Genomic DNA, 121,896 nt, shown 5'->3' with positions numbered 1-121,896 from the left:
CTGAGACTTCAGGAAATTATGGTTGTAAATTTTGGGAGCTAAATTAGTAAAATTTGATTAGGAACAATTTAAAAATCCAACAAACTAGCACCGAGACATTAAAATTAAGAACCTTAACAATTCTTCATTTCACAAGTGCCGGTAGAGGCTTGTTGTAGAAAGCCCTCCTTGTTTGGGATGTCTCAGTGTACACGCATTTGGAGGCGCTAGGACCCAGCCAGATGGTGCTGCGTTCCCTGCAGAGAGCAGAGGAGGGACAGATCGGAGTCTGCACCACACACACAGGAACAACTGGCAGCAAAATACCTTTTGCGGTCTCCTGGCAACGGTCCTCACGCAGAAATCGCAGTCTTTTCCCAGGCGAGGGGCTTGCATTTTGAAAAAAAAACACACTGATGCGTGCAGGTAGATGGTGGACACAGGCCACTGTTCCCGGTACAGAAACCTGCAGCGTGGACAGCTGGAGCATGACTGATCGGTCCGTATCTCCGTAAATACAGGTGAGCAGAGCTTCTGTCCCAGTGTACATTTAGATCTCACTCCAGTTACTGGGTCAGAAAAACAGACGCCCAAGTGTAAGAAAAACAAGTGGGTAGATTTTGTTTGCGTTTGTACCTGCCTGAACAAATCGTATCCAATTTTACAGCATTTAAAGCGAAAGAGATTGGTGGGGATCTACTTCACTCGTTAAACTGTTGTTACTCCCCTCCGGAATCTGCGTGGTATTTCTTATCTACGCCATTTGGGGGCTAACCACAAAAGATTTCCCCCTTTTTGTAGAGTCAGTTATTGCAATGATAGGATATGGACACCATCAACCATTCGAATGTGGAGCAAACAGATTTTCGCATAACTTTGAATTGTCTAATGTTCAAAGTATTCCTCCTTTTATATATGTGTATAAAAATACTTCTATACAGCAGATAACCAGTCTCTTTCCTCTGTATCCCAGGATCAGAACACTCTGTATCCCAGGATTGGAACAATCTGTATCCCAGGATTGGAACACTCTGTATCTCAGGATTAGAACACTCTGGGCTAGATTTTCAGTCGCTTGCGCCAGCAGTTAGCGCCTTAAGAGAAGTGATTTCCGGGCGCTATGCGTGTAGCGCCCGGGCGCAGCGCAGTTTGCGCCCCGCCCCAAATTAAGTTGCCCGTTAGCGCCGGCGCAAAGTTTAGCGCCCGCCCGGATGCGCGCGCAGAAAATGACGTCACATCCTCGTGCAACGCCCTTTGGCCGCCCCGATTGCAAACTTCAGTCGGACCGCCCCATTGTGCGGCGGGCGGCCGGAGCGTTTGGAAAAAGGAACGCAACACAACCAGCGCGGGCCCCGGGGGGCGCTAATTAAAGGGAACGTCCTCTCCAGTATAAAGGCCAGCCTTTTTTCAGAAAACAGTCTTGTGCAACGCATTTCTGGAGACACAACAAGGAGGATAGCTAACTGGTTTCAAGCAGCAAGAGCCAGGTATTTTTGGACTCAGGCCATAGCGCTGCAAGTGGCCATTTGGAAATTAGACTGTTTGCCAGGATTTGATGGGGGCTGCATGGGGTGCCAGCGCGCAGCTGCAGCGCCATGTCCGTAGGGCTCGCAGACGCATTGTGAGAGGGGCAGCCCTGGCTAGAGGCAGAGGGGGCTACAGGCGTCGGCCACGTAGGCCTTACCCAGTCAGGCTATACCGCCAGCAGCGCTCCTACCTAAACATGAGTGCCGCGCGATGTGTTAGAAGGCTCCGATTCCGAAAGGAGGTGATTGCAGAGATCTGCCACCTGCTTCGCCGAGATCTGCGGCCAAAGCTCAGGTGCAGGACGTCTCTGTCGGTGGAAGTGAAGGTGACGGTGGCATTGAACTTCTATGCCACCGGCTCCTTCCAATACGCTGCTGGGGACATAGCAAACATCTCCCAGTATGGCGCGCATCGCTGCATCCGCCACGTGACCGAAGCACTGTTCAGAAGGAGAAGCCAATTCATCTCCTTCCCCATGGCCCTCGAGAGCCAGCATCAGCGCGCATTGGGATTTGCCAGACTCGGGGAATTCCCCTTGGTGCAGGGCGCCATTGACTGTACGCATGTGGCTTTGCGGGCCCCTCTGGAGCATGGCGAGCAGTATCGCAACAGGAAGGGCTACCATTCTCTGAATGTGCAGCTGGTATGTGACCACAAGCAGCGCATCATGGCAGTCAATGCCAGCTTCCCAGGCAGCAGCCACGATGCCTTTATCCTGCGGCAGAGTACTGTGCATGACATGTTCCAGGCACAGCCTCCCCCAAGAGGATGGCTCATCGGGGACAAAGGCTATCCTTTGTGCACCTGGCTCATGACCCCGCTCCGCGCGCCCAGGACCGCTGCTGAAGAGGCCTACAACGAGAGCCATCAAACCACCCGCAACATCATCGAGCTAACTATTGGGGTCCTCAAGCAGCGGTTCCGCTGCCTTGATCGCTCCGGAGGAGCTCTCCAGTATTCGCCGGACCGGGTCTCCCAATTTGTGGTGGTTTGCTGCATGCTACACAACCTGGCTATCCGCAGGACTCAGGCACTGCCACCTGATGTTGGACCAGCACCTCAGGAGGAGGAGCAGGAGGAGCATGAGGAGGAGGAGGAGGAGCAGGAGTACGTTCCCAGGAGGGAGCGACCAGGGCCAAGGGCCGCACAACGCCACCTTATTACACGGTACTTCTAAGCCCCCTGTCAGGGAATGGCCAGGGGCCATGAGGGAAGATGAATGCAGCCGCTCCGCAAGCCCTCAGCCGGCGAAGCCAACAAACACTAAGAAGAACAACCATGGAGACGGCATGAATAAAGATAATTTTTTATTGCACAAAAATGAAAAGCCCTTCCCACATGAATCCCCAAAAACAATAAACGGGCCCCACAAAAAGCCCAACAAACGACTCACTCCCACAAACTGGGGAGGAGTCACTCCACCTTTCTTCAAACCGGGCCTCAACGTCGGCCTAACGCAAAAAATAAGCCCTCCAAAAGCACAACCATGGGCAAAATAAAGATGGCCACCGCCATATTAAAGGAAAGCTGCCCACACCCTCTACTGAGTGGCCCGCGAGGGCGAGACCTTGGCCAGCCTTTTGCCTCCCCTGCCCGGCCTGCTGCTCCTTCGCAAGCTCTGCCCAGTGGCTGCTGCGAGGCTGGGGGAAGGTGCCTGAGGCTCAGATGCCCTTCCGCCAGATGCCGCTGGGGGGCGGCCTACACGGCGTTTGGGCCTCGAGGGGCCGTCTGCTGAGTGGCGCACCTGAGCCTGGCCACCATCAGCTGCAGCCGCTTGCCCTTGACGCCCCAGAGGGGGAATGGCGGCGACGGATGGTGCAATGTGGGCCAGCTGGCGTCTGGGATGCGCTGGCTGGTGCTGTGGCGCGGTGGCACTCGGCCGGGCCCGCACTGCAGGATCCGCAGCAATCAGCTGACGGGCGGCTTGCTGGGATGGTCCAGCGCGGCGGCTGCCCTGGCGATGCCTGCCTGAGACAGCGCGTGTGGCAGCAGTGAGTGCCCCTGTGGTCCTGGTGTGCGCGCGCATCACATCCGCCAGGGTCTTGACGGCATCAGTCAGCATGCGGCCACTCGCGGCAGTTGCTGCCCCGAACTCGCGCACACTGGTCGCCAGCGACTCGATGGCCTCAGGCATGCGCCCCACCACGCTCATGAGCTCCGTGTGGCGCCGGTCCGAGTCGTCGGCCATCTTATCCAGCTTCCGCACCTCCTCCGAAGTGAAGGTGTCCGGACTGGAGTCGCGACTCTCCCGCTGGGGAGGAGGGGGCCGAACTAGGGGACCCTTGCTGCGTTGGTGACGGCGAGTGTGCCGAGCAGCAGCACTCCCCTCTGATCCTTCCCCCCTTTGGGGGGAAGGCCGCGGGCCACGCGCACGGCTGCTGGGTGGCTGGACGCCACTGGTCCCAGAAGCTGCATTGCCCTGCGACAGTTCCTCCAGGCACTCGTCCAGTGAGGAGGTGTCAAGCATTTCCTCCTCTCCTGCGGGACGTGACTGTTCCCCCGAAGGTCCGGCTTGCTCCTGCTCCTCCTCCTGGTCGGAGGTGCTGTCACTGGCAGCTTCAGGGTCCTGGTCGTCACCAGCTGAAAGCAGGAATGCACAAGAGTAGCTTCAGAGTGAGGAGACGGCGTCAGCGAGGGAGTTAGGACTGGTGGGATTCAGCGCATTGGTGGGACAGTGGCAAAGGAGGTAGCTCGGATGGGCCAGTGCGACGCGAGAGGGCCAAAAGGCGAGGTCCTTACCATTGCCGGGCAGTGGAGGGTCGGATACACCGCACGCTGTGGGGACAATCACACGGGCTCCCATGAGCACACACACGCGCTCCTCCAGCCGAGTGAGCTTCTGCAGCTTGGCGCGGCCACCCCTGGCACGGGCCTGGCAATTAAACGCTACTTTAGCCTGCAAGAGAAAGGACGGGCTGTAAGTGCACAGTGAAGCCCTGATGTAGTGTGCACTGCCTCCCATGGTGGAATAGCTTGGACAGAGTGAAGCCCTGATGTACTGTGCACTGCCTCCCATGGTGGAATAGCTTGGCCAAAGTGTCGAGTGCCGAATGGCCATTTGATGCTCATGACTGTCCCAATGCTGCTGGCTGAGGGCTGGCCAATAGGACTTTCAGCTCCCTTTGCCCATCATGTCAGGTGTACATGCAAGAATGAGGAGGAGACTGGAAAGGCTACTCACCTTCACAATCCTGGTCAGATCGTTGTATTTTTTACGACATTGTTTGTGGGTCCTGGGGGCCTCGCCGGTGAACGTCACCCTCTGGGCGATCTGCTTCCAGGCTTTGGTGTAGTCATGGTGGGTTGGATTCCTCCCACTCTCTGGAAACAAGATCTTGCGCCTCACCTCCAGAGCTGTGACCATTATGTCCAGATCACCCTCTGAGAAGCGCAGGGCACGCTGACGGGCCTTCTCTGGCGTTGCCATGACTCCCTGGGGCTGAGCAGCAGTGTTGAGGCCTCTTTGCAAGGCTGCAGTGTGCAGGGCGTGGCAGCAGACCAATTCGTCCCTTCCCCCTTTAACAGCTGGTCGGCACCACGGGGTCTGCTGTCCGTGCAAAAATGACCGCACCCGTGCTGCGCCCCGCCTGGGCGCTATCCCTCTGGACCGCCGGCTTAGCGCCTAAAGGTAGGAGTGGAACGCCTCTTTTAGCGCTCCACCACTCTCTTAGGGCGAAGCCACTGAATTTCCGGCAACGGGGCGCTACTTTGGGGCGGGCGCTAACTTCGGGCGGGCGCTAAGGTTAGCGCCCCAAAACTGTCTATACTGAAAATCTAGCCCTCTGTATCAGGATTAGAACACTGGGGGGAAAATTCAGTTGGTTAGCGCCTCCAGTTAGCGCCTGGCGGGGGCACTAACGGGGCACTGATGCAGTAGCACCGGGGCTAGGCAAAGCCATCGATGCATGCCAAACCTGGCTCCCCGTAGCGCCGCCACTACGAGTTACCAACAGGGACCTCAGCGCCAGACAGATTGTGGCGTCAATGAGCTTGCAACGCTCACTGGGCGCCCGATCTGCAAAATTCATTGTTGCCCCCTGCCTTAGTGCCTCGCCCTGACAGCAACAGGGAGAGGAGGCGCCAAGCAGGCAGATGCCGGCTCCAGGGGCGCTACTTAAAGGGATCATGAGTAATGAGTCGCAGCTGTCATGTTAGTGCTATCTCACTGCTTCCTTGTCAGTTTGACATTGTGCAGCAGTTTAATTCAGTCATTTAAAGGTTGTTTAGTATCAGGGGTGTTGTGGCTACTAACAGTTAGTTACATTTATTCTCACAACATATCAAAGTGCTACACTTGGTTACATTAATGGGGGCTGTACTGGCAGTGGACCTTGCCCTCCAGGATCTATGGAATAGGGAGCGGAGGCAGCGAGAAACATTGGAACATGTGGCCAGAGGGAGGAGAAGGGCCATGAGGGCTCTCAACAGGAGGCCTTACCCTCCGAGGGTATTCCAAGAGCACTTCTCCTACCTCCAATAAAGCGAGGAGCAGTGTTGTAGACGGCTCTGCTTCAGCAAGGAGGTGGTCACAGAACTCTGCCACCTCCTGCAGCCAGACCTCGAGCCTCAGATCAGGGTGACCACGGCTCTCTCAGTGGCAGTCGAGGTCACCGTTGCCCTCAATTTCTTCGCCAATGGATCCTTCCAGTCTGCAACAGGAGACATAGCTAACATCTCACAGTTCGCTGTCCATCGCTGCATCCAGGAGGTCACAGAGGCTCTCTACAGTAAGAGAAGGGACTACACTTCCTTTCCCATCACCAGAGAGAAGCAGGATGAACGTGCATGTGGCTTTGCCAGGATAGCGGGCTTCCCCATGGTGCAGGGCGCCATTGACTGCACCCACGTGGCATTGTGGGCACCACATTACAATCCTGAGATCTTCTGTAACCGCAAAGGCTACCACTCACTTAATGTGCAGTTGGTGTGCGACCACAGACAGCGAATCCTCAATGTGAATGCCCGCTATCCTGGCAGTAGGCACAATGCCTTCATCCTGCGCCAGACTGGTGTGCCAGCACTCTTCCAGCCACCATGTCAAGCTCGCAGCTGGCCGGTTGGAGAAAAGGGCTATCCACGCTCTACCTGGCTCATAACTCCCCTCTGCAACCCCAACACTCCTACCCAGCACTCATATAATGAGAGTCATGCTGCCACCAGGAACATCATCGAGCAGACCATTGGGGCGCTCAAGCAATGGTTCCGCTGCCTTGACCACTCCAGTACTCAGCTGAGCGGGTCTCCCATTTCGTTGTCACCTGCTGCATGCTCCACAACTTGGCCATCATGAGGGCTCAGCCCTTGCCACCAGGGATTGCGGGACCACCTCAGGAGGAGGAAGAGCAGGAGGAGGAGAATGAGGAGGAAGTGGAAGACGAGGAGGAGGAGGAGGAACAGGAGCGAGGGAGGAGGCAGTCACTCAATTGGCCTTCTGGAAGGGTGGTCCATGACCACCTCATCAGACTGCGGTTCCAATAAATTAAACCCCAGATGCCCGTGCTCACCACACCCCCATCATTCCATCCCTGTCGCAAGCCATATAACAGCGCAAAGCTGAAATGAGAGACACCACAAAATCATCTAAACTGAATTAATAAATTTATTAATAATCAGTGAACACGTATTTACAGCAACATTATTACCTATTCACCCTTGTCCAACGGCTTAGTGCCTCTTGTTACTGTGTCTTTGCTTACTCTAGTGCTCCTACGAAGTGTTGGCCCAATGGCTGCAGCACAGCTGGTGGAAGGCTGCTGAGTGTCTGTGCGGGAGACTTCAGATGGACTTGCAGGACACCCTCGACCAGCTCTGGGCCTGGAAGGCACGGCTGTAGACTGCACCACCTCAGCATGGGTGGCAGCAGTCTGGGCTGGCTGGATGACAGGCAGCGACAAGGGCAATGGCGGAGTGCCAGTGGTGGGAGCAGGAATACTGTCATCCTGAGAGAGGACAGCAGGTTCCTGCTCCACTGACCCACTGCCACTCCGCCGGGGCAGCACCTCAGCATCTCTAGCAATCTATTGCAGCACAGATTGCTGGCCTGCTGCGACACCGTGAAAGCCCCGGCCGATGATGGTAGACCCAGCCACGATGGCAGCAGTCAGAGCTTGCATTGCATCAAGCTGAGACTGCTGACAGCAGTCTGAGATTGGGTGCCACCAAGCATAGACTGCATTACTGCACTAAGACGATGCGTCGCTTCTGCCTGTGCTGCATTGGAAGCTGCCAGATCGCCCATCACACGCGGCATCAGGTCTGGGTCGCCACGATCTCTCTGGGAGTCCACCATCCTTTGCAGACTGGAAATGATGGGCTCCATGGTGTGTGCAGAGTTCTGTGCAGTTGCACCTGTCATCTCCGTGTGCATGCCCATCACCCTTCTTCTGAAGGCCTCCTCATCGAGGTCTTCATCTGAGTCCTGTGCAGCAGAACTCACACGTGAACTCACTCTCTGGGGAGCTGGCTCCCGAGCTACCCTTTCCCCCTGGCCTTGCTGAAGCCCGCTCGTCCCCGGTGCATCACCCTGTGCAGATCCCACTACATACTAGCCTCTAAAGAATGTGTAGTGCCAGTATCTGAGCTGGTGCCTGTGGGTGAGACAAGCAGTGACGCGGTGCGTTCTTATTCGTCCTCTTCGCCTGCCTCACTCTCTACGGTGCCCTCAGAGACAGGCTGCTCAGGTGCTTGATCATTATCTGGAAGCATAAAGGCACGAGTCGGGTTAAGGTGAGGGGAGGGGGGCAGGAAGGGAGAAATGCATGCATACAGCATGATTAACTGGAAAGTGCGAAAGGCTTGTGGGGTGAGGCGGAAGTGGGATGTGAGAATAAGGAGTAGGGATGAACATACCGTTGTCCCTGGTGTTGGCTTGTCCCCCACCCGTGCACTCCTGCTCTCTCCTGTTGTGAGCCACCTTGGCCTGCAAGAGAAAGGAAAGTGTGTGAGTGAGTGTGGAGCAATGTGATAGGGTGATGTGCCTACTGTAGTTGAATAGCTGTCATTGTGTGCAAGGTGTGAGATGTGGGTGTGAGTGTTGAATTTTGTGTGCAGTCTGAAGCATTAGTGCCTGGCGCTTATTCTCCAACTTTTCCAATTATACCGCTCATTCCTGGACTATAATGAATTTCTAGCCCTTTGTATCCCAGGATTAGAACACTCTGTATTCCAGGATTAGAACACTATTGATTTTATTTTGATAGGGTGGGCTTGTTACAATGAGAGATACAAACACATAAATGTTGTGTGGTGGGGGGGCGGTGCGGGGTGGCATCAGGGGCTATTTTGGGTATTGGAGCATGGGAAGAGCGAAACATAGTCCATTACAATAAATATTTGTGGGTGATACACTCTTATCCCCCCTTCCCATGATTGCACCCACGATTGTAATAAGAAAGATGAAAGGCCAGTTACCCTCTAAAGTTGAGATGTTTATTTATTATCCATGTTTGAAGAGTTCCAGAGGTTGAGGTGGTAAATGTCCAATAAAGTCATTAATATCCACAACAGCCCATTGGATAAATACACTGTCTAATGCGCTGCTGAATTATGCAGATCAGGAAGGTAGAAGATTTGAACCCAAATCTCTGATGGGATGGTGAGGGTGCTATATTGGTCCTGATGTAAGGATGGGAACAGTCATCCAGGGTTCCTGCTGCTGATCACTATTAAGTGAATCCTGCTGGAAAATTTGTGTGCATTGATGTCACATGCGGATAGGATTAGACAAGGCTGTGATGCCCTGCATGGTCAAATAACCTGTAGTTATGCACTGCATTTACAATTCAGGAGTCACCAGTTAAGTGGGGTACAAGAGGGAATCTGGTGCCTGTGAAATTGTTTCCCACGATTGAGTTCAGGAAAGAATGAGGCAGAGGGGAAGCTGTACCGTTACACATTCTGTAGTTTTCAGAAAGGTACAAGCTAAAGAAATTTACATGCAGAGACATTGTCCCAAACTCAATTTGTTTTTGATATTTAGCTTTCCCTGGTACGCTTATCAATTACTTCATAAAAGGTGATGAGTCGAAGAAGAGATGATGAGTCGAAAGAAGAGATGAATAAGGCTTTTATTAGCTAAGAAGAGACCATGCTTCTTCGTGAGTGACTGAACAAGTCTGAACGAAACCCACACAGTGGTGGGTGGAGTCAGCTGAGGCATGCCTCCATACACAGCGCCACCCAGAGGTGGCAATATACAATACAGTGGTTTACCACATTCACCCCTTGTTTAATGTGAAGTCCGGCGGGGTGAAGGGTACTACAAGTTAAGTCTATCAGGAGGCCTTGTCTGACGTCCTGATCGTCGTGGTGGCGGCGGTGGTGTTGCAGCATCCGACGTCGGGTCTGGTGTCTGGGTGGTTGGCGAAGATTCCTGGGGCTTTGGCATGCCGTCTGCAGGGGTTGGGTTGGGAGGGGTGGTGGGGGATAACAGTGGTAAGGGGGATAACGGTGGTAAGGGGGATAACGGTGGTAATTCAGGGGTACCCGAGGGTGCGAGATCTCGTATGGAGACCGTGTCCTCCCGCCCGTCTGGGTATGTCACCCAGGCATACTGGGGGTTGGCGTGTAGGAGGTGCACCCGCTCGACCAGGGGGTCCGTTTTATGCGTCCTCACGTGCCTCCGCAGTAGGACGGGCCCAGGAGAAGTCAACCATGCCGGTAGCGAGGTTCCCGATGTAGACTTCCGGGGGAAAACGAACATTTTCTCATGAGGGGTCGCATTAGTGGCAGTACAAAGCAGTGACCGAATGGAGTGAAGCGCTGCAGGGAGGACCTCCTGCCAGCGGGAGGTCGGAAGGCCCTTAGATTTTAGTGCTAAGAGGACTGCCTTCCAAACCGTCGCGTTCTCCCTTTCCACCTGGCCGTTCCCCCGGGGGTTGTAACTGGTGGTCCTGCTCGTGGCGATACCTCTTGTTAGCAGGTACTGCCGAAGTTCGTCGCTCATGAACGATGAGCCCCTGTCGCTATGTATATAGCTGGGGAACCCGAACAGAGCGAAGATGTCATTCAGACACTTGATGACCGTGGTACTGGTCATGTCTGGGCAAGGGATGGCAAAGGGGAAACGGGAGTACTCATCAACTATGTTGAGGAAGTACACATTGCGGTCAGCGGAAGGGAGGGGCCCTTTAAAATCGACGCTCAGGCGTTCGAAGGGGCGGGTGGCCTTGATCAGGCTTGCTCTGTCCGGCCTATAGAAGTGCGGTTTGCACTCGGCGCAGATTTGGCAGCTCTTGGTCATGGTCCTGACCTCCTCGATGGAGTAGGGCAGGTTACGGGATTTGATAAAATGGAAAAACCTGGTGACCCCCGGGTGGCAGAGGTCATTGTGGAGGGACTGCAGCCTATCACTCTGCGCGTTGGCGCATGTACCACGTGATAGGGCATCTGGGGGCTCATTGAGTTTCCCTGGCCGATACAAGATATCATAATTGTAGGTGGAGAGTTCGATTCTCCACCTCAAGATCTTGTCGTTCTTGATTTTACCCCTCTGCTTATTATTAAACATAAAAGCTACTGAACGCTGGTCAGTGAGCAGGGTAAATCGTTTCCCGGCCAGGTAATGCCTCCAGTGACGCACCGCTTCTACAATAGCCTGGGCCTCCTTTTCGACGGAGGAGTGTCTCGTCTCGGGGCCCTGGAGGGTCCTTGAGAAAAAGGCCACGGGTCTGCCCGCCTGGTTAAGGGTCGCGGCTAGGGCGAAGTCGGAGGCATCGCTCTCCACTTGGAAGGGGATGGACTCATCCACCGCGTGCATTGCGGCCTTCGCGATATCGTTCTTGATAAGAGTGAAGGCTGCACACGCCTCTGGTGTCAGGGGGAAGGAGGTGGCTTTGATGAGGGGCCTGGCTTTGTCTGCATAGAGGGGCACCCACTGGGCGTAGTAGGAGAAAAACCCCAGGCATCTCTTCAGTGCTTTTTGGCAGTGGGGAAGGGGTAGCTCCATTAGGGGGCGCATTCTGTCGGGGTCGGGCCCGATGACTCCGTTCTCCACCACGCAGCCGAGGATGGCCAGGCGCTTGGTGTGAAACATACATTTTTCCTTATTGTACGTTAGGTTCAGCCGTTGGGCCGTACGGAGGAAATTTGCTAGATTAACGTCGTGGTCCTGCTGGTCGTGGCCGCAGATGGTGACGTTATCCAAATAGGGGAAGGTTGCCCGCAGCGCGTTCTGGTCAACCATTCGGTCCATCTCCCTTTGGAAGACCGAAACCCCGTTGGTGACGCCGAAGGGGACCCTAAGGAAGTGGTAGAGGCGGCCGTTTGCCTCGAAGGCAGTATACTGGCGGTCCTCATGGCGGATGGGCAGCTGGTGGTACGCTGACTTAAGGTCGATGGTGGAGAATACTTTGTATTGCGCAATCTGATTGACCATATCAGATATGCGAGGGAGGGGGTACGCGTCCAGCTGGGTGTACCGGTTTATGGTTTGGCTGTAGTCGATTACCATGCGGCGTTTTGCAGTGGTTTTAACGACTACAACCTGGGCTCGCCAGGGGCTAGTGCTACCTTCGATAATGCCCTCCTTCAAGAGCCGCTCCACCTCAGAGCTGATAAAAGCTCTGTCCCCGGCACTGTACCGCCTGCTTTTGGTAGCGATGGGTTTACAGTCGCGGGTGAGGTTAGCGAACAGGGGAGGGGGGGGGACTTTTAATGTGGAAAGGCTGCAGGTGGTTTGCAGCGGGCGATTTAAAAGTTGTTGGTTGCAGACTGTGAGTGGGGGGAGGGGTCCACCGTATGCTAGTGTGACACTCTTAAGGTGGCACTGAAAATCCAACCCTAGCAGGACGGCAGCGCAAAGACGGGGCAGGACTAGCAGTTTAAATTTTTGATATTCAGTGCCCCCTACTGACAGGGTCACCACACAGTAGCCGCTGATGTCCATTGACTGGGACTTGGACGCCATAGAAATGCGATGGTGCGTTGGCAGAATCGTGAGGGAGTGGCTACGTACCGTGTCGGGGTGGACGAAACTCTCTGTGCTCCCGCTGTCGATCAGGCAACTGGTGGCGCGGCCGTTTACCACGATATCCATCATGGAGCTGGATAGATGGTGAGGGTGGCCTTGATCCAGCATCACGGAGGCCAGTATGTGGCTTAGTGAGTCACTATAGTCATCCGCCGAGACGGTGGTCGGTTCCGGTGACGAAATGGCGGTTGAGTGCGTTGGATACGATGGCGGCGGATGCCATGCGGCCGGGGGTACACAAAATGGCGGATAAGATGGCTGCTCCCACGGCCCGCACGCTGCGCTGCTGGCTGGCTTCCCCTTGCAGGCGTTAGCGTAATGGCCTTTCTTCCTGCAGCCCGAGCAGGTAGCTGTCTTAGCTGGGCAGTGCGCTCTGGGATGTTTTAACTGGCCACAGAAATAGCATTTTTGGGCCTGGTTACTGGGCATCGAAGCAGTTCTTACCGGAGGCTGCTGTCTCGGTTGGGTCGCTGCAGCGGTTGGTGCCGGGGGCGGCGGTCCCGTGTCCCACGGTTTCGATTGCCATGTCTCGGCGCCGTTACGGGGGTATGCCTCGAGGTTTCGGTGGGCCTCCTCTAACGAGAGCGCAAGGGCAATGGCCGTCTTCAGGTCGGGTTCCTTGCTTTCTAGCAGTCTCTGCCGGGTGTGGTCTGACTGGAGGCCCCTGACGAAGGCATCACAGGCGAGTCCCTGCGCGTGCTCCACAGCCGTTACCGCTTTACAATCGCAGTCTCTGCAGAGTGCCAGTAGCGCCCGTGCAAATGCCCCTACCGATTCTCCCGGTTGCTGCCTGCGGGATCCCAAGAGGTGTCGGGCGTAAATTGTGTTCACTGGGCGCGTATATTGCCCTTTTAGTAGCTCGAGGGCCGCCACGTACGTATTAGAGTCCCGGATTAGCATATATACTTGATGGCTCACCTGGGCGGTCAAAATTTTCAGTTTGTGATCCTCCTCTGTAACCTGTGAGATTGCGAGGAAGGATTCAAAGCAGCTCAGCCAGTGTTCAAACTTGGCTGATGCACCCACATCTTGAGGGTCGAGGTCCAGGCGTGGTGGTCTGAGGGCTCTCAGCAATGTCTGCTGTATCCGTTGCTGTTGTTGCTCCTCAGGTGTCGCCATTTAACTTTTAGCTAATAAAATTGATACGCTTATCAATTACTTCATAAAAGGTGATGAGTCGAAGAAGAGATGATGAGTCGAAAGAAGAGATGAATAAGGCTTTTATTAGCTAAGAAGAGACCATGCTTCTTCGTGAGTGACTGAACAAGTCTGAACGAAACCCACACAGTGGTGGGTGGAGTCAGCTGAGGCATGCCTCCATACACAGCGCCACCCAGAGGTGGCAATATACAATACAGTGGTTTACCACAGATTGACACTGAGAAGTTGTGGTTTATGTGCGAGTTGCATTAATTTATTGTATTTTCCTCTTCATTTGAAATCTGGGATTGACAGAAAAGAGGTTGAAAAGCTGTAAACTCTGTAAATATAGTGACTGCATGAATTCTGTTACTGATCTTACAAACCACTGCCAGTAAACAAAAATGCACGTATAAAACGACATCAAGTATCTGTGTTCAATTCTGTGATGTTGCAACAGGCTAGTGACTCTAGCTATTGACTGCTCTTCTGGTGTGTGCTGGTTCTGTTTCACGCTCATGAGCTTCTGGAGTCTACACCCTAAGCTTTTCGTAATTTAGACATCACATTTACAATTGCACATGATTTGGTTTAGTAAAAAAGATTTACATTATGATATGAAAAAATGTATAATTTTGAGCCAGTGGAATACAAATAGGTTTGCAAGCAGAAAATTGTTCTAATATATACTTTGGAATACTATAGACAGATGAACTAGGAATCTAAAAGTCCCAGTTCCTTTTTTTAATCCCAGTCTTATCAAGTTTGCCAGCCCTCTTCCAAGACTCAGATTGATGAAGGTTAATTTAAAGGCATTCAACTTACAGTGTTGATGGGAATTGAATCTGCCAATACATATTTACAATAATTATATTCCTGAAGTGTTTTAAATATGTCATTCATAAAAGCCAGTATCACAGATATTAAAGCGCAGAAGCCATTCAGCCCCTTACATCTGTACTATCTCCTCAGCTAGAACAATTTATTTCAATTCTGTTTCCCTGCCTTTTCACAGCCTTCCATAATCTTCCTGTTCAAATACTTGTCTAATTCCCTTTTAAATGATTTACACTCTGCCATTTGTGTCAGTAGAGTTAAAACATTCTGGGGGTAATTTCTTGTTGCTACTGTCCCATTTGCGCTTAAAACGGGGTGGAAGTAAGATCAACATGATAGTACTGTTGGCAGCTAACACCGCTTGGTTGTGGTCTGTCCCGATTCTCAGGCAGACTTCCATCCAAGCAGCTGTGGTCAGAAACAGGCAGAAGCCGTAGCCATAAATGCTAATGATGCAGTTAGGACCTCCGACACCATTTTGATCTCTGCCAGCCTGAATACTCCTGCCCACCAAACATAGGCAGTACAAGTCTAGTACTGACCATTTTCAGCAAAAATTAAAGGGATCCTCAACTTCAGTCAGGTAAAGCTGCATAGATGTTTAGTTTTTTTTATGGCATTCACTTATGGGTTTTGAGCCTTAAAGACTTCCAAATTCAGTAAGTTTGTTGCTGTAGGTTCTGCACACAAGATACTTGCAGCTCTAAAGTGCTGCTTCTTTTTATTGCTGGCACTTATACCCCTCCCTTTTAATGTATTGCTGCAGGCTGCCCACCACACTGCCCCTACACACCAAATTTCCTACCTCCAGATCAGCGAGCTGCCTACTGGCGAGTGCATTTTGCACTGGCAGCTCACCAACCGCATTATAATAAAGACCAAGGGCTAAAATGAATTGGGTCCCACATTTGGCTGCTCTCGGCAGCTGCCATGCCTGCCCTGACCACCGCCTGCCTGAACAGTGCTCCAAAATTAAATTGCCTCTTCTGTGATCTAATAACAATCTCGCTCTGTGAAAATTACTCTTCTAACTTCCCCTTCATTCTTCTAGTGATAATTCTGACCCTGGAAATCCACGAGCTATCGATCCTAATATAAACCCTGGGATCCGCTCACAAGGAACCTCCACTGCTGACTGAGGAGGTTCCCTGCTTTAAATATGCCTGGCAAGTGGATCTCAGCTGCCCACCATAATGGGAGCACAAGCTATTGCAGGGGAGGCCTACTGCTTGAAAAAAAAAACAGTATCACTAGGCCCAGCAGCCTATTGGTTGAACCCTATCAGTCTCCTCAGGGGTTAGTTTCCTGAAATTTCTGTCTTCAAGGGTGCAAGCCAAGATCCAGACCCCTAGGTAGGCCCTACATCTGCTGGCAGAGATGGCAATACACCCCCTTTTACCTGGTCAATCACAGGGAAACTCCCAGCCAGAGAAGCCCTCCTCCCCTGGCCATGCCACTACTAACACAGGGGACCATGTTTCGGAAAGATGGAGGTTCTGCCAAAAACAGGGCCCCAGAGAAAGTAGCACGCAGGCTGGGATCTGGTGTATCTGGGCTCGGGCCTCATTTCTGGGCCTTCTGCCACACTCCTGCCTGATCTACAGCTGGAAAGTGTCAGAGGCCTGCAGATCTTTGGGTACCCTGCCACTTTGTTACTGAATCACCAGTGAAAACAACTTTACATGTACCTTCTCAAAATGTTTTCATAACTATAACCTCTCATTTCTGGTATCATTTTGATGAGTTTTTGCTGTACATTTACCATGGCTCTGATATCCTTCCTATAAGAGGGTGCCTAGAACTTATAAAATACTCCAAGTGTGGCCCAGTCAATGTTTTGTACAAATTCAGTATCACTTCTTTGCTATTATATTCAATGTCACTATATATCAAAACTCATAATCCAATTTGTCTCCTAATGATCTTTTTACTTGCACTCCCACCTTTAAAAATCAATGAATCTGCATCCCTAGATCTATCTGTTCCTCCACTCTGTTAAGAATCTTACCATTTAAGATATCCTTCCTTACACTGTTCTTTTTTCCAAGTGTGCTACTTCATAGATCTTTGTATTGAACTGCATCTGCCACCTATCTGCCCAACCCACTAACCTGTTTATGTCCTCCTGCATTTTTCCTCATAGTTGTCATGCCCCCTGATTTGATATCACTAGCAAACATTAATATCATTGCTCTTGTGCCTACATTTGAAACATTTATATAAAAGGAAAGCAGATGAGGTCCCAGCTCTTGCATATTGCAGCAACCAAAACATTATCCATTTACCTTTCCTCTCTGCTTTCAACCCCCACTCGTCTCTATGTGGTTACATTCTTTTTAATATTATGTGCCTCCGTCTTCAAAACAAGCTTCTTATGTAGCACAAAGGCTTTCTGAAAATGCATATATGCATCACCACACTCCCTTTATCCATACATTTTGTGATTGCACCCAAAAATTAAATTAGTGAAACACTACTGGAAACAGAATCGAAGGAGTTAGCCCAGAAATGATACAATGATATAAAATAAGTGAGTAGGCAGAACAACAGCAGATGAAATTTAATACTGACAAGTGTAAAGTACTTCTCATAGGAAGAAAAAAAATAATTGACACACATACTCCGTGAATGGTGTTGAAATAGAAAAGCGTGAAGCCGAAGGAGACCTAGGGGATTTAGTAGGCTCACTTCTCAACATTTTATGGAGAGCAGCAATCAACAAAGTCTAAAGAATATTGGACAATGTAGCGAGGAAGTTATGAGCAAACTGCTTGGTGCACTGGTCAGACCATATCCTTTAGCACTGTGTTCATTTTTGGTCGCTGAGACACAAGCACTGGAAACTGCTGAGAAGATGCACAAGGCTGATCTCTGGTGTCAAAGGCTTGAGCTATGAGGGCTTTTCAGCTGAGAAAAAAACCGTCTTATAGAGGCATATTTGACAGGGGTAGTGAAAAGGTAAATTAAGAAAACTACTTTAAATTATATTGCCAGAGGAGGACAAGGGGTCAGAGGTTCAAATAGTAGCAGGTCAATTTAGGATAGATATCAAGAAATTCTTCTTCACACAAAGAGTGACCAACATAAGGAATGGACTTCCAGATAGAGTAGTGGAGCTGAAAACCCTGAAAAGATGGCAGTTGGATGCTGAACTGGGGTTCCAAGACCAAATCCCGGGAACAGGGTCATTTGCTTAGTCTGGTTGGGCTACTGGTGCTTGCAAGGGCACGTCAGTGGCGGCTGCCCTGGCCCGAACCGTTCAGCCCTCCTGCAATGGAGTAGAGCCCTTCTGAGGCCCAAATAGGCTGAAGAATTTTATATTTTTTCTAATTGATCACCCCGGGAATGATTATCTTACTTAAGTAAAAGTTTGAGGCCGTTAGAAGGCCTCAAAGGGACTCACGCCAGATCTCAACTGAAGCAAGTTCCGTGGTGGCCTTTTATACGAGTTTAGGGAGGAATTATCCACTGGAACTTGGAAGCTCCCGAAGACACCCCCTTGATTTTGGGGGCGGGGGTGGGCGGAAGATCTGCCAACGACACCCAACCAGAATTTAAAAGTCTGGTCTGAATTGGTGTGGGATCTCCGGAGAGCTGGGATCTGGCTCATATTATTGCCCCACCCCGCACAAAATTTGGGATTTATGCCCTCTGCAGCTGAGGAATTCCAGGGCCCTCATCAACAGGAAAAGGATGAACATCAGAGCACTAAAATGCTGGCCGTTCAGCCAGTCTCATTTATTATTTCAGATATATAGATTGTATCCCTTTGAGGAATGCAGATTCATATGGCAGGCTGCCCAAAGACTCAGAAAGTGGACATCTGTTGGAAAGGTAAACAAATATGTCAGACATTTGTACTCTTCAGAAAGTTCAGGCACAGCAGCTGGATCCATGACTTTATCACCCCAGTTCAGCAGCACTGACCAGTCACCGTACCAGATCAGGGTTATGGGTGTTATTATCAATAGAACCAGCATAACCAGGCTGCAGCAGAAAAGATTTGAAAGATAATCAGATTGCTCTAGAAGATTTGGGATCCCACTTCAACGAGAGGAGAACAATCAATCAACGTAAGGGTTTTCGTTGAGCTGAACTGGTGTATAAGTGGGGTGGGGTGGGGCGGGGGGGATGCGGGGGGCTGTGTGCAGATGTGCAACACTCTGACATCAGAAATAAAAACACTGGGGGTGGGGGGATTATCAACTTCGGCCCAAAACAGGCGTGAAGTAGGCAGTGCCCACAGCGCTTGCCCAAGGCCTCAGTCACAAGGCTTGAACCATTTTCAGGTTTGGGATTCACTTGAATTTTACCGGCAAGCTGCAGGCACTAAAGGGATACTCTGCTGCCGCACGGCGGTATTGGAGGGTGGAAAATCGGCTCCTGGCCCCACAACAATCTTGAAAAATCCCAGAATCTTACCCTTTCCAGAACGGCATCCCTTTAACTGGAACTAGCATTCATGGTGCATGCTCTGCCCATTTACACATTAAAATTGCAATCAGGGTCCTACAACCAGCGTAGAACCGCAACTTACATATTCAAGCAGCTACCTGCCTGCTTTGAGCGGGAGTGATGGGAGCCCCTTTAAAGGCCTGTCTGAAAATTGAACCAGGCAGGAGAATGGGTGTACAAGGTGCCCACTGGGCTGTCCTCTGCCGGTCGTCCATTTTTCAGATGAGAAATGGCAGTGGCTGTTGAAAATCCCCCTCCCCCCCACCACCCCACCTCCACTGAAACATGGTGCTGACAGATAAGGAGGCAGTAAACAAAAGGATTTAACTGCCTGTCAGAAGCAGAGCATCACATGTCATTCTGTACGACATGCTGCATTATCATATTTGTTGAAGCTTTGTTCAAGAGATTCAGCAGCAAGTTAACAATCTATGCAGTTATTACAGCATTTTCTCTACAGCCAGTTTATATCCTTTCTGTATTTCTCCCCCTTGTCTCAATCACCTAGGTGAGAGCATTGCTCACAAAGCACTAGGCAGCATGTGCCTAACTGTTCTGCAGAAGATAGATTGTAATGGTAATTTTTAGTTGAAGTGGATTAAATCTGCTTCACCTTTCCTTGGGGGCGTTCTTTCCAATCGATGAAAGATCGGTGGAAAACCCAGTTAGATGCGGAAACAGGGTTTCCACCAATCCTGCGCCGAAGTTACGCCGATCGATTAAGTGAACCCCCTGAGTAAATTCCTGGCGCATGTTGATTTATTCTTCCCTTCCCCTAATGCTGTTAAAAAAAAAATCTTTACTCCTCTATGGATTCAGTCCAAATCATTTTCTCTAGAATATGCCCATATTTCTCGCTGGGAATTTCCTCGGGGATTCTCCCAATCGGCCACCGTAGCTTCGGTGAAAACCCTGGTTAGGCCCCTAAACAGGGTTTCCACTTATCTTCCGCCAAGTTACGGTGGTCGATTGGGAGAGCCCTCAAGGAAATTCCCAGCATCTGTCACTGTCCCCAGTGTTTTTATTTCTGATGTAACTGCATTGCTACTTCCTAGCAGGAATACTCCCACAACAAATTTGTCACTAACCAGATTTGTATTGTTATTACATCAGCAGCCAAAGTAAACAAGTACATTGAGTTGAACAACTGTAACTTGCATGCATGCTAAGTGTGTTTAGCAGTGCCGCAGTGATAGCGGAATTCTGCCCATCAGTTTGGATTTCATGATTATGTTGGACAATCACCCAGGAATTGCAGCACTTGCAGAAAAGTCTGTGGTCTGGTGGACAAGTGCTGTGTAGAGAGGCATGTAGCCTTCCACTGGGCACTAAAGGGAGCTGACAGAAACAAGAATTTGTCTTTTGTATAAGTTCAAACATTTTTGTGTGTTTCTTATACTGATAACTATCAGGATTTTCATCAGAATTTCAGAAATCTGCATCAAAAGAAACTGGCAAAAATGTAGAGGTGTCACTGTATAAAAACAAGTCATTTTAGTTCATGTTGTACTGCTATGAAAATGTACCACTATTATAAAAGACCAATAAAATACAAAGCATTAATAATATCAGTGAAAACAATTCATAATGAAATCTTGTTTGCTCCAATAATAGTTCCTTGAATCAAGAGCCATTTCAACATTGGGAGTTCTGAAACCTTTCAAAACGGAGTTCATTAGGAACAGCATTTCAGAGGATCTGTTCCCTCTTACAGAAAACTTACAGATAACCGCTACAGTTTAAAGAAGACACGATGGCGACTCAGTCTGTGCCAAAACTTGAAGTAAAGCTTTTCGAAGATGGACAGGACAACCCAGAGAGCCAGAGTGATGATCATCTGAGGAGTCTGAAAGCACTCACCCAGAAACTGAGGCTTGAAACCAGAAGACCTTCCTATCTAGAGTGGAAAGCCAAACTTGAAGGGAAAGACTGGAAATGTTCAAAGCCATCGGACGACCAAGGGCTCGCAGAAACAAAGGAACCCAGTGAGGAGCTCAGCAACTTCACGAGAACACAAGAGCACCTCAGTGGGAGTTCTGTCAGGGATGGCAGCGTGACTTCAGGAAAATTTAATGGCTTCGAAAATATCGACGAGGCACTGAACTGGCTCAGGAAGGAATTGGTAAGTTTGAACATTTTCTCTTTTGTCTTTTACCCTTAAGGCTAACAAGACACTCCTCCCCTTTCTGGTCTCCTAAAGGTCATTGCTGAAAACTGGATAACACTAAGATGACTGCTGTAATTACTTCCCCCTTTTTAAATTTCAATTCATGGCAGTTTTAAATGTTACCTCAGTAATCTGTTCAGCTGTAAAACAGGCCTGTGTGCTGTGAGTATTATGCTAGTGTCTTAAAACGGCTAGAGATTCAATCCCTTCTTTGGCACAAAGCTCATTGACATGCAGACGTAAGCGCAACAAAATTCACATTAAAGGTGCTTATCCCACTGCACCGTAAAAAAGATGATTTATCCAGCAGAGCACCACTCACACACACTCAATCACCAGCACATCCGGGTAACACAGTAGCAGAATTGCATTGCAGGAACAAGCTCATTTTACACAGCAACAGCTTGCTACTGGCAGTGGCTATTAGTTTAAAAGCAAATTCTGTTGTTTAACAAAATGTTGATGCAGATTTTGACAATAGATTCAAACCGATCAGTGGATACTGAAATATAAAGTTAATGACTAATCACTCAGACTGTGTTCTCTTCCTCCAGCTCCCCATAAGAGAAAGAAGGAACCCTCCTCCATGACAGAGAGCAGCACTGTTTGTACCGTTGCTTTACTTTTATTTTGTTTCTCTTAGCTGTCTCCTTGTTTTCATTGTGGTTGGGATGCTGCTTTTTTCGGTCTTCAGCTTCTGGTTCCTATTAGTTGGGTTTTTTTTCCTCTTAGTTTCATTGCATGTTGCTTTTGTTTTTATCTGGCGATGGTGTTGGTGAAGGGTGGGTGAGGAGCCATATTGTGATACTCGGAAAGGACTGAGACGTGGCAGGATTAGAAGCAAAAATAAAATAACAGACGTTGGACTGGAGGTTGGAGCCCTCGGCCTAAGGTTGAGGCTGAGGAAGGATGGTGGCGGAGGGCAGAGTGGGAACAGATCGTTTTAAAATAAGTGGGGATAAAAATAATGAGAAGTATGAGGAAAATCAGGTAGGAACAAAGTAACTAAAAAGCACACATTAGGCGCGACATCTAACATGGCTGCTTTGTGTCTTTTTGTGGTATTGACTATCCAGATCTGATTGGTCCATCACAACCAGCTAACATCACATGGTCGACATGGACAATTGTGCAATATTGTTGGTTTTATACACTCACACATCTCTACAACCTTATTGACATAAACTTTTAGTCATATAGATTTCTACACAAAAAGAATTTGTTCCGTTTCATGACTATGCTAGTTAGAAACTGCTGCAAATTTGTTGCTTGATTGCATTTATGATAAATATTAGTAAAATATAAAATAATTTCAGTCACATTTCAATCAAGTCCCGAAGGTTCACGATATAAATGTATCATCAGTTGTTGATCAGTGACATTGGGGATGTCTTAACAGATTCAACCGTAGGCACGGAGGTAGATACAGACAGCAAAGTATTTGGGAAACAAAGAGGGGCATGGACCAAGAGTTGAATCCTTCTAGAAGTCAGCTTAGTGTCAGCTGTGGCTCAGTGGGTAGCACACTCGCCTCCGAGTCAGAAGGTTGTGGGTTCAAGTCCCACGCCAGGATCTTGAGCACGTAAATCTAGGCTGATACTCGAGTGGAGTGCTGCACTGTTGGAGGTACCATCTTTCGGATGAGGCATTAAACCGAGGCCCTGTCTGCTCTCTCAGGCGGACATAAAAGATCCCATGGCACTATTTCAAAGAAGAGCAGGTGAGTTACCCTGTTACTCTGGTGCCCTGGCCAATATTTATCACTAAAATAAAACAGATCATCTGGTCATTATCACATTGCTGTTTGTGGGAGCTTGCTGTGTGCAAATTGGCTGCCGCGTATCCCACATTATAACAGTGACTACACTCCAGAAGTACTTTGTTGGCTGTAAAGCGCTTTGGGACGTCCGGTGGTTGTGAAAGGCGCTATATAAATGCAAGTCTTTCTTTTCTTTTAAAAAGGAGAGAACTGAGAGGTAAATTTATTCAAGCATGAGTGAATGCTGATAATGGGCTTCACATGCACGGCTTTGGATCGACATAAGGATTGGCAGTCAGCCTTTGGCCTCACCCTTCAATTACACGGTCTATCTTCAGTTTGTCAAGAGAGAATACACACAAAGCCCATCATTGTTTGAGAATTTAGACTACCAAAGGTAAAAAAAATCTTTAAACCGCTTCTGAACATATTTTCCTAAATTTACTTAGTTGCTGCATGGAAACTGGATTTCATAAAGTATGGAAGGCCTATTCAGCCCCTCTGATCCATGCACAACTCACACATTGTGATATCCAACATTTTTGTGCCTCTTCCGCCTAGACCAGCAAACCAGAAAATTTGCCTATTCGCTGAACCGTTGTTGATGTGTTTTTGCTGCTTGTGACTGTACTAATCCACAGATTGTTTTTTAAAAATTAGACAGAAATGCGTCTGCAGGACCAGCAGCTGGCAAGACAACTGATGCGCCTTCGCAGCGACATCAACAAGCTGAAGATTGAGCAGACCTGCCACTTGCACCAACGAATGCTTAACGACGCCACCTATGAACTGGAGGAGCGGGATGAACTGTCGGATTTGTTCTGCGACTTCCCAGTGACCAATGCCTTCACTCTGTCGGCACCCCTCAAACTTATCGGGGTGACTAAAATGAACATTAATTCCAGGAGGTTCTCTTTGTGTTAAAAGCACCACGCACACTGTAGTTAAAACTGTAATAACTTCTTTTTGGAGACGACCAGAGCAAGCTTCAGATCTGCAGAGAAACAAGTCTGAGTGGTTTCCTTTTTTTGTGGTTAACTTTTTTCCCCTTATTCCAGTTTGTTTATCCCTTTGCTCCTGGCTTGTCCTGAAGACAGCAATTCATGCTGCAGTATTTCTCCAGGAGTAATGGAACCCTCCAAATAGGGTGAGTATCAGCAGGCTATTTGACCACATGGTCCAATCCTCTTCTTCATCAGGATCAGGATAGAGATTGGGAGCATAAAACTTTGGGAAGATTTTTCCATTTCCCTTACCCAGAAATGCTGAGGTCAGCTGTGTCGCCCCTGCTGGGATCTGGTGATCAAACATGGGACTTTCATGGCCAACAGGAGGGAAGAACCTTCAGTTTGAATGTAATATTAAAAGTTTCATAGATGAAATTTAAAACCACTTGGTAATTGTAGCTGGTTTCAGTGACTTGAGGGGGTCATTTTCAACTTCAACAAGGTAGAAGACTGGCAGTTGTGGATTAGCCGCCGTTATACACTCTGTCCGATTTGCCTTTCCATTGAAGTCAATAGAAAGGATAATCCGGCGCAACCACCAGTTTTCCGCCCCCCGCCCGATGTTGAAAATAACCCTTGTACAAAGAATCAGCTCGTAGGACCTATAACACGCTAAAAAAATATGGCCGGTGTGTCTATAAATATAATAATCATGGGGTTATTACTGTGCGCCATCTTTAGGCAATCTTGAAAACTAAACTACTGGTTCCTAGCTTTAACTAACATTGGGGTAGCGCCCCCAAAAATGGGGTGGGGAATGACTTACGGCCCCGTTCTCGCCGTCGCTGTGGAAATCTCCCCCCCACCCCTGGAGTGCCCGCCTGAGTCAGCCCTTTTAATGTGAATTTGGATCCGACGATGTACACATGAACCAATTTGCCATTTTAGGACAGAATGTGCAGTGCGGAGCCCAAAGGTAAATTTGACTGCACTTTTGTGCGGTCGGCAGGAGCAGGTGCCTGATATTACAGCAGCCAGGAAAAGCTGGGCTACCCTGGGGCACCTCGTGTTCCGGCCACAGCCTGCCAGCCAAATGCTAATGAAGCCCAGCTTCCTGCTGGGATTATTGGGCAGCCAGCGGGTGCACTCTGTGGGCTGGCCGCCCAATGTCCGCACAGGAGTGGGGGCAAGGTAATTACTCATTGAGTTAAAACAAAGCAATGCCGTTAGGAGAATTAAAAATTTGTCGCAGCTGCACTTGCCTCAGTAAAGATGCACTCCAACAAAGGCATGTTTAAAGGCACATAAAAATATACCTGAATAGAAAAGGCTGTTTGTTTACTGAATATGCAGCCCAGTAGTGCAATTCTAGATGCATCACTGCATTGTGAAGACATCATTTTGCTGCTTGCATGTAACACTGCTTTGAAATTCATTCAGGGCTGTTTCAGATCTTTCCCCCACTGACAAGTAACTTATGCAGCTAACAGGATAAGTCACATGACTTAGCCAACTGGCAAACCAGGTGACTTTAAAAGGCCTAACAGGAAACAGTAGCACAACATGCAAACATATTGGAGCAACAGTGTGATACAGCACTGAGTGCTGGTACAGTGGATCACACCTGCGCCAGCCCCAAACACACACTGAGTTCCTGCTCTCAAACATGCCAACTATGGGAAGACAGTGAGTTGAGATTCTAGTCTCTCCCACAGAGAGCAAGGGAAACCCCAGAGTGTTCTCGCATGACTGCTGGTATGTAATTTCAGAGCATTGTTAAAGATGCCTAGAAGCAGGTAATTTGCCTGCTCTTCAGCTGTCCCTAATTACAAATAGTGCCTGCCACAGGGAGACTAGAATGGGGAAAATACTTTGATACGGGTTTCAGCCCCTAAAAGAGGCCTATTAGCTCGAGCCCCTTAAAGACATTGAAGCCAAAATTCTAAATAACCATTTAAAAAAAAAATCAAATATTTAGCAAACTCAACGCACTGTAGTCATTTAAAAAGAAGGAAAGCAGGTAGATTCATGAGCTTTGTGAGTATGATCCTGCTGGTAGGGTAACATAGGGAGCTAAAACTCTTAACACATTACGCTGTGGAGTACTGAATACAGGTTCACCCTTCCAATTCCCCACATGAAGAGTCCCTCATCTTGGTCACGCCTTCAATAGGAGCTGCCAGGCATTTCCCCACATGAAAGGAGTGAAAATCAGAGAAGGAATCACTGAGGGGTCATTAGCATAATCTCCCGAGTGGCCAGAGACAGGGCAGCATTGGCCGAGGCCCAGAAGAGGGTTCACCCACCTGCTTTCACCACCTGCGGAATAGGGTGTGGTGCAACAAGACCTGAAGAGGGGAAGGAAATAAAGTACAAAATAGTTTACGGGAAAACAGGAAAGATAATCAAATTAATCGTCTGATTTGACTCAGCCGAGACTCTCTGGACTTGTTAAGGGGCCTCAATGGGAAGAAGATCAGATTGCTCCACACAATTTTTTGTTAGATCTGCCGTGGATGGGGGCATAAATTTGTCGGGAGACAGGTCTTCACTTCTTGTAATGTCCGCTCCCAGCTTCCTGGACCCGTATAGGCAGACATATTGTAACAGGATGCAAATTAAAGAAATACATCCGCTGACATGGTAGAGCGAAAAGTCTGGGCAGTCATTCACAGAGAGATGGATTGCACAGGCCGAAAAGGAACAGTAATTTTTATAAAGAATTTTAGCTGTTTTACAGAGAGCGCTGAGGCCATCTGAACATTCTCTACCTGGGATGCTGCAGCTGGTGTTGGAAGATCCAGGCCAATATGTTTAGTTCCTATGAAACTTTGCAGTTTCAATTTTTTTCCCATTTTCTTCTCTCTTCTGACAGCAGTGATTTATGTTGCGGAATGGTTCCAATGGGACCAGCAGCCATTCAATACCTTACAACTGACTACTCTTCATATAAGAGCCTAAGCAGGCTTTTTGACAAGCTGAGCCCAATCCTCCTCTCACCCAACGCCCAGGCACAATTTCTAGAAGAGGGAGTTAAAAGTTTGCCGGAAATTAATTAAGAGATATTAAAAAACTGAAACTTTCCCGGTCGGTATGGTTCAGTACTGCACCGTTGAACCTCAGGAAAAACAAATCTTGAAAGCTGATATTTTGCTCTCAAGATGATTAGTGCTGCATTTTATTCCATTTTTGATCTAGTTTAGTGTCTTAAGTATTATTTTATTGTCCAGATGAAAGTGGACAGAAGCACAGGTGAGGTCAAGCTAGGTGGAGAATCCCGACTGCAGCCTTATCTGTCCAAGAAGAGCAAGTGTGAGTGAGTGAATGAGGCCAAGTGGATTTGTTCCACTCTGTATGAAGAGATGCCTTGTGTATATAAGTATTTCAGGTGTTTTATTATGAATTACATACATAAAAAGTTGTGAGTATTGGAAAGAAAATGAGTAAGTTAGTACAGGTACTGCAGAATTAACACATAATTAAGAAAAATTTAAAGGACTTGTGTTGTTTTGACAGAAAAACATCTAGAAGAACCCAGACTGTTAACAATAGCAAACAGCATCTAACTGACCTTGCCATAACATCATAAAACAAACACACTGCCGGGCGTGTGCAGACTTTGATATGGCATTGATGTTCAGCAATGGCATTATATTTGTATTTGTTTGTTTGCAGTTTAAAAAATAGATGCCCAGCAGCATTGTCTTGCACCTGCTTGTTGATGGCATTAGTAACTGTTTGGCTCCACATCAGAAATAATAATGTACTCTGACGTGATTCCCACTGAAGAATCAAAAGGTTGTAATTTGGTCAGTAAATCTTCATATCAATCTCTTTTGAATGAGAGCAGGTTGCCCCTCTTGTTGGTAGCTATTGTTTTGTTGTGGCAGCTTCAAAGTTAATAAAAATCCAAAAGGGGAAACAAAGCCGATGCAAATTTTTATTGATTAAGATCAAGAGTGGCTGTGTTTTCTGTAAATACAGGAGGGGAGAAATTCTGCACCGCCATTGTACTACTGGATAGATTACCATTTGACTCTTCTGTGTTGGAGCCTTCACTAGGCCCAGAATGGAACTTACGCTTGCTCTCAGCAGATGTTGGTTCTGTTGGACCTATCAAGAACATCTGGCAGGATTCCCTGGATAACCCGGAACACCACCAGACAGCCCCAAAGTGCAGACGCAATGTAAGTGGGGTGGGCAGAATCAGTGCCCACCTCCCCCAGATTGTTAGTTCTTGGAGATTTCTGATTACAGTGGAAATTTTGTGGATGCAGGTTCTGTCCTAAATTCCGGCCTCCCACTAGAATTACCCCAGAATTATGCTCTCAAGATCGTGCAATTACTAAGCTATGCTCTTCAGTATTACAGCACAGAAAGAGGCCCTTCGGCCCATCGCCCAGTATTGTACGTTATGTTACTACAACCTGACTTTCCATGGCAGTGAGTCAGATGTTACACAAGGATAGAGATTCTACCCCCATGGTCAGACAAAAATTGACACCAATTCAAAGAAGGAGATACTAGAAGAGGAGAATAAAAGCTTGGTCAAAGAGATAGGTTTTTAAGGAGGGTCTCACAGGACAAGAGACAGGTAAAGAGGCAGAGGTTTAGAGGGGAAATTCCAGAGCTTAGGACCTAGATGGCTGAAGCCACAGCCACCAATGGTGAAGCAAAGGGATTGGGAGATGCCAAGAGGCCAGAGTTGGAGGAATGCAGAGTTCTCAGAGGGTTGTAGGGCTGGAGGAGATTACAATAATGAGGGGCGAGGCTATAGAGGGATTTCAACACAAGGATGAGAATTTTCAATTGGAGACATTTGGGAAATGGGAGCCAATATAGGTCAGCAAGCACAGAGGTAATGCGTGAGCGGGACATGGTGTGGGTTATAATACGGGCAGCAGAGTTTTGGATGAGCTCAAGTTTATGATGTTGAGAAATGGGAGGCTGGCCAGCAGAGTATTGGAATAGTCGAGTCTGCAGATAACAAAAGCACAGATGAGGGTTTCAGCATCAGCTGGGCTGAGGCAGGGGCACAGGCGATTTTTGTGATGGAGATGAGGTTGAGATCAAATAGGACGCCAGGGTTGCAAACAGTCTGGTTCAGAGGGGGCTGAAATTGGTGGCGAGAGAATGGAGTTTGCGTAGGGAAGGGCCAAAGATAATGGCTTCCGACTACCTAATGTTTAACTGGAGGAAATTGTGTATCTTTCAGGACTAAACGTCGGATAAGCAGTTGTGACAACACAGATGCATTGGAGGGGTCGAGAGAGGTGGTAGAGAGGTAGCGCTGGGAGTCAATCAGTGTACATTTTAGCAGGTATTACTGGATAGGGATCAGGAGCTGCACTATTAGTATAATAGGGTATAACTGCCCAAAATCCCACAATCCTATGCTGCAACTGGTAGAGTAGTATTAAATTAGTAGCAAATGGTGGTAGAGTGGTTCTTCCGAGGCACGGGAGATTAAATGCAGGCAATTAATATATTATTGGCAGGCACCAGTATCGCTACAGCTGGGATGCTTGTCAGGTGGGGGATGGGCAGGAATGTGTGGCAATGGCCAGCCTCCTAGGAACAGAACCTTCAGGTCTGACTGCAGATGCCTGAAGGAACACAGATTGACTCTCACACAAGGACCGGCTGCTGTGAAGAAACCAGCCTTAATCATTTGGGCCCCAAATCTGCCACTGAAGTACTAGACACCTGCTGCTTGCAGGTGTACAGTAGGTTGGAGACAGGATGGTCAGGAATACCAGTGGGTGACATTACCCCGCCAGTTCTGCCTCCCTTCCTGACATCTAATTTACACCATCACTAGGCCCTGTGGGCCCTGATAACACCCCAGTCTGCCCCATCGCTGAGGAAATGCAGGTCCAATGGTCTTGCCTGTTGTATTGAACGGGACTGACATCTTTAACACGACCTAACTAAGCAACATTTAGTTAGGAAGATTCTTCAATATAAGGCAAAAGCCAAGTTTTTCAATTTTGTTCAATTTCCGGACCAAAAATAGTTTCAAGCAGCTTGTCCAGAATGTGCAGTCTCAACATTTTAATGTAATAGCATTCACTTCAAACGTTTAATCAACCAATGAAATGAAACAACAGCTCTTTTTGGAGTTAAGTTTCTGTCTAGGTTTATAAGATGGCATTCTCTGCTATCCTCCCAATGTCACAATGTCCCTTTCATCAAAACTACACGTGAATAGAGATCCTGTTGGCTGACCAATTGGGGGCCCCGAGTTTCAAACATTTTCTTGTTCCAGGCACAAAGGACTCCATTCTTTAAAGGGATGTGCAAGCTTTTTTCTAGGGATTTCCCTACAAAGTATTCTCCCCCTTCCCTGCTCATTCCTACTGCAGTGCTTTGTTCCACTGACTATGGGCTCTGATTGAGGGGAATTCCTAAGCAGGATCATAAAGCTGTGCACACTTTTGTTTAACCCAATAGTTCAGGCTTTAAAAAAAAATCTGTGGTATAAACCCTGACATTAATCATGTTGGTCATCATTATAAAGAAACAGTCGCATGGAGACACTTTTTTCTCTAATTTTCACTCCTCTCCTGAAAGCAGTGACTCCTGCCGTAATACAGTTCCAAAGGTACTAGCAGTTCTCCAGTAGTCGCTCAGGTTCGCCATAGCTGGGAATAACCTCAGAGCTGCTCCCGCTCTGCCATCCACCAGCATTGACCAGGTTTCCGCTGCACTTCCGGTGATGTTACAGGAGCAGAACAGAAGCAGTTCGGTGGAAATTCCCAGTCCATGTATCAGCTGGACAATGAGTATCAGAAGGCTGCTTGACTATGGCAATGTAAAATCGAACATTAATTGGGCAAAATTGGAAACTGTTACTGGAAACTGGTATGACTAATTGCTGCTTACCAAGATTTTACTTCAGTCTTCTGTCCACATGGCCCCTGCTAGTTTATTTTAAATTATTGTAAAAATTATGAATCCCTTAATGGTGAGAACAGAAGTTGAACCAGCAAAATTGAAGTAAGGAAACATCTGTAAATGCTCATATCATTACACCTACCAGCAGCCCCCAACTGTTGTATGGATGTTTGCAAAACTATTTTTATTTTCATATTTGAAATATTAAAATTTTTCGATGTGTATTTTCTTGGTTTTAAAAAAAGGAATTACAGTAAGCTCCAAAAATGGAGGAAGATGCACCAAATGAAAAGTGAACAATTAAATTTTTCTGGGTAGAAACATCACCACAGATCTTCTTTCAGCACTTTCATCCCCTTCAGCAATTTCTAAATTCACCACTACTGCAAACTGCACTTTTGTGTACTTTAGCTTCTTTCTCTGTACAATAAGTGTTGATAATGCCTGCAGCTTAAGTTATGAAAAGCCCATGTCCCACTGCCTTTTCAGTCTAATTACCTGCCTTTACATGTCATACTTTCTGTATGTAGCACTGTAATTGAGCTGTTAGTCTGTTTTTCTGAGTTTTCTAGGTTAGTATGTGTGGTAAACCACTTTTATCGTTCACTATCGTTACACTATGGTTATCACTGTTTATATCGTTACACTATGGTTATCACTGTTTACACTATTGTATCACTACACAAGGTCACCTCTTGTCACGCTGTTATACCTGGGCTGACCACAGCTGACTCCGCCCATGGCTCCGCCTGCTTGCCCAGGTATAAAGGTGATCGACTGGCTGGTATTCCTCCTTGTTGGACCCGATCACCCACGAGGGTGGGCTCTGTCATTTAGCCAATAAAAACCTATAGTTACTATCTTAACTCGTCGCTTTTCATTGGATGAACTGATAGGTATATCAGTATGTCTGTAAATGCCTTAGTGTAAATGCCTCAGTTACACACTGCCGATAGGCCTTCTTTAGATTGTAAGGCTGTTGGCACATGGAACTCGGCTAATTCAGCTTCTGAAAGGTGTTCATGTTTAGTTCATTCAGTATAGAGCAAAAATGTGATTGGCAGCATTGAAGAGAGAGAGAGAAAAAGGATTACAGATCACCCTAGCAGCAGCCAGTGTTCAAGATTGAAGTAAGTGCCATACTATAACCATCCCACTCCATACCATTGCAACATATGCAAAAAGATGTTGATGTACAAGAAATGTAAACTTGTGTGCGTAAGAATCGGCTGAAGGATGGTGCATTGACCGGAGACTACTGAACATTGATGTACGAGAAATGTAAACTTGTGTGCTTAAGAGTCAGCTGAAGGAAGTGCATTGGCTAGAGACTACCAAATAAGGCAAGGCCACTTCCAGTTTGATAAAGAGAATATTGTGTTAAGTTTAAGAAAAAGAGAGAAACCTACAAGACTTGAGCACATGCCTATGCTCAGAACTGCTGGCAAAACTCTGCTTGTAAACTGTGTTATACTCTGACAAATTATACACTGCTTTTAGATTTTTTTAATGTTAAAGTAGAAAAAATAAAATGATTACAACCATAAGACTGAATTCTTCACTACTCAACTAAACAACAAAAGATTGTTTAAAACAACAAAGGCCTAGAAATTCAGAGGTTTAGTGCCAGCCATTAAGGCCCGTTTTGATGAAAGAATGGCAACCGACATACTTCTGCCCACTTCCGGTGGGTCCTGCGGCGGCTGCCATTTTAGGCAGGTTGGCAGTGCAGCTGTTGCCAAGGCTCACTAGAGAAATAGAAATGAGGCAGATCATGACATCAATGAGTGTGCAATGCTGACTGTATGCACAATCTGCTATTTTCGAAACCGCCACTCCACTAACAACCCTCCCTTAATCACGACCAGCTGACCAAGCATTCAGCAGCAGGAAGGAGCCTCCAGCAACACTATTTAAAGAGATCATTAACAACAACTTGTAGCTGACATGGTTACTGGCTCTGTCTAAGTTTCTGGAACTCTTGCAGCTTTCTAAATTTGTTTAAAGTTGCTGAGGTAACAGGGCGTTTTGCTGCAAGTGGACAACACCTTGATTTTCATTTATACGCTTCCGCTCAGACCACTTGCTCACAGTCATGGGGGCTGTACTTGCAGTCCCCCTCAAGTATCTTTGGGAGAGGTAGCAGAGGCAGCAAAGAAAAGAAGATGCTCACAGAGGGAGGAGGGGTGCTAGAGGGCTCTCAGCAGAAGGCATTACCCCCTAGTGTCTTTTAGAGCACTTCTCTTACCTCCACTTAAGCAAGGAACAGTTTATTAGGAGGTTCTGCTTCACCAAGGAAGTGGTCACAGAGCTCTGCTAACTGCTACAACCAGTGGTGTCAAAGTCACTGTGGCACTAAATTTCTTCGCCAGCGGATCCTTCCAGTCTGCAGCAGGTGTCATAGCTAACACCTCCCAGTTCGCCATCCATTGGTGCATCCAGGAGGACACAGAGTCTTTCTACTCCAGGAGAAGGGACTTCACAGAGAACTGGTTGGCAGACAGGAAGCAAAGATTTGGAATAAACGGGTCTTTTTCTGAGTGGCGGGCAGTGACTAGTAGGGTACCGCAGGGATCGGTCCTAGGACCCCAGCTATTCACAATGTATATTAATGATCTAGACGAGGGAACTAGATGTAATATCTCCAAGTTTGCAGACGACACAAAGCTGGGTGGGCATGTGTGCTGTGATGAGGATGCCGAGAAACTCCAGTATGATTTGGACAGGTTGGGTGATTGGGCAGATGCATGGCAGATGCAGTATAATGTGGATAAATGTGAGGTTATCCACTTTGGTGGCAAAAACAGGAAGGCAGATTATTATCTGAACGGCAATAGATTGGGAGAAGGGGAAGTGCAATGAGACCTGGGTGTCCTTGTGCACCAGTCGCTGAAGGTAAGCATGTAGGTGCAGCAGGCGGTAAAGAAGGCAAATGGTATGTTGGCCTTCGTAGCGAGAGGGTTCGAGTACAGGAACAAGGATGTCTTGCTGCAGTTGTACAGGGCTTTGGTGAGACCACATCTTAAGTATTGTGTGCAGTTTTGGTGGCCTTAATTGAGGAAGGATGTTCTTGGCATGGAGGGAGTGCAGCGAAGATTCACCAGACTGATACCTGGGATGGCAGGAATGACGTATGAGGAGAGATTGGGTCGATTGGGCTTATACTCGCTGGAGTTTAGAAGAATGAGAGAGGATCTCATTGAAACTTATAAAATTCTAACAGGACTAGACAGACTTGATGCAGGAAGGATGTTCCCGGTGGCCGGGGAGGCCGGGCCACCAGGAACATCATCAAGCAGACCATCAGGGTGCTCAAGCAATGGTTCCGCTGTCTTGACCACTTGGGAGGAGCCCTCCAGTACTCAGCGGAGCAGGTGTCCCATTACGTGGTGGTTTGCTGCATGTGCCACAACTTGGCCATCATGAAGACGCAGTCCTTGCCACCAAGGATTGCGGGACCACCTCAGGAGGAGGAGGAGAAGGGAGAGAAGGAAGAGGACAAGGGGGAGGAGGAGGGAGGGAGGAGGTAGCAGCAAATCTCCATTCCAGACGGGCTGTCTGTGACTGCCTCATCAGACTCCGATTCCAGCGAATGAAACCCAAGATATCCGTTGCCCACCACTTCCCCATCATATCATCCCTCTGTGACGGAACATCACAGCGTCCTCCTGGGCACAAAGCTGAAATGGGAGCCACCACAAAACAGACATTCCAAACAAATATAATAAATTTATCCAAATGCAATCAAAATGACAATATTAACTATTTACCTGTGTACATTTCCTTAGTATCTGTTATTCGTGTGCCTTTATCTACTCTAGTGCTCCTACGCTGCAGCTTGGCTGGTGGAAGGCCGCTGACTTTTGTTGTGTCGGTACCTTTCTACCTAGACACAATTTAGGACTCAGAACTCAGAGATTCAAAAATGAAGTGCTTTATTGGAAGGAAAGGAAGTTCTGGCAAGTTCCGAACAGAGAGAGCTAAACTTAACCGAGAACACCCAACCGTTTATCTCCTGTGACAGCGCCACCACAGGTGGGAGGAGAACACACAATAGAACACACAATACATAACATTTCCTCCCCTCTTAAATGGAAGGTCCACATTATTCCTCAACAGGTAAGTTACTTTCAATGCACTCAACTAACCAAGGGTAGAGGTAGACTGCCTCAAACCCTAACTTTACCCTGGGGTTTATTCTGCCCCAGTCTTGTGGGTAAGTCGCTAAGCCTACAGATCCAAGCGTCTTGGAGGCCGCCGCTCTCTGACAGGATACCGGCGGTCATCGCTGGCTTCCACAGCAGTAGGCATTGACACAGGCCTAGATGGAGAAGGTGCCTGTGTCAGTTGAAAGTCAGGAGTTTGCACAGGTGGAACAGCCTCTTTGACTTCCTGTGTTGGAGAAGAGCACTGTGGCAAGGGATGCTGGTTTGCGGTATCATCCGGAAACAGTTCAGGCCAACCAGCCGTTGGAGCCTCTGTGGCTGTCTCTGCTCCTAGCAACAGTTGATCTGTGTGTCTTCTCCAGACGATGTCCTCAGCAGTCTCAACCGTGTAAGACACAGGGTCCGTCTGCGCGATCACCGTAGCAGGAACCCATTTCGGTCCAGTGTTGTAGTTTCGAGCTAGGACGTGCTCTCCCGGATGAAACCGTCTCTCCTTGGCTCTTTTCTCTCTCTTTTCAACTTGAGCTTGTTGTTCACGATGGACAACCTGCTCTGCCCTTGGAGGTTTGAGTAAGTCAAAACTTGTCCGCAACTGCCTCTTCATCATGAGCAAAGCGGGGGAAGTTTTGGTTGTGGCATGCGGCTCGTTCCTGTAGGACAACAGGAAGCTGTTCAGACGTTGGTGGATTGAGCCCTGACCTTGCGATGCCTTCAAGACGTGCTTCAAAGTTTGCACGAACCTTTCTGCCTGGCCATTAGTAGAGGGATGATAGGGCGCAGACCTGATGTGTTGGACACCATTCACATGCAGGAAGGTTGCAAACTCCTGTGATACAAATTGTGGACCATTGTCACTTACGAGTTGTTCCGGTGAGCCATAACGGCTGAACATCTCACCAAGTTTCTCAATTGTTTTCTCTGCCGTGGTAGACCTCATCACAGCGACCTCCGGCCACTTGCTCCGAGCATCTACAACCACCATAAACATCTTCTCTTCGAAAGGACCGGCGAAGTCCACATGTACTCGCTGCCACACTTCTGCAGGCCAATCCCAGGGGTGTAGGGTTGCCAGCTGTGGAACATTCCGGACCCTTTGACATGGGGAACATGTTTTGGCTTTCTCCTCAATATTCCCATCGAGACCTGGCCACCAGAAGTAGCTTCTTGCCATTTCCTTCATCCGAACCATCCCACTGTGGCCTGTATGAAGTTGTTGCAGTATAGGTTCCCTCAGAGGTGGCGGAATGATGACACGGCGTCCCCAAAGAAGACAACCTGCCTGGACGGAGAGCTCATTTCTTTTTGAAACGTAAGGTTTCAAACTAGGAGAATCTCCTATAGCTCTCTCTCGAATGACATCGTCCATTACCTCAGACAGGACTGGATCGTTGCGGGTGTACCTTCGCACCTGAACTGCAGTGACAGGTGCTCCCTCCACTTGTCTAAAGTAGAAGATGTCTATCTGACGAGGCTCTGGGGGAGTAACAGGCAAGGGTAGCCTCGAGAGACCGTCTGCGTTGCCATGCAAGTCTGATTTGCGATATTTGATGTCGTATGTGTGTCCTGACAACAGTAAAGCCCACCTTTGCATCCTGCTTGCAGCAAGATGTGGAATTCCGGTGTGGGGCCCGAAGATTGGAGTCAATGGACGGTGGTCCGTCAGGAGTGTGAACCTTCTCCCAAAAAGGTACTGATGAAATTTTCGAATTCCAAAAACGATTCCCAAGGCCTCGCGCTCGATCTGCGCATAGTTACTCTCGGCCTTGTTCAAGGTGCGTGATGCAAAGGCGATAGGTTTCTCTTCACCCGAAGGCATGATGTGGGATATGACTGCTCCCACACCATATGGTGATGCATCACATGCTAGCTGCATGGGTAGCTTTGGGTCGAAGTGTATCAGGACCTCCGATTTCAGCAATGCTTTCTTTGCTTGGGCGAAAGCTTCGTTGCACAGTTCAGTCCATTCCCATGTTTTGCCTTGACATAGCAACTGATGTAACGGCTTCAGCAATGTTGCTAAGTCTGGAATAAACTTCCCATAGTAGTTAAGTAGCCCCAGAAATGAACGTAACTGGCTCACATTCTGGGGTGCTGGGGCCTCCACGATCGCCTTGACCTTTGATGGCACCTTATGCAGGCCAGTAGCGTCAATCACATGCCCCAGGTACTCAACTGAAGACTGAAAGAATTCACATTTGTCTTTACGAACTCTGAGTCCGTACCCTTTCAGTCGTTGTAGTGTCGCATCCAAGTTCAGAAGAGGATCCTCCTCATTTGTCCCAGTGACAAGGATGTCGTCCAGGTAGCACTGGACTCCTGGCAGTCCACTCAAAATCTGATCCATTGCCCTTTGGAATAGAGCAGGGGCCAACGTAATTCCAAACGGAAGGCGGCAGTACCTGTATAGCCCCTTGTGTGTCACAATTGTCAGCAGCTCCTTTGATTTGTCATCGACATGCATTTGTAGATAAGCCTGGCATAAGTTTATTTTGCTGAACTTTTGCCCTCCGGCCAGGCCCGTAAAAAGATCATCAATGAGGGGAAGAGGGTACTGTTCCACAGACAGCACCGGGTTAATAGTCACTTTAAAATCCCCGCAGATTCGAACAGATCCATCCTTTTTCAGGACAGGAACAATGGGTGTGGTCCATTTGCTCACGCTCACAGGCTCCAGGACTCCATTCTCGACTAAGGCCTCCAAGTTAGCCTCAACATTTGGCCTAATTGCATAGGGTACAGGTCGGGCTTTGTGAAACTTCAGCTTGCTGTCAGGTTTAATGTCCAGTCTCACACTGATCTTTTTCATGCTCCCAAGTTCCCCATTGAAGAGTTCTGCATGTTTGTTTAACACTGCAGTCAGACCTGACTCCCCTTTTGACATCATGCGGACTGCAGACCAGTCCAGCGTGATTTTCTCTAGCCACGCACGTCCCAGTAGCGATGGGTAATTTCCCTTTACCACATATAGTGGCAGTTTTGCGGTCTGTCCGTTCAATTTAACTGTCACCTCAATGGCGCCTCTCATGGCCACAGGTTCGCCGGTATACGTCTTTAGCACAATGTTTGTTGGCTGAAGGGCAAGATGCTTTAGCATTTTGTTGTAGACAGTGTCTGAAACAAGGGACACAGCCGCGCCTGTGTCCACCTCCATCCGCACTGATTGTCCCTCCACCAGTGGTGACACCCAGTAGCCATTTGAATCACCTGCAACCGACAGTATGTGCACCTCTTCCTCCTCAGAGGTGTCGCTCCCCTCTGTTTTGCTTGATCCATCATACTGCACTGAATGAACACTCTTTTTCCTCTCTTGTCCAAATACAGACATTTTGCTTCCATGTTTCCCAGCTCTGTCTGTTCTTTTTTTACCTCTACAGGCGCGTTCAATGTGACCCTTTTTGCCACAATTTCAGCATTCCGGCTCCGTACACCAGCAGTCATTAGCATGATGGCCCGTTTTCCCACAACGGTAACATGTGCCGTTCCGCGCACCTTTAGGCTCAGACGACACCTTGTGAACTCTCCCTGTTGAACTCAACTGGTGAGCCTCCTTTTCCGCCATCTCCATGGAGACACTAACTTCAATGGCCTTTTCAAGAGTAAGGTTGTCCTCAGTAAGAAGGCGCTTCTGTGTGGCTGCATTTTGCAGACCACACACGAGTCTGTCTCTAATGGTGTCCTTCAGCACCTCCTTGAACTCGCAGTGTTCTGACAACCTTTTTAAAGCAGGAATAAACATCGTCACTGATTCCCCCTCCTCTTGATTCCGTTTGTGAAATCTAAATCTCTCAGCAATAACCAGAGGTTTTGGTGAAAAATGTGCTCCAAGAATTTCCACTAGTTGCTTATATGTTTTAGTTCCTGGCTTATCTGGTTGCACGAGGCTGCGAAGTAAATTGAATGTCTTCGGCCCGATTACACTCAAATAGGTAGGCACGACCTTTTCATTTGCCACCGCATTCGCCAATACAAAGTATTCAAAACGTTCCGTATATGCGCTCCATTGCTCCACATTTTCATCAAAATCACCGATGTTTCCTAATATAGTAGCCATCTCACGTTTCAAATTAAAATTTCTGTTTACTCACTGCACCCGTCTCTGTTCCGAGTGTTTTGTAGTCGAAAACAAGAAAGTTCCCACAACACAGATTCATCCGATCCTCGTCGCCATTTGTTGTGTCGGTACCTTTCTACCTAGACACAATTTAGGACTCAGAACTCAGAGATTCAAACATGAAGTGCTTTATTGGAAGGAAAGGAAGTTCTGGCAAGTTCCGAACAAAGAGAGCTAAACTTAACCGAGAACACCCAACCATTTATCTCCTGTGACAGCGCCACCACAGGTGGGAGGAGAACACACAATAGAACACACAATACATAACAACTTTCAGTGGGGGAGACTACAGATTGCCTTCCAGGATGACCTCGACCAATTGTGGACCAAGAAGGCCCAGCTGTAGACTGCACCACCTCGACATGTGCGGCAACAGTCTGGGCTAGCTGGCTGACAGGCAGTGGCAAGGGCAATGGCGGAGTGGCTGTGGTGGGAGTAGGAATGCTGTCATCCTGAGAGAGGGCAGCAGGTTCTTGCTTCACAGGCCCATTGCCACTCCCCTGCGGCGGGTCCTCATCATTCCTAGCAATTTTTTGGAGGACAGATTGCTGCCCTGCTGCGACACCCTGCAAGCCCCTTTCGTGACTCAGAAACCCAGCGATGATGGCAGCAGTCTGAGCTTCCACTGCAGCAGTGAGATGTTGGATCGCTTCCACCTGTGCTGCACTGGAAGCCGCGACATCGCCCATCACACACAGCATCATGGCTGGGTCCACAAGGTCTCTCCTGGAAATCATGGGATCCAATCTCTGCACAGTGCTTCGTGCAATGTTGGAGCCAGACTCCTCCATGCTCCTTGACACTGACAAGAGGCTTTCTGGCAGGCTTGCTATTGCACCTAGCATTTCCGTGTGCATCAAAACTTGTGTGCGAACTCACCCTCTGGGATGCTGGCACCCAAGCTACTCTTCCCCCCTGGCCTGGCTGCAGCCCACTCACGCCCGGTGACTCACCATGTGCAGATCCCGCCTCTATACCACCCTCTAAATTTCACACAGTGCCATTTTCTGGTGTCTGCAAGTGTCAAATGCAGTACCGGTGTCTCTTCTTCTTCTTCTTGTTTGTCTCCTTCTTGAGTTTGCTCACGTTGAGGGACAGGCTGGCCTGCTGGTAGTTCTTGGGTATCTGAAAGCAGAAAGGCACAATGGTCAGATTGTGGTGAGGGAAGCGGGGAAAGCAAGATATCCATGCAGCTTGTAAGTGAGAAGAGATTTTGGGATGAGGGGTAAGTGGGATGTGAGATGAAGGATTAGGAATGACCATACCGTTATCATCAGCAAAAGTTCAACTTCTCCGCTGTCCACGGACTCCGTCACTGCCCCTCCAATAATTTCAAGCACGGATTCCTCCAGGTCGGCCAGGTTCTCTATTGTGGCTTGGCCACCTGCTGTCTGTTATTGCTCCCTCCTGTTATGTGCCACCTTTGCCTATAAGAGAAAGGGATATATGTCACTGAGTGTTGTGCAATGTGTTTGGGTGATATGCCTGCCATAGTTGAATAGCTGTCAGTGTGTGCAAAGCGTGAGATGTGGGTGTGAGTGTTGCTGCAGTTGTAATGTTGTGAGGGTGAAGTGAAGCCATGACTGTGAGGTATGAGTGGTAATAACTAGAGTTTTTTGGAAGATGATTGATGGGGATGTGGTACATTGAGCAGTGTGTGAAGCTTGTGGTCCATGTTATGTTCATTAATAACTAGTCGTTTTTATTAAGAACAGCTAGCTTTTGCTAGACACTTTATTGAGCACATGTAGACTAGGTACAGTATCTGTAGAGGCATCCTTCTTGACTGCTGCCTTGTGGGTAGGCTGGTGCATCGTGGGTAGCCCACTCTTATATACATACAGCACCACCTAGTGTACCATTCCAGAATGACAGGTTACTGATCATTACATCCCCCTTTCTTTGAGGTTAAACAAAATCAGTATCAATCAATCATAACAACATAAACATCTTCAACAGTCAATACATTTTCAATGTAGTTTTCTTTGTACTCAAAGATTAAGTCTATCTGGCTTTTTTACTTCGAGTGTGGATCTTCTCAGCACAGGTAGGTCTGATGTGTTTTCATGAGAGCCTGTATGTGTATTTGTGTTAGATTGTTCTGGTGGTGAGTGACAAGATTCAGTTGCGGCATTGTCATCGATTTGCTCTTCGATAGTCTCTTGTGTTTTTAGAAGGGAACGGTGGTTCCGCCTGAGAATCTGTCCTTCCTCAGTTCTAACAGTGTATGACCTTGGTCCTACTTCCTCAAGAACTGTAGCTTTCCTGTTCCATGCATCTGGATCTTCAATCCTGACAACATCATCCCTTGTCAATGGTTTCAGAGTTTTGGATGACTTGTCATAGTATGATTTCTGTTTCAGCTTTAACAGTTGAAGTCTCTGTCTCAGTTCCTTACTCTGTGTTTCTTTTGCACAGCAGGGTAGCGTGGTACGCAACTTATGACCCATTAGGAGTTCAGCAGGTGAAGAACCAGAGTCTAAAGGTGAGGCTCGGTAGCTCAGCAGGGCGAGATAAGGATCAGACTTGCTTTCTGTCGCTTTCTTCAGTAGCTGCTTGAGAACTTGAACACCTTTCTCTGCCTTACCATTCGACTGAGCATACAAAGGACTGGATGTGATGTGTTGAAAGTCATAATGTGCTGCAAACTGTTGCCACTCCTTACAGTTGAAGCACGGACCATTGTCGCTAACGGCAATCCTAGGAATTCCATGTCTGGCGAAGATGGATTTCACATGCATTATGACACTGCTTGCTGTGGTGCTTGAGAGCAGTGCCATCTCAGGATAGTTAGAATAGTAGTCAATCACTATTAGATAGTCTTTACCATTTAAATGAAAAAGGTCCATACCAACCTTTTGCCATGGTGCTGTTGGTATGTCAGCTACTATCATTGGTTCCTTTGCTTGTTTGTTTTTGTGTTTCTGACATGTCTCACATTTGCCTATCTTCTGGAGCATGTACCACTGGCTGAGCATCCTCCTTTAGCTGGATCTTGTAAGTGAATGGTAGAACTCCAAATCCTTTGAACACATCCTGGAAATTATTCACGACAGAATCCACCGAGTCATCTGGTCTGCTTATGGCACAGTTTATACGGTAGACTCTCTTGACCAGTTCTAAGTCCTCACAAGCTTTGTCACCCAGTAGTGAATCAAGTCCTTCAGCCACAACAGAAAACATGAGATGATGCACTTTATCTTTGACTGTCACTTTAAGTATACATACACCTAAGCTATCTATTTTCTGTCCATTATAGTCGTTCAGTAGTACTGACTTTTTCTGTATTTTGGGCTTTTCTTTCATATTGTTAATGTCACTCATACTGATTAAGTTTGCTTTTGCCCCAGTGTCTAATTTCAATGTAACTAATGCTCCATTTACCTGCAGTAGGATCATCCATTTGTCCTCTTTTACTGCATTAACTTTATGTTCAGCATTGTTAATTCCTGAGGGCTGCACATTTTCTGTATCCTTTTTGATATTGTCACATGACACCATTCCTACAAAACATGTCTCACTTAAATCAGTGTCCTCAATTACATTAACTCGTTGCCCTTTCTTAGTTTTACTTTTGAAAAGCATTGTTTGGCAAAGTGATTCTTTCCATGACATTTTGTGCACATTTTTCCAAACGCTGGACATTGTTTTAACTGGTGTTTGTAACCACAGCGTTTACAATTAAAAATTCCTTCCTCCGATTGCTTTTCACTTCTGTTCTGCCCATGTTTCTTCCCCTTATAGGACACAGCACCGACAGCAGCACTTACTGCAATCGCATCATCATTGATTTCACTGAAAGTCTTGGCATGCTTTTGAGCTAGCTCGCTGGCTTGGCATATTTTCACAGCAATTTCCAATGTTAGTTCGGTTTCTCTCAACAGACGTTCCCTGACTTTTTTATTATGAATACCAAACACAATCTGGTCACGAATCATGGATGTTTTCAGCTCAGAGAAATTACATGTCTGTGCTTTCAGTTTCAGATCAGTCAAAAGGCTATCAAAAGTCTCATTTTGCTGCTGTGTCCGAGAATGGAAGATGTATCTCTCATAGGTTTCATTCTTTTTGGGAGAACAATGTGTATCAAACTTCTTTAGCACATCGTCTAACTTTTTTCTGTTCTCCTCTGGATTAAATACAAATGTATTAAATACCTCTATCACCTGTGGGCCTGCAACCATGAGCAGCAACGCTATTTTCCTTGTGTCTGGCTTCGTACCGTACCCGATGGCAGCAATGTAGAGTTCGAATTGTTGTTTAAAAGTCTGCCAATTGTAGTCGATATTTCCTGTGAATTTCAAATGCTCTGGTGGCTTCAAATTCTCCATGTCGCATTGCACAATATTCAGCAGATCTTACCAATCCTGGTACCATGTTATGTTCATTAATAACTAGTCATTTTTATTAAGAACAGCTAGCTTTTGCTAGACACTTTATTGAGCACATGTAGACTAGGTACAGTATCTGTAGAGGCACCCATCTTGACTGCTGCCTTGTGGGTAGCCTGGTGCATCATGGGTAGCCCACTCTTATATACATACAGCACCACCTAGTGTACCATTCCAGAATGACAGGTTACTGATCATTACAGTCCAGATGGTGGGATATGGCATTTGTTGATGCATTCACTCACCTTGACCACTCGTATGAGGTCATTAAACTATTTTTGACACTGGATCCAGGTCCTTTGGACCACGCTGTTGGCCGTGATTGAGTCAGCAGTCTCCTCCACAACCTTCTGCAAATGGCCTCTTGCCTCCTTGTGGGTAGAGGACATCCCGCCTTCACTGCACCACCAGGACCAAGGCCTCCAGTTCAGCATCTGAAAACCTTCTTGTTCGCTCCCTAGGTTGCTGTGCCATGGCTTTCTCCTCAACGACTATGAGGTGCTTCTGCAACAAAGCACCTCCCTTTAAGTAGTGCAGAGAGCCTAGGCCAAACGTTATTGGCCATTAGACTGCACCCGATATTGGCCCCCCTGTTCAGCGCTAAGCTAATCAGCAATGCGTTTAGCACTGAGATCAGCACTCTAATCATTATAATGAGAAGGCAGCACGAATGTTGCATGCTGGCTGCACCACTTAGAATGGGCGCAGGCAAATAGTGCTGGCCCGTGACACCACCCTCTAATTTCTAGGCCTCTGTCATTAAGATTGAATTCAACAGTCCACTCACATGGCACACTGAGACTGATGTACTTTTTTCCTGGACACCATAAGAATGTAAGAAATAGGAGCAGGTGTAGGCCATATGGCCCCTCAAGCCAGCTCTGCCATTCATTAAGATCATGGCTGATCTTCTACATCAACTCCACTTTCCCACCCTATCCCTTGATTCCCTTACTGCCAAAAAATCTATCGATCTCAGTCTTGAATATACTCATCGCCTGAGCATCCACAGCCCTCTGAGATAGAGAATGCCAAAGATTCACAACCCTCTGAATGAAGAAATTTCACCTCATCTCAGTTCTAAATGGCCAACCCCTTATCCTGAGACTATGACCCCTAGTTCTAGACTCTCCAGCCCGGGGAAACTGCCTCTCAGCATCTACCCTGTCAAGCCCTCTAAGAATTTTATACATTTCAAGGAGATCAGCTCTCATTTTTCTAAACTCCAGAGATTACAGGCCCATTCTACTCAATCTCTCCTCATAGGACAGCCTTCTCATCCCAGGAATCAATCTAGTGAACCTTTGCTGCACCCTTTCTAAGGCAAGTATATCCTAACTTAGGTAAGGAGACCAAAACTGTACACAATGTCCCAGGTGTGGTCTCACCAAAGGCCTATATAATTGCAGCAAGACTTCCTTACTCTTATACTCCAACCCCCTGGCAATAAAGGCCAACATTCCATTTGCCTTCCTAATTGCTTGCTGTACTTGCATGTTAACTTTCTGTGATTCGTATACACGGACCTCCATATTCCTTTGAATACGAACATTTACTAATCTCTCACCTTTTAAAAAAGTCTGCTTTTCCATTCTCCCTACATTATGCTTCATCTGCCACATTCTTGCCCGATCACTTAACTGATCTATATCCCTTTGCAACCCCTTTACGTCCTCCTCACAGCTTACTTTCCCACCTAATTTTGTATCATCAGCAAACTTGGATATATTACTCTCGGTTCCCTCATCTAAGTCATTTATATAGATTGTTAATAGCTGAGGACCAAGCACTGATCCTTGTGGCACTCCACTAGTTACACCCTGCCATCCCAAAACTGACCCATTTATCCCTACTCTCTGTTTTCTGTCTGTTAACCAATCCTCAATCTATGCTAATATATTACTCCCAATCCCATGAGCCCTAATCTTGTGTAACAACCTCTTGTGTGGCACCTTATCGAATGACTTCTGAAAATCCAAATATACTACATCCACTAGTTTCCCTCTTATCTACCCTGTTAGTTACACCCTCAAAAAACTCTAATAGATTTGTCAAACATGATTTCACTTGGTTCTATAGTTCTCAGTTTCCTCTCTCCCACCTTTCTTGAACAGCAGAGTTACATTTGCTACCTTCCAATCCACGGGGACCATTATAGAATCTATGGAATTCTGGAAGATCAAAACCAATGCATCCGCTTTCTCTGCAGCCATCTCTTTTAAAACCCTAGGATGTAGGCCATCAGATCCAAGGGATTTGTTGTTTTTTTGTTCCATTAATTCTCCAGTACTTTTTCTTTATTAATATTAATTACTTTAAGTTCCTCACTCTGATTAGACTGTTGGTTCCCCACAATTTCCAATATGTTCTTAGTGTCCCTTACTGTGAAGACAGACACAAAATATTTGTTTAAACATCTCTGCCATTTCCTTATTCCCCATTATATAATTTCTCCTGTCTCTGCCTCTAAGGCACCCATGTTTACTTTAGCTAATCTCTTCCTAAAGTTCTTACAGTCTGTTTTTATATTTCTCACTAGTTTACTCTCATATTCTATTTTCTCCCTCTTTATCAATTTCTTGGTCATCCTTTGCTGATTTTTAAAATCCTCTCAATCCTTAGGCTTACTACTCTTCTTGGCAACATTGTAAGACTCTTCTTTTAATCTAATGCTACCCTTAACTTCTTTAGTTAGCCACGGTTGAACCACTTTTCCAGTGGAGTATGTATTCCTCAAAGGAATATATATTCATTGAGATTATGAATTATTTCTTTAAATGTTTGCCATTGCTTATCTGCCGTCATATCTTTTAATCTAATTTCCCAATCTACCTCAGCCAACTCACCCCTTAGACCACCGTAATTGACTTTGTTTAAATTAAGACTCCAGTTTCAGACTTAACCACATCACTCTGAAACTTAATATGAAATTCTATCATATTATGATCACTCTTCCCTGAGGATACTTTACCATAAGATTACTAATTAACCCTGTTTCATTACACAAAACTAAATCTAAAATAGCCTGTTCCCTATTTGGTTCCTCGACATAGTGTTCATGTCAGGACAGCCCAGCCCCGTGTTATGCTCCTCTTGCTCTATGTGGGAATTCAGGGATGCTGCCTGTGTCCCTGATGACCATGTGTGCCAGAAATGTATCCAGCTGCAGCTATTAGTAGACCGCATTGCGGCACTGGAGCTGCGGATGGATGAGTTTTGGAGCATTCACGATGCTGAGAGGGTCGTGAGTAACATGTTTAGTGAGTTGGTAACACCACAGGTAAGGGCTGCACAGGCAGAAGGGAAATGGGTGACCATCAGGCGGAGCAGTAGAAGCAGGCAGGTAGTGCAGGGGTCCCCTGTGTACATCCCCCTCTCAAACAGGTATACCGATTTGGATACTGTTGAGGGGGGTGACTTACCAGAGGAAGGCAGCAGCAGCCAACTTCCTGGCACCAGGGGTGCTTCTGCTGCTCAGGAAGGGAAGAAAAAGAGTCGGAGAGCAATAGTGGTAGGGGATTCTATCGTAAGGGGAACAGATAGGCGTTTCTGTGGCCGTAGATGTGACTCCAGGATGGTTTGTTGCCTCCCTGGTGCCAGGGTCAAGGATGTCACGGCTGCAGGGCATTCTGAAGGGGGAGGGTGAACAGTCAGAGGTCGTGGTTCACATTGGGACCAATGACATGGGTAGGAAGAGCGATGAGGTCCTGCAGCAAGAATTTAGGGAGCTAGGTAACAGACTAAATAGCAGGAACTCAAAGGTTGTAATCTCTGGATTACTCCCGGTGCCACGTGCTAGTGAGTATAGGACTAGGAGGATAGAGCAGATGAATGCATGGCTAAAGAGTTGGTGCAGGAGGGAGGGCTTTAGTTTCCTGGATCACTGGGCCTGCTTCTGGGGAAGGTGGGACTTGTACAAGTCGGACGGGTTGCACCTGAACCAGAACTGGACAAATATCCTTGCGGGGAGGTTTGCTAGCACTGTTCGGGGGGGTTTAAACTAACTTGGCAGGGGGATGGGATACAGAGTGGAGCTATAATAGGGGGTGATGTACAGCCAAATATAGAGGAAAAAATAAGTCAGACTGGAAGGCAGAGCAAATATGTAACGGCACAAGGGAGTAGGACAAGGCTAAATGGCATTTATTTTAATGCAAGGAGTCTTACGAATAAGGTGGATGAACTGAAGTTGTTGATGAACACATGGGAGTATGATATTGTTGCTATCACGGAGACATGGTTGAGGGAGGGGCAAGACTGGCAGCTCAATATTCCGGGGTATAGAATCTTCAGGTGAGACAGAGGGGGGGGGGGTCAAAGAGGAGGGGGTGTCGCAATATTAATTAAGGAGACAATTACTGCTGTAAGGAGGGATGATATATTAACAGGTTCCTCTAATGAGGCCATATGGGTTGAACTTAAAAACAAAAAGGGGGAGTGTACTATAGGCCCCCAAACAGCCAGGGGGAGATAGAGGAACAGATATGTAGGCAAATCTCAGAGAAGTGTGCAAATAATAGGGTAATTATAGTGGGGGATTTCAACTTCCCCAATATTAACTGGGATAGTCAGAGTGTGAAAGGCTTAGAGGGTGCAGAATTCTTAAAGTGTATCCAGGAGAGCTTTTTGAGCCAGCATGTAGAAAGTCCGACAAGAGAGGGGGCGGTACTGGACCTAATTCTAGGGAATGTGGCCGGACAAGTGGTAGAAGTGTTAGTAGGTGAGCACTTTGGTGACAGTGACCATAATTCGGTGAGATTTAAGGTAGTCATGGAAAAGGACAAGGATGGACCGGAAATAAAGGTTCTAAATTGGGGGAAGGCTGATTTTAATATGGTAAGGCAGGATCTGGCCAATGTGGACTGGGATCAGCTACTTGAAGGAAAATCCACATCGGAGCAATGGGAGTCTTTCAGAAAGGAAATTGAGAGAGTACAATGGCAACATGTTCCCGTAAAGGTCAAGTGTAGTAACCTGGGAGGTTATGAGTAACCTGATCCACCAGGTGGTGCTGTGGCAATTGCTCTCCTGAGTTAAGTCTGATCTGTACTGTTGTACTCTTTGTTTTTGCTGCCTCATGGCAGAAGCTTTTATGTGCAAGGGTTGATTAAACCATGTTACGGAGTTAACCTGTGTCTGTCTCCATCTATGGCCAGCTCAAGATACCACATATGGCGACGAGAATAAACGACGGAAGAGTTTTGGAGTATTCGGAAGAGGTGCTCGGGTTGGTTAGCAAACTAGTTGGAAAAGCATGAGGCTAGGCCGCGGGAGTCGAAACGGAGTTTGATTTTTTGGCTGAAGTGACCGGACTCCAAGGGTGGCAGGAACGGTAGGCTCCGTGGCACCTTTTGACAGCAAGTCGCAGTCTTGGGAGGAGTATATTGAAATACTGAGCCATTTCTTTGTGGAAAACGAGGTGGACAGTGCTGAAAAGAAAAGGGCCATTTTACTGAGTTGTGTGGGAGTGCAAACCTATACACGGATGAGGAATCTGCTGAGCCCGGAGCGGCCAGGAGAAAAATCTTTTGATGAGTTGGTGAGTCTACTAAAGAATCATTTCAATCCGAAACCTAGTGAAATAGTACAGAGATGGAAATTCAATTCGAGGATTAGGAGGCCGGAAGAAAGCGTTACCGAGTATGTGGAGGAGCTTCGGAAGCTCGCACAGGACTGTAATTTTGGAAATGCGTTCACAGTCATGTTAAGGGACAGACTAGCATGCAGAGTTAACGACGACAGTATACAGCAAAGTTTGCTGTCAGAAGAAGGATTAACGTTTGAGACGGCACTTAAAAAAGCACAAGCCATGGAGACGGTTAACAAGGACATTAAGGACTTAAACAGTATGAGCAAGGAGAAATGGAGTAAACCAGGGGGAGGAGCTGTTTTCAAGGTGGAAGCTGGCGCGAAAAGTCCACCAGTCGGGGTTGGGGATTGCTACCGATGTGGCGGGACGAGCCATTATGCAAAGGACTGCAGGTTTGCAAAGGCAAAGTGCCACAATTGTGGAAAAATAGGGCACTTAAAGAAAGTCTGTAAAAGGGCAGTGAGTGAGAGAAGCAGTGCTAAAGGGGCAAAGCATGCAAAAGGAGGGAGGGAAAAGTACACAAAGTGGGCAAATTACATACAAGAGGAGGAAGAGTCTAGTGAGTCTAGTGAGGAGGTTTTCACTGTATACAGTATAGACACTTCAAGGCCCAACGTACCCCCTCTCACTCAGTATTTGATAGTGAACGGAGGTCAAGTAAAGTTTGAGATTGACACCGGATGTAGTGTAACCATAATGTCGCAGACTGAGTACGCCAAGCTATGGGGGGAAGCAAAAGTACCAGAGCTAGGTACATGCCCCATTAGTCTCAAAACCTACACAGGACAGAAGGTGGACATTTTGGGGGCGGCCGAAGCACAAGTGGAACACAAAGGAGTCACCAAAGAGCTTACGGTGGTAGTGGTAGCAGGGTCAGGGCCAAACCTGTTAGGGCGAGGGTGGATCAGTGAGTTGAGTGTGTACTGGCAGGCAATGAATAAAATGGAGGACAGTACAGAGGCACTGCAAGAAGTGCTGATGAAGCATGAGTTAGTGTTCAAGGACGAACTGGGCACCTTAAGGGGGGCCACAGCCAAGATTCATGTAGCCAGTGATGCCACGCCTCGTTTCTTTAAACCAAAGTCGGTACTTTTGCAATGAAAACCAAGGTTGAGGCAGAACTAGATCGCCTGCTAAGGGACAAAGTAATAGAACCAGTGAAATTTTCAGGCTGGGCGGCACCAATAGTCCCGGTATTGAAGCCCGACGGTAACATAAGGGTGTGTGGTGACTATAAGTTAACAGTGAACAGAGTATCATCACTGGAACAGTACCCCATTCCGAGAATGGAGGACATGTTAACATCGCTCGCTGGGGGAGAAAGATTCAGCAAACTGGACATGAGTCATGCGTATCAGCAGATATTGCTAGATGAAGAATCAAAAAAGTTTGTCACAGTGAACACGCACAAGGGGCTGTTCACGTATGCCAGGTTACCATTTGGTGTCAGTTCTAGCCCAGCAATATTCCAACGGACTATGGAGGGCATTCTGCAGGGCATTCCAAAGGTGGCCGTGTACTTAGATGATATTCTGCTAACAGGAAGTGACGATCAGGATCACTTAAAAACACTGGACAAAGTGCTACAGCGGCTGGAAGAGGTGGGGCTATGCCTGAAACGGAGTAAGTGTAGTTTCATGGAGAAGGAAGTTACATTCCTGGGACATCGGGTGGATGCCACAGGCCTCCATCCATTACCAGGGAAAGTGCGGGCAGTGCAGGATGCACCTGCACCCACCTCAGTGACTGAACTGAAAGCCTATCTAGGGCTCCTGAATTATTATAACCGGTTACTTCCAAACTTATCGATGCTGCTGGCACCCCTGCACAAACTGCTGAGAAAGGAGGAGCCATGGCGCTGGGGGCCAGAGCAAGCGAAAGCGTTTCAGCAGTCAAAGGAGCTACTTCAGTCCAGCAGGGTGTTGGTGCATTACAACGAGAAGAAGGAGCTGATAATGTCCTGCGACGCATCACCCTATGGAGTGGGGGCAGTGTTGGCCCACCGCATGCCAGATGGAGCAGAAAGACCCATCGGGTTTGTTTCACGCACGCTCACAGCTGCGGAAAAGAACTATTCACAGCTTGATAAAGAGGGGTTGGCCATTATATTTGGAGTAAAGAAATTCCATAAGTACATATATGGGAGGAAGTTTGTAATCAGTACTGACCACAAGCCTCTTATTAGCTTACTGAATGAGATGAAAGCGGTGCCTCAAATGGCATCACAGAGAATAATGAGATGGGCAGTAATACTAAGAGCCTATGAATATGTGATCACGTACAGAGCCGGCAAGGAAAATGGGAACGCGGATGCTCTCAGCCGCCTGCCCCTCTCAAAATCTCCTTGCAGTACTTCCCCTGAGGAGCACGTCCTGATGCTGGATCAGGAGATCAGACCCTGATGACTTCAGCGCAAATCCAGGGCTGGACAGCCAAGGACCCCGTTCTGTCAAGGGTCCGTGAGTATGTGTTGAAAGGCTGGCCAGATCACCGTGAGGGACCAGAGTTCGCGCCGTACAGACAGAGACAGCACGAGCTCAGTGTCCAAGATGGATGTGTGCTATGGGGAGCATGCATCATAGTCCCAGAGAGGGGATGCTCTACTTTGATGGAACAGTTGCATCAATCGCACCCAAGAATGACTAGAATGAAAGGACTGGCTAGGAGCTAACTGTGGTGGCCTAACTTGGATGCTGAAATTGAGTCAAAGGTAAAGTCATGCACTATATGTCAGGAACAGAGGAAAGCACCTGCTGGGGCACCACTCCATCCCTGGGAGTGGCCCAGCAAACCCTGGAGGAGAATTCACATAGACTATGCGGGACCTTTTATGGGCAAAATATTTTTGGTGCTGGTTGACGCTCACTCAAAGTGGATCGACGGTTATCCAGTGAGCTCTGCAACGACTGATGCCAAACTGAATTGTCTCAGGAACAGCTTCAGCACGCATGGTATTCCAGAAATGACTGTATCCGACAATGCACAGTGTTTTGTTAGTGAAGGGAGCAAAGAATTCATGGTAAGGAATGGAATCACACATGTCACCTCGGCTCCATATCACCCAGCCTCAAATGGGTTAGCCGAGCGAGCCGTGCAGACTTTTAAGGAGCTCATGAGGAAGAGCTCAGGTGACACCCTGGAGACCAAGCTCAATAGAGCCTTGTTTAGTTATCGTATAACACCCCAAGCTACCACGGGGCTTTCTCCGGCTGAGTTGATGATGGGGAGAAAGTTGCGGTGCACGTTAGACCTGATACACCCAGATCTCAAAAGCAAGGTTGAGACAAAACAAACAAACCAAAAAGCGTACCATGACAAACATACTAAAGCTCACCATTTCGCCATAGGGGACTCTGTGTACACCCGGAACTTCGGTTATGGACCTAAATGGATACCAGGACTAATCCAGGACCTGTGTCGTACTCCGTGTTACTAGGGGATGGTCGAGGGGTTTGTCGGCATGTGGATCAGCTTTTCAGCCGGCAGCAGGAGGAATTGCCTCAGATGGAACAAAGGGCAGTAGAGGAGGCTGTTCCAGGACCCAGCACGGCTTATAAGGTGCCAGTGGACACTGGTACTGCCAGGCCACAGCGGGACAGAGTAAAACCAACATCAGAGACTACTCCAATCTCAAGTGCGAATGAATCTGAGAATCCACCACAAGTGGAATTAAGACATTCACAAAGGATTCGCAAGCAACCAGAAAGACTTATACAAACCTGTTAAATTAGTCAGGGGTTAACCATGGTTAGAGCATACTGGTTAATTAAAACGTAGTACCTAGTAAGGGTTATTGTTTAAGAATTGCATACGGCAATCTTAAGGGGGGAGGAGTGTAGTAACCTGTGAGGTTATGAGTAACCTGATCCACCAGGTGGTGCTGTGGCAATTGCTCTCCTGAGTTAAGTCTGACCTGTACTGTTGTACTCTTTGTTTTTGCTGCAGAAGCTTTTATGTGCAAGGGTTGATTAAACCATGTTACGGAGTTAACCTGTGTCTGTCTCCATCTATGGCCAGCTCAAGATATGACCAACAAGCCCAGGGAACCATGGATGTCAAGGGATATACGAGAATGGATTAGGAAAAAAAGGGGGGCTTTTGGCAGATACAAAGGACTAAAGACAGAGGAAGCCCTAGAGGAGTATAAAAAGTGCAGGGGGATACTTAAAAAAGAAATTAGGAGAGCGAGGAGGGGCCATGAAATAACACTGGCGAGCAAAATAAAGGAAAATCCTAAGGTGTTTTATAAGTATATTAAGGGCAAGAGGATAACTAGGGAAAGAGTAGGGCCCATTAGGGACCAAAGTGGCAAACTGTGTGTAGAGCCAGAGGATGTAGGTGGGGTTTTAAATGAATTTTTTGCATCTGTGTTCACTATGGAGAAGGACGATGTGGACATAGAAATCGGGCAGGGGGACTGTGATATACTTGAACATATTAGCATCGAGTGGGAGGAGGTCCTAGCGGTTTTAGCAGGCTTAAAAGTGGATAAATCCCCAGGCCTGGACGAGATGTATCCCAGGCTACTATGTGAGGCAAAGGAGGAGATTGCAGGGGCTCTGACACAAATTTTCAGAACCTCTCTGGCTACAGGGGATGTGCCAGAGGACTGGAGAACAGCTAACGTAGTACCATTATTCAAGAAGGGTAGTAGGGATAAACCAGGGAATTACAGGCCAGTGAGCCTAACATCAGTGGTAGGGAAATTATTGGAAAAAATTCTGAGGGACAGAATTGGTCTCCACTTGGAGAGGCAGGGATTAATTAGGGATAGCCAGCATGGCTTTGTCAAGGGAAGATCATGCCTGACCAATTTGATTGAATTCTTCGAGGGGGTGACTCGGTGTGTGGATGAGGGTAGTGCAGTGGATGTGGTTTACATGGATTTCAGTAAGGCTTTTGATAAAGGTTCGCATAGGAGACTGGTCAGGAAGGTAAGAGCCCATGGGATCCAGGGTGCCTTGGCAAATTGGATCCAAAACTGGCTCAGTGGCAGAGGCAGAGGGTGATGGTGGAAGGTTGTTTTTGTGACTGGAAGCCTGTGTCCAGTGGGGTACCGCAGGGATCGGTGCTGGGTCCCTTGCTGTTTGTGGTCTACATTAATGATTTGGATGTGAATGTAAAAGGTATGATCAGTAAGTTCACAGATGACACGAAAATTGGTGGGGTGGTAAATAGCGAGGCGGGAAGCCTCAGGCTACAGGACAATATAGATGGGTTGGCCAGATGGGCGGAACAGTGGCAAATGGAATTTAACCCTGAAAAGTGTGAGGTGATGGATTTTGGACGGACTAACAAGGCAAGGGAATACACAATGAATGGTGAGACCCTAGGAAAGACAGAGGATCAGAGGGACCTTGGTGTGCATGTACATAGAACCCTGAAGGCAGCAGAACAGGTGGATAAGGTGGTTAAAAAGGCATATGGGATACTTGCCTTCATTAGCCGAGGCATAGAATATAAGAGCAGGGAGGTTATGATGGAGCTGTACAAAATGCTGGTAAGGCCACAGCTGGAGTACTGTGTGCAGTTCTGGTCGCCACACTATAGGAAGGATGTGATTGCTTTGGAGAGGGTGCAGAGGAGATTTACCAGGATGTTACCTGGGCTGGAGCGCTTCAGCTATGAAGAAAGACTGGACAGGCTGGGGTTGTTTTCCTTGGAGCAGAGAAGGCTGAGGGCGGACCTGATTGAGGTATACAAAATTATGAGGGGCATAGATAGAGTGGATAGAAAGGAACTTTTCCCTTTAGTAGAGGGGTCAATAACAAGGGGGCATAGATTCAAGGTAAGGGGCAGGAGGTTTAGAGGGAATTTGAGGAAAAGCTTTTTCACCCAGAGGGTGGTTGGAATCTGGAACTCACTGCCTGAAAGGGTGGTAGAGGCAGGAACCCTCACAACATTCAAGAAGCATTTGGATGAGCACTTGAAATGCCATAGCATACAAGGCTATGGACCAAATGCTGGAAAATGGGATTAGATTAGACAGGGCTTGATGGCCGGCGCGGACGTGATGGGCCGAAGGGCCTCTTTCTGTGCTGTATAACTCTATGACTCTATGGCCTAGAAATTCAGTTGCGTGCGCCAGCCGTTAGCGCCTTGAGAGGAGTAGACTTTGAGCGCTAGGCACTTAGCGGCCGGGCGCAGCGCGATCTGCGCCTACGCCCAACTTCAGTAGACATTTAGCGCCGGCGCAAAGTGTTTGCGTGCGCTCAGCTGCGCGCGCAGCTTATGACGTCATTTCGTCGTGCAACGCCCTTTGTGCGCCCCAAACCGGAACTTCAGTCACGCCCGCCCAATGTGGGCGTGGCGGTGCTAAGAACTGTGAAGTGGAACGCAACAGAGGCCCTGCGGGCCTCGGGGAGCACTAATTAAAGGGCACTTACACTGAACTATTAAGGCCAGCCATTTTGCTGCAATGACTTTTGTGCAACGGATTTCTGGACAGAGACCAAGGAAGAGACCTTACAGATTTGGCCCAACATAGGAGAGGTATTTTTGGCTTCTGGCCAGAGCTTGGCAATTTGCCTCATTGTGATTTCATTGTTTGCCAGTATACTATGGGGGCTGCATGGGGTGCCAACCCTCAGTTCCAGCATTATGTGCGAAGGGCTCGCAGACGCTGTGTGAGAGGGGCAGCCATGCCTAGACGCAGAGGGGGCATCAGGCGTCGGCAACGTAGGCCTTACCCACTCAGGGAATACTGCCAGCAGGTGTCCTATCTCACCATGACTGCCGCGCAGTGTGTTAAGAGGCTGCGCTTCAGAAGGGAGGTGGTTGCAGAGATCTGCCAGCTGCTTCACAGAGATCTGCGTCCACAGCTGATGTGCAGGACGTCTCTGTCGGTGGAAGTGAAGGTCACGGTGGCTCTGAACTTTTATGCAAGCGGCTCCTTCCAAGCCGCTGCTGGGGACATAGCTAACATATCCCAGTTCGCCGTGCATCGCTGCATCCGGCAGGTCACCGATGCCCTTTTCACAAGGAGACACCAATTCATCTCCTTCCCCATGACCCTGGAGAGGCAGGAGCAGTGTGCAGTCGGATTTGCGAGGATCGCGGACTTCCCCATGGTGCAGGGCGCCATTGACTGCATGCATGTGGCTTTGCGGGCACCTATCGACAATGCCGAGGATTACCGCAACCGGAAGGGCTACCATTCCCTCAATGTACAGCTGGTGTGTGACAACAGGCAGCGCATCCTAGCTGTCAATGCCCGCTTTCCAGGCAGCAGCCACGATGCATTTATCCTGCGCCAGACTACTGTGGCTGACATGTTCCAGGCACAGCCTCCCCCAAGAGGATGGCTTATCGGGGACAAAGGCTATCCTTTGTGTACATGGCTCATGACCCCGCTCCGCGCGCCCAGGACCCCTGCTGAGGAGGCATACAACGAAAGCCATCAAGCCACAAGGAACATCATAGAGCAAACGATTGGCGTCCTCAAGCAACGGTTCCGCTGCCTGGATCGCTCCGGCGGATCTCTGCAGTATTCGCCGGATAGAGTCTCCCAGTTCGTCGTCGTTTGCTGCATGCTGCACAACCTGGCTATCCGCAGGACTCAGGCACTGCCACCTCACGTTGGACCACCACCTCAGGAGGAGGAGCAGGAGGACCATGAGGAGGAGGAGGAGGAGGAGTACCAGCCCAGGAGGGAGCCACAAGGCCCAAGGGCCGTCCGTCGGCGGCTTATTGAACGACACTTCTAGGCCCCCTGTCAGGGAATGGCTTGTGGCAATGAAGGGGCATGAATGCAGCCGCTCCGCAAGCCCTCAGCCGGTTAACACAACAACCACTTCAAACATCAAACATGGACAAGCTGAATAAAGAAAAAGCTTTATTGACCAAACTCAGGGCCCTTCCCACATGAAACCCAAAAACAGACAACACCCCCAAAAAACAAACACATGACTCACTCCCACAACCTGGGGAGGAATAACAAAACTTTTCCATCCAAATGGCCTTCATCCTCGGCCTTACCAAAACAACCACCCCCATAGACAACACAACCACCCCCATATAAAAAAACATTTGGCAACACCCTCTACTTTGTGTGCCGAGAGGGCGAGTCCTTGTCCAGCCTTTTCCGGCACCTGGCCGACCTGCTGCTCCGCCTCAACCTGGGCCCTGTGGGTGCTGCAAGGCTGGGGGAAGGCTCCTGAGGGGCACATGGCGTGACGGCAGATGCCCTTGGGGGTCGGCCTAGACGAGCTCTGGCCCTCGAGGGGTCGGCTGCTGACTGCTGCAGCTGTGGCTGGGCAGCATCAGTCTCTCCAGCAGCTCGTGGCAGCTTCACTGGGGGAGTGGCAGTGGCGGCTGCAGCAATGGGGGCAAGCTGGCTGATGCCAGGCACTCGCTGCTCACCTAAGACACTGGCACTCGGCCGGGCTGGCACTGCAGCAAGCGCAGCAATCTGCTGAAGGCCAGACCGCTGTGCTGCTGCAGCGCGGCGGGTGCCCTGGCGATGCCTGGCTGACACAGCGAGTGTGGCAGCAGTGAGTGCCCGTACTGCCCTGGTCTGCGCCCGCATCAGACTAGCCAGTGACTGCACGGCACCACTGATCAACTGGCCACTCGCTGCCTGTGCTGCCCTGAAGTCGTCCCGACTCGCGTCCTGTGCTGCCCTGAATTCGGCCCGACTCGCGTCCTGTGCTGCCCCGAATTGCTCGAAACCCCTGGCCTGTGCTGCCCCGAGTTGCTCGAAACCCCTGGCCTGTGAGGCCCCGAAATCGGACACACTATGAGCCAGGGACTCGATGGCCTCAGGCAACCATGCCACAACCCCCAAGAACTCGGTGTGCCGGCGATCCGAGTCCGCGGACATTTGATCGAGGAGGCGCACCTCCTGGGCGAGGACCGTCTCCGGACTGGAGGCCGGACTCTCCCTCTGGGGAGAAGGCCGCCGAGCTGCCCGACCCTTCCCGCGTGGCTGGACGCCACTGGGCCCAGCAACTACACTCCCCTGCAACACTTCCCCCCTCTGGGGAGAAGGCCGCCGAGCTGCCCGACCCTTCCCGCGTGGCTGGACGCCACTGGGCCCAGCAACTACACTCCCCTGCAACACTTCCCCCCTCTGGGGAGAAGGCCGCCGAGCTGGCCGACCCTTCCTGCGTTGCTGGACGCCACTGGGCACAGGAGCTACACCCCCCTCCGACACTTCCCCCTGGCTCTCCTCCAGGGAAGATGTGTCCCCTCCATTGCCGTCCCCTGGCGCGGATGAGGGTTCCCCCGATGGGTCGCCTTCCTCTTGCTCCTCCTCGTCCTCCTCTTCCGAGGGACTGTCACTGGCAGCTTCAGGGACCTCCTCCTCACCAGCTGAAAGCAGGAAGGCACAAGAGTAGCTTTAGAGTGAGGACAGGGCTTCAGCGAGGGAGGCATGAGTGGTGGCATTCAGCGCATTGGTCGGACAGTGGCAAAGGATGTAGATCTGAAGCGCAAGGGGAACGAGAGAGGTCCAAAAGGTGATGTCATTACCATTGGGGCCCAGCACAGGGTCAGCATCTCCACATGCAACGGGGCCAATCAGCCGGCCACCCATGAGTCGACCCACGCGCTCCTCCAGGTCACTGAGCTGCTGGAACTGGGGACGGCCTCCCCCGGTGTCAGTCCGGCTCCTCAGATTCTGGGCCAGCTTGGCCTGCAAGAGAAAGGACGGCCTCTAATTACAGTGTGGTGCCCTGTTGTTGTGTGCACTGCCTCCCATGGTCGAATAGCTTGGCCAGTGTGGTGCCCTGTTGTTGTTTGCACTGCCTCCCATGGTCGAATAGCTTGGCCAGTGTGGTGCCCTGTTGTTGTATGCACTGCCTCCCATGGTCGAATAGCTTGGCCAGTGTGGTGCCCTGTTGCTGTATGCACTGCCTCCCATGGTCGAATAGCTTGGCCAGTGTGGTGCCCTGTTGCTGTATGCACTGCCTCCCATGGTCGAATAGCTTGGCCAGTGTGTAAAGTGCAGAAAGTGCAATTGATGTTCATGCCAGTGCCATAGCTGCTGGATGAGGGCTGGCCATTAGGGCTTTGAGGTCCCTTTGCCCATAATGTGAGGTGCACCTGCAAGGATGAGGAGGACACTGGAAAGGGTACTCACCCTGACAATCCGAGTGAGGTCGTTAAACTTTTTCCGGCATTGGACACCAGTCCTGGGGACATCGCAGGTGGCTGTGACCCTCTGGGCGACATCCCTCCAGGCTTTCTTGTACACCCTGGTGGCAGGCTTCTTGCCACTGTCCGGGAACAAGATATGGCGTCTCCTCTCCAAAGCCCTAACCAGCACCTTTAAATCATGGGCAGAGAAGCACTGCGCTCGCTCACGGGCCCTCTGCATCCTTCCTGGCGCTATTTCTCTCCAGCAGCAGTGTTTAGGCCTAGCTGGAGGGCTGCAGTATCCAGGGCGTGGCAGCAGATGAACTCGACCCTTCCCCCTTTAAGAGCTGGCCGGCGCCAGGGTGTCTGCTGTCAATCAAGAAATGACCGCACCTGCGCTGCGCCCGGCCTCGGCGGTATCACTCTGCACCGCCGGCTTAGCGCCTAAAGATAGCCGTGCATCGCCAGTTTTAGCGCTCGAGCAAACTCCTTGGCCAAAGCTACTGAACATCGGCGAAGTGGCCTCCACTTTGCGCCGGGCGCAAACTTTAGCGGCCGCCTGACTTTACCGCCCCAAAAGTGGCTATACTGAATTTCTAGGCCTATGACTCTATAACCAAGGTCAGGATTATCCTCCCAGCAGTGATGATCCAGCGGGGAGGGACTTCCATCTGCCCCTCCATTACTACCAGAACCCCAAACCAGTTGCGATATTGCTGGAATCCCGACACAGTTTCCTGGGTGCCGTTCATGGGGCACTAAGAGAGAGCCCACCATTGCCCAGTCATGAAATCCCAGCAGTGCTGCAGCACCAGATAAGGCAGCCAGGCAGTTAACAGGGTAGAAGTACCCTGGAGTTGGGATGATAATAGGCCTCAGCAGAGACCGAAGCTGATACAAGAAGGTAAGTGCTGACTAGTAGCAGCCTCTTCTCTCTCCAGTGAGAGAGCCAAGGGTCATTACCACTGCTTCCCAGGGCCTACCACCAGCTTCTCCATGGTGCCCTGCAGAAGCGGGGGGATAGGAGGGAAATTGACTGGGAACCCAAGCTTTGCCATCCCCACTGCACTTGCACATGCTAGGGCTGGTCCGGCAGGGAGGGGAGGGAAATCCCAGTCGGTGCCATAAGGCCTCACCGCCCGCACTTTCCATCATTGTCACCATAGTCCAGCCTGATTTTGGGTAGGATCGTGGAGGAGAATCCTAGCCAAGGAGTGTATGGATTAGGGGACACACGACCAACGGGAGATAATTGGGAGTGGTGGAGATGGAAAGCATTGCGTGACCCCATGCAAGAATAACAAATCCTTTAAAAATAAAAATAAACAGAACAGGGTAGTTTGTAAATTGATGTGTAAATGGCTCCCTCTTGTTGTTGGTGATTATGCTAATATTCTAATTTTAGTTTGGAAGTGTTTTCCTCTATATGATGCTGCTATCATTTGAGTCACTGCATTATGAAACTTTCCCTCTCCTCCTCTAAAGCTGGTTATTTAAAAAAATGCTCTACATCAACAAAACATTTGTATCTCACCAGCCAGCCCACTAGTGCACTCATCACACAAAAGATCCAGTGTGCCTTCACCTGGAACTACAAGGCCAAAAATAACAGAACCAAAGAAGCTGTTGTCTTGCAGTGCAGTTGAAAGTGGTATAGTGGCTAGTACTCCAAACAAAACTCCTGTTCAAGGACTGCTGCAAACACCTAACATTCTAAACAGACCAGTTTCGGTAACGCCTGGCACAAGACGTTTATCTGCTTTACCTACGCCATTAAATTGTCGCATGTCGGGTGTTCCAGCATTTACTCCCCAAACACAACCAAGACCTGGGTCATTATCTCACCAAACTACAGCTAATCGAAACCGTCGCATGTCGAGTGTACCAGCATTTACTCCCCAAACACAACCAAGACCTGGGCCATCATCTCATCAAACTACAGCTAATCAAAACCGTAGTATGTCAGCCATTGGAGCTATTCTGGCAAGTAAACAGAAACTGTCAGGGAAGCCACAGGTTCTTTGGTCATCTGATTCCTCTGAAGAGGAAATATCTCCACCTCTGGTTCCTTGCTTTCTGGATTTCTCTCCTGATAAACCACAGACCACATGCCAAGAGACTGCCAAAGAGCAGCCATCTGAGACTCAAATCAAGGAGAATCTTATAGTTGAAGTTAATACAAAAAATATGCAAATTGAAGACCGCCCACTTATTGATCTCTCAAACACTCCTGATCTAAAGAGAGTTGCACCAGTGAAGATTATTGAACCGCTTATAGATTTCAGCTCTCCTCTGATTGTGTTGAGCCCTACAAACAAGGAAAATGTGGATGTGGACTCGCCTTTGCTGAAGTTTTAAAAAGACTCCTGTTGTGATCTACAGTTACTACACTATACACTGTCTTAAGATTGCTTCAATCTTGTTCTTCAAACTGCTTTGTTCTCGTGTTGTGTAATTTACTTTTTTGTGTGAGTATAAGCCTACAAATTCCTCGTTTCTAAGTCAATGGATGGCTGAAATAATGAGTCAGTGTCTTTTTCTTTTGGATTACTATCAATGTATCTTTGGGCTACAATATTTAAAATTAATTTTGGATTACACTGATTATCATATTTTTCCTTGGTAGCCAGTGAATTTTGTCTATTGTGATTTTTTTTTTAAGTTTTAAAACTGAATAAAAGCCTAATCAAATGAAAAAAAAAGAACTGTAGGTTTAATCATCAGCCATTGTGCAGAAATAAAACCATGGATTGTGTAAAGAACAGCCTGTGCTCGATTACGAGTACTCTGAAGCAACTCATAAAACACGATCATTAAAGAAGATCCAAGGCCAGTCTGATTAATCTTCAATGCTCTACAATAACGGCATTCCTGGGGCTTAGTTCTGAAATGCATCTGTTGTCATTTTCTCATTTCAGCTACTCATACCAGTTATTAACTGTCATTTTGGTTATGACATTATCCTGAAACCTAGTGCCAAATGTTCCTATCAAATAATGTCCCTGTTGTAGATGATGATGCCATAATCATTGACAGTTAACTTCGATTAATGAATTTTGATGTTTTCAAAAAGTATCTTTAATAATTAATTATAAAACCTGAAGGAGCATTGTCAAATGATCACAAATATTGTAATGATGGCCTCCAGGAAGCTGCTTCAGGAATTTATTCTTGGTATCAGCACTAAAGAATCTCACCCACGCTGTTGGCAGTGCCTCAAATTTACATAGTAACACCGATCAAAGGATCTTATGTCGAGACCTTTATCTGTTAAAGGGACACAGTATTCATTAAAAAGTTTGGCAAACATTTTTAGGGAAGGAGGACAGAAGAACCAAAGAGTGAAATATTACTTTCATTAAGATGATTTTATCTGTTTCCAACATGTTTTATGCCATCACATCTTATGTCCTGTGTTGAGTTTGAGAAAAAATTATCAGTGTACAGAACATTCTCCTCGACCAATACTCAGACAAAAAAATTAACCTTTCAAAAGTGTTTGTCTTTTGTGAGTTTGTGTATATATTCATTTTCACCAGTCTCCCAGACTGCAGCCGGTGTTTCAGCAGCTACTTCCTCACTGGCACTGTTACTCTCCTGCTCTGCCATATCTTTGTAATTCTGCACTTCTTGCTCTATAAGGAGATCGCTTTGCACAGTGGCAGGCAACAGTTGACAATATATGACTGTGGCGGAGCTGTACTGCCATCTGCCTCTTGATTTGTTGAGCCATCTGAAGTGCTGCTTCAGGATCCCAATGGGATGTTCAATAATCATTCTGGTTGTATCATGGGCCTTGTAGCGATGCTCAGCTTCTGTCCATGGATGATGTAAGGGTGACATTATCCATGGCTGTAGAGCGTAGCCGTAGTCTCCCAGGAACCATTCTTCCACTCTTCCTTCTCCTTCAGGCTGCCACAATGTGAAATGAAAGTATTGAGGGAGCTTCCGAGGAAGTAAGCATTGAACTGCACGGCCCCAAATTTGGCCTTCAGCAGACATTGGAACTCCCACCAGATGTCGTCAACAGGAGGCCCAAACTATGTTGCTGATCTGGACTATTTGCATTAATTTGGTGATCTGCCGCATGTTTTCAGCACTGATGGGCAGCTTGCTGTTCGGGAGGGTGGGATTGAAGGGATAATTACTAGTCCTAGCCCTTTTCGGGCTACCCCAGATCAGACGTATTCCCCAGACGTTCATCATCAACTTAAGTTAGAGATAGCCGAATCCTATAAGACGGTTTGTTGGGTCTAAAGGTCCAGACTATCTCTGCCTAAAGGAAAGGAATGACTTGAAGATGTTACCGTCCTCCAGATAGCACTTTTAATAAGTTTAACTAGACTGTAACTTTCCAGATATTATGAGGGTCCGGAATACTTCCCCAGAATTCTGTAACTCCTCACCAAGGAGCGTACAGAGATTGAGTTTGCGAGTTTGATACAGAAGTACTCTGTGAGACAATGCTAAAAATATATAGATTTATTAAAGAACCTGTGGTGTATGTAACCTGTTCCACCTTAAGAGAACTACCTTAAGAGATGTACTACTTTCTCTTGGCTGCTGTATACTGTAATACCGGTGGTGACCACACCGGTATATAAACGTTGTGTAGTGATTTGCTGGGCAGTTCAGCCCTGACCTCCGAATAGTAAAGACCTGTTAAAGTTATTCTTGTTGTCTGTGTCCAGTGATTTATAATAAGCATAACTGGGACACACAGACTCAACAGTGGTGACGAGTCCGATCTTACCCTGCGGCAGTTTTACATCCAAGGCAGCTTGATCCTCAGAACGGGCGTCGAGAAGAGGCATCCGCCCTCATCATCCTGCTGAGCACCACATCGCATGGGAGGCATCGAGAACCCGGGTTAAAAAGAAAAATTCTGACCACGAAGCCCTCCATCAGCGACAGGCAGTGATCATCCCTTACACCACGGTGGTGGGTAAGCCGATCAGCGACACGAGCAGAAAGTCGGCCGCGTTGGCTGTGGAGTAGGGGAGGGAAAACGGAGGAAAAAGGGCGGAGAACTCGACCGCGGCCGGTGAAAAGGGCTGGGCTGCAATCGGGGCCGAGAGGCGCAGCGACTGGGGCAGCGTTAAGGCCACGAGAACCGCGGAGAACTCAACCGCAGCCGGTGTAAAGGACCGGCCTGCAAGCGGGGCTGAGAGGCGCAACAGCAGGGGAAGCGTGAATGCCCACGGGAACCGCGGGGGAGCAAAAAGCAGCGTCGGGGAATTGAGAACCGCTGGGGAGGCGAGAATGGCAGCAGCACGGCAATCGCCATTGCAGCCAGCGGGGGAAGAAGGCAAACACGGGAAGCCACCATTGTAGTCGGCAGGGGAAGAAGACGAGCGTGGGAAAAACCGCCAAGCGCGGGAAGCCGCCATTTTAGTAGGCGGGGGAAGAAGACAAGCGCGGGAAGCTGCCATTTTGGGAAAAAGAAAATTTAAAGAAACTTGCAAGGATGCCTAAACATGGTAACTTCAATGCTTTTGATAGCGATGTCGAAGATTGGGCCACGTATGTAGAATGCATGGAAGTTTATTGTAAAGCAAATGAGGTACCAGATGATAAGAAAGCACTAACCTTATTAAACTCAATGGGTGCGAAGACATACGGGCTATTGAAGCACCTTGTATCACCAGATAAACCGGCGGATCAGACTTTCGCGAATATTGTTACTGTCCTGAAAAATCATTTAAACCCCATGTTACTGCTGATAGCGGAACGATTTAAATTTTACAGAAGAACGCAGCTGAAAGAAGAAAGCAACGCTGAATTCTTAATTGAACTGCGTAAGCTATCAAAGTACTGTCAGTTTGGAACAGGACGAGCAGATGCGCTGAGAGATAAATTTGTGTGTGGATTGTTAAAAGAAGGAACACAAAAGCGACTGCTAGAGGAGAATGATCTTCACAGAATCACAGAAACCCCACAGTGCAGATAGAGGCCATTTCGGCCCATCGAGCCTGCACCGACACATATCCCACCCGATCCCCGTAACCCCTACACATATCCCACCCTATCCCCATAACCCCACGTATTTAATCCCCCTAACACTAAGGGTCAATTTATCATAGCCAATCAACCTAACCCGCACATCTTTGGACTGTGGGAGGAAACCGGAGCACCCGGAGAAAACCCACGCAAACACGGGGAGAATGTGCAAACTCCACACAGACAGTCACCCGAGGCCGGATTCGAACCCGGGTCCCTACGCTTGATAAAGCTGTTACTATTGCAGCATCGCACGAAGCCGCAGCGAGAGGCACTGTGGAAATGCAGCTAAGGTCATCGGAACTCAGCACCAATCAAATGGCCTTGGGTGCAGTAAAGTGTTATCGTTGTGGAAAGACAACGCACGCTCAGAACCAGTGCTGGTTCAAAAATCAGGAATGCAGAAAATGTGGCAGGCTTGGTCACATAGCTAAAGTATGCCGGTCAGGAAAGAAGACCAGCAACAAAAAGTCACCGCAGGAAAAGTGCAGAAAGGTACACAAGGTGACAGAGAACAGTTCGGATGAACAGAAGTCAGATTCAGACTCCAGCAGTAAGGAACTGGGTTGTCTAAGAGTACACAATGTGGGTAATGAAGCAGACCTCCAAACTATCTGGGTCACACTTCAGATAGCAGGAGTCCAAGTGAAGATGGAATTGGACACTGGATCGGCATTGATGGTCATGAATAAGCAAGATTACAAAAGGTTATTCCCACATATTCCCCTACGGGATACGGAGATTGTATTGAAAACATACACGGGGCAAAGAATATACCACATCGGAAAGATAAAGGTAAAGGTGGTCCACAAGGGCAAAGAAAGCCGAGGAATGGACTTATATGTGCTACCTGAGGGAGGTCCACCACTACTGGGACGGGAGTGGATCAGGAGAATAAATATGGACTGGCATTCCTTAAAAGCACTAACGGTAGATTCCGGTAAAAAAGATGTCAAACCTAAACGATTGTCCAGAATATTGGACGATGCCAAAGAGGTGTTCCAACAGGGACTGGGAACACTGAGAGGAATTACGGTAAACATCAAGGTTGAAGAACATGCAAACCCGAAATTTTTCAAAGCCAGACCGGTACCTTATGCGATACGACCTGCTGTGGAAGCTGAGCTGGAAGGGCTAGAACGTTCAGGAGTACTGTCTAAGGTGGACTGGAGTGAGTGGGCCACGCCCATTGTTCCCGTCATGAAGCGTTCATCGAGCAACAAGCCGGGGGAACCGGGGAAGGTTCGCATCTGTGGAGATTTCAAGATCACTGTTAATCCGGTGCTTCACACGGTGCAATATCCGCTTCCGCGGATTGAGGATATCTTCGCTTCGTTGTCTGGCGGGAAACACTTCACCAAGATAGACCTGGCGCAGGCGTACTTACAGATGGAAGTTGAGGAAGAGTCACGCCAGTATCTCATGATCAACACGCATAGAGGCTTGTATCGGTATAATAGACTGGTTTTTGGAGTGGCATCGGCTCCAGCAATTTGGCAGAGGGCCATGGAGCAGGTATTACAGGGAATTCCAGGCACACAATGTTACCTGGATGATATTCTGATTACAGGAGATGATGATGAGGAACACCTTGCAAATTTGGAACTGGTGCTCACCAGATTGAAAGAATATGGACTTCGAGTTAATCGCCAGAAATGTGAGTTCTTTCAGAAGCGGATCTCGTACTGTGGTCATGTCATTGACCAGGAGGGGCTTCATAAGTCTCCTGACAAGATCGAAGCTGTTGTGAAGGCTCCCGCTCCGGATAATGTATCCCAGTTGAGGTCGTTCCTAGGGTTGATTAACTATTACCATAAGTTTCTGCCAAATTTATCCACGGTGCTGCACCCGCTGAACGCTCTTTTGCAGAAGGGAGTACCATGGAAGTGGAGCGAGGACTGTAAGAGGGCCTTTCACAAAAGCAAGGCATTGATCACCTCAGAGGAAGTGTTGGCTCACTTGGCTTGTGATGCTTCTCCATATGGTATTGGGGCAGTACTCTCACACAAGTTGCCAAATGGCTTGGAGAGGCAAATCGCGTTCGCATCCAGATCATTGACCTCCGCTGAGCGCAACTATGCTCAGATAGATAGGGAGGCTCTCAGCCTTGTGTGGGGAGTAAAGAAGTTTAATCATTACCTGCAGGGCCAAAAGTTTATGCTACTGACAGACCACCAGCCGTTGGTATCCATTTTTAACCCTAAGAAGGGTGTTTCGGTGATGACAGCACAGAGGCTCCAGAGATGGTCCCTTTTCCTAGGGGCACATCAATATCAGATTGAATTCAAAGGTACAAAGCAGCATGGTAATGCTGATGGGCTGTCGCGCCTGCCACTACCTACAGCGGAGGAGGCACCGACGGTTGACCCCGTTGAGTTATTTCACTCGACCATCATCGAATGTTTACCAGTCACCAATGCAAGTATTGAAAGAGAAACCAGGAACGACCCGACACTGTCCCGGGTCTACGAATTGACAGTGAAGGGATGGCCAGCACATGGTGATCCACTGTTACCGGCATTCTCAGCAAGACGAGAACAGCTGTCCGTCTGTCAAGGAACATTGATGTATGGAACAAGGGTGATTATTCCTCCTAAGTTAAGAGAGAGAGTTCTAAAGGAACTGCATGAAGGTCATCTGGGGGGAGTCAAGATGAAAAGCCTTGCTAGGGCTTATGTGTGGTGGCCAGGTATCGACCAACAGATAGAGGATCTGACGAAAAGCTGCTCAGGGTGCCAAAAAGTTCAAAATGCACCTCCGATTGCACCGCTGCATCCATGGGAATGGCCTTCAACCCCATGGCAACGTGTACATATTGACTTTGCTGGTCCATTCATGGACTCCATGTTTTTAATTGCGGTGGACGCACATTCTAAATGGCCAGAAGTGATTAAGATGGCTACCACTACCTCGGAAAAGACGATCGCGGTGCTAAGAACGATATTTGCAAGAAATGGATTGCCAGAACAAATATGTTCAGACAACGGACCGCAGTTCGTGTCAGAAGAATTCCAGAAATTCATGAAGAAGAATGGGGTGAAACATTATACCTCTGCCCCATATCATCCAGCTACCAACGGTTGGCCGAGAGATTTGTACAAACGTTCAAAAAAGCAATAAAGGCCATGAGCGAAGATCAGATTCCACTACAACACAAGGTGGACAATTTCCTACTGGCATATCGAAACGCCACTCATGCAGTGACAAACCAAAGTCCTGCCATGATGTTCTATAACAGGAGGTTGCGGTCCAGGTTGGACTTGTTAAAACCAAATGTGCGGAGGGAAGTCGAAAACAAACAGTTCCAGCATATAAATAACAAGACCACTCGGGGTTTCGAAATAGGACAACCAGTGTTAGCCCGGGACTATAAAAATGAGAAATGGCAATCTGGAACAATTCGGGCCAGACAAGGACCCCTGATGTACACGGTAGATATTGGTGAAAATGTAATACGACGTCATGCTGACCAACTGGTAGAATCGAGAACAAGGGTCGAACCCATGGTTACGGCAGAGACAACCGTGGAAGAAGTTAGTGAACCTGAAGCATCTACCTCAGAAGTGAATGTACCTGATGATGATGTCCAATCCATAAGAGATCAACTGGATGAGTCACCCCAGCAATGAGAATCAGAGACCCCTGAAAGGCGTTATCCAACTCGGATCAGGAGGCCTCCTCAGAGACTGAATCTTTTAACTGTTTTGCATGAAGTTGTATATATATATATATGTTATTATGTTATGTTAAATAGGGATATACACTGTTAAGCTAAAAAGGGAGGATTGTGGTGTATGTAACCTGTTCCACCTTAAGAGAACTACCTTAAGAGATGTACTACTTTCTCTTGGCTGCTGTATACTGTAATACCGGTGGTGACCACACCGGTATATAAACATTGTGTAGTGATTTGCTGGGCAGTTCAGCCCTGACCTCCGAATAGTAAAGACCTGTTAAAGTTATTCTTGTTGTCTGTGTCCAGTGATTTATAATAAGCATAACTGGGACACACAGACTCAACAGAACCGACATATAGTTAACAGCTGGTGATTTCAGTCGCAACACTAACAGTTCAAAATACAAATAGCTTACATTTCTTATTCTCAGAGATCCTTATTCTCAAATCTTAACTTCGTTACATTTTTACATTTCTTATTGTTTCTAATCAAGAATATCCACCAAAACCAAATAAAAAACCTTTTGACCCCCGAGACTCAAAGAGTTAAAAACATACAGAGCCTGCCTCTGAAGAGTAAGAGAATCGCTTGCCCCTTTCAGTGACTTCTGGCTTTCTATCTGAAAGTTCTATATTTTATACTCTTTCTCAGTGGTATATCCTTTGAAGTTTTCTGCTGATGTAAGCTAATTATCTCTAGTCATTTCTGTTGACTTTTTTTCTACTCTTACTGTCAATTCAGCTGTTAACTTGCAGTCTTCTGTCTCTACCTTTAGGTGTTCAAAGCTTATCATAAAAATGGTTATAACAGATGTATGTATTTGATGCCATTCTTACGAAGGTCTTCAATTCAATTCTTAAATCACCTAGCTGGTTGTAAGCAGATGTCGTGTCTCCTAACTGTTCCATTTTCAATACAAACACAATGTGATTGCGTGGTGCATCTATTGATGTAATATTTACAGAGTCTTCTGTTTGTACCTTTTATAATATATAAATCAAAAACACTTCAACTAGGGTGTTCTATGCATTTCTTAGCTACTTCAATTGGTTGTATTAAGAATTATGTCTCCTGTCTTTCATTTGATGTGATATTTATGAAGGCATATGGTTCTTCCCGAAGTGTTGGTTTTATGACACCTTAACATTATACTATTGTGCTCTTTCATGTGCCTGTTTACAAAGTGTTGGTTTAAAACAATTTAACTGGGTTATGTTTTATTGTGTTTCTCCCAAACTGCAGACTCTCTGGAAGCAACTCTTTGCTTCTTCAATAGGGCCATTGTTTTAGTATTAACAACCAAGTCCCATTTCAAAAGCTTGTATGGTGTGTACAGCTTTGTGTTAACAACTGATCTTATCTCAAAAGCCTGTATCCTGTTTACAGCTTGTGTCGTTAAGGCTTTTAGATTTTTAAACCCAGTTTTCATGTTTTAATAAAGCCAGACATCTGTTCATAGGATGGTGTATTTCTTGGAATATGGCTATTTCCTTTACAGGATACCTGGCACCTCTCATGCATATTTACAGCAAGCTTGTACCTTGGTTCTGACAGTGGTTCTGCACGAGAACCAGTTACCAGTAGAGTCCCACAGGGATCAGTTTTGGGGCCATTGCTTTTCACAATCTTTATTAATAATCTGGAAGAAGGTGTTGGGGAAATTGTCTGCAAGTTTGCAGATGATATTAAGGTTTGTGCAGGTGTTAGGACCTTAAGATGAGAAAATAGATTACAATCAGATCTACACGCAATGAGGGAATGGATTCGTGTCTGGTAAATCTTTTTTAACATAGAAAAAAAAGTGTTATGTGCATGGGTAGGACTAATGCAAAACATTTATGCACTATGTAGGGTTGCGAACTTAAGGTTGAGTGGGAGTAGTTGCAGTATATGAATCTTTAAAGGTTCATGACCAGTGCCGCGAGGCTATAGCAAAAGCAGAGCATTAGGATGCACCATTAGGACCATCCAACACAAAACAAAAACACTATAATGACTTTGTATAAGATCTTGGTTAAGCAAAAGGGTTGGCGGAGAGTCAATATCTAGTTTAAAGGCCCTTAGTTACCATGATAGACTTAGAAAACTAAAGCCTTTTTAATCTGGAAAAGTAGACTTCAAGGAGTTTTGATTGAGGTCTTTTAAATAATGAAAGGAATAGATTCACTCCAGGTGGGTAGATTATTTGTTAGTTAGGGTCAAGAGGACCAGGGGGAAATGAATATAAGTTACATAAGCATAGAACTAGGTTAGACTTTAACAAGAGTTGTCGACCTTTGAAACAAGTGGCCGGCTCGTGCAGTGAGTATGGATTAGCTGCAAGCTTTCAAAAGGCAACTGGTTATGTTCCTAACTGACATCACTACGTATAGAAGGTAGGTGGGGTATTGGGGGATATGTCTCCCAGTCACTGTGGTCTCCGGGAACTTGTTTGATCGCCTTTGGGTTCAAAGATCAATCTCCCAGTTTTTTTCCTGAATTGGCCTATGATTTTTTTTCTTTGGCTTTTCCTTCTTCCCAGAGATTACATGGCTACTGGTGTGTGGGTGGTGGGTTGATAGGGCCATGGTGTTAAATAGCATTGTGAAAGTATGGGACAAGCCCGATGAACCATCTGGGGGGAAAAATGTGGTTGTTTAGCGCCTCCCATTAGCACCTCGTGGTTGTTTGATTTGTAGCGCTTGTTTCTGGTGTTGTACTGCTTGTGGTAGCTGTGTTGTCAATGTTGCTGATGTTGTCTGCTGCTTATCCAGTTCAGGTGAAGGTCTGATGTGGAGTCTGTTCCATCTGTATTGGTTACCATGTTCAGTTTCTACGAAGTAGGATCTTGGAGTATCAGCTTTTCCAATGACCTTGGCTGGATTCCAGGTTTTCAACACCGGGTCTTGCACATGCACTGATTGTCCATTCAGCAATTCTGGTAGCGTCTTTGCATGTTTATCGTAATGTTTGCTTCCTACGATTTGTGCTTCTGCCAGCTTTTGTCTGAAGTCCTCCTGGTCCTGGGGAGGATGTATTTTTGCTGGTAGTGTAGTCTTAAACTTCCTCCCATTCAGCAATTCCGCAGGTGATTTCATGTCTGCTTTCAGTTGATCTGAGTGATAGGAGGGCAAGGTCTTGGTCTTCCCCCATCTCACTACTTTTGATGAGAGTTCTCTTGACAGTCTGGATCTGTCTTTCGATGAACCCGTGTCCCCTTGGGAAATGTGGGGATGAGGTTACTATTTTGAACCCATACGTTTCTGCCAGAGCTCTGAATTCACTCGATGTGAACTGGGTTCCATTGTCACAGATTACCTTTTCCGGGATTCCTTGTTCAGCAAACAAGCTCTTTGCAATCCTGGTGGTAGTTGCAGCTCTCAAGTCTTTCATCCTTCTCACAAAAGGAAACTTGGAATAGTAATCTTCCACTATGAGATACTGTTAGATCCGTGGTTCAATGGATAAATAATTACACGAATGCTGTACATAAACAAACAACAGGTCTTTACTGGAGGAGGGTCATCTCTAGACTGGGGTACAGAGGCATGCGCACAGCTTATATACCGGTGTGGTTACTGCCGGTACTACAGTATACAGGAGCTGTAAAAAGTAGTGCTGACTTAAAGCACATACATTACAATTCCTCCCTTTTTAGATTAATAATACCCCCTTAATATTAAAATAACAATTACATTTTTACATGTACATTTAATAACAAAAGTCCATTTATAGATTCAGTCTTTAGGGCGGCTTCCTGACCCTTTCGGGATAGCACCTTTCCAGAGGTTCTTGTTCTTGGTGCAGAGGCGATTCTGACCCCTTTTCATCGGGTAGTTCATCGGGTTCCACTGCTACTGGGTCTGAAGTAGATGCTACCGGTATGTCAGGTTCATCCCCAGGTACTCGAGACATGGGGTTGACGCTGTTGTAGGAAAAATGATTCCTCAGAAACTAGACTTTGAGTAAGAGAGACAACTTTATTAAATGACAGAGCTCTGGGAGAAGCGTCTGCAACCACGTGGTCTGCGAGAGCACCTTCTCCTCGATTGTAGTACGTGCCGAGCTTATATACAATTCCAAGAAGTTGGTTTTAGATCATTTACATTCATCCAATCAATTCGTTTATTAGCGCATATCGTTATTTTCCTCCAGTCAGGAGTTTACACACTCGTGTTACCAATTCTGCCTCTTCGGTGATTGCGAAAGGTCTTCGTTTCGTCTTGTTCCATCCGCGTCACCGGCGGAATGTTATTAGTTCGATAATAGGATACCAGTGAACCTTGTTAGTCCTCAGTGATTGCGAAGGGTCTTCGTTTCGTCTTGTTCTGTCCACGTCACCGGCGGAATGTGATTAGTTCGATAATAGGATACCAGTGAACCTTGTTAGTTCTTGGGACTGTGATAACAGGACACGAGATGAATTTTGTTCCAGCCATGAGTAGGTGTGGCGTGTCTCATTGTGCAGTGATTCAATTAGTCCCAGTCAGCGAATTTGTTGTTTGTGTCTTTTCCAGCAAAATTTTATTCTAACAGTCCCTCCTCTTGGTCCTGGAGCACAATCCATTTGCTCCCAGATGACCATCCTCGGTCCCCCTTTCGTCAGTGCTTACAGCCACTGGCTTATGTCCGGGGGTTCGGTTGCTCCTTCGACAGTGTCGTATTGGTGTTCTTCGTCCCTTGGTAGCAGGTTGGTGTGTTCCTCCTCGATAAGAGGCGATCGGCATCACGGTTTTCATAGCAGTTTGGCAACACAACTTTATACGGCTCAGCACACAACACATCAACATACAAATTACAACTATTATTATTATCCCTTGCATCATCCACGCTCCCCACCCGGTTTTCCCTAGCAACCAATCAAGCCACCCTGTGCTTGTGGGTTGATGGAGCTTCTTTATTTCTTCTTGGAAATGATTTGCTAGGCTCATGATATTCTCGGAGCTATCTGGGACATATGTACAGCAGTCTGTCCCGATCAGGGCACAGGTGCCTCCTTGCGCCGCCAACAGATAATCTAGGGCCATCCTATTCTGTAAGGCGGTGGTCTGGATCGCCACCATTTCGGCACTCATTTCTCTCAGGGACTCAGCCGTATCGTTGGCTATTTGTTCGAGCACTGCTGCCATGTTTATGGATTCCCTTGCTATTTTTCCTGTTCCGTACCAGGGGAATGCTATAGCCCAGAATCTTTCGGTTTCCGTAATAGCTCTCTTAACATGCTTGGCTGATTGCCATAACGACTGGTACCCGTAGTGGTGGGTTAGGGAGGATAAATGATGGATGTATGGTACTACGTATCCTATATAGCATGACCCAGTCCAGGTTCGTGGAAGCCATGGATACACCTTATATCCGCAAATGAAATAGGTATTATTATAGGCCTCAAATTTGTTCCAAAGTTGGTACATGATCCCAGGTATTCCCGTCCAGGGTAGATTGCTAGTCCGGTTTAGCACTTCGGATAAATTAAACGTTCCCACGTGGGGCCATTCTAGGGCACCTGGTGGTTTAGTGCTGGTTTTGGTTAAAGTGTAATTATACTTGCACTTACTCCATCCAACCACTAACCCTGTCTCGTCATAGTTTACCAAGCAGACTTCCCCCTCTGCATTGTTTAGTTTTCCCCGTGCTGACTAATAGCTCTTCTGGATACCTTCGATTATCGTACTGGGGATGAAACCATCCTTTAAAGTTCATGGGGTTATACCCTGCCTGTTTCCACTCATGTTCCAGCTGATCTGGATTCAAGCTATTTTGGGTTTGTATGGTATCCTCCTTATTCCAGGTGGTATTAGAGTATAATAACCACCCTACCATCTCCTCTACCTTAAAAGGGATAGGCCTTAATGGGATTCCTCCCCCCGTATGGGTGGGCACATGGGCGCACACCCAGCAGGAGCTTTGGCCCATTTTTTTCGCATAGACATATGACATATACAGAAAGGTATTTACATGCAATCCTCTCTCTTTACGTAAATGGGGTACCGTGCTTCCCGTGACAATATAAAATAACGCCATTACCCATAATACTCTAAACATGATTAATATATCACTACAGTCCAGTCTTTACAGGAATTTTATGACAAAGGGTATGCAGATCACCTGTAAAACAGATTCAGAAAGTAGCCAGTCAATCGTCTTTATATACTTTCAATTGTGTCCAATGCTTCCATACTCCTTTACCCCTTATGTCTAGACAGGCACAGGTATCCCCACTGATTATGATTTCATATGGCCCACTCCATTTTGGGGCGAACCCTGGTTTGCTGGGCAGAGTTTTCACCATGACTTTACTACCCGCTGAGGGAACATAAGCCGTCATTGTGAGCTCTTGTGCCCGATCCTTGTCCTCCTGATTATCACGGACATTCTTTCGCATCTCCTTTAATTGAGTGCTAAGTTCCAGAACGTATCATTTTAGTCTATCTTTTAAAGGGCCTACATCGGCCCCACCTGTTATGATGCCTTCTGGCAATTGCATCGCCCTTCCTATCATCAATTCATAAGGGGTCAAGCCTGTCGTTCGGTTTTCAGTGGCTCGCAGCTTCATTAGGATAATGGGCAATACTTCAGTCCAGGTTTTCCCCGACGTCTGCATTGCCTTTGCCAATGCATTTTTAAGGGTTCGGTTCATTTGTTCCACCATGCCCGAACTTTGAGGGTGGTATGGGATGTGGAATTTTTGTTTAATTCCCATTAATTGGCATACCGTTTTTATGACACTCCCGGTAAAGTGGGTACCTTGATCAGAGTCCATTTGAATTGGTATTCCCCACCTGGGGATTACTTCTTCAGCTAAGACTCTGGCAACCGTCAAAGCGGTGCAATTTTGCATGGGGAAAGCCTCTACCCAGCAGGTGAATTGGTCTATGACCACGAGACAGTATGTTTTGCCGTGTGACGGTGGAAGGGGACCTGTGAAGTCTATTTGTATGTGCTCCCAGGGCCCTCGTGGCCTTGGTTGATGTCCCATTTTGACCTTTATGGGTCGCCCGGGGTTATACTGCGCACAGGTGATACATCGATGGCAGTATCTCGCGATATCTCTTCCCATCCCCTTCCACCACCATTCTTTGCTGAGGCTTCCCATCATCGCTTCTCTCCCTGAGTGTACAAGCCCATGGTGGAGTTCTAATAGCGTATTTTGAATGCGCTTGGGGGCCATTACCCTGTTATCCTTTCGCCAGACATTATCGCTTCCCCGCTTTGCGCCTTGTTCTTCCCACATACCTTTTTCGACGTCGGGGGTGTCCTCATGGAGTTCGTCAATACTTATCTCGTCCTCGGAGCTGCTCACAGCGGCTATTGGTACTTCTTCGATCCTTTCTTGCTCTAGCGCCCTTTGTGCTGCTTGGTCCGCAGCCTGGTTCCCCTGGTGATTTAACCAGTCCGGGCTAGTCCGGTCCGGTTCCCTCTGATGTGCCTTAATCTTAATTACTGCTACCTGTTGGGGTTTGTCGCTAGCTTCTAGGAGGGCTTCTATCCTCAGCTGATGTTTTATGGGATTGCCTCCCGTAGTAATGAATCCCCTCCTACCCCATGCAGTCATATAATCGTGGACTACCCCAAAGGCATACCTACTATCTGTGTAAATGTTCACGATTTTATTCTCTGACAACTCTAGTGCCCTGGTGAGAGCCACTAGCTCTGCCACTTGGGCCGATAGGCCTTCATCAATCCATCCTGACTCTACGGTTTTTAATTCGCCATTAACCACCGCCCACCCCGTTCGGGGCAGCCCATTTATATACTTGCATGAACCATCTACGTACAACGTCTCTTCCGCTGTCGCTAAAGGGGTGTCTTTTATCCTATCTTCTTCCAGGTTCATATCTACGTCCCCACAGTTGTGGGGCTCCCCAGTTCCCAGTATTCCTTCTGCCGGGTTCTCCCCCATGTCTCTAACAATGGTTACTGCTTTACTCGGAGGGAGGAGGACGGCCTCCCACTTGGCACGTCTCATGTTCGAGACGGATCTTAATTTCCCGGTATTCAGCATCTCTACCAGAGTGTGTTTAGTGTGCAATATAATGTTTCCTGTCATTACTATCGGCTCACTAACCTTTACTGCCCAAGCCACACAATCCAATGCAGCTATGCACCGGGAGAGCCCTGTGACAACCGGTCCCTCCGCTGTGGAATAGTAGGCGACGGGCCTCTTTTATCCCCATGATCCTGTGTAACTACTGCTGTGTAAAACCCTTCTTCATTGTTGCAATGTATGTGGAAGTCCTTACTCATATCTGGCAGTCCTAGCCCTGGGGCTGATACTAGCTCAGACTTTAGTTGAGTATAAGCTTCCTCTTGTTCCGGCCCCCAATCTATCGGTTCCAACGCGGGTTTACCCCCTTTCACTAATCTTTGTATAGGTTCTGCTAATTTAGCGAACCCCGGGATAAAATTTCTACTGTAATTAAAGAGCCCCAGTACCTTCCTGACTCCGCGTACTGTTACGGGTCTCGGCATGCCCTGGACAGCGTGTTTCCTGTCCTGTGGCATTTCTTTAAGTCCTTGGGAGATTAGATGTCCCAGGTATAGGACCTGAGTTTTTCCTATCTATGCTTTTTTAGGGCTTACCTTGAGGCCAGCCATCTCTAGGGCCCTTAGTACTAAATATAGGGTTGCCAGATGGTCTGCCTTCGTTTCTGAGGCTATTAGTATGTCGTTGACGTACTGCAAAATAGTGCTTCCTTTAGGTACTTCTATCTGTTTTAGGATACCACTCATGACGCGGTGAAAAATAGCTGGGCTATTATGGAATCCCTGTGGCAATCGGGTCCACGTATATTGTTTATCCCCTACTGTGAATGCAAATTTCTCTTGTGATTCCGGATCTAATGGGAGTGCCCAGAATCCGTTAGCTATGTCTAAAACGGTGAATATCTTCTGTTCAGGGGATAGCCCATTCAAAATTGTTGCGGGACTGGCAACGATGGGGTGTAATTTAGAAGTGACCTTGTTGAGGGCCGTGTAGGCTATAGTCAACCTATAGCTCCCATCAGGTTTCTCTACTGGCCATGTGGGGGAATTAGTAGTGCTCGTGGTTTCCCTCAGGATACCCCTTTCTACTAGCCCCTTCACTATGTCCACGACTGCCTTCCTGGCCTCCGCCTTTATTGGGTACTGGCGGTGTGGCTTGTGTTCTGGTCCGGGAATCTTAATAGGGTCGATACTAGCTTTTCCTGTATCTAACTTTGTTTCAGCCCATACCCCAATCACGGAATCACAAATGGCTCCGTATCCTCCCGTATCTTTGTGCCAGTCCCTGGTAGTTACGGTGGCCACCCCAAGGGTGCCAGTGTTATTTGTCAGTTGTCTAATCTTTTCCTTATGGCCATCCGCCTTTGGCCATGTTACCTTTCCTTTGTCACAATCAATTATTGCTTTATACTCCCTCATTATATCATTACCTAATATTGTACCTTCATTATTTTTACACACATAGAATTTCATGGGGAGGTATATATTATCGAGTTCCACCAGCTGCGTGGTGCTCAAATAAGCTGGCACTTTAGTGCCATTGAGTCCTTGCAGGAGTATTGACTTACTAGTCGTGGGGAGGGGGAGGTTAGTGACGGAAACTGATGCGCCTGTGTCCACCAGCATTTCACATTGTCGGCCCCCTACTAGTGCAGACACATAAATTCTCCCCTCCCTTTTACCTTTTATGGGGGCCACAGGACGTCAACTACTACGCTTATATTCCTGCCTTCTTGGTTTTATCCTTTGTCTGTTTAGTCAACCAGCTTCTCTAGAGTTCTAAAGTCTGTGACACATCCCAACCGTCTTTCTGCATCTTCTTAATTAACGACTGTCAGTTTGTCATATAAGAATATGTGAGGGAGCCCGAAGGTCCCCTCTTAACTTCCTCACCTGACATCGCCGCTGCTTCACCGATCGTTCCTTCATGTCTGGAGATCTGTTCCTTAGAGAGCCCCCCTATTCTTTCCTTCCGAGAATACCCGAGCTTCTTGTCGCACTCTATGCCAGCGTTCTCAGAGGTCCGGGTTTGTCTTTCTCTCAAAACTGCCCGGACGTGTAACGCTTGCTTGTTGGACGGGGTTTCTACCCCTCCCCGGTGTCTGTTTACCTGATCAGGGTCCTACAACACCGACACTAATAATCTCCTAGTTCACTTAGCAACATGATATAATGCAGAAAAATGTTAACCATACTCGACTAGTATCACGACTTTAGAACACCTTGGAGTCTCGGCAGCTACTTCATGGTCCTGGCCTTCGCGTGGGGCATTTGCCCTCTTAACAACCAGCCTGAGGCTAGGTGTCTGAGACAAGTGTCCTCCTGGTCCGAGGTTTTTCTTAGTTACTATTACACAAATACAAATACACAAATACAAATACACAAATACAAATCAAGTAGTGTCTCTTACCCACTCAGTCTGTGTCCCAGATTCGTTTTGGTGCCGCTTCGCCATTCAGTCGCCTTGTCGAGTGTCTCTGATTTATGGGTGGTCAAAAATTTGACTACTCACCCTGGTCACTGACTCGAGCGACTGTTCAGCTCCGTGGCACCCTGCTCGCAGCGCCAATTTGTTGTAGGAAAAATGATTCCTCGGAAACTAGACTTTGAGTAAGAGAGACAACTTTATTAAATGACAGAGCTCTGGGAGAAGCGTCTGCAACCACGCAGTCTGCGAGAGCACCTTCTCCTCGATTGTAGTACGTGCCGAGCTTATATACAATTCCAAGAAGTTGGTTTTAGATCATTTACATTCATCCAATCAATTTGTTTATTAGCGCATATCGTTATTTTCCTCCAGTCAGGAGTTTACACACTCGTGTTGCCAATTCTGCCTCTTCAGTGATTGCGAAAGGTCTTCGTTTCATCTTGTTCCGTCCGTGTCACCGGTGGAATGTGATTAGTTCAATAATAGGATACCAGTGAACCTTGTTAGTCCTCAGTGATTGCGAAGGGTCTTCGTTTCGTCTTGTTCTGTCCGCGTCACCAGTGAACCTTGTTAGTTCTTGGGACTGTGATAACAGGACACGAGATGAACTTTGTTCCAGCCATGCATAGGCGTGGCATGTCTCATTGTGCAGTGATTCAATTAGTCCCAGTCAGCGAATTTGTTGTTTGTGTCTTTTCCAGCAAAATTTTATTCTAACAGCGCCTTCCTGTGACGCTAAGATCTGATCGATGTGGCATCTCACAATGTTCTCCCCGACATCCACTGTGTACATTAATGACCCCTGCCTTGTGCATATCGTTCCGGGTTGCCACTTCTCTGTTCGAAAGTCACAGGCCAAGACTGGTTGCCCTAAATTGAAGCTCCTTGTCGGCTTCTCGTTGATGTGCTGGAATGGTTTGTCCTCAACATTTCTTCGCACATTTGGTCTGAGCAAGTCCAGACGAGATCTCAACCTTCGGTTAAAGAACATCATGGCTGGGGTGTGGTTGGTAACTGCATGTGTCGCGTTTCGGTAGGCTAATAAGAAATTGTCCATCTTATGCTGTAGTGGAATTTCCTCATCGCACATGGCCTTTATCGCCTTCTTAAAGGTTTGTACGAACCTCTCGGCCAATCCATTGGTGGCTGGATGATACGGGGCGGATGTGTAATGCCTTACCCCATTCCTTTTCATGAATTTTTGGAACTCGTCGGACACAAACTGTGGTCCATTATCAGAGCAGATCTGCTCTGGCAAACCGTTTCTGGCAAATATGGTCCATAGGACTGCAATCGTTCAATTATCGACGGATAAAATATCTCGATAGGGTCCACTGCTGGTGCTTCCTCCACCATAGGCAGTGGCAGGCGCGATAGCCCATCAGTGTTCCCATGCTGTTTCGTGCCTTTATATTCTATTTCATATTGATTCACCCCTAGAAACAGGGACCATCTTTGTAACCACTGTGCAGTCATTACTGGCACGCCCTTCTTAGGATTAAAGATGGAGACAAGTGGTCGGCGGTCTGTCAGCAAGGTGAACTTCTGCCCATGCAGATAATAGTTGAATTTTTTTACTCCCCATACTAGGCTGAGGGCCTCCCTGTCAATCTGGGCGTAGTTGCGCTCGGCTGAGGTTAGTGACCGAGACGCAAAGGCCACTGGCCTCTCTAACCCATCTGGGAATTTGTGCGACAGCACCGCTCCAATGCCGTAGGGTGATGCATCACATGCCAAACGAATTGGTAGTGCTGGGTTGAAATGGGCCAACACCTCTTTTGATGTGATCAATTCTTTACACTTCTGGAAAGCTCATCTAAGTTCGTCATCCCACTTCCATGGTACCCCTGTTTGCAGTAAGGTGTTCAGCGGGTGTAGTACCGTAGACAAATTTGGTAAGAACTTGTGGTAATAGCTTACCAGCCCGAGGAACGACCTCAGTTGTGACACATTTTCCGGTGCTGGAGCCTTGACTACTGCCTCAATCTTGTCAGGGGACTTATGTAACCCCTCTTCATCGATGACGTGGCCACAATACGAGATCTGTTTCTGGAAAAACTCGCACTTGTGGCGATTAGCTCGTAGCCCATATTCCTTCAATCTGGCGAGCACCTTCTCCAAGTTAGCGAGGTGATCACCGTCATTTTCGCCCGTGACCAAGATGTCGTCCAAATAACACTGGGTCCCTGGAATCCCTTGCAGGACCTGATCCATCGCCCTTTGCCAGATAGCCGGAGCCGAGGCTACTCCAAACACCAGCCGGTTGTATTGATAGAGACCTTTATGGGTGTTGATCGTAAGGTAATGTTTCAAAGCTTCTTCTACCTCCATTTGCAAGTACGCCTGGGCTAGATCAATTTTGGTGAAGCGTTTACCACCAGATAGCGAGGCGAAAATATCCTCAATTCGTGGAAGCGGATATTGCACCGTGTGACGGACTGGGTTCACTGTCACCTTAAAATCCCCACAGATGCGGACCTTCTTTGGTTCCCCAGGCGTATTACTCAACGACCTCTTCATTCCAGGGATGATGGGTGTAGCCCACTCGCTCCAGTCCACTTTGGACAGTACTCCTGAACGTTCCAACCCTTCCAGCTCTGCTTCAACCGCTGGTCTGATCGCTTAAGGCACTGGTCTGGCCTTCAGAAACTTTGGGCTTGCATTATCCTCTATTTTAATTGTTGCTGTTATTCCTTTTAGTGTTCCTAGTCCCTCCTGGAACACTTCTTTTGCATCAGTTAGCATTTTTGACAGTCATCCAGGTGTGACGTCGTCATCCTTTTGGCCTCAACCTTCAGTGCCTGTATGGAATGCCAATCTAAATGTATCTTCCGGATCCACTCACATCCTAGCAGTGGTGGTCCTCCATTTGGCAATACATATATATCCATTTTAGGTATTTCCTGGCCTTTATATGTCACTTTCACCCTTATTTTTCCTTTGGGGTAGACTTTTTGCCCCGTATACGTCTTCAAGACAATCTCTGTAGCTTTCAAGGGTATGTGTGAAAATAGCCGCTTGTAGTCTCTTTGATTAATGACTGTTAGAGCTGACCCTGTGTCCAATTCCATTTCCACTTGGACTCCGTCTATCTTGAGTGTAACCCAGATGGTCTGGTGATCCTCCATTTCGGTTACATTATGTAGTTTCAGACAACCCAGCTCCTTGCTTCTGGAGTCTGTGTCACTTTTCTGTTCATCTGAACCACTGCCCATCACCTGGTGTACCTTTTTGTACTTCTCCTGTGGAGATTTCTTACTGTTGGTTTTCTTCCCAGACCTGCAGGCTCTTGCTATGTGTCCTGCTTTCCCACACTGTCTGCACACTTGGTCCTTGAACCAACAATCTTTCTGGTCATGTGTTGTTCTGCCGCAGCGATAGCACTTCCCTGTTCCATAGGTCATTTCGTTGGTGCCGTATTCTTGCGGTCTCCGTTTTATCTCTGCAGCGCCCCTTGCGGCTGCTTCATGTGATACTGCCATACTGAAAGCTTTGTCCAGCGTAAGGTCCTTTTCTGATAGAAGCCGTTTCTGGGTTCCTTCACTTTGTAGCCCACACACAAACTTGTCCCTTAACGTGTCTGCTAGTCCCGCTCCAAACTGGCAGTATTTCGATAGCTTGCGCAGTTCCGTTAGGTACTCAGCTTGTGTTGGTTCCTTTTATGGAACTTAAATCGTTCTGCTATCAGCAGCGGTGTGGGGCTTAAGTGGTCCTGTAGGATTCCTACTATGCTTCCAAAATCCTTGTTTACCGGCTTCTCTGGGGTTATTAGATTTCGCAGTAACCCATAAGTTTTTGCACCCATGGAATTTAACAGAACCAGTGCTTTATTAGCATCTGGCACTTCATTCGCCCTGCAGTACACCTCAATACGTTCCACATATGTCGCCCAATCTTCAACTTCATTGTCAAACGTAGAGATACTGCCACTCTTTGGCATCCTTGGTTGTGCGTTAACTATCCCCAATGGCGCCTCCCGCGCTTCCCCTTCTTCTCCGCTGGCACAAAATGGCGTCTCCCGCGCTTTCCTTCCTTCCAGCGCTCGCCCGTCTTCTCCGCTGCGGCTTCGCAAAATAGCGTCTCCCGCACTCTTCCTTCTTCGCCGTGGCTCAATGGCACCTCCCATGCTCTCCCTGCTTCTCCACGGCTCAATGGCGCCTCCCGCGCTCTCCCTGCATCTCCGCGGCTCAATGGCGTCTCCCCTTGCTTCGCCCCGCAGACCCTGATCAGCCCGTGATCCCTGGCTGTGCTCTGCACGTTCTTCTCTTGATATTTGTCGACGCCGCTCAGTCTAGAACCCGGCTGTTTCTTACCGTCTCTCTCTCCGGTTTGCAGTATTTTTCCTCGACGCCGCTCGGTGATCAATCCCTGGCTGCGCCCTGCTCTCTTCACCCTCTTTCTTACCCCGTCGACACTGCCTGGTTCTCTCTCTCTGCCGTCGGTCGGCTCCAGCCACCGCTGCTCGGGAAGGGTCTGCTCTGGACCTGTCGTCGGTCTCTTACTGCTCGTTGTGGCTGGGGAACCAAGCCCGGCTCTCCACAGCCTCCCCAGCAAATTTGGATCTCTGCCTGACTGCTGGGCGGTTGCTCGCGGTCGACGCCCGTGTTCCTGGACTCGACTATTTAAAAAAAAATTTTTTTTTTATGTTGCAGATAGATTCGCATCAACACTCGTCGCCACTGTTAGATCCGTGGTTCAGTGGATAAATAATTACACAGATGCTGCACATAAACAAACAACAGGTCTTTACTGGAGGAGGGTCATCTCTAGACTGGGGTACAGAGGCATGCGCACAGCTTATATACCGGTGTGGTTACTGCCGGTACTACAGTATACAGCAGCTGTAAAAAGTAGTTCTGACTTAAAGCACATACACTACAGATACCATTCTTGATTGCACATGAAGAGGTCTGCCCCAACAGTGTGCCATGGTCTTGACGGTATTTCACTAGGTATCACCTCCTCTTTCTGTTGTGCATTTCTGTATTTCTGGCATATACCACATGCAGAGACCATCTGTTCGATATTTTTGTACATGCCTATCCAGTATACAGCTGATCTGTCTCTCAGCTTGCATTTCTCCGTTCCCATGTATGAGATGGAGAAGTTGTGTGTGCATCATCTTTGGCACGATGATCCTCGATCCAGCAAGGAGAATACCGTCTTCTACTGCAATATCGTCTTTAATCGTCCAGTATTGACGAATTGTCGCCTGTACCTGCTGGATTCTCTCCGGCCACCCCTGTATTACTTGTTGTGTGAGTAGTTGCAACTCCTCATCTTTGCTAGTCTCATCTCTGATTTGACTGAGCTTTGTAGGGGTAACATTCACTAGGTGGTGGATTTTTACTGTTAGGCCCTCCACCTCGTGTTTCTCATATGGTGACAATCGAGACAATGCATCTGCTAGCACCATTTCCTTTCCTGGCTTATATTTAAGCATGAAGTCATAGCTTTGGATCCTTAGAAGTAGTCTTTGCAGTCTTGCAGGCGCTTTGCACAGATTCTTCTTATAGATCTGTTCTAGTGGACGATGGTCACTCTCTATTGTAAATCGCCTGCCATATAGATATGTATGGAATTTCTCGCATCCGTACACTACTGCTAATAGTTCTCTTTCTATGTTGGCGTATCTTGTCTCGGCTGACGTCAAGGCCTTTGATGCGAAAGCTATCGGCTTTCCTTCCTGCAGCAGAGCTGCCCCTAGTCCTCTGTTAGAAGCGTCTACTTGCAAAGTGACTGGTTTTCTTCTGTCATAATATGACAGACTTGTTTCTTTGCACAACAGTTCTTTAAGTTGTTTGAAATTCCTTTCGTGTGATTCAGACCACTGGTATTCGACGTCTTCTTTCAATAGCTCTCTGAGATTTGTTGTATGTTCCGACATGTGTGGGATGAAAGGACTCATGTATTGGACCAAGCCGAGGTAACTCCTCAGCTCTTTCTTGTCTTTGGGTGGTTTCATTTCAGCAATCGCCGCAATCTTCTCTGGATTTGGCTTGACTCCCTCTGGTGTATAAATCATACCAAAGAATTGGCATTCCTTGACTTTAACTATGCACTTATCTGCATTTAACTTGATGCCAGCCTTCCTGGTACTCTCCATGGCCTCATGTAGGTGCATGTCATGGTCTCTTTCATCTGCTCCGTAGATCTGAATATCATCAGCTATTCCTATAGCTCCTTCACAGCCTCTGTATATCTCGTCTATTTTCTGTTGAAAGATATCTTGACTGACCTTTAGCCCGAATGGTAGCCGCAGGAATTTGTAACGCCCAAATGGTGTGTTGAATGTTGTCAGTGTTGTTGATTCCTCATCCAACTTCACGTACCAATATCCATTTCTGGCATCTAGTTTTGAGAAAACCTTGGCTCCTGCCAGTGATGGCGTAATCTCCTCTAGCGTTGGGGTGGGATAGTGGTCCCTCTTTATTGCCTGGTTTAGATCTTTGGGGTCCAAACATATTCTGAGATGCCCGTTTGGCTTTTCTCGTACCACAATTGAGTTTACCCAGTCTGTGGGTTCAGTGACATTTACGATCACTCCCTTTTCTTCCATCTCCTTTAGCTCTCTTTCAAGCTTTGTCTTCAGCTCGATGGGTACTTTTCATGGAGCATGGATAACGGGCTTTACCTCTGGATCGATGGTGATGTGGTATTGGAAATCTCCGAAACATCCCACTGTATCATCGAAACATTACGGATACATGTCTATCAAGTCTTTTTTACTCTTGATTTGTGGGCGGTTCTCCAGTGGGGTGTTGCTGTCTATCTTCAGTGGCATTTCCGTCAGCTCGTGATGCACTGAGATCAATCTGAACTTCTCGCAGCTGTTTAATCCCAGGATCGCTGGCCCCTCAGTGTCGGTGACATAGAACATGCAGTTGATGTTCTTTCTTTTATGTGTCTCTTTGATAAAGGTTATTCCGAGTTGTTTAATCTCACTCCCCCCGTATGCTGTCAGCATGACATTACTTGCCTTTAAACAACCATTTTTTGGGTAGCGATCTTCTCTCAGGTTTTCGGGAAAGATCTGCTGGTACAGTCTCAATGGGAGAATGTTGCTCTGAGCCCCTGTGTCCAGCTTCAACTTTAAGTTGATGGTTGTGGGCCGACCTTTGACCTTTTTTTTGATTTGGATGATGGCGTGCAATTCTCTCCTTGGAATATTTTCTGCTCTGGACATCTCGTGAAGCTGTATCTTTATGCTTTCGATGTTTAGTGCATTATCGTGATCATCATCATCATCCTGCTCATCCATGGCATGGATATTGTGTTTCTTTCTCTGGTTCTGCTGTCCACCTTTGTTTTTGATGTATGTTCCTTCTTTCTTCGTTCTACACCTCTTTTCCCAGTGGTTTAGTTTGCCACATGCGTTGCAGCTTGTTCCATATGCTGGACATTTCCTCTTGTCTGTGTAATCGTGCGGACTTCCACAATTTCTGCACGTTTCCCCCGTTGTCATGTGCATGTCTTTGTGTGTTGTACTTTTCTCTCACTGCATCCACTCTGTTGTCCGTCTCAGAAGCCGTCCACATGTCAGCCGTTTGAGAAATCAGCGTTTTCATTTGCTGCTTCATGGCTTCATGAGCTCTCACAGTATCTATAGCCTCTGTTATTCCGAGCTTTTCTTTTCCTATCAGGGCTTTTTGTACCTCTACATGCGCTGACCCCCATATTAGCTGGTCCACAAGCCTTTCCTCCATTTCCTTAAATTTACACTTGCTGGCTTCATTTCTCAGCCTTGTCAGGAAATTGTCAGCTGTTTCACTGGGTTCCTGTCTTAGACTCTGGAATTTGTATCTGTGTATACGGTGATTGGATTTAGGCTCTAGATGGTTGCTGAATTTGTCAAAGATTGTCGCAGGGTTTTCCTTTTCCTCTTCAGTCAAACTCCAGCTATTATACAAATCTAGACCTTTTTCTCCTGTCCACAACAGAATGTAACTAACCTTTTCCTCGTTGGTAGTACCCTTCAGGAAGCTTTTGAATGTAAGCTCACATTTCTGTTTGAACTTGCGGAATGCTTCTACTATATCGTCGGCTTCCCAGTTCATGAGGGGTTGCATTTGCACAGTCAGTGCAGCGGCAGCCGTCATTTTAGTTTCCCGTACGATTCACTTTCAATCACCGCAAACACCGGCACTCACAATCAGCTCATAAAATCACTTTTCGTCTTATTCGTAGTTTGTATTGCACAATTTTGTACTCACTTATACCGCTGCCACCATGTTGTGTCTCCTTGTGTTCTTATTACTATATATATTACAGACACTTTTAGTTAATTTTAGTTAGTACTTTTACTTAGCTGTATTTCTTGCTTTGTTACAGTGCTGCCGCATGGTGCGGAGTGATACAAGATGTCCGACGCTGCACTGTGCACTGCCCGTGCACAGTGTGCCACATAGCGATATAACTACACCATACCAAAGTAGTTCCATACCAAAGTAGTTCCATTTAACGATGTGATACTATAACAATGTAACAATCTCATTCCCCATGACCCGAGACAAACAGCATGAATGCGCATGTGGCTTCGCAAGAACAGCAGGCTTCCCCATGGTTCAGGGCGCCATTGACTGCACCCACGTGGCATTGCGGGCACCTCATCAAAATGCAGAGGTGTTCCGCAACCGCAAAGGCTACCACTCTCTGAAAGTGCAGTTGGTGTGCGACCTTCACCGCAGCAGCCACGATGCATTCATCCTGCGCCAGACTGGTGTCCCAGCACTGTTCCAACCACTGCATCAACTTCGTGGCTGGCTCCTCGGGGACAAGGGTTATCCATTCTGCATCTGGCTGATGACACCACTCCATAACTCCAACACTCCTGCTGAGCTCGCATACAATGAGAACCATAGCGCCACCAGGAGCCTGATCGAACGCACCATCGGTGTGCTAAAGCAACTGTTCCACTGTTTTAACCGCTCTGGAGGAGCTTTGCAGTACTCCCCTGATTGAGTCTCCGTTTTCATAGTGAGCTGCATGCTGCACAACCTGGCCATTCTGAGGACCCAGCCATTGCCACCAGGGATTGGTGGACCACCTCAGGAGGAAGAAGAGGGAGAGGAGGAGGAGGCGGAGGCGGAGGAGGAGGAGGAGCAGCACCAACGTGGGAGGGTGGCGCTCAATGTTGCTTCTGCAACGGCCGTTCGTGAACGCCTCATTACACAGCGCTTCCGATGAATGAGAGAGCAGATGGCATTGGGAGCAACGCCTACATCATTACAGCCAGCTCGCAACCCCTATGAGAAAGATGACCAAATTCATTATGTTGAAATAAACATTTATTATTCTGCACAACTCTGTCTTATTAAACACTACCAATAACAAACAAACACAATTTATGAGCAAACAGAACTGGTTCTTAGCACACGGAAATACTTCTTACCAAACTGAACAATATATTTACAAACACATCCAACTTTGGTACACGCAGACCCCCATTTGCTCTAAAATTTTATTTACTGGGCCTTCCTCCAATGATCTCCCTCCTCTTTGCACTTCCCCCCTCCCAACCCTATGCTCCTCCGTAATGTGGCCCCAGTGGCTGCAGCAAGGCTGGTAGAAGGCTGCTGAGCCTGGGAGTCAGAGACTGGAGATGGCCTTGCAGGATGGCCTCAACCAGCTCTGGGCCTGGAGGGCCTGGCTGCAGACTGCACCAACTCTGCATGGGCTGCAGCAGTCTGGGATGGCTGGGTTTCAGGCTGCGGCAAGTGCAATGGCGGAGTGGCAGTGTTGGCAGCAGGAATGCTGTCATCCTGAGAGAGGACAGCACCTTCCTGCTTGACCAACACACTGCCACTCCTCCGCGGCAGAACCTCAGCATCCGGAGCAATCTGCTAGAGCACAGATTGCTGGCCTGTTACGGCACCGTGAGATCCCCAGTGGACAGTGGTCAACCCAGTGACGATGGCAGCAGTCAGCACTTGCGTGGCATCAATCTGAGACTGCATCAGTGCAGTCTGAGATTGGATGGCACCAACCAATGACTAGATTACAGCACTAAGCCGTTGCGTTGCCTCAGCCTGGGCTGCAGTAGATGCTGCCACCTCACACATTACACGCGGCATAGGGTCTGGGTCCCCATGGTCTCCCTGCAAGTCAACCATCCTCTGCAAAGAGGCAAGGATGGGCTCAAGGGTTTTCTCACAGATGGCAGCAGTGCTGGTGGTGGACTCCTCCACATACCTAGCCAGTGCATCCATGCTCTCGGGCACCCTTACTATTGCACCCACGAGCTCAGTATGCATGTTTATCGCCTGTGTGTTCATCGCCTCGACATTGAGGTCCTCATCCGACTCCTATGCAGCAGAACTCATGCACGCACTCACCCTCCGGGGAGATGGCCCCCGAGCTTTCCTTTCCCCATGGCGTTGCTGCAGCCCGCTGGGTCCTGAGCTTCACCCACATCAGAGCCAATTCCTCTGCTTCCCTCCAGCGACCATGTGGCCCCAGTAATGTGTCGCCCTCGGGAGACGCAGGCAGTGAGGCTCCGGCTTGGTGTTCCTCCTCTTCTCCCACGTCACTGCCACTGGGAGGCTGAGGGACAGGCTGTTCAGGTGGTGGCTCACTATCTGAAAGCAGGAAGGCACAGAGTGTTGTAAGGATTTGGGGGCTTCTTTAAACTGGTTTAAAGTAATTTTCCTGGTCTTGCAGCCTTTGGCCTGCACTCAGACCAATTTACAAATAAAACCAATTTTAAAACAGCGGTTTCGAATTGCTACCCCACCTTCCAGTTCTGACTGCAGGGCTTATAATTATTGATATTAAAACAGACACGTAGTTTGGATGAGAGAAAAAATCAAGTTTTATTAACTAAAAGAAACTATAATCAAAATATCAAACTATCCCACACGAACACAGTAAAATTGTAAAACTATATAACGGGGGTTGCAGATGGCGAAAACGAGGGATACAATGGCTACAATGTTATTTAAACAATCTTAGCAATTCCCTTAAATCACCATCCCCCAAACTCCTTAACTAGGTTGCTTTTCTGAGGAGTCAGAACACCCTGCTCACCTTTGGTCCAGCGAAGTAAGAGAGAGAGATAGCTTCAGCATCTATCTTTATACCTGGTGCGGCCCCTGCCGTTCTGCCTTGCAAGGGCTGTGTGCAAAATTCCCCACCCAAAAGGGTCCAATACACAAGAGAAAGCTGTGATTGGCTACCTCAGAGTGGTTGGACTGGATTAATGTGTCTTCCGGAGCTTCCTGGGCTGAAACAAAAGGGAGATACAACTGCTCTATTGTCCAGTACTGGGTGATTGAAAACCCATTCAAATCTTAAACGTTTCCCATTCAAGGTGCAAAAGTCTCTTCTGCAGTTTAGATGTATCCACTCGATATACAAACAAATGCTAATAGCATTCAATTGCTTTGTAAACAAAGCATTGTCCTTTGTCTTCGGCCATGTGGTGACAGCCATTTTTATCCCTGGAAATTTAAAAGCACATCGCCCAGGGATTCTTTAATCAAAAATGAATCTTCAGAACTGTAAATTATTGCGAATTCTTACAGTGTGTTTAATGTGAGGGGGGGGGCAGGACAGGAGCAATGAATGGAGACAGAATACTTAGATGGAAAGTGGGAAGGGCTTGTGTTGTGAGGGGGAAGTGGTATGAGAGAGGAGAGAGAGATGAACATACCGGTGCTGTCCCAAAGGGGGCCGACCTCTCCGACTGCCACAGCGCCCACAACATGGCTCACGATGATGCTGCGCACTCACTCCTCCAACTGTGTGAGGGGGTGCAGCTCCGTCTGACCTCCCCCCGTGCGTACCTGCTCTCTCCTGCTATGAGCAAGCTTGGCCTGCAAAAAAAGGGACAGCGTATGAGTTAGTGTGCAGCTATGTGTTTGGCAGATGTGCCTATCATAGTTGAATAGCTGTTAATGTCTGTAAGGTGTGAGATGTGGATGTGACTTTTAGTAGATGGGCATAGTTGTTGGGTGAGTGTTGGGGATTTGGCACTTTATACCGTCTGTGCACAGAGTGAGGTTGAGATGGTGGGATGTAAAGGTATTTCAAGCATGTACTCACCCTGACCACCCGAGTGAGGTCATTGAACTTCTTGCAGCACTGGGTGTGAGTCCTTTGGACCACACTTCTGGACGAGACATACTGGGCCACCTCCCTCCACATCCTTGTGAACTCCCGGGGCAATGGCCTCCTGCCAGTGTCTGGGAACAGCACTGCCCACCGGCGGTCCACAGCCGCAACCGGAGCCTCCAATGCCTGGTCGTTGAGCCGGCGAGCTCTCTCCCTGGGCCTCTGAGCAGCCATGAGATTCCTGGTTGATGGATTGCACCTCCTTGCAGAACAAGGTCAAAAGCAGCATTGATCAGGGTGAGGCTGTGCTGCATGATTGAACCTCCCCTTTAAGAACTGGAAGGCACCAGTCTGTCTGAGTACTTGTAATTGACAGCGCCTGAACTTGAGTAGCGCTCTGCGGTAGTGCCCCATTCCTCGATGTTAGCAACCTAAGAGAAGTGTGTAGCGCTTGATTTAGTGCGCCAATCACCTCCGGGGCGCTGGAGATGAATTTTGTGGTCGCCGGCGCTAATTTGCACCAGGCACTAAAGTTTGCGGCCGGCCGGTGTTAGTGCTCCAAAATGGTCGATACCAAATTTTTCCCCCCTTGTCTTTTTCTGCCTGACATGTTCATATGTAATTTTTCCATTTTCTAGGCAGAGCCCACTTACAAACTAGCTTTCCCTAGACTAGCTGGCTTCTAGGTTTTCTCTGTTATATGTCATCAATGTTCATACTTCAAGTTGTGGTCTCTCAATCTGCCAGACTGAGTAGAGAGTGAGAGAGGGCTCTGTGCCCTTCTGCTTAGACTCCTTTCTTCAGAGAGAGAGAGGAACAAGTACAAAAAAATTGCCCCTGTTGGTTTGGAAGGTCACAGCACCTGTATTATCAACTAGCTGGAGTACCCGGCGTTGCCGAGGGAAATGAAGAAACCTCTGCCTTTATATATAGAGAGAGAGAGAGAGAGAGAGGGAGAGAGAGGGGGAAGGAGAGAGAGAGAGAGGGGGAAGGAGAGAGAGAGAGAGGGGGAAGGAAAGAGAGGGGGGAAGGAGAGAGAGAGAGAGAGGGAAGGAGAGAGAGAGAGAGAGAGAGGGAAGGAGAGAGAGAGAGAGGGAAGGAGAGAGAGAGAGGGGGGGAAGGAGAGAGGGGAAGGAGAGAGAGAGAGAGGGGGGAAGAGGAGAGAGAGAGAGAGGGAAGGAGAGAGTGAGGGAAGGAGATAAAGAGAGGAAGACACCCCGGGGAAGGGGCTGGACTCAGAGCCCGGCCGCGGTGACCCGGAGCCCCCGTGCGCGGCTTAGCGCCTCAGGCCCGGCCCGACTCACCTCAGCTGAGCTCCCGCTCAGTGTATCTGTTTTCCCGGTCCCGCACTCACGGCAAGAGAGAGAGGGGGAAGGAGAGAGAGAGAGAGAGGGAAGAGGAGAGAGAGAGAGAGGGGGAAGGAGAGAGTGACAGAAGGAGATAGAGAAGAGAGGAAGACACCCCGGGGAAGGGGCTGGACTCAGAGCCCGGCCTTGGTGACCCAGAGCCCCCGTGCATGGTGCAGCGCCTCAGGCCTGGCCCGAGTCACCCCAGCTCAGCTGATGCTCCGGCCCGATGCCGCCGCTCGCCCGCTCGCTGTATGTCGGGCCGCGCGGTTCTCTCTGTGTAGATAAATAGGAGAGAGAGAGAGGGAGGGGGAAGGAGAGAGGGGGGGGATGCGCGGGTGTATGTGTCTCTGTGCGTGTATGCTCGCTGTCTGTCGGGCTCTCGGGCCGCGTGGTTGTCTCTGTCGATGTCTGTGTATCTGTTTTCCCGCTCCCGCAAGACGGCAGGCGGCAGGATGAGGCCCCACCCACACACACCATGAAATGCCCCCCCGTGACGTGACGCACCGCGCTTCCCTCGTAGGATTGGTCAACCATCACGTCACCCAACGCTAATGAGCGGATTTTGCCCGTTTTTTGTATACTGTCCGACCAATTTTTATCTGAACAAAAAGTAAATATGCCTATGACACTCCCCTAATCATAAGCTTTCTTTTGATATAACATATGTGTAGGTACGCTCTATAACTTTTGAGTTAAGCGCGGACATACACACAGACAGACAGACAGACAGACAGATCCATCTATATATATATAGATTCAGCTAAGCTCCCTATCATAGAATTACACAGAATTTACAGCACAGAAACAGGCCATTCGGCCCAACAGGTCTATGCCGGTGTTTATGTTCCACATGAGCCTCCTCCCATCCCTCTTCATCTCACCCTACCAGCATAACCTTCTATTCCTTTCTCCCTTGTGTGCTTATCTAGCTTCTGGACATTTCTCTATGAAACAGGTTAACATCAATCATCATAATAAGAAAGAAAAGAAAGACTTGCATTTATATAGTGCCTTTCATGACCACCGAACATCCCAAAGCGCTTTACAGCCAATGAAGTACTTTTTTTTGAAGTGTAGACACTGGTCTAATGTAGGAAATGCAGCAGCCATTTTGTGCACAGTAAGCTCCCACATAATACACATTTTCTCTGTGATTGGTCTTTGGACATCCTAGAACGCAGTTTGAGAATAGCACTGGCAGAGGTCACTCTCGACAAGACAATGCTACATGGTGCAAGACTGAAAGATAAAGGTAGGGAAAAACTACAAAATAAATCAACTTAGAAACAAAATGTCTAGTAATTATCAGAATCGTGCAATTCCTATGAATTACACAATGGTTATCACCATTTCCTTTTTCCCTCAGTGGGAGTGACAGAGTAAAACTGAAACATTTCCCCAAACATTTTGTTGTTTTCAACACATCAAGTACAGGATAATACCGTATCATATATCAAAGTAGGCTGTGTCCCAAAGGAATATCTACAGAAACCACAGACTAACGGTAATTCTCAAACATCACTTTGAGAAACGTTTGCTCTCCTGGCTGGCTTCTCAGCTTCACCCTCCATAAACTTCAGCTCACCTAAAACTCCATTGTCTGTATCCTATCCCACACCAAGTCCAGCTGACCCATCACCTCTGCCATTGCTGACCTATACAGGTTATTGGTCCCTCAAATTTAAATTTCTTTATGGCTTTGCCCCTCCCCATCTCTGTATCCGCTCCCAGGGCTACAACCCATCCCTGACCTCTCCGACTCCAGTTTCTTGTACACTACTCTACCACCCATCCCCCACCACCCTACCCCGGCCCACCCCATCTTGGCCCACCATTGGTGGCTCTGCCTTCAGCTGGTTAGGTCCCACTCTCTGCAATTCCCTCCCTAAACCTTTCCCCTGTTCCATCTCCATCTCCTCCTTAAAGCCCACCTTTTTGACACAGCTTTTGATCACTTCTCTTAATCACGCCTTATTTGGCTCGGCATCTTTTTTTCCTCGTGTCTCTGTGAAGCACCTTGAGACATTTTCCTATAATTCGTATCAATTGCACTATTCTGATAATTATTAGACATTTTGTTTTATGTTTAAATATTCTATATCATTTCACGTTGTTGTAGCAGTAGTAGTGGTAGTAGTTGAGTTTCTACCCAAGACCAAACACTCATCGCATTACATTATGGATATTCAGTTTATGAGGTGTGCATACTCCAGCCTCTGGTAGCAGTGCATTCTTCTACAAATGCCTCAATGAAACAAAAATGTACTTATCTGCTTTCCAAGATAGTTGACTCCAATAGATCTAGGAAAGCTGAAGGTTCACTGATCAGTAGAGTTTGCTGCTACCTAGCTGTAAAAAAGTATGAGAAACTATAGGCCAATCAGTTAAAAATGAGCAAATTACAGAAATGACAGCTGAAAACAACTGAAAAATAGCTTACTGGCCATATATGGTTTATGGTTTGTGGGACCTTGGCTACCAAATTGGCGACCATGTTTACCCACATAGCAGTAACTGTACTTCAAAAGTAATTAATTTGATCTGAGCACATTGGGATATCCTGAGAGAAATGAAAAGGCACAATTTAAATGTAAGTTTACTTGTTCTCTCACGGTCACTCTTTCCTTCTATCCCTCCTCTTCTTCAGAGCTGACAATCCAGTTGTAGTTAGGCAGTGCTTTTTCCCCCCTGTACCTTCTTCACCTGAAGGCCTGACTCATATCACTGTGCAGTCCCATGGCCACCAACAGCCCTTAGATATTTCACTTAAGTAGCCATTTTTCATGTATGAACATGAGCAGTGCCAGCAAGTAATTCAACCAGGAGTCCAATTTTGTCCACTGTTGTCAATATTCCCATATGTTAACTTTTCTACCAGCAGTCTTTGGATCAGGAGCAAGACCCTGACTGATATAGTTCCCCGCCTTAGCGCGCTGAAGGTAATTGGTATGATGCTCCAGCATTCCACCTAAGTTCAGCTAATTCGGCTCTGAACAGGACCGAACCCACCTTCCTAGAAAGTAAATGCACCACCTATTAAGGTGCTGAACTACATAGGCAAGAAGGTTTCAGGTCTCATCCATGTATCATCAGTTAATTGCAGCCAAAGAAGCAGTTGCAGTGCTGAAAATAGCCTCAGCAACTCTGTGGTAGGGAGGAGGAAAATTAGCTAACTTTCTTATTGCTGCATTACTGGAAAGTGCACTTGTGTGAAGGTTGAGTAACCCATGATCAAGTCTGGCTGTGATGGCCTCCATAGTTTAAAAGCCTGCTAATATTCACGATCTAGGCTCGCACATGAAGCCTGCCCACCTGAGCAAAGTACTGCAAGGTTGCTAGTGCCTGGACCCACACCCAACATGGGTTAGAGTCTTTCTGATTTGTAATGCTCAATCCCACACTTTTTCCAATCTCGGTGGGTCCATGGCGGGCGACATCCATGATGTGTGGGGACCTCGCATCTGTGTCGATCCCAGCCTCCAACAAGATTTTACGTTGATTGGGCTTCTTAAGCCTGCCCTGCGAGGTTCCCGGCCAATTAATAAGAAGCGGGTCTGATGATGTCACTTGATGATGCATCATCAGCCGGTTTCCTTAAAGGGGCCATGTCCAATTGATTTTGATAGTTGCGCTGTCAGTGTTCTGAAGCATTGAGGTGCTGCAAACACTGACAAGCACTGCACAAAGGTGCACGTCTGCACAAAGGCTCTCCTATGACTCCCTTCATATGCTTATGGAGGGAGTCACAGCACGCAGGGAGGTTCTCTTCCCTTCCAATGGGCAGAAGACACCTCCCCAGGACACCAACGCAGCCTGGTTGCACAATGCACAGGAGGACATAAGCACGGATGTCGTCAGGAGGACCAGGCTGCAGTGGCGCAAACCTTTCAATGATCTCAGTAGATCACAAAACGTTACTGCAAAGCCACACTCAACCTCATCCTCCTGTGCCACTCATCACATCTCCATCACTCCACCTTCCCTACCCTACTCCTGCACATCCTTACTCACACCAGCTTACCTTGCACCTCCACCCATCCCTCTCTATCTACATTATCACTTATTTATCTCACTAGCCACCCCCCACACTCACCCTTATCCTAGTCCAATCATACCAAGTAACAACACACAAGGGTAGGTCCGCTTGATTGGCACCCCCTCTACCACCTTAAACATTCACTCCCTCCACCACTGGCATACCGTGGCTGCAGTGTGTACCATCTACAAGATGCACTGCAGCAACTCGCCAAGGCTTCTTCAGCAGCACCTCCCAAACCCGCGACCTCTTCCATCTAGAAGGACAAGGGCAGCAGACTCATGGGAACACTACCACCTCCACGTTGCCCTCCAAGTCACACGTCATCCTGACTTAGAAGTATATCGCCGATCCTTCATCGTCGCTGGATCAAAATCCTGGAACTCCCTACCTAACAACACTGTGGGAGTACCTTCACCACACGGACTGCAGTGGTTCAAGAAGGCAGCTCACCACCACCTTCTCAAGATCATAAGAACATAATAAACAGGAGCAGGAGTAGGCCAATCGGCCCCTCGAGCCTGCTCCGCCATTCAATAAGATTATGGCTGATCCAATCTTGGCCGCATAAGCCACTTTCCCGCTCTCTCCCCATACCCCTTGATTCCCTTGTAGTTCAAATGTCTGTCAATCTCCGCCTTGAATATATTCAGTGACTCCGCCTCCACAGCTATCTGGGGTAGAGAATTCCAAAGATTCACGACCCTCTGAGAGAAGAAATTCATCCTCATCTCTGTCTTAAATGGGCGACCCCTTATTCTGAAACTATGCCCCCTAGTTCTAGATACCCCCACTAGGGGAAACATCCTCTCAGCATCCACCCTGTCAATCCCCCTCAGAATCTTGTATGTTTCAATAAGATCACCTCTCATTCTTCTAAACTCCAATGAGTGTAGGCCCAACCTGCTCAACCTTTCGTCATACGACAATCCCTTCATCTCAGGAATCAACCTAGTAAACGTTTTCTGCACTGCCTCCAATGCAAGTATATCCTTCCTTAAATATGGAGACCAAAACTGTACGCAGTACTCCAGATGCGGTCTCACCAGCACTCTGTAAAGTAGCATCAAAACTTCCCTACTTTTGCACTCCATACCCCTTGTAATAAAGGCCAACATTCCATTAGCCTTCCTAATTACTTGCTGTACCTGCATGCTAATGTTTTGTGTTTCATGTCCTAGGACCCCCAGGTCCCTTTGTAATACAGCATTTTGTAATCTCTCCCCATTTAAATAATAATTTGCTTTTTCATTCTTCCTTCCAAAGTGGATAACCTCATATTTTCCCACGTTATACTCCATCTGCCAAATTTTTGCCCACTCACTTAACCTATCTATATCCCTTTGCAGACTCTTTGGGGTCGATTTTCATTGACCCGTGGAGTCGGGATTGGAGGCGTGCGGGGGGTTAAAGTCCTGAATTCGGGGGTCCCGACACCATCCCGCCCCCAACCCGCCTCCATGTAAGTTTCAAAGGAGGCGGGTACCCACCCCGCACTGGGACCCGCCTACCCGAGGCGGGAAGGGATTAGTGCCAATTAACTGCCTGTTAACAGGTAGTTAACAGGCAGTTTTTAGCCTAATCCCTATTTTAAAGCTTGAAGTGTGGGATTCCCGACAGCTCCAAACCACGCCAAGTTAGAGGAGTTGGGCCGTTAGGTTGAAGGACTTGGAGGGATCAAGATGTCGGTGTTCAGGTGAGTGATGGGTGCATGAGTGCAAAGGTAAGTGTGTTTGGTGTGTCTAAAGTGTGTAAAGAAGTTTAAATTACCTGTACTTACCTTTTCAGCGATCTGTCAAAAGTGACAGCCTGTAGCTTTCTGTGCCGGTGAGATTTCTAACTGAGTCTGTGTAGAAGGATTCAGGTTAGAAGTAAGACTGTCAGTGTTTGACAGCTTCAAACAGCTGTGAAACACTGATATTTCATCTGTCAAAACGTCTTGACAGATGAAATTTCAGTCTGTGACGTCACCTGTTGCCGGGTGGCCCTTAATTGGCCTGCTGGGCCCGCTGGGCGGGCTCAACAAGGTCAATCAAGTTAAAATCGCGTGGATTGGCCGCATCTCGATGGAGGCGGGACTACAACCCTGAAAGTTGTAGTCCCGCCTCCTTCCCGACTTCTGAATGAAAGTCACCCCCTTTGTGTCCTCCTCACAACTTGCTGACCCACCTATCTTTGTATCATCAGCAAATTTGGCTATAGTACCCTCGGTCCCTTCATCCAAGTCATTAATATAGATTGCAAATAGTTGAGGGCCAGCACTGATCCCTGTGGCACCCCACTAGTTACTGATTGCCAACCGGAAAATGACCCATTTATCCCGACTCTCTGTTTTCTGTTAGTCAGCCAATCCCCTATCCATGCCAAAATATTACCCCCAACCCCGTGCGCTCTTATCTTGTGCAGTAACCTTTTATGTGGCACCTTATCAAATGCCTTCTGGAAATCCAAATACACCACATCTACTGGTTCCCCTTTATCCACTTGGTTTGTTAGGTCCTCAAAGAACTCTAGCAAATTTGTCAAACACGATTTCCCTTTCATAAAACCATGTTGACTCTGCTTGATTGTCTTATGATTTTCTAAATGTCCTGCTATTGCCTCCTTAATAATGGATTCCAGCATTTTCCCAATGACAGATGTTAGGCTGGCCTATAGTTTCTTGCTTTCTGTCTCCCTCCTTTTTTGAATAGTGGCGTTGCATTTGCGGTTTTCCAATCCGCTGGGACCTCTCCAGAATCCAAGGAATTTTGGTAGATTACAACCAACGCATCCACTATCTCTGCAGCCAGTTCTTTTAAGACCCTAGGATGCAGCCCATCAGGTCCAGAGGACTTGTCGGCCTTTAGCCCCATTAGTTTGCCTAATATTTTTTCTCTAGTGATAGAGATTGTTTTAACTTCCTCCCTCCCTATAGCCCCTTGATTTTCTATTATTATTGGGATGTTTTTACTGTCTTATACCATGAAGGACAATCCAAAATAATTGTTTAGAGTCTCTGCCATTTCTCTATTTCCCATTATTAATTCCCCAGTCTCATCCTCTAAAGGATCAACATTTAGTTAGCTAATCTCTTCCTTTTTATATACCCGTAGCAGCTCTCACTGTCTGTTTTTATATTGGCCTGTATTTTCCGATCACAGGCCTCCCGCGGGCAGAGGCCTGCAATCTGGAAAAATCTGCGCCCTTACCTGAGAGCTCCCAGGACGCACACGCTTCCGCTCCTGGGCCTCTCCAAACTCCAAGTGCGCAGGGCCCACGAATCCCAGGGGCGCAGGTACTTTGCAGCATCCCTGGGATCACGTGGGCCATGGGGAGCCAGTCACAGAAGGGAATCTCCCTTCATACATTTGACAGGGAGACCTGTCAAATATATGAATGGAGATCAATGAAAAAACATAGTAAAACTTTAAATAAATTATTTTTTAAATCACATTTTTAAAATGACTTGAAATTACAATAAATTAAGTACTTTAAACAAAAATTAATTTTTTGAAAAAAATAATTAAAGTTTTTTATGGGGCTAAAAATAAACTTACCTTTTTTAAAAGTATTTTTAAATGATAAATCAATGAAAATGTTTTTATTTTTTTTACTTTTTTCAACTCTTATCCTGGTAAAAGCAGGCCTTACGCCTGCTTTCAACAGGCGTAAGAATTGTAAGTGTTTTCTGCAGGCAGAGGGTCTCCAAAAAGTGGAACTCTCCACCCACAGAGGCCCTTCTCCAGTGCAGCCAGAGGATCTGTCAAGAGCATTCTTGACAGATCGGAAATGCTGGTTTTCAGCGCATAGATTCTGGTTACCGTTACCCCGGTCAGTGCCCTGCACTATTGCCTTCCTAAATACTCCTTCACCTGAACCCCTATCTTCTATTTCCAGCTTAGCTTTTCTCCCTTCTGATTCTACCCTCAGGTGCCCAGCCCCCTGCCAAGCTAGTTTAAACCCTCCCCAACAGCACTAGCAAACCCCCCCGCAAGGATATTGGTCCTGTTCCCATTGAGGTGCAGCCCGCCTGGTTTGTAGAGGTCCCACCTCCCCCAGAAACGGTTCCAATTCCTCAGGAATCTAAAGCCCTCCCTCCTATACCATCACTCCAGCCACGCATTCATCTGCTCTATCTTCCTATTTCTATACTCACTAGCACGTGGCACTGGTAGTAGAGGTCTGGCTTTTTAACCTCTTTCCTAGCTCCCTAAACTCTGCCTGCAGGACCTCGTCCCTCTTTCTACCTATGTCGTTGGTACCGATATGGACCACGACCTCTGGCTGTTCACCCTCCCCCCTCAGAATGCCTTGCAGCCGTTCAGTGACATCCTTGACCCTGGAACCAGGGAGGCAACATACCATCCTGGAGTCATGTCTGCGGCTGCAGAAACACCTGTCTGCTCCCCTAACTATTGAGTCCCCTACCACTATTGCTCTCCCTCTCCACTTCCCACTTCCCACTCCCCCCCCACCCCCTCCCCTCCCTTCCCCTGTGCAGCTGAGCCTTCCATGGTGCTGTGGACTTGGCTCTGGCTTCACTCCCCAGAGGAACCATCGCCCTCACCTGTATTCAGCACGGAATACTGGTTGGTGAGCATGATGGGCTCAGGGGACTCCTGCACTACCTGCCTGGTCCTCTTCTTCTGTCTGGCGGTCACCCGTTCCCTCTCTGCCTGCACATTCTTAAGCTGCAGGGTGACCACCTCCCAAAACGTGCTATCCATGTAGCTCTCAGCCTCGCGGATGCACAGCAGTGACTGCAGCCGCCACTCAAGCTCCGCAACCCTGTGCTCGAGCTGCTGCAGCTGGTGACACTTCCCGCACATGTGGTCGTCCAGACCACGGGAGGTGTCCAGTGCTTCCCACATGGCACAGGATGTGCATTCCACGGGTGTGAGCTGCCCTGTCACACCTCTACTTTACAGACTTGCCAGCGATGCCCACATCCCATAAAAATGAATTAAAAAAAATACTTGGGTGTTTTAGCAATGTTCATGTGAAGTTTCTCTTAATGTGCTGTCAAACATTGAAATCTTTATTTTTAACACTTTGCGTTCTTGGACAGATCTGTGTGCACCTTTGGATGTGGCTTAATGAGTTGCAGTGAATGGTGAGACATAACGGTACCCCCTGCAATGGTCATGATTGTGAAAGGAATGGTTTGGGTATTGTAGGGATGCTTTATGATGTTGGTGTGGGGTGGTGCCAATCTGGCGCATCATGTGGCAGCCAGGGTGTACAGTATCAAGTGTAGTAAATCTGGCTATGGTGAGGCCATCCCTGGCCTCCCGGGCAGCAATGTGCTCGGGTGCTGATGCCCTCTGTCCTGTGTAGCATCAATTGATTGCGGAGAAGGTTGGTGTTGTTGTTGGTGCTGCTGGTGTGCCTGGTGCTGCTGGTGTGCCTGGTGCTATTGGTGTTGGGGCTGATCGTGGTGGGATTCTGAGGACCAAGGTCGTCGTCATACGTGTCTTCACACTGTTCCCTTTGGGGAACTGTATGAAGTGGTGGAAGGATTTCTGGCCGCGATTAACGCTCCTTCCGTGACCGTAACCGTCTTCGTACCAGCCATTAGGGTGGTTAGTCCTATGGCAAGAGGGTTTTACGGGCTCCCACAACCCATATGAGGGGGGGGGCACCCACACCCACAGACGCAAGTATCCCACTGGATGTCAACCCAGAATTTAGAGCCGGAGCTCCGACTCCACTTGCCGGGACTGTCTGGAGTGGGGTTCGAAACCCTACGCCTTCTGGCCCAGCGGCGGGGATGCTACCGCTATGCCAAAGGCCCACTCCAGGACCAAGGTGAGATAGTTTCAAGGGCACTGATGCTGATGTAATAGATGGCAGGTGAACTTGAATTGATAGAAGCGATCTGTCAATGGTGAGAGAGGTTGTTCCAGTAAGGTGACGCTGCATAGAGAGTTTGCTCCAAGCTGCATAAAGCTCAATCTGTAAGCAACAGCTTCTAACCTTGGAAAGTGAACAGCTGTGAAATGGGAGCTTTTATAGCACATTTGCAGCTGTCAAGTTAAGAAATCATCCCATGCTGACACAACTCCCGACCTGCTTACCTGACATGATCTCTGAGCAGTGGGGAAGCCATAGGCGAACTCTTAAAATCTAAAATAACAACAGAAAATGCTGGAAAAACTCAGCATGCCAGGCAACATCCGTGGAGAGAAAATAGAGTCAACATTTTGGGTGAAAACCCTTTGTCAATACTAAGGAAGCACAGGAAATGAAATAGATTAAGAGGCCAGGCTGTAGTCATTAAACCTGCTGACAAGGGTGGTGCTGTTGTTGTTTGGCGAACTGACCTCTACCTAGCGGAAGCTGAATGCCAACTCTCCGACACCTCCTCCTACCTCCACCTGGACCATGACCCCACTACCGAACATCAAACCACCGTTTCCAAGACTATCACTGACCTCATCTCCTCTGGAGATCTTCCCCCCGCAGCCACCAACCTCATAGTTCCCCAACCCCGCACAGCCCGCTTATACCTCCTTCCCAAGATCCACAAACAGGACTGCCCTGGTAGACCCATCGTTTCAGCCTGTTCTTGCCCCACGGAACTTATCTCTTCCTATCTCGACTCTATCTTTTCTCCCCTTGTCCAGTCTCTTCCCACCTACATCCACGACTCTTCGGACGCCCTCTGCCACTTTAACAGTTTCCAGTTACCTGGCCCCAACCGCTTCCTTTTCACCATGGACGTACAATCCCTCTACACCTCCATCCCCCACCAGGATGGCCTGAGAACGCTCCGCTTCTTCCTTGAACAGAGGCCCGACCAGTCCCCATCCACCACTACCCTCCTCCGCCTGGCTGAACTTGTTCTCACATTGAACAACTTCTCCTTTGACTCCACTCATTTCCTCCAAATCAAACGTGTTGCTATGGGTACCCGCATGGGTCCTAGCTATGCCTGCCTTTTCGTGGGATATGTGGAACACTCTTTGTTCCAGTCCTACTCAGGTCCCCTCCCTCACCTCTTTTTCTGATACATTGATGACTGTATCGGTGCCGTTTCCTGCTCTCGCCCTGAACTAGACAATTTCATTCACTTTGCCTCCAATTTCCACCCTTCCCTCACCTTCACATGGTCCATCTCTGACTCTTCCCTTCCCTTCCTCGACTTCTCCGTCTCCATCTCTGGGGATAGGTTATTGACCAACATTCACTACAAGCCCACTGACTCCCACAGCTACCTGGACTACACTTCTTCCCACCCTGCCTCCTGTAAGGATTCTATTCCATTCTCTCAGTTTCTCCGTCTCCGCCGCATCTGCTCTGACGATGCCACCTTCCACACCAGTGCTTCCGACATGTCTTCCTTTTTCCTCAACCGAGGATTCCCCTCTACCGTGGTTGACACGGCCCTCGACCGTGTCCGTTCTATCTCCCGCACTTCTGCCCTCACCCCTGCCCCTGCCTGCCGGAACCACGATAGGGTTCCCCTTGTCCTCACCTTTCACCCCACCAGCCTCCACATTCAACGGATCATCCTCCGCCATTTCCACCACCTCCAAAGTGATCCCACCACCAAACGCATCTTCCCCTCCCCTCCCCTTTCAGCATTCCGTAGGGACTGCTCCCTCCGAGACACCCTCGTCCACTCCTCTATCCACCCCCAGCACCCCTTCCCCTTCGCCTGACACCTTCCCGTGCAAGTGCAGGAGATGTAACACCTGCCCTTATACCTCCCCCCTTCCCACTGTCCAGGGCCCCAAACACCCCTTCCAGGTGAAACAGCGATTTACTTGTACTTCTTGCAATCTAGTATACTGTATTCACTGCTCACAATGTGGTCTCCTCTACATTGGGGAGACCAAACGCAGATTGGGTGACCGCTTTGCGGAACACCTCCGTTCAGTCCGTAAGGGTGACCCCGAACTTCCTTTCGCCTGTCATTTTAATTCACCGCCCCATTCCCACTCGGACCTCACCGTCCTCGGCCTCTTGCATTTTTCCACGGAAGCTCACCATAAACTCGAGGAACAGCACCTCATCTTCCGATTAGGCACTTTACAGCCTTCCGGACTCAATATCGAGTTCAACAATTTCAGATCATAACCTCAGCCCCTATTACATTTTTACTTATATTTTTTATCCACACTTTTGTTTTGCCCTCCCCCCCTTTCTTTTTTTTTCTCTCTCCCACATGGCAGCTGTCTCCCATTCTGCCAGCACATTTCACACCTAATCTAGAGCCATCTTTTGTCTCCACTAGTCCTATCACCATCTCGTTTTGAATACCTCTTAATGTTTCCTCTCTTTTGTTCTCTCCCAGCCTGGCCTCTTAATCTATTTCATTTCCTGTGCTTCCTTAGTCTTGACAAAGGGTTTTCACCCGAAACATTGACTCTATTTTCTCTCCATGGATGTTGCCTGCCCTGCTGAGTTTTCCAGCATTTTCTGTTGTTATTTCTTAAAATCTAAAGGTGAGCTTAAAATAGGGTTCCCGACCCGCAGTCAAAAAATTTTTTCCCAGCCAACCCGCCACCAAACGCACCCGCTGACCCCCCAAAAAATTGCCCCCTACTTCTCAAGTTGTGTAAGTTTTGCTCTTTAACAACAAATAATAATACAGAATCACAGTATTATACAAAATTTTAAAAAGAGGGGAAGAAATTCAACCTAATTTCCCCTGTTTTTCAGGTGTAAAACGAGGGAGAATCTTACCAAAATTAATTTCAGTAAATTATGCAAGTTGCTGTAGACTCTAAAATGATCGCCCTGAAAGTTCTGGCCTAATCCAGTTCTGGTCTCCTCACCTATGTCATGCAGCTCTGAAATTCTGCTCTGGAGCTCTTTGCTGATTCATTTATCATTGTTGTTATAGAGTACTCTTTACAAGGTTAGACACTTGCCAGCTGTCTAGGATTTTACGAATCAGGCACTCAAGTTCTCTTTAATCTCAACAACATAGTAAAAGGTCTCAAGGCACTCCACAGGAGCATTATCAAAGCCACATAATGAGATAGTAGGAGAGGTGACAACAAGCTTGGTCAAAGAGGTAGGTTTTAACGAGCATCTTGAAGGAAGAGGGAGTGGTAGAGAGGCAGAGAGGTTGAGGGAGGGAATTCCAAAGCTTAGGGCCTAGGCAGCTGAAGGCACAGCCGGCAATGGTGGAGCAATTAATATCAGAATTTGAGAAGCACTGAGATCTCCGAGCATTGTAGGGCTGGAGGAGGTTACAGAGATAGGGCAGGGCTTGGAGGGATTTGAAAACAAGGATAAGAGTTTTAAAATCAAGGCGTTGCTGTACCAGGGACCAATTTGGGTCGGCAAGCACAGCCGTGATGGGTGAGCAGAACTTGATGCGAGTTAGTGTACGGGCAGCCGAGTTTTGGATGAGCTCAGGTTTACGGAGGGTGAGAGGTGGTAGGCTGACCAGGAGAGCAATGGAAATTCAAGGCACGTGTATATAATTGTTTTCACCGGTAGCATGTTTTAGATAAGTGTGCATGTGTTTATAAAATGGCTTTTCAGTGTGCATGCCGGACATAGCAAAGTGCGTTATGAAGTTTAATACTGGACCAATGTACTGAATATGCTTTTATTATGGGTCAATTATATTCCAAGTTGACGCGCTTTTTTTTCTTCAAAAGCCTTTCTCCCTTACTTTCCTGAAGATGTTGATGTAATGGTGGGATACAGATCCATGGGCACCACTGCATTTCCAAACGACCATTCTTCATCTGTGAGCCAAGATAGTCAGCATTGGCAGGTTATTCCACCACTTGGGGAATCACATTCAACCCCAATTCAGTATTCACCTGGGGTGAAGTTCTCTGCTTTAGCCAGCCATGTTGCTGATATTTATTGAAATTAGCAGCAGCTAGTGGTACTCCCTTCTGGAAGTGCCCTCCCTCCCACCGGCTGCTGGCACTGCTCCCTGTTGCCACTGTTGATTGCTGTAAAATAAATCAATCAATAAGGAAGACGGATTGTTAGAGTCTCTTAAGTGGTTTGGACATCTAACTAGCAGGCAACCATAGCAAGGAAACCAGATTCATAGACCACACTATGTTGGAGCTTGTGGACATACTACTAGTTTGGCAACAGTCATCATTCTGGTTAGCAGACTGTACAACCACATAGTCATCTTGCACACCAAGCAGAAAGCCATGACCTCCAAGTGCCGCACTCTCCTTTTTAATGCATTTGTGGGCCTCTATTACAGAACCAATAGAACAAGCTACTTGCTTTCTACCAAAAGCTGGGTCCTAAGCACCAGAGCTGCGGCAATAACACGTTTTATATTCAAGTGTGCCGTCTACTGGGGGTGGGGGAGGGGGCAGATTACAGCACACCTGCCATAGACAATCTCCCTTTTGTTTTGCAAGTTTGCCTCTGATTGCAAACGTGGCATCATGGTAAACCTGGAGTATAAATGGCCCAGTGGCGTATAGATGGCCCAATGCTTTTGCAATGAGGTTTGCATTCACTCTTTTCAATCAAAACTGGCACCAATGGAAAATAGAAACAACATAATGGGTGTAGTGGCGCTCCGTAGTTTTCAATATGCAGCCACTGAGCTTTAGCTTTGAGGCTTTTAGCAACGAGTAGACGCGTGTCGAAATAAAACGTTCCAAAACGTAACTTTGTCTTTTAACTGTTTACTGCAATACATTTCAAACAGGATTTCAAAGTAAAACACGTTTAAACACGGTCAAAAACTGTATTGCTCCACAGCCATCAAAGCTTATACCTTTCCTAGCCTCGTGGTGTTTGAACTGTAAAAATGGCTGGATATATCATGTGACAAGCTTAAGGACTATACCATTGGAGCAAGAATAAAGGGGGTCTCTCAGACTATACTATTGGAACAAGAAAAGAGGGGGTTTCTCAATACAATAAGTCAGTCAGGTAAATTAACTATATTATACTAGAATATGCATCAATAATAAACAAATGTACATACACACTGTACCATAATATTTCACCAATATTTTAAAGTATTTTCTTTCTTCTTTACACTTTCTTAAACTTTCATGACTCTTACATTCCAGCCCCTAATTGACTAGGCACATGAAGCATAGCAATTACTCAAATATTCTTAAGAGTCATAAACTAATGAGTTCAACATATTTACAATATAAATGTCCCCTTCCTTTTTTTTTGTTCGGGAGCCTTTCACGCTGCTTCTTGTAGCAGGCAGAGCTTTGTGATCGGTCTTTCCAGGGTACTGGTCTTGGTTTGCAGACAAACGCGACGAACAACGCCTCTGGAGTCTGGCATGGTCTTAATTATTTTTCCCATCAACCAAGAATTTCTGGGGGCTGAATCATCCACGATTAAGACGATGTCTCCGACAATGAAGTTCCTCTTTACTTTGGACCATTTTTGACGCTCCTGTAGCAGAGGTAAGTATTCTCTTGTCCATCTGGTCCAGAAAAGGTCTGACATATACTGAACTTGCCTCCACTTCCAACGTGCATACAGATCTTCCTTTTTGAAGACTCCCGGGGGAATGACTGGCTGTGTTTTCAACAACAACAGGTGGTTCGGGGTCAGGGCTTCGAGGTCATTGGGATCATCAGATGTCTTAGTTATCGGTCGGTCATTAATGATGGCTTCAACCTCACACAGACGGTTTGAAGTCCCTCATCGTCAAGCATTTGCAGCTTCAGTACAGAACTGAGTAGTTTTCTTACGGTGCATATATGTCTTTCCCAGACACCTCCGTGGCGGAATGCAGCCGGTGGATTGAAGATCCTCTTAATTCCTGTTTGCATCATGGCTTCCTGTATTTTGAGCTGATTCCAACCTTCAATAGCTTCCTGTAGTTCTCTCTCTGCTCCGACAAAATTAGTGCCATTATCAGAATGCATAATGGACACCTGTCCTCTTCTACAGACAAAGCGCCGCAGGGCGTTAATACAGGAATCAGTGTCAAACGTGTGTGCCACCTCAATATGAACTGCTCTGATGGTCAAACAAGTGAAAAGCATACCATATCTCTTGACAAGGCTCCGTCCTCGCTTTACCTCGAAAGGCCCGAAATAGTCCACCCCTACGTTTGTAAATGGGGGCTTGTCTGGTAACAAACGGTCTTCAGGCAGGTCTGCCATTTTCTGCTCCCCAGCTTTAGCGTGTAACCGTCTGCAAACAATGCATTCAGAGAGTATTTTTCTTATTACAGAATTAGCTCCTGGAATCCAGTATCTTTGTCTTAGCTTCGCAAGCACATGGTTCCTCCCACTGTGTCCAATACTCTGGTGTATATGCTGAAGAATGAGAGTAGCAACCTGGAGGTCCTTAGAAAGGATAGCAGGATGCTTGGCCTCCTCTGGCCTAGCAGATTTGTTTCGTCGCCCTCCCACCCTCAGTACTCCATCTTGGAGTGTAGGGTCCAGCTTGTAGATATGACTACCTTTCTTGATTGGAGTATTTCGCTGTAAAGCTTCGATTTCTTCTGGATATCTTTGTCTCTGACTGAAGCAAACTATCTCCATCTCAGCCTTGGCCAAATCCTCCACGGTCAGTGAATTCTTACCCAATGTGGTCTTGTGCTGGTGCATATACTGCTGTAGAAGCATTCTCTGCTTATCGGGGTTACTTTCAGACTGACTGATAGTGGCTCGATACCTTTTTCTCTTACCGCTCAGGTGTAGCAGCAACTCTTTCAGCTTTAGAAACCATGCAACTGCTTTCCTCAACTGGTGCCATCCTGAGAAATGGTTAACAAGCTTGTTCACTGTGTCAAAGTTCTCTTTCGTAGTTATGAGAGTTGCTGTGACTGATCTCTTGACTTCGACGTCGTCTTCAGCAATCTGACTTGGCATATCTGGTCTTTCTGGCCATGATCTCTCTGTTTCCAGCAGATAACTTGGGCCTTGTATCCAAGTTTTGCTCCTCATGAAGTTTTCAGCCTTCAATCCCCGTGAGGCTTGATCTGCTGGGTTTAATGAGGTGTTTACATACCTCCACTGATATGGTTGTGTAGCTTCTCTAATGGATGAGATTCTGTTTGCTACAAAGGTCTTGAAGCGTATCTTCTCATTCTCTATATACTTCAGCACCGTCGTGCTATCCGTCCAGAAGACAGATTCTTCTAGTGGGAACTGTAACTCTTTCCGCATCACCTTGTCAACTTTAACTGCAACAACTGCTGCCGTCAACTCCAGTCTCGGGATGGTGACCTGCTTCAGCGGAGCCACCCTAGATTTCCCCATGAGGAAGGAACAATGTTTCTGGCCCTGTTGATTTGTCAGCAAGAGGTAAGTAGCCATGCCATAGCCGTCCTCACTGGCGTCCGAGAAATTATGTAGTTGAGCCGTCTTTGTAACTCCAAAACTCAGAGGCTTGATGCATCTGCTGACGTTGAAGCTAGAATGTTGTTGCAAATCTGTCAACCATCTGAGCCATCTCTGAGCTTGACCTTCTGGGATATCTTCATCCCAGCCTCTCTTGTCTCTACACAGCTCTCGTAGGATCAGCTTCACCAGCAGAATGAGTGGTGCCAGGAATCCAAGAGGGTTGTAGATGGAACTGACCATGGAGAAAATCCCTCGTCTTGTGGATGGTCTTTCGTTCACCATTATTCTGAAGTTGAACGTGTCTGACTCAATGCACCATTGTACACCAAGAGCTCTCTCGATAGGAAGGACATCGTGGCTCAGGTCCAGATCTTTGACTTCAGTGGCTCTTTCCTTTTCTGGGATAGAAGCTAGAACTGCTCTGCTGTTGCTTATCCACTTAGTCAGATGGAATCCCCCATTCGAACACAGAGTTCTAAGGTCTCTTGACAGTGCAATGGCATCGTCTTCTGTTGACACGGACTTCAGACAGTCATCGACGTAAAAGTTTCTGAAGATTGTCTCCACAGCCTCTGATGGTGCCTTGCCTTTGCCAGCTTCTGCAGTCTTTTTGAGAGCGTAGCTGGCACAGTTGGGAGATGATGTGGCTCCGAACAAGTGTACAGCCATTCTACATTCCACCATAGCTTGACTAACGTCGCCATCTGGCCACCAAAGGAAACGCAGAAGATCAGCATCTTCATCAGGGACTCTGACTTGGTAGAACATTGATTCTATATCTGACATCATGGCAACGAGCTATTGTCTAAACCTCGTCAAGACACCAATGAGGGTGTTGGTAAGATCAGGACCTTGAAGCAGCTGGTCGTTCAGTGAAGTTCCTCTGAATGAAGCGGTGCAGTCAACCACTACACGGATCTTTTTCTTCTTTGGGTGATACACACCGTGATGAGGAACGTACCAGACCCTTCCATCTTCTCTGTTCAACTGTTCCTCGGGCACTTTTACAGCATAGCCTTTCGCTATGATGTTTCTCATGAAGCCTTTGTAGTCCTCGTGAAAGTCGGGGTTCTTGTTCAGCTTTCTCTTTAGACTGATGGCGCGCTGCTCTGCTATGCAGCGATTGTTCGGCATCTTCGCGGTCTGTCTTCTCAGTGGCAAACCAATGTGATAGTGGCCATCAATGAACTGTGTAGACCTTGTCATCAAATCCATGAACTGATTGTCTTCTTGTGACATCTCTGTCTTTTCCTCACAGCTGCGTTCTGAGAAGTCTGCGTTGAACTGCTGTATCAACAGCTCTTCAATGCTTGCGATAGAGATGCGATTAACTGTGACATTTTGTCGTTCCTCCTTGTTCGACTTGTTGCCATCATCTCTCCTTACCAGTCCATTGACTACCCATCCAAGGGCTGTCCTGATGGTGTAGGGTCCATCATCCTTGCTGTTTATCACCTGCCATGGCTCCATAGTTTCGTAGGCATTGGTTCCAATTAATAGGCCAATTTCTGCTTCAATGTATGGGAGACGCACCTTTCCCAGGTAAGGCCATCTCTCCACATCCTTCTGCAGGGCTAAGTTCCCTATTTTAACAGGAATCTCCCTCTGTGTGAAAACATTAGGCAGGTCTATGAAGTCCTTCTCTTCAAGTCCACACACTTCTAAGTCTGACAGGATGTAACTTTGCACTGACTTCTCATGACCCATGGTGCGTAATAGGATTTCTGTTCTTCTGCCTCTAACGTTCAGCTGTCGCATGAGTGTTTCTGTGCAGAACGTTGCTGAACTACCTGGATCCATGAAGGCGTAAGTCTCCACAAACTTCTCACTCCTCTTAGACTTGATCTTTACAGGTACAATGGCAAGAATACAATCACTGTCACCGGCCCCAGTGAATCCACAAGTCTCTTGTTCTAGCGACACCAGAGCACTTGAAACAACCTTCTCGTCTTTGTTGTTTTCTTCACTCTTCTTAGAGACTTGTTCTTCTTTATGGATATGCAGCAGACTGGGATGTTTCCGAGTGCACTCTCTGCATGTTGTTCTTTGCTTACAGTTTCTACTCAGGTGCCCCTGAGAAAGACATCCAAAACATAGGCCATTGTACTTCAGAAATTCAATTCTGTCTTTATGTGGCTGTGCTTTGATGTCACTGCAGAAATCCAATGTGTGATTCTTCTGGCAGAATAAACATGGCTTCTGAAAGGCATTAGCAGGCGTCACAGTGCTGCTCTTTTTGGGAGATGAGTTCTGAGACTTTTCTTCTCCAGCTTGAGTGACGATAGTTGCAAAGCTGCTTCCCTTGGAACCACCTTTCCTGAGAGTCTTTGATTCAGCAGGCTTGGCTTTCACTCTTCCATCAGTAGTCGGGCTGACATCCTGGATGTTTCCGAACAATGGGTCCAAAGCAACTTTAGCCTGTTTGTCTATGAAATTCACTAAGTCTGCAAACCTGGCTCTACCTTTCCGTCTCTCCATTATCTCAAAGGCTGTTCCTCTCCATTGTTCTCTCATCCTGTAAGGAAGCTTAGAGATGATGATTCTCATAGTTGTAGGATTGTCCATCTCTTCCATGAATTCAACATCCTCCATGGTGTTGCGACATTCTATGAGAAAAAGAACATATGTGTTCAATGCCTCCCCATCCTCCGATCTGATCTGTGGCCACTTAATAGCCTTTTCAATATATGCAGTTGCTATCTTCAGCTCATTACCATAGTGCTCCTGAAGCAACTTCCTGGCTTCTATGTATCCCCGGTCTGGTCTCATGTGTTCACAGCTTCTGACCAGGTCTTGTGGTTTACCACTGGTGTACTGTTCCAGGTAGTACAACTTATCACTGCTGCTCTCTGTTTTGGAGTCAATGGCTTGTTCGAAGGATCTGATGAAGGGCTTATACTTCAGTGGGTCACCTTGGAACACTGGTATGTCTCTTTGAGGGAGTCGAAACAGATTCTGTTGTTTTACAAGCATCTCTGTAATTTCGTTCTGATGCTGCATCACTCGGTATAGGCTTCTCTCTGTGTCTTCAGGCCTCTGGTGGTCATCAGCAGGGTCTAGTCTAGACCGTCTGACGTCTGGGGCAGCAGCACGTGCTCCTGTTAGTGGAGAGGCCTCGCTTCCACGCTGTAATGCCTGGAGATGGTCTTCAGACTCTCTTATAACTCTTGAAGGTGCCCTGGATCCAACTCTGTGTGACACCATTGACTGGCAGTAGTCGTTCATGCCATCCTGTGAGCCTTCATAATCTTCAAACACTCTCAACTTGGCATTTGAGACCGCAATAGCTGATTTTAGCTCCAGCTGTTCTTTCTTAGCCTTCAGTTGGGCCTGCAGTTGGGCCTCTTCCCGTTCAAGAGCTTGCTTTTCCACTAAAGATGCTGCACACACCATCAACGTTGCCCGTTCAGCCTCTTCTCTCATGCGCTGCGACGAGCATGTGGTAGAAGCAACTGACCTGTGTCCAGTAACAGAGCTACCTTCTTTTTGATTTTTGCTCAGTCTGGCTGAAATCTCTGAAATGCTATCATCTGGTCCGACTTCATCGTCATCTTTATCTTTCTCTGCTGTATCAGCATCTTGACGAATCTTCAACATCCACTGTTCTGTGGCCTTGACATAGTCCTTAATGTTAGATGATTTAAGATCAAACCAGTTGTGCTGATCAGCGTTTCCCTCATCTTCAGACAAAAGTGCTAATACATCTTCATTGAGTACAGTAAATTCTTCATACAACTTGGAGAAATCATAATGCATTATGTCTTCAACTTTCTCAATATTAGCATTATCTTCCATGAGACAACCTTCATTTTTCCAGTTATCTGAGCTAATTTAGCCCTCCTTGCACCTATGCTTCGATGTAACTTCTCTTCCATTGCCTTTGGGGTGAGCTTTACTTCCCTCTTTTGGCCAACAATCCTTTGTACAGCCAGGGGAACCCCCTCACGGCTCCATGAGGTGGCGGCCATTTTACCCGCAGCTCTTATCTAGCTTCTGAATAGAATGAACAAGGCAAGTAACAGTCACTGTACCTTCGCTTTCTTATATTGCCGTCTAGCTCCGTGACCATTCCTGTATATATGTTCGCCGAAAATTCCGTCCTTTCCTTCATAGGGAGCTAGTTTTTAACTAATGTAGTGGCGCTCCGTAGTTTTCAATATGCAGCCACTGAGCTTTAGCTTTGAGGCTTTTAGCAATGAGTAGACGCGTGTCAAAATAAAACGTTCCAAAACGTAACTTTGTCTTTTAACTGTTTACTGTAATACATTTCAAACAGGATTTCAAAGTAAAACACGTTTAAACATGGTCAAAAACTGTATTGCTCCACAGCCATCAAAGCTTCTACCTTTCCTAGCCTCGTGGTGCTTGAACTGTAAAAGTGGCTGGATATATCATGTGACAAGCTTAAGGACTATACCATTGGAGCAAGAATAAAGGGGGTCTCTCAGACTATACTATTGGAACAAGAAAAGAGGGGGTTTCTCAATACAATAAGTCAGTCAGGTAAATTAACTATATTATACTAGAATATGCATCAATAATAAACAAATGTACATACATACTGTACCATAATATTTAACCAATATTTTAAGGTATTTTTTTCTTTACACTTTCTTAAACTTTCATGACTCTTACATTGGGTACATGTAGATCAGGGCCACAACTTTGTGGTCTGACCCCTCACTACACCAGTACAGGCCAGCTGTACATTTTCCACATTGCTAACCTATGGAGATCTTCCTCCAACATCAGGAAAGGTTCTTAGCCAGATTAAATATACTTTATGGTAATATGTGTTAACATTTTGAGTCTGCACAAGATAGTCTCTTGGACTCAGGACGCTCCAATAGCAGATCCCACATCACAACCGAGAATTTACCTTTACCACCTCGTGTCTAGTCATAGTGAGTCCTGGGGACCAAAACAACGAGGGACCTCATTGTTTGGATGGGATACTGGGAGCACGTTTATTTCTCCTAACTTCCGGAAGATAAACACTCTAACGAGAGAAGGTCAACTGTAAACCAAGAATAGGTTTATTTTACATATGATAGATGAATGAACAGTACACAGTTTTAGTGAAACTTAATCCAATTTCTATTGTTCCTTATAACACCAAAAAGAATAAATTACATCTAAAGTAATAAATAATCAAACCTACTACTGTCTTTCTGGGTGTGGCTCCTCAGGAGTTAGCTCCAGCTGGGTTCAAATGAATGAGACCATTCCAACATTATATTTGCGAATGTCACTAGAAAGTATTAACGGACCCTATTGTCTCAGACTGACATGGTTTGCACACAATTTGACGAGCCATTTTGTCTATTCCTGGCTATTGGGTTGAAAATGCCTTCCCAGAGAGGCTGTGCAGATATCACTGCTTGTGTGCTGAATTTAGTCCAAAATTTCCCCAGACCCAATAGGCAAAATTCTCAAAATGTGACAATGTGCCAAATATCTTGAAGGAATGACTTCATTTATTGGATTTAAGAAAATAACAGGAAATGAGGGGCACATTGTTCCACCCAAAACAAACTTTAAAAGATCTACTAATTTTTTAAAAATTAATTCTTGAGATATGGGTGTCGTCTGCAAGGCTGGATTACATTGCCCAACCCTAGTTGCCCTGTGAAGGTGGTGGTGGGCCGCCTTCTTACCAGTTTGGTACAACTGAATGGCTTGCAAAGCCACTTCAGAGTGAAGTTACGAGTCAACCACAAATTCTGCAGGGAACATTTGAAAGCTCTGTTAAGAAGTTTTGACATTTATTTTTACCTCAATTTTTAAACAATTGTTTTTGGTCTTAATATTGAAATTATTGGGAACAGAAATTTAGTGACCTTAAATAGCTCACAGATCATAGAAGATTGTGTCTCAGAAGTCAAGAAGCCCATTTTGGGAAAGTCTGTCCTCATTTAGCTTCTGGGGCCCCATTAGGAAACAGAAGTAAAAGGGCTTTTGAAAATGCTACTTACCATTCAATGTATTGCTCAATAGTAGCAGCTAATGACCTGACCTGGTAGTAACCTTCTATCCAGTTCTCCCATGACCAGTTCAGAAAGACATTATTTCATCACCATGAATAGTTAATTTATAATGGGCACTTTCCTCTCTGGTTAGCTATTTCTATCACCCAGTAAGATGAATGAGTGGTTGATTACAGTGCTGAGTTACTGACCTTTGTAAACAAGTCTTTTAGATGGTAATGTATATTTTACAAGATGTAAGTATTGATTAGGCTTTTGTAAAATGCAGACCATTACTATTAAGTACATTATAAGAGATGGTATCGTTAGCCTGGCATTCTTTCACAATAGGCAATTCCACTTAAATACTTTAGAAGCGAATATTTATGTTGAGTAAACTGAAATTTAAATGACTATTGTAGTCATTGATGTGAACAGAGTTTTGATACTTTTTGCCCACATTGTACACAGTTCCTTCCTGTATTCCATTCTATGTTTCTAACTGTTGCAACAGTTTCTGCATTTCCATTAAATAGAACATGATATGTGACCTTGTCATCAGGCATAATCTGGTTTGGAAATCTCTGTATTTTCTTTTTTTTAAATCATTGCATTATAAGTATTAAGGCTCTTCTGTGGTTGTTTCTATTTAAATACCAATATTTTACACTGACAATGAGGCTTTCCTGAAACCCTCGAATGGGAAAGGATTAAGCAGTGCAATCAATTATTAGGATTTCACTGACACGATTACTTTGCTGTGTTTTGTATGGTGCCATTGCTATGGGTAGCATCACAGAGTATTCCAGGCTGCTACCATACTCCTCAACCTCCATTTCAAATATTAGAAAAAGAGTATGATTTTTTCAAAGCTGTGTGTATTTTTCTAGCATAACTTGACTTTACACGTATGTAAGATTGTACAGTGCATTTCAAAATCTAATCTGTGGCTTGAAGTGTGCAACAGGACATCAGAAACATGGTGCTTGCACTAGAAAGTGTCCCACTAGGTGTTGTTTTCGGAGGTTTCTGATGTAGTAAGACACTAATTTGTGCACAAGCAACTTATCATATTTTGAACTATCATAAAAAAATAACACCACACAGATTTTTTTAAAACAAATGTAATTTGCTTTTCTTCCTTTTCAGGACAATATCAAAACAATAAAAGTACTGACGGCAGCATGAATGACAAATCGAGGATAATGGAAGAACTGTTCAATGGACTGGGAAAGAAAAGAAGGCAAATGAAATGTTGGAGCTCTGACCTAATGTCACTCTCCATTTCGACCTCTGTTTGTGGTGAATCTTTCTCACTGTCTATGCCTTTCAAACTGAATTATGTTCCCGCTTACTCTCTTTTCATTGTGTTTCTGACTTTGTTCCTTTCTGCCTGACTGTCTTCTGACTATAGACTGTAGATGCTGGAAATCTGAAACACAAACAGAAAATACTGGAAACACTCAGTAGGGCAGTCTGCATGTGTGGTGAGCTGCTGATTGTCCTGCTGTGTGTTTCCAGTTTTCTGTTTCTGCCTAATACTATGCTGAAATGTACTCAGTTGGCACTGCATCAAAATATTTTTGTTTTGCTATTCAGGCCTGAAGATGTTTACCACCCTGCATTTGTTTTGTGAAGAAAGATGCCAGTCTGTATTATAGATTGTGCAGCACTTCAAATGATATGTTGGTTGATGTTTAAAATGACATGATGAGCAGCGAATCATTACTGACACACACATTAAAAGAAACATAATGATCGAAAATATGTAGGGGGAGAAATTCAGTAGGTTGCGCCACCTGTTAGTGCCTTAAGAGGGCGCTAAGTGGGTCGCAAGCCAACTGGCGCCCGGGCGCGGCACTGCCCACACCTCCCGCTAAATTCCGCGGGACGTTAGTGGTGGCGCTAACCGTTAGCGCTGCGCCGCTGCCAATGACGTCATCGGTGTGCGCAGCGCCCCGGCCGCGATATTTGGCAGCGCCCCCGATTTACCGCCGGACGCTATGTCCGACTGGTTCAGGGGGCCTACCTGTGGCAGGGGAGGCGCAAATTAAAGGCGAGGTGCGATGCGGCCATTTTTGTTGTTGGCTGCCTGCCAGCACCTGCCTGCACTCCCGTCCCCGGCCTCCGGAACCCCCCCCCCCGCGGAGTGCCAGCTGCGCGCCAGGAGCCCGGCACTTCTCTTGGGTGCCGGGCTCTTTTGCCTGCACTCCCAATCCTCGGGGGCGCAGCTGGGCCCCAGATCGTGCTGCACAAGGCCCCTCCCCTTTAAGAAGGGGAGGAAGGCCTGCAATACCGCAGCACGACGTGCCGCAGCATGTGGCGCTGCGGCACGTAGCACCACGATATTCACTCGCAGCGCCCCAAGAGGGATGCGGGGCGCCTCCAGTAGCGCTGCACTTCCCTTTGGGGCGCAACAACTCAATTTCCGGTGCGTGGGCGTGAATGTTTCCGGGGCGCTACTTTTAGCGCCCTGGCGAGGCTGGCGCCCCAAACGGGGCTATACTCAATTTCTCCCCCGTAGTCTTTTACTACTAGGAGGAAATGGCCTCTCCATTTGTGCTGCACTGTGTCATGCCATTTCGTCCTCTACAGCCTTACAGAATTCCAGATTGCCTTAATTATCAGTAATTAGATTCATCAATATTTATTCAGCAACATAAAATGGCTCTTTACTGTCAAATAAAATGGAGAAAACAATGATTTCAGGTACAGCTGGTCAGCATGGGCACAAATGTAATGAACAACATTGCTCCCCCAGGGAGAGAAATTTGGTTGTTTTGCGCCTCCCATTAGCGCCCTAAGAGGACACTAATGGGGCGCAAAGCAACTAGCGCCCGGGCGCGGCGATGTTTGCGCCGCTCGCGAAATTGACCAGACATTTTGTGGCGGTGCTAAACACTACCGCCACGATCTCCTGCGCCCACAGATCGTGACTTCAGTCGAGCATGCAACGCCCCGGACCGGATATTGAGTGGCGCCCCCTGCCTTACCACCTGCCGCTAGCAACGACAGGTTGAGGGGAGCATTTTGCAGTCGGAAAAGGACTGGGGGAGTGCTATTTAAAGACGGCCGCTTCCTGCCTTTTTTTGTCAGTGACATTTTTGCACCACGCATTCTGAGAGAGAGCGAGAGAGACTTCTGGAGAGATTCAACGCTGTGTGAAGGAGTTTTGAGTACTGAGCAGTACTTTGCAGGTTCATTTTGATTTGACCTTCCTTGCATCGATTTTGAAGAGGCTATGGGGGCTGAACGCAGAGCTCTTTCCCTAGGCCTCGCCTTTGTTCTTTCCAGCAGATTTGATGCACAGGTCTCTCCAGGCCGAGATTCAAGGCTGCAATGAGCAGGGTGTGGATGGAGAGCAAGATCGATCCTCCCCTTTAAGAACTGGCCGGCACCAGTGTGTCTGTGTTCCATTGCTGACTGACATCACATGAGCTTTACCAGTGCTCTGAGGTAGCGCCTCGCTCCTCAGCATTAGCGCCTTGAGAGAGGTGTGTAGCGCCTGATTTAGCACTCCAATCACCTCCAGGGGCAATAGAAGCCAAGTTTGCAGTCGGAGGCGATAATTAGTGCCAAGCGCTAAACTTTGTGCCCGGCCGATAATTGCGCCCCAAACGGGGTGATACCGAATTTCTCCCCCCTAGTGTCTTAGTGGGTAAATGCAATTCTGTGGTAGCATTATGAGCTTTACAGAAAAGAAAGGGACCAGGTTTGATTTTTGGTCTGTGCCTGAGTTATCTAATCTCACCTGGGATGACATTTTGGTTTAAGCATCAGCAGGTAAGGAAAGGGAATAAAACGCCTTCCTTCCCGACTTATACCTATATCAATCATCACTAAAATATTTTCTTTAAAGTGGAAAATGGGAGCTAAATCAAGTAAAATACAAGCAAACTGACTCTTATTTGCACTATAATTTAGTAACGTTAGACTATTCAAGATAAACAAACTCCATTTTTATTTTCCCCCTTTCTCTTGTTCTCTTCTGAAAGTGCCAACTCATTGGCTGGAATTTTATGTACCTGGGCAGGTCAGGTGTGGGCGGTTGCCATGGAGGGTCGCAACCCCGTTCTTCATTTCATCCTGTTCTTCATTTCATCCCGCTCCCGAGATCGACTTTCCGTTAATGGGGTCTATTAAGGCTGCCATGCACGTTGCCCGGCCCTATTAATTGGTGTGGGTCTGATGACGTCATCGATGGCGCGTTTTCAGCCAGGATATTTAAAGGAGTCATGGCCACATTGCATTTTTTTTTAATTAGTTTTTATGGGATGTGGGTGTCGCTGGCAAGGCCAGCATTTATTGCCCAACCCTAATTGCCCTTGAGAAGGTGGTGGTGAGCCGCCTTCTTGAACTGCTGCAGTCCATGTGGTGAAGGTACTCCCACAGTGCTGTTAGGGAGGGAGTTCCAGGATTTTGACCCAGCGACGATGAAGGATCGGTGATATATTTCTATGTCAGGATGGTGTGTGACTTGGAGGGGAACTTGGAGGTGGTGGTGTTCCAATGCACCTGCTGCCCTTGTCCTTCTAGGTGGAAGAGGTCGCGGGTTTGGGAAGTGCTGCCGAAGAAGCCGTGGCGAGTTGCTGCAGTGCATCTTGTAGATGGTACACACTGCAGCCATGGTACACGGTGGTGGAGGGAGTGAATGTTTAAGGTGGTGGATGGGGTGCCAATCAGGCAGGCTGCTTTGTCCTGGATGGTGTCGAGCTTCTTGAGTGTTGTTGGAGCTGCACTCATCCAGGCAAGTGGAGAGTATTCCATCACACTCCTTACTTGTGCCTTGTAGATGGTGGAAAGGCTTTGAGGAGTCAGGAGGTGAGACACTCACCACAGAATACCCAGCCTCTGAGTTGCTCTTGTTGCCACAGTATTTATGTGGCTGGTCCAGTTAAGTTTCTGGTCAATGGTGACCCCCAGGATGTTGATGGTGGGGGATTCAGTGATGGTAATGCCATTGAATGTCAAGGGGAGGTGGTTAGACTCTCACTTGTTGGAGATAGTCATTGCCTGGCACTTGTGTGGCACGAATGTTACCTGCCACTTATCAGCCCAAGCCTGAATGTCATCCAGGTCTTGTTGCATGCAAGCATGGAATGCTTCATTCTCATTTGAAGTTTCCTCTAGGATTGTGCTGGCACTGCACTGGACCATTGGAGTGTTGGAAAGACTAGCAAACATGACTGCTCAGAGACAGAGGGCTGCACCCAGGTTCTCTGATGACTCATTCCAAATGCTTGCGGAGGGACTGAGAGCACGCAGGGAGGTCCTCTTCCCTTCCGATGGGTGGAAGTGACCTCCCCAGCAGACCAAAGGAGTCTGACTCCAAATAGCAGAGGAGGTCAACAGCAAGGATGTTGTCAGGAGGACCTGGGTGCAATGCTGCAAACGTTTCAATGATCTCATTAGATCAGGAAAGGTGAGTGCAAAGCCACACTCAACATCATCCTGCTGTGCCTCTCATCACACCCCCATTACTCTGCCTTCCCAACCCTACTCCTGCACATCCTTCTCACACAAACATACCTTGCACTTCCACCCATCCCTCTCTCTCTATCTACATTATCACATCCTCATCTCACTAACCACCCCTCACACTCATCCTAGTGCAATCATACCAACTAACTACACACAAGGAGGCCATTTGGCATTGCCACCCCACTCCATCATGGTCTCCCTCTAAAAATGTAACCCATCCATTCCTTACACTCATTCCATCACTCTCACTCAACCTTCTCTTCTTTCCCGCCTTGCAGGAAAAGAGAACCCACAATAAGAGAGAGAGAGGGAGAGAACCGGAGGTGGCCCTCCATCATTGGCCACATTAACAGCAGCAGAGGAGGTCACCCTGGAAGTGTCAGGAGTTGCAGAGCAGCTAGCGGTGGAAGACGGAGAGAGGGGGACATCTCAGCAACCTGGTGACAGAATTACATCTCATACAGCCACATTGCATACAGCAGTCACTCATATGGGGACTGATGTCAGCAGCCAGTGAATGTTCATCATGTGCATAATGGTATCTGTATCCATTCTTGATATGACATATCTAACTCATCTGCTTACTCTCCCACAGGTCCATCAAGAGCAACCCCCCACCCCCCACCACTGTCCAGGAGGAAGAGGAAGATGACTCCTCAGAGGAGCCACCAGCCTCTG

The 121,896-nt window shown here is 47.4% G+C and overlaps 2 protein-coding genes across 2 annotated transcripts; both read left to right on the top strand.

Annotated features, from left to right (window-relative positions):
- Positions 1-265: 265 nt before the first annotated feature.
- fam167ab (family with sequence similarity 167 member Ab) lies at positions 266-31,543 on the top strand. The gene is made up of 3 exons (XM_085997024.1): positions 266-500; positions 20,522-21,029; positions 23,494-31,543. Exons 2-3 carry the CDS (start codon positions 20,661-20,663, stop codon positions 23,755-23,757), a joined length of 633 nt encoding a protein of 210 aa, XP_085853150.1. The 5' UTR covers positions 266-500; positions 20,522-20,660; the 3' UTR covers positions 23,758-31,543.
- Positions 27,011-61,375, top strand: LOC147112601 (G2 and S phase-expressed protein 1-like). The gene is made up of 2 exons (XM_085998199.1): positions 27,011-27,092; positions 60,550-61,375. Exons 1-2 carry the CDS (start codon positions 27,011-27,013, stop codon positions 61,368-61,370), a joined length of 903 nt encoding a protein of 300 aa, XP_085854325.1. The 3' UTR covers positions 61,371-61,375.
- Positions 61,376-121,896: the final 60,521 nt, after the last annotated feature.

The sequence above is a fragment of the Somniosus microcephalus genome, chromosome 9, assembly GCF_052327205.1.
Source record: "Somniosus microcephalus isolate GS21.2 chromosome 9, FLI_Smic_1.0, whole genome shotgun sequence".
Taxonomy (NCBI): Eukaryota; Metazoa; Chordata; class Chondrichthyes; order Squaliformes; family Somniosidae; genus Somniosus; species Somniosus microcephalus.
The sequence above is the reverse complement of the archived record's forward strand: the minus strand, read 5'-3'. Positions and strand labels throughout refer to the sequence as shown.

Coding starts and splice junctions, on each gene's coding strand:
- fam167ab (XM_085997024.1), top strand. CDS start 20,661: ATGGCGACTCAGTCTGTGCCAAAACTTGAAGTAAAGCTTTTCGAAGAT. Junction 21,030..23,493: donor ACTGGCTCAGGAAGGAATTG/GTAAGTTTGAAC, acceptor TTTAAAAATTAG/ACAGAAATGCGTCTGCAGGA.
- LOC147112601 (XM_085998199.1), top strand. CDS start 27,011: ATGAAAGTGGACAGAAGCACAGGTGAGGTCAAGCTAGGTGGAGAATCC. Junction 27,093..60,549: donor TCTGTCCAAGAAGAGCAAGT/GTGAGTGAGTGA, acceptor GTATCTCACCAG/CCAGCCCACTAGTGCACTCA.